The sequence below is a fragment of the Populus alba genome, chromosome 7, assembly GCF_005239225.2.
Source record: "Populus alba chromosome 7, ASM523922v2, whole genome shotgun sequence".
Taxonomy (NCBI): Eukaryota; Viridiplantae; Streptophyta; class Magnoliopsida; order Malpighiales; family Salicaceae; genus Populus; species Populus alba.
In genome coordinates, this window is record NC_133290.1 from 3,547,186 (window position 1) to 3,688,728 (window position 141,543).

A 141,543-nucleotide genomic window follows, 5' to 3' on the forward strand; every position below is an offset into this window, starting at 1 on the left:
ATATTCACTAATTTTATATTTTCACTTCATTAAATAGCTAAGGGATGCTCCTTTAGACCTTGGCTGTCACTAAGGATTTAATGGTTGATATTTAAAATCTCTCAATTATGGGAAAGATTTGGTCTCTGACCTCTATATCCACTCTCGATTACATCTTAATCTTATAAATTTTACCAATTAAGAACCAAACATTTACCATAATTCTTGGTTAAATCCTTTTGCTTTGTTAATATGTTCCATTTAATATGCATAATTTATGAAATAAAATGGCTTAGAATAGAAATAAATTGGGTGAAAAAGCTAATTAATATTTACATAACTAAGTACCTTAACGAGAATTGTCTAAAACACATTAGAGACAAAATTAATAAAATTAACAAAAAAGGGCCACAGTGTATTTTATAGGGAGGAGAGAAAAAAAAAACAACCAAATTGTTAATCTGTTACCATCATGTGTCATAGCAGTAAACAAAAAACATTGAGATTCTTTCAACAAAACGGAAAATTAAAGGAAAGGTTTGGACATCAAAAGATGTCACATGCATCACTCAAAGAATACGGGTGCCCTCCACAACATGTAAAGAGCACGAGCAAGTAGTTTTTTTAATTTAAAAATTATTTAATCAATGTAAAAGGACTAAAATATCCTCTATGAATTTAAAACTACCATGCTCAGAGTTTCATGTATGGATGTAGGCTAGAAAACATAAGCAAGAAGTGTTTGAGAAGTAATGCCAAGGGCACATGATAAAACATCCATCCATGTCAAAAGGGTTGGATGAGGAGGGCACAATCACTACCACTACTACTAAGTAGATAATGTTGCTGATGGAGCTAGCAAAGCTTTGAGCATTTTGTCTTTGGATTTTCCAAGTGGAGTGCACAAGATCATAATCGCCACATCACTCAAAACAAACTGAAAGAGCCGGCCAATAAATTTGACCTTCACTGTTTATTGGCCTTCACTGATGGATATTCAACAAAATTAAGAACAAAAAAACTTTAATAACCTCTCATTTATTACCATCAAAATCAGCATCATCACTGCTTCTTGATGGCTTCTTTTAAAAATAAATATGTGGAGCTGAAAACTATTTACATTTATTGTGTGTTTAAAAATATGGTAATGGTTGCGCGGCATGTTGGGAACGCACGGCACCGAGCTTGTGAGCACATGCATGGTCTGATAGATGCAGCACCTCAAGGTCCACGAAGCTTGAACTCCACTACAAAATAGTGTCAAAACCCCACACAACTCTCCCATCTAATCAAATCCTTCCTACCAGACTTTCATGGTGCTGGCTTGTTGCTCCATCACAGACCTTTGAGAGTAGTTGGAACTGGTGGGAGATAGCCATCAAGTAACTGCCACGCAACAAGATCAAGTGAGGTGCTTGCATTTGGAACTTTCCGCCTGCTTGTTACTTCATATAGGTGTTTTTCATTTAATTAAACTTCATGTTAGTTGTTGATAACTTGTATGTTGAATTAACTTGTATAAATTTCATCGATGAACAATAATTGATTATGTGTATTGCTTGACCTCATGGAAAGAAAAAAATTACGATTCTTATGGTATATAAAACATTGCCAAAGTGGGCATAAGAAGGAGAGACTTTCGTTTTCTTTGTTATTTTAGAAATGACTCGCGCTTTGAGGAGGAAGAGGAGCCTTGTAGAAAAGTCTGAGGACTGCAATTTGACATATGGCAATTGGCATGCACATTGTAACTAACGTTTCAATTCTTAATTACTGATAACCTTGTATCACAAATCCGCCAGCAGCATTAAGATTTACTGTGTTCTGTGACATCCCAAGTGCGATTTTTGAACAAGAAAACGTGTCTTGTTTTTTTGTTTTTTGACCTTTAATTGAATTTTATGCCTTTGTCCTTGATATCTGTATTCACTGTACAGTGAAACACTCAGGTTTTTCAATGCAATTTTTATTGAAGCCGCTTGAGAGCTCCAACGAATGAGTGGGGCAAAAAGGAAAGAACTCGAACGATTAGGAGCATAGATTTTGAAAAGAGGTTAATTTGGACAGCAAATGTGTTTAGCCTCGGCAATTCTCCCTTGCAGAGCAGATGAAGAGAAAACTTAAGCATGCTTTCAAATTAAATCATATCCTTGTGGTCTTGGAGGATTTTTTTTATATATATAAAAAATGAAGTGGGTTTTGGACATTGAGTTTCACTTTAACATGCAACAGCCTTCATGGATCAAAGGACGTGGAAAACTATGAATGATGATTTGTCATTTGTTCTTGCATTACTCAATCAAATTCCAAATTTTAGATTCTTAAAGAGGGTTTAACTTATCTTAGCAACTAGATTAATCATTCAACTAAGTAGATCAAAGGCTGGCACGGTTCAGGAAGTGATCAAGCTCATTACCCCAGACAGGAAGCAATAAAAAGGGACTGCGACTGCAGATTGGTCTGCATTTTCAGAAGCTCCTTATAAAAACAAGTCAGGGTTGCCCCATGACATGAATGTGGGGAAAATGCTCGTCACTAAGTAGCCCATCTTGCAAAGTGGTTCAGGCTTCAAAAATGGCACCTGAGGAAAAAAATAGGTGCAAGAAAACAAGATTATAACTGTTGAAGCTGTGTGGAGGAAAAGATTTGAAGATCAATGGAGGGAAATAACCAAAGGCACGCCATCCATCCACCATCCCGATGCTAATTTAAAACCTTGAACGCTCAACCTCCGCCTTTATGCCTTGGCCCAAATGTCTCTTTTGTGCAAACAAAGGGTGGTCCATTTCACCATCCAGCAGCATCGAAAATCCATGTTTACTGTATATGAAAACAAAGTATCCATCAAAGATGACAAATAGCACTCTCACCAATATATCTGAACCCTCAGATTCCCCTTTCCGAGGGCAGGGATTTTATCATCTGCGAAAGTCTCACGCTACATGCATTACACTTCAAAATGTTTTTCGTTTTTTAATAATTACTATAGAAGAAACACTCCCCTCTCTCACAAAATACCTAGACGTCAACAATATTTTTATTTTCTAGGATAGGTGTGTGAATCGAGAGGAGAGGGAAAAGAGGAAATGAAACAAAAAGAAAAAAAAAAAAAGTATTTTCGCTGCACTTGTCAACAGTAATGGGAGAGAGTTGCCAGCAACACTAAAATAGGTTATTATTGGAGGTTAGATAAACCAAGTTGGTTGAAAAAAAATCAAATCAAATTTTGAACAAGATAACCGATAATGTTTTGGATCCACTCGATCAAGCACGACCCACCAAACCAACTCCAACAAAATTGAATTTAAAAACCAAGCTGTCCGATGATGGATCACGACATGGGGCAACGCTAAATAAAAGAAAAAAGAGGATTAAATGTATGGCATCCATGGCACATCCCAGTCCAATCATTGTTTTTCATTAACGACTGCTTTTATTATTTTTTTAATCCGTAACTCAAACTCCCCATGCGCATTTTAGATTTTTCATCAGCTCAAAATTTAATATGGCCAACATGTGGCGAGACTGGTCTTCCCAATTCTCCACACAACTGCTTCAGCTTTCATAATGTTCATGCTTTGCAACGGCCTTCAAGAGAAAACTCCAAGAGATGGACGGTTTCTATCTCAAGACTTTATAGTTTTTAGGGTTTTTTTATATGAATTGTCTGTCCTTAACCGGAACCTCCCTGAGCTTAACTTGAAATCAATGGAAAATAGAGCATTAAAAAACAAAGCTGCGACCTTTAGTTGAAGTGAAAAGGAAATGGTAAGGAAGTAAAAACAAAGAGCACGATATTAAAGGTCGTCACTAATTCAGTTACAAATACTATCTACCTCACCCACCCTGAAAGGAAAAATGTACACTAATAAACCGAACCTAAATAAAAACCGGTTTCAATGTCCCCGGTTCAATTTCCTATCCTCTCTTTTCCCTAATACCCTGCCTTCCTCTAGACTACGATTCTAATCTACCCAAAACTGGGTACAAAGGGTTGAGCCAGACCTGGTTCAGTCTGAACCGAACCCTCCTTTTTCCTTCGCATTTCGAGCACTTTACGATGATGGTTCGAGTGCAATTCCTTTGAGAAGGTTGGGCTGCAAGCCGGTCTGTACTCGGGCAGTAACCGACCCGACTTGTATCGAACCCCGCAAGCATTGCAAAGGGTTTTGGAACCATTTGGACCAGCTCTCCATTGTGGAGTCTTTTGAACCCCACAATGGCTGCACCTCCTCGACGAGTTGGAACCACAACCTTTTGCCGCTGCCTCAACAGCCGGTTTTTTCATCTTTTTCGCCACCGGTTTCTCGAACCAAACCGGTTCAACTTTCAAACCGGGTTTGGAGTAAACTAACCAAGGGCTGGAAGGGCTTGAAGAGGATGTTGAAGAGGAGGAACTTGATGATTCTGTTAAAGAGGGTGACCCGAGTGGCCAAACTCTTACACCATTTCTTGTTCTCTTGCTTCTAGCCTTGCCTGGAACAGGGGTCTTAAAACAGGGCTCTTCTAAAACCAACTTCTCCTGTTCCACCGGGTTCTCTTTTTTCGGCTCCGGCGGAGAAACATTTGTCGGAAACGGTGCGGCGTATTCCGAGTTGGAATCCTCCACAAAATGTGACAGCCATTCAAGGCTTGCAAAATCATCCGTCTGTAAAAAAATGGCACCTTTTCAGTGAAAAAAATACAAAAAATTCAAGTATTCAAAGAAAGAGAGAATGGAGAGAGCAGGGCCACTAACCGGCACACAAAGTTCACTTGTAGGAACAGAAAAAAAATCATCCTTGACAGCAAAACCAGGACTACTGTCACTGTTTTTGTCTTCTTCAAGGGCTTCTTGCTTAGGAGAAACAGAAACAGAAAAAACACAAGGTTTCTCTTTGTCTCCCCCCTCCTCCTCTTCTTCTTCAATGAAGTCGTTTTCATTAGAGAAGTCTAAGAGCTTTTCGACAGAGAAGTCATCAGACGACATGCCGTTGGGAACATTAACTGCCCAAAAATCGTCTAAAACTTGCGGGCTAAATTTTATAGCCATTTCTTTTCTAAGACTGGTCTTCAAAGCGCCTTCAACACATTCCATTTCTTGTTTCTTGAACCTAAAAACAAAAGGCAAAGGACACACAAAACAAGACCCAGAAATTTAAAAACTTGATAGCAAAACCAAGAGAGAGGAGAGAAGAGAAGACACAACGGGTGTGTGTGTGTGTCTATATACTCGCAGAGGTATACCTGAAGCGAAGAGGATAAGAGAAGGAGAGAAGAGAGAAGGGGTTCTGAATTTTGGAGAGGAGAAGAGTTTGGTAAAGCATTGAATGAGAGATGAAAGCATGCGTGGCCTATACCATAAGTGCCAGTTTCTTTCTTTTTTTATTTTATTTATTTTTTCTCTGTTCTTTTTTCCAAGTATTTATATAAAACAGTAGTTATCTCTCTACTGTTTTTTTTTTTATCTCTCTATTTATTTATTTGGACGAATTTTATTTATTTTATGCGTTTGCAGTTTAAGAAATAACGTCCTAATGTTACAAAAAAAATTTACTGAAATTACGAGGACTACCCCTTTGAATTTTCAAAGCCAGATACTCTTTTACATTGTTACCTAATTTAGAAAATTGGTTGACCTTCTTAGGGTTCAAATTGTGCTCATATACAATTGAGTTCATATAGTTCATTTTGGATATCAATTGAAGTATTTTTTCTCCCTTTTTTTAAATAGTTAGATACTATAAACGCAATTCTTTGTACATATTTTTTTTTAATTTTAGAAATCATAATTTGTATTTGAATTTAAACCTAATGTAATATTATAAAAATTAATTCACTTATTCAATATATATTAAAAAAATATTTAAAGTGTGATTGAAGTTTAACCTATATTTAGTAAGTGTTTAGTAGTGCGGTGGTGGTTGTTTTTCATAATATTTTTCACTTAGAAATACATGAAAATAATAATTTTTATTTTTTAAAATTATTTTTTATATCAATATATCAAAACGATAAAAAAATATAAGAAAAATAATTTAGATTTATTGTAAATACAATTCATCTACTTAGTATATAATATTTTATTTGGTTCATTGTTTCGGGACATAGGAAACAAATACAAAGAAAGTATAAATATATTTGATTCAAAAAAATAAACAAAAATATAAAATAAATCTATCTTTAGAATAGTTTTTGAATGAATTTATGTTTTGTTTTAGTATAGAAAAACATATCCTTTTTTTGTTTTCAATTTTTTTATTTTGAAATAGTAAATAAATACAATTTAATTAACTAATTTAATTTCTCTTTGATGCTAATTTGAATTGATTTGAATTAATTGCTACCAAAATAAAATTAGATCAATTTTTATAACAATCAATTGTAACATAGTTAAAAACAAAACTCTAGGCAAACTAGAAGGACTAAATTCATTTTCAAAAAAGAGTTGGTTTTGTTACAAATACAAGGCAATGAAAACCATTTACTAGTCTAAGGATCTCTAACTTCGTATTTAATCTAATTTAGAAACTATCTTATTTCATTATTTAATTTAATTAATTAATTAATTTATTGGTATGTCCGGCCTTTCACACCTCGAATTCGTGACGACCTAGAAAACCGCCACCTTTTGTTTTTTCTTTCTTTCTTTTTTACTTTTCTCACTTGGTTAGATTTTTCCCATCTCTTTGAACTAATCATCATTCATAATGCCTCCCCCGCTTTGATTGCTTAGTACTGTTTTTTTATTATTTGCTTTAGGGCGAACTACAATCATGCCCTATATTTATTTAGTAAATTTCATTTTGGTCCCTCTCTTACTGATTACACCGGCAATATCTCAGAATTATGTAACTTTTATGTACCATTCATGAATAGAACAAATTAGCATCTCACCGTGGGAAGAGATTTACATGATTTTGGTCATAATTATTAAATATGATCTAAGAGTTGACTTGACACAAAGCTCGAGTCATAAATGAAAGGATAATTCAAAAATTAAAAAAACTAATAAGTTTTTAACCTAATTATGGGTTAATATGTTAGGTTTATCGAGTCTAAATAAATCAACTCTAGATTTGATTTTTTTTCGCGGCTTGGAACCAAGTGGCAGATCTGGAAGGTCTTGATTCAACCAACTAGGAAGGGTCAGGTTTGATAACAATAATTTTGTTGGGTTCAGGGTTAACATTGGTGCAATCAGTAGGAGAGGGACCTAATTGAAACCTCGCAGCAGACACAGAACATAATTATAGTTTGCCCTTTGCTTTATTGCTAAGTTAAACAAGAAAAGTAATTTACATGTAACAGAATTCAACTAGTAATGCATTTTAGACGTTTTCAAAGCGTGTGCGAATCTGTAATGTGTACATGTACCTGTATTCTTCAACACGTTATGCTGTGATTGTCTTAATTGTTTATGTGGCAAACTTTACGTGAATATATTTAATTTTATGTAACATCCCGACGATAATTAACATTTAACCTGTCAAGAAACTTGTGCAAACTTGAGACAAAAGAAAATCAATAGGTATGTAATAGGTGGTTGAATGATACCATCTTGAAATTAAAAAAATTTGTTTTTTTTTTTAAGTTCGAGCTATGTAATTACTAATATGATAGTCACTGAAAATTTATATGGTTGTTAATTTTAGAACCTGTGAAAATAATTAAGACATGAACAAGTTAGCCCAGATATTCATTAATAAAATAAAATTAAAAGTTACGAAAAATAATGGGCATTAAAACATTATCAGTGAAATAATAAATGAAACAGTAAAGAAGATAAATTTCTTATCTAACCTATAATTATTTATATAATTACTTGAAACTTTATCTCTATTATTACATCTCCATTGTCAGATTGTTTGTGAAACATGTGTGACTGTGCTTTTGATGTCGAGATATTGCTTGCTGTTATGATGATTGCTTTGCTTTTGATCATCCACTTCGGCATCTTGCCAAGCATGCTATCAGCTCAAGGGAGAGCTGCGAAATTTCTTATAAAAGCATAAAACGAAATTTCTCTAGTGATATGTGAGAGAAGTGTTGCTCGAAATTCCATCTCGTGAGGATGATCCACATATGCCAAGAATGACGACGGACGAGTTCTAAGGGAAGGCAAGGATCGATATATATATATATATATATATATATATATATATATATATATATATATATATATATATATATATATATATATATATAAGTGTATTTTAAAATATTTATTAATTAATTCATGATATATACATGTTCATTTATCGAATAATTAAACTCCCCCGTCAGGCTTTTGTTTTCTTTTCCTCAACTTGGTGGTTCGAGATATACCTCGTGAGAATATCAAAAAAAAGATATCCAATAATTACTAATAAATAAGTCCATAAAATGCCCTCTAAGAAAATCATTAAATAATAAGAAAATCTATTTGATAATTAGCTTAGTCTTAATTTATGATTAGCATTAACATCAACCGTGACTCGTTAATTAGAGGGTAGTCAATAGGTTTGTTTAGTTGGGTTTGTTTCTAAGTTATCATTTTGAATTCTAATCTAACGATAGATTTCCGGGGAGAAAAAAATCTAATCAATGGACTGGTTAATTTGAGAGTAGCTTAACAACTTAATAATTCTTAGTTAGTGTTTTTTTTCTTTTCAAGTTTTCATTCTTCTTGTAAATAGTTCAAAAAATATTAGCATCACCACAGTTACCCACTCGGTGAGTGTTTTTTTTTTTTTTTTTTTGCTGGACATACTTTTTAATATGTTTTTTTTATGCTTTAAAGTGATAATTCAATATATATATATATATATATATATATATATATAAAGAGTTGTAATTGTCTTTTAGTAAGTGAGACATAAATAAATAAAATTAAATATTTTACTAGTCTCCTCATAGTTATATAGTTATAGTGTTCTTGGTCTTTGAGAATTTTGACTTGTAACAAAATCTTTGTAATTCATTTTTTGTTGTGTCAGTTTGTATCAAAGTCTAGCGATCCTCGATGCTTAGTTACAATTAATGATGGTTAGTTATTATGTGTTATTAAATAACTATAACTATAAGAAATTGTAGAATATAATGTGTTTATTTAAGAGGGGATGAAGAGGTTCCCCTTGAGAATGAGACGTCGAGGAGCTAGTATGTTATTTATGCCTACGTCAGTTGTTGTTATTAAAAATCCTGACAAAAGGATCCACGATGGAGCGGCTCCCACAAAGGTTTTAGGTATCCAAGATGGGGGTGACCTACACAAAAAAATGTCCATTGTGGATGAGGGTTTTTAATTGAGGTCTAAACTCGAGGATGTGTTCCTTCCAGCCTGAAGAGATTAATGCAAGATGTTTTAGAATAATAAATATTTGTATTTTTATTTTTTATGTTTTTTATAGTTTAGGAATTTTATTTTTTCTTATTTTTATTTTAATTATGATTTTTCTAGTTTTTTAAAAGAGAATAGTTTTCCGAGTTTACTTTTTATATCCAGTGCTATTAAGGTTTTTTTAAGTTTAACTTATATATATAAAGAGTTATAATAGTTATAATGTTTTTGGACTCAAGAGTCTTAACTTGTAACAAACTTTATTATTATTCACTTTTGTTTATGTAAATAATAATAAAATCTAACTAGAAAGTTACTTGATTTAATATATAGATTGTAAATCAAGCGCGTTGACTCACAATTTAACTTGAGTTTTTTTTTTATGTTTATTGAACAAAATTTAAAAGATATGGTTTTATTAAAGAAAATAATTAAAGTTTCTACTAATCTAGCCCGGGTATTTACTAGGTTGAGAGCTTATTTGGAAGTGTGATTGTAGTTACTTTTTTAAAAATTTTCACTCAAAAATATAGCAAAACAATATAATTTTTTTTTAAAAAAATTATTTTTTATATTAGTATATTAAATGATTTAAAAACATCAAAAAATATTAATTTTTTAAAAATTTATTTTTTAAAAAAATTTTTTTAAAATAAAAAAATAAATAGGTTCGAATATGATAACCAGGGTTTTAAGTATGAAGTTTTAGCGGCGTCTTGCCGCCAGGAACGACGAATTGACAAGGCATATACCCTCCTCCGTATTTCCGTATAAATATTCCCCTTCTTTTTATTCCATTGGAAAATCAATTTTATGCCCTCTCTGGGCTATAAATAAGTGGGGAAATGTTGAAACATAATAGAATTCGGACAGCTTATGTGCATGCACACTTTTGTTCGGAAGTACTCGTAATAATGAACAAAGTTCATGACAGGACCTGCCTTCTAAGCAAAGAGAGGCAAAAGTTGATACAAAAACCGAAGGTCCAGCTTTTGTCCCCAACCGCAAATGATTCCCCTCTCTTACCCTTCCTAGTTCCTTCCATGGAGGACGGACAATACCCTTCCTTATCCGCTTTATTCAAAGGCAATTTAATATTCAAATTATTTGCTGTTGAATTGTGATTTTAAGATTTTTTTTATTTTTAATTTATATTTTTTAAATTATTTTAATATACTGATAACAAAAATAAATTTTAATATATATATATATATTATTTTAATATATTTCCAAATAAAAATCAATCAATATAATAATATCAAATACTTTCTTATGACATTATGTTTTTTTCTTTAATTAGATGTCATGTGTGTGGATATGTTGGGTAGGGCGGTGAATGAGTCCGGTTGAAATTATATTTATACTGATTATAATTTTAAAAATATTTTATTAATATTTGATGTGTTCTTTGCACTTCATAATTTTACATGAATATCATTAATTTATTTTTAAGTTTTGTTTATCAAAAATAAAAGATTTATATTTTTTTTAAAAAGTTAATTTTTCCAACTGTAATCATAAAAACTGCTTTAATAGCAAATACGTGCTAAATGATGATAGGGTAAGAGGGGTAATATAGCTTGGAAAATCAAGACGTTGCAGTAACAACACAAACCTACTAATATTGTATCAGCAAACACTTCAAAAGCATGAGTGTGGGAAAGTTAAATACGTATCTTTAATTCCTAAATTTGGACTCTTTTTAGTTTTTTTTTTACCCATAAAGAAAGAAAGTCGGCTCCACGTCATTTTCAGCCGTCCTAACTCTAAGTGGTTTTCTGACGTGGTGTCTTCCTATTGAATACAATCCTGCCGATTTACGTGTCGTTAGTCCACGGTGTCTTTCAGAAAATTCGAGTGTTTTAAATTTTGAATTTTGAATTCGTTAGTTTCATCATGCCCTCCCTCCCCCCTCTTTTACATCTTTGAACATAATTGTCAACAAAGTTTGACTACTTTGGCTTTTCGAAAAGCAAAAAAAAATAAATAAGAAAATAAAAAAAACCCTAAATTGAGTAACAACTAAGAACTAACAAGCATTGCTACCAAGAGAATGTTTGATCTTGTTCCAGGCCCGCTTCTTTTATAAAAAGTGGGTTTACATAAATCATTTTACAAATTTCTTCATATTTAGTTTTTAATAGAAAAGTTTATGAATGAAAAAATAATAGCTTGATTTATAAAAAAAAAATGCTTTTTTTTTAATTTTGAGATTGATATATTTTCTAGAAACCATAAAAAATTTAAAAATATCATGCTAATCATATCAAATTTAATTATTAATATTTTATTTTTTTTATTATTATTTGTTTTTCTCTTATTATTTTTATAATTAAAATTTTTATATTTATCAGATTTGATACATATTTTTTTATTTTTTTTATTTAAAATAATTTATGAGATTGAGATGAGATTTTTTTTTATTTTGATTATATTTTAATTTTTTTATTTGTTGGATTTAATAATTATTTATTTTATCTTAAATAATTTATAAAATTAGATAAAACAAAAGCATCTCACGTAGTTGAGGGGCCAAAAGAAGCCCTGGAGCGAATCTTGGCGTGGAGTTTAATAATTATGGTAACAGGCTAACACTGCTTACAAGATTATTTATTTATTTTTAATTCAGGGGGTTTACTGTCAAAGGGAGTCTGTTCTCGGAAGACTTTGAACAAAAATGGGTACGGGAAAAGGGCAGAAGAAACAAACATAAAGTACGGAATCTACTGAAATTTCCGACGAGGAAATCGTCTCTTGTTTTCGCAGTACAATCTCTTCTGATATCGTAACTAAGACATAAAATCTGTAAGACATGCTTCAGGAAGTTTCCTGCAGCGGTACAAGAGATGCTATACTCAAATGCCTTCCATACAAGATTCATTTCCATGTCTTCAAGCATCCTTATAAAAAATCATAGATTTTAGATTTATGTTTTATAGATTATTACTTTGAGTTTTATAAATTTTAAATATATTGAAGACTTATATAATCGTTAACTTCAGAATTTATAAAATTAAGTCGAATACGCGTAAGCTGATCCGAACACCTACGTTAACAATAAAAAAATAGTCTTGATCAATGTTGTATAGGTAACACGTCTCTATGCCATTTAGAGTCGTGTTTCGTTTAGTTTGATTAGAAAGTATTGGCATTTGTTTTCGTATATTTATTAAACCCATCCTAGCCTGATTCGGTTAGATAAGTAAGATTGAGATAAATCACTTCGAGATATTTTTAGAAAATCAATATAGTGTTTACTCGAGAGGTTAACCTGCAAATCAAAACTCGATTTATTTATTTTTTATTTGAAAGAAAATATTAAAAGTAAGTCAACTTGCTGAATCTGTAATGCAAACTTTGGACAGAATGGGTTGAATAACTTTGATTTTGAAATACAACGGGCATAATTGCATAGTTTAACTCTATTTTGAAATTTTGAAAGGTGAGTTTGGTGTTTAAACAATTATACACTTTTGCTTGGATTTTTCGGTTCAAATCGTATGATCAATATTCCTCAAACACATCAGACTGACATGAAAATATACTCTTAAAACCATGCAGAAAAAAAAAATCTCAATCAACGTCCAATAATCTATGCTAGCCATAGAATTGCTCATTAAATTCCCAAACCATGTTAATTGACATTTGAAACGTTGACTGAATTATTTTGAATTTTCTTTTTATTAATAGGGTTTTCAACGAAAATAAAATATATATATATAACAACCCATAATTGAATATTTCTGGTCCCTGTAATCAATTTCGAAGAACCTAATGATAGCTTGGATCATCTGGAAGAAGGAGGTCCATGAATTTGAATAATGTGACCCAACTAAGGATCGATCGGGTTTCGTTTGTTTAAGCCCTCTACTTTTGCTTTCTAGGTTGAAAAACCAGTACAATAAAATGATTTTTTTTTTTTTTTTTACAAATATTTTGAAATTGAATGTCTAATGGATCACAAGTCCAACATGGGCACCATAATGGAAAGTTGACCACAGTAGTGGTGATGATGTTTTCGTAGTGAAAATGAAAAGTGAAAACAGTCGAGGGTAAAGGAAATTACTGCAAAATACTTTACTACTGCCAATGTCTATCTATCATCCTTCTCTCCTTTCATGATTGAGTGAATTCCTTGTGAGTTGTGGTCCATGGCATGGGTAACATTAAGTATTAAGACTATAGTATATATATTATATTAAAAAAAAAAATGAAGCTCTTATTGAAATTTCTGTGCATGCAGAGATAATCCACCATGGATTATAACAGTAAATGTTCTTTGGTTTTCTTTTTGGCTTTGTGGGGAGTGTGTTTTTCTCCAGTTATGTATTTTAGTGGGTCTTTGGCTATGAAAAGACAACTCATAGTTAAATTAAATCATTAAAAAAAAAAAACCTAGGAGTGCTCATATTAATTTTTAATGTGGAGTGTTATATATATAGTTATTCAAACCCGGCTTGAGGGTTGACCCGGTCAAGGGGCCGAGTCCTGAGTTTTATGGGTTAACTAGGAAAAAATAACAAATAATAATTAAAGTGTTAATATTTCATATAAAAAATCAAGAAAAAAATCCATGTGAATATATGCTATACACGTTGTAAATAATAAAGTTTAAAAGAATATTTTTATAAAAAAATTATCCCACATTAAAAAAATACTATGTTATCGTTTTAAGTTGAAGTATTTAAATCAATTTTTTTATTCCACGTTGAAAAAAACATAATTTTTTTTATTGTGAACATAGAGTATATATACAAAAAGGCTTCAAATCTCACATTAAAAAAATAGTTTTTTTCTTGGAAAATAGTATATATATACTAAAAGGTTTTAAATCCCACATTGAAAAAATAAAATATTTTTCTAATATTTATATATTGAACTTTAAAAAGTGTTAATAATCAACTAAAAAAATATGAATAAATAGGGGTATAAGAGAAAAACCACATTTAAATAAAGAAAAAAACACATCGGGTCTTGTTCGGGTCATAAATCCACCCACCAAATAGACCAGGTTTTTCCAGATTGTTATATCAGTCGGTCTTTTAATAAACTCGGACCAATCCAGTCATAAACAAATGCTAAATAAGGTGACACCATTTAAACTAGGACTATTGTCCGTTTGCAAAATACAAAGACTAAAGCGTGTTTGGCAGTGTGGTAGCGGTTGCTTTTCAAATACTTTTTCGTGCTGAAATACATGCCAATGATATTTTTTTTATTTTTAAAAAAATTATTTTTGATACCAGCACATCAAAAACAATCCAAAAAGTACAAACGTATTAAATTTTAAAAAAAAAAAAACTTTTAAATTTTTTGAAAATATAATTTCAACCGCGTTTCCAAACATACACTAAGAAACATACACTAAGAAATGTTTGCAGAGTCATTTTCATACATCCTGAATCTCTGCAACCTAGAGGTTAGCATGAGTTTAGTTGCTCTACTTCTATTTTTGTTGCCTTTCATGGACTGGATTGTTGAATCTAAATACATTCAGATGCTAAACTTATATATAATAATGACATTGAGTATTATAGTTTATTATACACATTATTAAACATTCCTTTGAACCATTAAATTTTAATAAATTTTAAAATTTAATTTGATTTAATAATGTTGGTAAAAAAAAAAAGATCTTCCTAACTATAGCATATATATTTTTTTTAAAAGTCAAACCCATAGGATAGTGGAAGAATGTACTAGTTTGTAGCTACTTGATGTGGACTGTAGTACTGCTCATCTGCTTCATCACCAACAAGGTAATTTTGCGCCCCCTCATTGAGAGAGAGTGAAATTGGCATTAAATATTTTAATGTTTTTGGCTTTAGAATTTTTCTTACGACGAAAAAAAATATAAAAAATCTAGTAGTAGTATAGGGTAAAATTAAAGTGTACATGTGCTTCCTTGCAATAATTAAGAAAGATCGATGTTTGAAATCTTCCTGGGCATGCAGGAGTTCTTGAAGCCAACAAGATCTTGCGTTATACCTCTCTTCTCTCTAGCTATCCCACAGTCAAACCTTCCTGGTAAGATTGTGTACAAAATTAGCTTCAAAAGTAGAGGAAATTAAGGAGAGAAAGAAACAATTCTCGCCTAACGTCCATTTCTGCCATAGACACGGTCCTTGAAGCCAGACCCTTTTTCCTCCATGCACCTGCAATATCTTTTTTAGCTATTTTACTTTGGTGAAGACGATGACGTAGAATCACAAACCTCTGTGCACTTGTGGCCACTATGTGCTAACATAAGCAGTGCATGTTCTAAGAGATCTTTTTGACGTCCAGAGCAAAATCTGTTGAGCAATCCTAAACCACACTGACACCACAGAACATGTTTGTTTTTAGTATAGATCTTTTGTGTGGCTGATAGTTTTTCGAATTCGTGCTGTCATTTCTTTAAAATCGTGTTATGCTCCTTAGGCACGGTTTGGCAACGCAGTGCAGGTTGCATCGCAGCAAAAAAAAATCATTTTTGATGTTCTTGTTAACGAAACGCAGGTCTAACCGCGTTGCCAAGCGACCATAGCTCCTTAACCTAGCTTATAAAATGTAGCCAAACTTGTGTTTCTTCACACACTTATCTTTGGCGATGGAGAGCCCAATCTTCCTTTTCTTCTTTCATTGTTTTTCAATACGATTTCGATGATGAAAAGATAAATTAACTTTAAATATATAGTTGAACCCAGATATCATAATAATTATTATTAATTTGTCCATGCATATAACCGAAAAAACAAGTGATCAATTTTTATTACTTTTTGGCAAGGCAGAGAAACCCAAATTATTCTACTTAGGGACCATAGTTTTAAACTCATCTTGATGGTCCACCCAGCTCAAAGTTCAGGTCATCAGTCATCTTGAATGGACTCTTTTTTTTTATAAAATAAAATAACATTGTTTTTCATTAAAAATAATAATTAACAAGTTAGATATAATTAGATTTTTAACCGGATATTACCGAGTACACTTAAATTTTTGATCGGATTACTCAAGTTTTTGCATTTTTTTTTAAACTTGAACCAATTTTGCTGGTTTCTGCTTCTGGCCAAATTTAAAATTATACCTAGGAAATGCAACGACACTAATTAATATGTCAATGATGATGTTTTTGTAAAGTCACAATTATCATGACTTAGCCATTTTTGTTAAAAAAAACTATCTCAATTTTAAATTATTACATGAAATTATAAAATTGTTTTTGTGTAAATTTTTATAATACAATATCTCAAGTAATAATGGTACTGAGATTTGAATTTTTTAACATCTAATCACTGAGATTTTAATACTTAAAATATTTAATTATTAGATGAAACCCTCAGAATAATTTTATAATAAATCTTAAGGATTTTTCTAACAAAATCCACGGAAACACATTTAAAATTTTATTTGGCTTTCTACAGAACTCAAAATTGAAAGTCTTTATAAATCACACCTGATTTTTAGCCTTCAAACTTTACCTTTTGGTTTTTCTTTTAACACTAGAGATTCTTAGGAGAAACAATGATGGTGAGAAGAAATGGCAAGAGGCGAAGAAATTAAGAAACTTAGGGATTTTTTTTATTTTAATACAATTTCTCTTTAAGAAAATAACCCTACTAATTTTTTAACTAAGATGGTATTGGTCCTTCTTAGAGGTGAAATGAGAAATACAAATCGTTTTGGTTCGAGCAGAAAACCATCGACAACACTGGTTTGGTTTTCAACAATAAAGGTGTTCTCAAACCACTATTCATTTGCTCAAATATGGTAATATATCTTATTTATATACGGAGATGGATAGATACATGCATCCATCATTATAAAAATCATCATCAAATTATCTAGTAGGTAGTCCAACTGTAAAAATACAGGATTAAGAAATTTGCTCTCCCTGTGGTCTTAAATACGAGCCATGTGATTATTAATATAATAAATACTGGAAGCTTATATAGTCATTAATTTCAGGGTCTGTAAAATTAATCAAAATACTCGTAAACTATACCTAACACCCATATTAATAAATAAAAAAATCATCATTATTATCGTCGTGGTAATCATATATATATATTACTCATAAAATAGTATAATATCTAACTTGAAAATCATTTAGATTATTGTTATGTCATATGAATGATGATAATGTTAAAAGGTAATGGAGCAGTTGGTGTTAAAAGGTATATTTTTTTTTAAATACGTGTCAAAATAAGTTTTGCAATATATTTAATGTGTTAAAAGGTATCGAGACGTATAAGATTTTAGTATTGAAATTATAAGGAATCAAAGCAACAAAGGATCCGATGCAAATAGCTAATATTATCTTAATTTGTCACTTTTTATTGTAATTCTTCCCACATAGAGAATTAACATTATTTTTTTAACAAATTAAGATTATGCTAATATTGATATAAAGTGTTTGGTGTTGTCTTCATGGTAGGAAAATGACACGTATTGTATATCTCAAGTTTCATGACAACAACGTGCAAGCAGGTTTTATTCAAGTCGGAATTGAAAACTTGTTTAATAGTCAATGAGAAAGGAGAAAAAACTTGACTTCACCTTGATTCTTGAAAGTTCTGATGAAAATTGTTTGGAGATATGATTGATGACCCAAAACACCATTTAATGAAATTCTATAAACAATAATAATGTGAGGGAAAAAAAACAGAGAGGATAGACCAATTTTGGTTGTCCTAAGTTTATATTTTAATTTTCTCCCGTGTCTTGATTATCAAAATCTGATTCAAGAAAGTGACTTATGAACTCTATTAGTCAACTACACACATTATGTGTGTGTGGGGGGGATGACATGGTTTCAATAAGTAAATTTGAAATTTAGCATAATTATATCTATTATTTAGTTTCACTCTATCAAATATAAATCTTAACCCGATTATTGGATCGGACTAAAATTTTACAAGGAGTTTTCAGATATTTTTCTATATTGAGTTAAAATTTTAGGTTAATCAAAGTTTGGAAAGTTCTTGCAATACATGTTAACATATGCAATATATATTTTATTATTTGTTGCCTTTTTTACTCGTTGACTTTCTATTTGGAGATGATTTTTCACCCTTAAAATGCAAGGATATTAAAAAGTCATGATGTTTTGAATAAATTTGTGTTTTGTGTTGTACAATATTTTTTTTTAACGGGACAAAAAATAAATTTGACTTATCAAGGTATAACTGACCTTGTAGCATCTTCATATATTTTGGGTTCTTGATTCTCTATAATCAATGGATCCAAGTTTGTTTTTCAATACATTTGATTCTTAAGTACATGGTTATTTCTAGGTCAAAATTTAGCTATCACAAACTTAATTTTTGTCTTTCTTGGGTGGTTTATTTACTTCATTATGGGTTTTGAGATTGACATCCTAAAAGTTTATTAGGATCAATTGAAGCTTAAAAAGGAGAATATGGTTGAAAAGAGAGTTTATATATGAAGAAAAGGTGTTTTAAAAATATTTTCTTTGCCTGCAAGGTTATGAAGGGTTTTGATGACGATCCTTTTGTTTTAGATTAATAGTGGTTTGTTGCTTTTAGAAGGTGCTATTCATGTTATAGATTTAAGGATGAATCATTTTGAACGGAAAAGGAATGATATGATCTAAGAAAAGTTGAACAAATAAATTCAAATTTTAGTGTAGTTGTGTCTACTGTCTAGTTTTATACTATTAAACATAAATCTCATTTTGATTGTTCGATCGGGTTGAAATTTTACCAAGAGTTTCCAAATATATTGTTATATAGGAGGTTAAGATTTCAAGTCAATAAAAGTTCCGTAAGGTCTTGCAATATGAATTTTATTATTTATTGTATTTTGACTTGTGAACTTTCTATTTGAAGATGGTTGTTTTCCTCATAATGCAAGGATATTCAACAACCATGATATTTTGATAAACTTGTATTTTATGTAATACAACACTTTCTTTTACTAGGACAAAGAATGAATTTGACTTATTAATGTATAGCTGACATTGTGACATCTTTGTATATTTTGGGTTCAAGTTTAATTTTCAATTCCTTTAGTTTTTAAATACAAGATTATCTTTGAGTTAAGATTTATTTCAATTCCTTTAGTTTTTAAACATAAGATTATCTTTGAGTTAAGATTTATCTATCATAAATTTGTTTTAAAAATTTTTTAGGCTGTTTACCTACTTCATTGTAGGTTTTTGGATTACTATCATAAAAGTTCACATAGAGAGTTCAAAGGTGAACCCTGCATGTTTACACTTTCAAGTAAATAAGAATTTTACCAAGTTCATACCTTGAAAATATAATCAAGGGACTAGTCATGTATAACACATATGAAGAAATTATTCTTCAAAAAGTGATCAAAGAAATACTTCAAAAAAACACAAAAACTACTCAGTAATGCTACTTCTCACTTACAAAGTCTTAGGTGCCAATTGTTCATTAATTTAAGCTTTAAATCAGGCTATTGATGAGAGAAATGGTAATCTTACTTAATTAACAGGCTTAAAAAAATCAATCATTCAATTAGTATTTCAATTCCATTCATAAATCTTATAAATTATATATTTTAATAAATGAATTCTGCAAACTTATTATATAAAAAGGGTGATGGTTGAATTCTGACGAATGATAAAAAGCGTAGTTAAAGAGGAAAAAGATATGAACCTAAATTTTCTGCCTTCCTGTGCATTTATGGATCGTGGGAAAGCAGTATAAAGGTACAGCACCTTTTATCAAGCACGCTAGTCAAGCTTACAAGCGTGGCATTGAGTCATTCCTGTCAACCTCCATTGCTGTTAAATTATCTATTTGTTCATAATTAACTTAATTATGACATGAACTTGTCAGGAAATACATCATCAAGTTAAAAGGGACATCTGATATCATCATCCTGATTGTATATCTAGCAGGAATTGTGCCAGAGAAATCATCATCTATGGTAGAATTAAGTTTACTCTGCTTCCGAAGTACTATATTGGAAATACAAACTGGCAATTGGGATTGTGTGCGTGCACTAGGATCCTTTGTCAGAATTCTTGTAACTTATGATTCAGTAACAATTATAACCAGTGCACTAATCAAGAACAACGAAAAACAGTTGAGAATCTCTGTAAAATGTTCTTGGCTGATAAGCTTTGAGGTTTTTACTGTTGATTATGGGTAGAAAAGTTCTTTTAGCCGCCCACAAGAAGTCTTTTCTTCAATAAAAGTGATGAGGACAACGGAGGAAGGAAATTTCCAAAAGCCGAAAGAAAAAATGGAAAGTTAAAAAGTCCAAGGAATTCGTTGTTTGTGCTATGTGCATTTTACACTAAAGAAATGTGTGTTGGTCCTGTTCTTGTCGTGTCGTGAAGGAATCTACACACAGCTTTATTTTGTAGCTCCTGCAGAAGTGAAGAGCTTGAGATGATGAAGCCATCAATTGCTAATGTTGGCACAAATTAGATATATAATGTAAACATTTATGGTGTCAGGATTGGATCCTCAGTTACTCGGTAATTGTTTCCAAAATCTCATTGGATCTGTCACTGAAAACATAAAGCTGGTTTGTTGTCTTGGACCAGCCAGGAACGGAACCCGTGTCTGTAATTTTGCAAAACTTCTACAAGATTTAATGGCTACGTGACAGCAAGATCAGAACCCAGAACCCTAGAGAGTTAAATCTTTTACTATGTTCTTCAAATGAGCTTAAAAGTTGACCCGCCGAGCCATTCCTGTTCTTATAACTAGGATTTGGACTGAGCTAAACTAAATTGCAACAACGATAAAGGTTCATTTTCAAATTTTATAAGAATTGAAGACGAACTCTGACTGTTGTTCCAGGCCCATTTGAAGGGCCTGTGTAGTAGACTGTTTGGAAATCAGATCCATTTCCATGAGCAGAAATGGAACGAAGAAATACGCAGATCCAAATATTTGAAGTTTTGAACCTCTCTAACCTGCTTTCTCACCCAAAAACAGTCTATTTTGTTTCTGTACATATTACTTCGCACAGACAAGTTCATAAGAAAAAAAAGCTTAGCATAGACAAGCAAAAGACATAGAGACCTGATGAAGCAAAAGAAAAGATGCCATGTAGAGGGGAAACCCTCCATATGAGTGCTTTAATACATAACATCAAGAGCTCACATGGAGCTAGTCAAGCAAAAACACTTAGATATCTTAGTTGAAGATGAATTTACTGCATCAAATTTTCATGATCAGGCATGTTCTTCTCGTTGAAAGGAGAGACAAGGTAATCTTCAGATTTAGGCTGGAACACCAGAATTGAAATAGCACACAGAAAATTTCGTGCACTCTATATTTTCTAAAATAACAATGAAAGTGTCAAATTCTGACTATTCCAAAACTTATATTTTTTTTAATTTTTATATCGTTTTTGATATATTAGTGTTAAAAATAATTTTTTAAAAATATAAAAAATTATATTATTTTAATATATTTATAAATAAAAAAATATTTTAAAAAACAAGGTAAACTCAAAACCCCATCTTAAAATGTAAGGAATAACTATGATTTGATGGGTTGGGTTCACATTGACATTATAATTGTGTCTTGCCAATAATCAGTTAATTCCCCTGCCAAAACAACTTCTGAAATAAAAAAATGGCTGTGAATGGATGGCAAGTTTGAAAATTGAAACAAACTTCTGTAATTAATATATTTAAATTCAATAAATTTACAATTAAAATTTGTAATTGCATAAACAAAATACTTTGAAACATGGATATTCACCATTAAATTAAATTGATTTACATAGTTAAGTTTAGCATCTGGGTTGAATATTTAATAAGTATTTAGTATTGTGGTATATATTATTTTTTAAAAGTATTTTTTTAATAGAAAATAAATTAAAATACTATTTTTTATATATTTTTCATATCAATATATTAAAATCATCTAAAAATATAAAAAAAAATTAAAAAAAATACTTTAAAAACATATTATAACACAAAAACAAACAGTAATGAAAATTTGAAGTAGTCATGCTCTCTTTTGAATGCCCAGAGCGGACTCGCATCATTATACAAAGAGAAAAGTAAAAGGTGGGATTAATTATTGATCTCTGATGCAACTTGAGAGTGATAAACAAAAAGCCTTACTGGACAAAAAAAAAATAGCCTCCAGTATTCCAAGCTTAATTTGTCTTTTTGATTGGTTAGCATGGAGTAAAAAGGTGCGACACCTTTTAGCAAGCACGCCAGGCTCCACAGAAATGGTTTCTCAGTCCAGTCATTGTCACTGCAACAATGGTAGAGAATTTGAAAGGATTCATTACTAGCATGATCTATTCATACTCATTGTTGTCTCATTCAGTTTACAAGAGGATATGGACATATGATCATTTAGCTTATTAGCTTTGAAAGGAAATATAAAGTTGGAAGAGATCAAGGAAAGAGACTAATCATCTGAATAAATACCAACTTTTTCAATCAGAAGAATTAGTATGAAACATAACAAAACTTTGAACATTAAAAGAAAGTTGAAAAGGAAAAGAAGGGGAAAAAAAGATCTTTCAGAAGATATTAAAAGTGTTTGCAAGGAGGAAGTGGGGTTCCACACAAACCAGGATTGTTCTTGAATGCAGACGCAGGAATTATGGCTTTGTGAGGAGGAATCCTGCCTCTTAGTCTGTTACTTGACACATCAAATTGCTTTAGCTCCTTCAGATTTAGAACAATCTCTGGAATAGCACCAGTCAGGTTATTTCTTGAAAGTAAAATTGTGGACAACTCTTTGGCATCGCCAAGCTCCTCCGGTATCATCCCAGACAGCCCAGTATTCACTAGCTTCAAAACCCGCAATTCTCCCATTTTCCCAATTGACTTTGGTAGTGATCCTCCCAGTGTGTTGTGTGATAGAACCAATGAACTAATAGAAGACATTGCTGGTCTCTCTCCTATGTCATCATCAATTGGACCAGTGAACATATTGTAGGAAAGATCAATGGAGTTAAAATGGCCTAGTGGGTCTTGGACTTCTTTAGAGAATATTACATTTAAGTGGCCACTGAACTTGTTGGAGTGAAGATCAAGATCCATCAGAAGTGAAAGGTTCTTGAATTCAACTGGGATGGATGAGTGAAATCCATTATTTGATAAGTTGAGAAATGAAAGGCTAGTCATGTTACCAATCCACCTAGGCAGCTTTCCTGTTAATGCGTTTCCTGACAAGTCAAGTTGTGATATTGATGATGAAGATAGCCAGTGAGGAAGTTCCCCTTCAATCCCTGTATTTGCCACCATAAGCTGGAAGACTCTTAATTCCTGGAACCAGTTTGGTATTCTAACTAGTCCTAACGGATTATATGAAAGATCTAAAGTCTGTAAGCTCTTCAACTTAGCTAGCTGAGGAGGAAGCTGGCCGGAGAGTCGGTTTCTTGATAAATCAAGTGTTTGAAGGTTGAGTAAATTTCCAAAACTTGAAGGGATCTTTCCTGTAAAATGGTTGTTAGAGAAAAATATATCAGTAAGAGCTGTTAGATGACCAATGGTTGCTGGTAGTTTTCCAGTGAGCTTGTTATTCTCAAGGATTAGCCTTTGAATCTTTGAGAGCTGGCCAATTGATGGTGGTAAACTACCAGATAACTTGTTTTCTGATATACGACAGAATATCATAGAACTAAGTCCAGATATCGAAGATGGTATCCTTCCTGTGAGCTGATTTTGATTGAGATATAGTAGTTCCAATGCAGCAAGTCCACCAATGGACTCTGGGATGCTTCCAGTTATCTGATTTTCAGATAGATCAAGATATCTGAGATTCTTAAGATTGCCAAAGCCTGTAGGAATTCTACCAGTAAAGTTGTTACCATGTAAATCAAGCTTAGTTATCATAACCACCTTGCCAATTGTTGGAGGAATTGGCCCCGACAAAGCATTTCCTGATAAACCAAGTTCAGAGACATGTGTCCAGGATTTCATAACAGGTGGAGGAACAGTACCAGATATAAAATTGTCACTAAGATACATCTTTTCCAGCTGAGAGAAGTACCTTAATGTAAGTGGTATTGACCCAGTGAGCTTGTTTGTATCAAGAAAGAGATGTGTGAGCTTTGACAACTTGCCAAGTTCTTCTGGTATTGGTCCCTTCAAGTCCTTGAGATTACTCAGGTCTAAAACTTGAAGACTGGACAAGTTTCCCAGATAAGGAGATAAAGTTCCTGACATATATGTGTCCTCAATGAAGTCATTGTCTGACACAAGACCAGGACGAGATACATTGACAACTCTGCCTGAGACATCACAAGCAACACCTTCCCAAGAAGTGCAGCAATCAGAGGAAACTCTCCAAGAATGCAACAGTTTTGATGGGTCATCTGTGATTTTGTGTTTGAAATCAAGTAATGCTTCTTTATCAACTGGGTGGCATGCCTTGGAAGAGGCTAATGTAGAGAAGATGAGAAAGAACAGAAGTGAGAAGGTTTGGGCATGCATTGAAATCTCCATGGACAGTTTTGAGACTGCAGTGCTGAGGATTTAGGATCTGCCGCAAATTTAGCAGCTAGAAGAAATGGTGTTCAAATAGTTATGTGAGGCTCTTGTGTTTAATTTACTAAAAAAATGGGTAAGTGCAAGGTTGTTCAGGATTGAGAAAAGCCATGGCCCTTCTCCCGTGATTGAGTTAAATTAGGCCTCAAAGTCAGAGGACACACACTAAAAGCATCCTGTCGGTGTGCTGAAATAACCAAGATACATAAATGCTATGGTGATTCATCTAACAGTGGAAAACACTATCAAAGGTTATGGATTCTTTTTTCTTTGTTTTTTTACTCAAATTATCTACTGATAGACCCATACATGCATTGGCAAGTGCTGTGTAAGAGCACTTTGGACTTAATCAGTAAATAAAATATTCAAGCCTCGTTAAGGAAATAAAGGAAGTAGCCCTGCTGGTCAGCAGTCACATCATTACCATTTTATGGCACCTCAAATTAACAGCTTGCCTTCAATAGTATACCTCACCTCCCATTGTTGACTGCTTGGAGCTTTCTTGCATTTGTCAAGCCAAGTTAAAAAATAACCACTCGCTTTGATTGGGACATGGGCTTTCTTGTAGATCAACTGTTAGGCATGTGAATCTGTGTTTGTCTTGTTTTCAATCCTGTTCAATTTGGCTATACATCCAAACTACATACCTGGAATTTTCCTGCTGTCCTAAAAACATGACTGAAAGCAAAAGGTTTTGTTCTTTTGTTTGGATAGCATAAAGACATATAATTAAATTACTTGAAGAACAATCTGACAGCATAATTATCAAACTGTCTGTAACCCTTGATTTGAAGGATATTAAGGGAGTATTTGGTAATACGGAGTATATTTTGAAATTAAAAATGCATTAAAATAATTTTTTTTTTCCGACATTAACATATCAAAACCATTAAAACAAACATCTAAAAACATTAATTTAGTATATTTTTTCAAATAAGAATTAGTTTGAAAAACAGGGTTACAAACACTGCATGCTGTTATCCAATATAATCCTTAGAAAACAAGCAAATTGGTACTTTGGTTAAGGGTGAGGAAGATGCTGTTCACGAGTCTTGTTGACTAGGCTTGAGTGATTATGATTAACATATTCCAGATTTTTAGTTGGTGGGAAGTGAGCAGGACGGTCCATGATTGAAGAGGCAAGCATGGCTGAAATGTGAGTTGAAGTTTATGATTGGATAGGCTAAGAGCCAACTTGTTGCCATGAATGCTTGAGTGGGCACTTACACATTTGTTGCCATGTAAAAGCTGCTGCTGCTGCTGCTGCAACTTTCCTTTTGGATAAGCATTGTGACCTGGAATCCAGTAAATTATAGTGATGAATCTTTCTGTCCATCTTCATAAGATGTCCCCGAGAATATGAATGTTCGAGGCCATGATGATAAATCCTGTGGAGTTCAGAGATATCTAGGTCTAGGAGAGATTATTATATATAATAATAATTATTATTATTATTATATTATTGCTTTTAAGCTTAACCCCGACCATCATCATGCCACGCCGTCACGGGTCTACCCATTATGGGTTTTTTTTCCCGTGCCTTTAGAATTCATGCTTGGATGCAAAAATGGAAAATGCATCATGATTTTCTCATCATCAGTTTGCACCACAGAAGTGTTACCTTGTTCAAGATAAAGGGCAATCCACTGGAATCTACCGGATCAGGCCTTGCAAGAACATTCTACAAGTTATAGTATTATATACGTATTATGATGGAACGAAAGGTCTCATCTTGCGGGGATAGCTCAGTTGGGAGAGCGTCAGACTGAAGATCTGAAGGTCGCGTGTTCGATCCACGCTCACCGCATTTTTTTAAGCTGCCTTGTCTTGTTCAAGGAAATGGGCTTTGGGCTTATAAGAAGGCTATTAATGAGCCCGATGGGTCTTTCAAGGAGGATAGAGAAACTCTTTCAAGCAGCCATTACTTTTTTGGGCTCCTTCAAGTATTGGGCCTGTAATTGCTGTTTGTACGAAATTTATATCAGGAAGGAACCAAACGTTTAACGTGTGACTTCGATACAATATTGTAGTGGGACCTATTGACTTCGATAATAAGATTTGTTATAAATTAAAGTATTTATTTATTGAGAAAACCATGATTATTGAACAATTCTAAAATTATTTAATTTTATTCATTCATATTTCGAAAAGCTATTATAATCATTTAAATAAAAAAACTAAAAAATCATAATAATATTAAATAAAAACTAAACTTGGGAAATTATTTATTTGAAATAAAAAAAAAAACTATAAAAGCATAACGATACAAAATATAAAAAAGAATTAACTATGAAAAATATTTATCCATGTTAGTATTCATTTGTTACATGGAACTTGTTATCAAGTTCATATCTCATTCAAAAACTATCCATCACAAATATTATTGTGTTTATGTACCACCTCATCGTAGATCCCTAAGCATAACATATTTATATAGAAATGTCTCATTATGGAATCTCATTATCAGGTTTTTCAATAATAGTAATTAATGAACACAAAAATAACACACTAGTTTCTAAACATATATTTTTCAAAGGAAAACCTCTTCATTCCACTATTACATGAGCAAGTCTTATTTTGCGATATTTTTTGGTTATAGATTTAACAACACACACCAACTAAGCCAATAAAAATCGTTTAGTTTTAATACAAGTTTTCAAAAACCTCTAACCATGGTGATTTAATAGTACATAAAATAAAAAATACTAGAAATTATTGCACTCTCATATCAATTAACAGAAACGGAAATGAAGAATAATAAGATTTGTTATAAGTCAAAACACTTATTAATAAAAAAAAATACTATAATTAAAACAAAACTTTCAAAATATTTATTTTTATTAATTTATATCCTGTTTATCGAAAAAACTATTATAATCCTTTATATAGAAACAAAACTAAAAAGTCATGGTAATACTAAATAAAAAAATAAATTAGAAAAACTATTCCTTTCAAGTGAAGAAAAACTAGAAAATTATAATGATGAATTAAAAAAAATTAATTTAAAAAAAAACCCTATGATATCATATATATATAAAAAATTTATACTGCATTAACCGAAACTGGAAATATAGGTGTTTAATTGATAAATTAAAAATATAGCAGCTTATTTGACAGATTTGTAAAACTATAGGGCCAAATAATGGGTTTTGCCAAATCTCTTGCATTTACAAATTTTCTGACATTTGCCACTAGGGTCTCAGGAGCATGTGCACATTGACAACCATAAAGCACGTGGACCTCCATGCCCAGACAAAACTTTATGCGCGTCTGCCCCACGTCCCATAAATTCACGTGGACACAACATTAAACCTGTCAGAGGATACCCTAAAAACATCTAGTACTCGATTCCCTTGTCTTAAGCAAAAAAAAATAAAAATCAACTTCATCATTACGACACTATCAACTGCAAATTCGCCGTACCTAACATTCCTAAAACCAAAGTTAATAACTCGTCGTGATTCGAAAGCTACGAGTTTGCTAGGATTATGTAATCAATGAATTTACTGTTTATTTTTATATTTTAAAATAATTATTTTCTAATTAATATTTTTTGGTATTTTAATATAGATATCAAAAATATTTTTTTAAAATAAAAAATTATTATTTTGATATATTATTTTTAATAAAAAATATTTTAAAAAACAACTTTAAATACACCCTGTAACACTGATATTGTTTTATTTTTTAAAAAAAAAATTAAAAACTTGAAAACACATCAATACAGTTTTGATGAAATTAATTATTTAAATTTAATTAGATTAACTTTACTTAAAATTTTAAACTCGACTCAAGTTCATATATAGAGTCCTGATAATCTAATTTAGATGTAACTTATTTAAAATCTCAAATTAACTTGTAACTTAACTCAAACACTGAGGAAAACCAATCATAACCTATTTATTTATTTTTATTCTTTCAAATGATTTTTTTTTTTTATTTATAAAATTAAAAAAAAATTAAATCAATACATACTCATGCCTCATGACCGAGACTTACTTGAATCCACCCGGTTTAAAAACCATGCTCAAAACCCAAATGAAAGAAAGAGATAAATAATTATTAACAACAAAAACTAAAGTAATTACATTCAATAATAATTACTAATTACATAACATTTCTCGTGGGATAAAAGGGCTAAAGCTCTTACATTCCACATGTGATTTTTGGTCACCACCTTGACAAAAAAAGAAACTAAGAGGACAACGGTACAGGCAATTATCATTCAACCTTACATCAGCAAAACCTGGTTGGAGCTCCATTAAAGGACCCGGTATAGGTCCATACAGGTAATTCCCTCCTAAAAAAAGCCTGCCAAATGGAGACAATCCGGATCCGGGTAAAACTGTTTTTATTGCGAATTGGGTCGGTATCATACCTGAAAATTTGTTGTTTTCAAGAGATAAAGCCGAGAGCTTTGGCATTAAAGCCATGAAATAAGGCAGAAAACCTCGAAGTTCATTATTGCTTAAATCAATGGCTATGACTTCACTTTTGAGAACCGTGGTTGATGGGAATGGCGGGGATTGTACGGACGTGAAAGAATTGAATGAGAGAGTGAGTTGTTGAATTGAAGGGTGAGTGAAGAGAGGTAAAGGGACCGAGTCGCTGAGATTGTTGTGACTCAAATCAAGTACTTGTAAAAGAGCCAAGTTTTTGAAGCTTCGAGGGTCTAATTTGCCTTGTAAGCTATTGTTTCTCATTGAGATTTGAACTAAAGATGCTGGTAATGTTAATGGGACATTACCTGATATGGCATTCTCACTAGCATCTAAAAAGGAGAGATTTTCAAGAGAACCCAACTCGGGAAACTCACCAGCTAGCTTGTTTGCTTGAATTTCTAGCCTTTTTAAACTAACAAGACCATTGAAACTTGCAGGAATACTGCCTTGAAGATTGTTGTTGTCCAGATATAGCTCTTCCAGTCTACTTAATGAGCCAATCGAGGTGGGTATCTCACCAGAGAACATGTTTCTCGACAGACCAAGTCGACTCAGTTGAGTCAAGTTGGATACAGACTCGGGGATTTGGCCATAGAAGAAATTATTGGAAAGGTCGAGTGTTTGTAAATAAGGGAGGTTCCAAGAAATGGAAGCTAGCGAACCCGAGTAACCAGCCTGATCAAGACTGAGCTCAGTGACTCTACTTGACTCGGATACTACAATGTCACACCTGAACCCACAAGTGAAACTCTCACTGAATAAATTATCACACGGGTCAACGGTGAAGTCCCATGAACTCAAGCAAGAACCTGGATTAACTGAGTTTCGGTCCACCGCATTCTTGACCTCCTTCAAAACCTCTATATCACCCCAAAATGTCTTCTACTCTGCTTCCACTAACAGCCCAGTGACTGTAATGAGCAAAACTAGAGAACATGAAGCAGATTTGAGAGCGCCCATTTGCTGGTTTTCTGCTACAAGTGAATATGAGAATTGAAAGTTTGAAACTTGCAGCTAACAAGATAAGGGGATTATTATGAAGAATGTATCAGAGTTAATCAAGACCGTTCATTAGGAGAATCAGAATTGAGAGGAGTCCTGCAAACTACAGAGCTGGGAAAGGAAGACAAGAAAGAAATGGCTTTTTTTGAGATGGACACTTGTGCCTTCTGTGGGGAGAGTGATCTTGTTTTTTGGGAGTGGCTTCACGGGGAACTTGTCAGAGCCTTCTTTAAAAGCTTCCTTGTATTTAAACTTGTATGGATGCGCAAATGCCTCGAGAAAGAAAGAGTAAATGGTTTACTTGGGTCATTCGTGAGGGAGGAAATGTTTGTTGGGATCAAATATGAGTGAGAGAATTATATAATAAATCATATATTGTTCTCTTATTTAATATTTGAAGTTTTTATGTTGAATTAATTTTTTAATATGATATTTAAATTTATTTATTAAGTAATTATGAATTTAAATTTTATTATTTTTATTCTATTTAATAAAAATTAAGGGTGTAAATTTAAAATTTAAAAATTTTTTACTTGAAAAAATGTAATAAATTTTTTTTATATAAATCACATATTAATAACGTCTTATCTAATTGGGTGAGGATGAGATGATTCTTTAATAAATTTTTAACCATATTTATTTGTTGTGGGTTATATACGATGAAACAACTAGCTTTGCTGTCTAACTTTGAATCTCAACATAACCTTCAAAGCCACCGAATAATGTCTTAGAGTATGTTTGTTAGTATGGTAGCGGTTGCTTTTCAAATAACTTTTTTGTGCTGAAATGCATGTCAATAATTTTTTTTTTTTAAAAAAAATTATTTTTGACATCAGCACATCAAAATGATCCAAAACATACAAATTATATTAAATTTAAAAAAAAATTGAATTTTTTGGAAATGTGGTGCTCAAATAAAATTTTATCTGATAGTTTAAATTACCATGATTCTTTAATAAATTTTTAATTATATTTATTTGCTGGTTTATTGCATTAAGCAAAGTTTTTTTTTTTGCCCTTTTCAACTCCGCCTTGGCCAAGGGTTGAGTCATTAGACACTGAGTTGACCTAATTGTGGTCGGTAGTAGGGACGCTTTTGTTGATTCATATATGGCCTAAATTTACTTGTCCCAGCTTGAGCTGTCCTTGTTCTTCCTGTCATCATCCATGATTCCTTGAAGATAATTTGGTAAATTGAATGGTGAGAACGACGCAGAAAATGAAAGAAAGAACATCATTCACTGTTTGTAAAAATGTTGGGGACAAAAATAATTTGAAATAAATTTATGGGTATGGAAAGTTTTTCACGAGCTGAGAACTTAGATTCTGTGGAGTACAGAACAAGGGCTTCACTTTTTGAAGCCCCATGTCACATGGGAGCACTTGTACGTAATTGTTGATATCTACCGCCATTAATTTTGCTTTCAATGGAGGGAAGGATGCGTGCCCTAGATTGCTATCAGAACCGGTGATCAGTTCTTGATCATGGCAGATTGCTCGGTGGTGGTTGTACTTGCTGTATAATTAGAATCGAATGCCGGCAGGTATGGTATATATATGATGCGGTTGCTGCAAAAACTCTCTCGGAGGGTGGTGGATGGCTAGGGAAATCTGGTCCCCTGTGCAGAAGTTGGTGGGTTATATATGATGAAACAACTAGCTTTGCTGCCTAACTTTGAATCTCAACATAACCATCAATAGCTCGAAGAATCCTTCATTGCCGAACAATCTTCTTGATTTTTGGTTTTCATTTTCCAACATGGTTTCTTCAAAAAATTTTTTTATTAATATGAGTATCTGGATCAACTTAGATGTACTTTAATTAATTCTATGGTCATGAAATTAACGAATATGTAAGTTTTTAATAGTCCTAAGGTTTATAGGACTCAAACTGATGACTTTTAAATAATATACTCAAGACTTGATCAATTAAGCTATACCTCTCAAAATTAGTTTCCTCTTATTTTAGCCTAGAAGCAAGGCTTAATTTCTGCAATAGTTTGTGAGTTATAGGTAAATGCCGAGGCGAAGCATCAAACAAAACGATGATATCTACTTCTCTAGAATTTCATAGGTTGGGGTTGCAGGGACAACAACCTCACAGTACGGTAAAGAAAAATTAGAAAAAAAAAATATTAATATTTCTTTGATTGTTAGGATTCCATGAACGGCTAGGTTTTTGTAAGCGATTTAGATTCAATTATAAATATGTAATTCTACTACAATACAGTTAAAAATAAAAGCTTTTTATTTTTATGAATTTAAATTCATTACCAAACTATATTAAATTTTATTTTTCATTATAATATTCATCGATAACTGCAATAACGGTAATCTCATTGATTATGTGGCAGCGTAGAGGATGGTCAATACTTGGTATAAAGAGTAACCAGGGGAGGCAGAGTTTGAGTGAAATACAATCAAGCCATTTTATTTTTTTTATCTTTTTTTCTTCGTAGTACCATGTTTTGCCACCAAAGATATTTTTCAACGGCCATATCCATTAGATAAATGCTGGTGGGGATCCTTACATTTTTTAAACTGGGTAGTTGGGACGTGTTTAGTACATGCCACGTGGATTGCAAATAATGTCGTGGATAAATTTCACTATTTTTCCTGTCGCTGCTTGCTTCACAGAGTGGAAAGCGGTAGAGACAGTAAGCGAATATTGGTTGGAAACTTGGAAGGAACTCCATTGTGGACCCTCACAAAAAGATTTTAGACACAGGTTTAATCACGCTTAAATCCAAATTAATTAAATATTAAAAATAATGAGAAAAAATATTAATCTAGAAAATTTTAAGAAGGAAAAATATTCTAAAAAATTAAGATGAAATCTAAATGAAAAAAATTGACAAAGAGTGGAATAAAAAAGAAAATGCAATTCTAAAAATTATTTTCAAATTAAAAATTTAACAATTAAAAGAATAAAAATCAAATTTAACAAAACAAAAAATTAAATGAGAATAAAATCAAAACAAAAATCTCATTTAATGAATTATTTCATAAATAAAAAAAACATAGACTAAATGAAAGAAAAATATAAGTTTAATTGTTGATTTGAAAAATCAAGGGGCAGACCATAAACATCGAGAAAGAGAGGGGAAAAAAATGACCATCGACTCTAAACCAATGTTTTTTTTTGGCGCACAAGCCATAAATTCATGGAGAAAACACCGAGATGAAGTGGATGCCATGCCAAAATGACTTTTTGGCCACTAGCATTAGTCACACTTGTCATCAGACTGCAGAGCAAGTGAGATTTTTTTTTTTTAAGAGATCAAACTACCCCTGACCGAACACAATAACAAAAAAAAAAAAAAAAAATGATCAATGACTAAACTACCCTTGGACCCTAGGCTTAAGAAAATAAACTCTAAGGGCAAGTAGGTCTTTATATTGTGCCTATAGAAATAAAAAGATAAAAGAAACCTCCATTGTTAGTTCAGTTTTTTTTTAATTCGAAGAATAATATAGTTATTTTACCGTACAAAATCAAACAAAAATACCCCTCCATCACAGCCTAACACTTTCTTGTTTTTTTAAGGGCACCAATATAATTTATTGTGAAAAAAAAAAAGTGAAATTTCCATCTGGTCCCTCATCTTAAAATGCCAGAATGATCAAATTACAAAGACAATCTTATACTCAACCACTAGCCTCCACTTTCTTTTTTCTAATGAATTTACTAATCTCATCCATGGTACAATGTATCCGTGCAATGCATGCAGGGAAACAATGAATTCACCATCACCTTCAGGTTTTTTTTTTTTTTTTTAAAAAAATCTTGTGAAAGTCAAATTTCATCTGACTGGTCCACTAACTGGGGTAAAAAGTACAGCTTCGAGTGAGGAGTTATGGAAACCTCGTTATTATCACCTCCGTGCTTATCCATGTGCCCTAAATGTAATCAAAATTCCTTATCACCGGTGAGAAGAAAACTTGCTTATAACGGCGACCAAAACCGTCACAATGAAAACCATGTCTATCACGATGGAGACCTCTTTATCATCACTTTATCCATGTTTCCTCAATGCAATCAAAATTTCTCATCATCGGTGAGAAGAAAACTGCTGATAACGGCTACCCAAACTATCACCCCCCCCCCTCTTCCATTCATGATTCTGTAGCTGAGCGCCATGAATCATTATGAAATATGGAAGGCTTACAATGCACACATACACAGACTAAAAAAGTAACAGCAAGGAAACATTGGCATCAGCAATTCAGCATTGAATTGGCACCTTCTTCATCCAAAAGGGAACGATAGAAAAAACAGTTCTTGCCAGCTATGACTTCTATTCAGCTATTCTAATTTCTCACCTTTGGGATCTACTATTATTCATATACATAACATGGATTATCTATAAATTATTTGTACCGCATAACATTGTCTATACATGGACAATACAAATGCTAGCAAGAAATTTGGGTACACTACTATGAAACTTTTTTCCCTGCCCTAGGAAGCTTGAAAAGGAGAAACGAACCTGCTGATGACATTTCTCAAGTCACGGAACCCCCTCAGACCATTCAAACTTGATATCAGTTTCTCGGTGGTTATTCCCTTGTTCTGACCATTCAAATTTGAAATTGTTTTCTTTCTGGTTTTTGGTGACATTCCCGAGATGCTGCCTCACAGATTTGTTATTCACTTCAAACACAAATGCCATTTCCCTTATCTGCAGATACAACAATTTCAATTGTATTAATCCTCTTGCAAGTAATACCAAACCAAGGCAAGAAATGCAATAGTTCAGTATGGAAGAGCAGCGAAAATACAGTGGAGCAAATAAATGACAGTAAAACTACTCTAAATAGATTTAAACTTGGAAACTATGAAGACTGCAGAAGCTGCATACCTCAATCAAACTACTTGACCTCAGACCCATACTCTGTCCAGTAATGAGTTCTTTGCCGTTCAAAAATATCGGACTCCTACCGAGATTTTTTAAAAAGAAAGAACCATCTCCTTCCATCGTTATGAGTGCCTAGCAAATGAGAGACAACCAGTCATGCTTTCATGCAACTCAGAGCAGCATAGGATCTTAAGAAGCTAAAATGAGGGTCTGACGGGAACTAATATAAGCAGCAAATATTTTATTAAGAGAAACAATCTACTTCAAGTTTTATAAATGTCTGGCATTGCTGAACAGAAATATAGATTAAAAACATCTGACTAGAGTGCAAATACTTCTCTCATCTTTGGATTCTAAACTAGCTCCTCAGGTAAGAGAAAACAATGATCAGGGTCCCTAGGCCAACCTCAAGATGGTGAGATACACATTCAATTCTACAGAGAAATTTTCCCTAATAATTTTTTTTTTATTCCTTTATTGCTACTGTTTTTGCTCCTCTTCTTTATGTCCTCTTCAGTTTCATGTTCCCTTGAGTTTTATAATGAATAGTGATGCTCATTTATGCAAGCAGTCACAGACCATGATACCTAAATAAAAAATTTAAGACTCCTAAAAGTCTGTATCCATAAATTAAAGAGAGGTTTGTCAAGTGAAAAGGAACAACATAAACTCAAGCTCTGGCAACCAGATGTAAATGCAAAATCTAGAAAAAAAAAATTGAATCAAAGGAAAATTAGAGAAATCTCACCTGCCGTCTTGATATTTTGTTGGCAGGCCCTTCTCTTTTCAAGTCAATATCAACATCCATATCATCTGTTGCTCTGCCGAGCATAACCTACGCATAAACAGGAGGTTCATAAGAACAAGAGAGCAATCCTACGAGTAGATAAATGATCAGTCCCTGATATGTTATCTTGAAAAATAAAAGGTCAAACATCAATTTAACATGCCTTGGTGTCCTTTATATAATGCTTCAAATGGCGCCCATACAAGATAGCAAGTGCTCCTTGAGATGCAAGGGCTCTTTGCATAGAAGATCGAGCACACTGTTCCAACCTTATAATTGTCCTCGTAGCATCTTCATTCTGATACCTTGAGACTAGAAAGTTCAATTTAACAGAAATTAGCTCAAGTTACATGAAAAATCAATTAAATAGCAGAGTTATTTCAACTATCTGTCTAAAGAATCAAATGTCTTTCTCCTTTATTAGTTAATTGATGTTAGTCGCCAAATTCAATTAATTAGTGATCACCACTTTTGCCAACTACCACCAGCAATTAAAAAGTTATTTTGAGGCTAGTGTGCAAATATATATAGCTAAGTGTGTGACTCTTAAGTCGGATGTGTTTGCACAATCAAGTAACACAACAAGCAAAACATCAATGCCCTACCTTCATGATTAATAAATGAATCCGAATCATCCGGGCATAGATCCATTTCAAGTATCTGAAGGAAACAAACAAATATATAAGAGAACAATCTAGGAAATGTATTTAAGCAGAGATTCTGAGAGGGTCACCAATTAACAAAATCTAACTAATTTACCATGGCTTCAATGTCTGAAAAGCAGGGAACATCATCATCACTACCAGTTTCTTCCTGATTTGATGTTGAGGGTGCTGAAACAGCTTTTACAGGGAAACTTAAATTTTCATGGAATGTCGCTGACTTTAGTAGTCCAACTGTAGAAGGAGTAGGAGTTCCCGGGGCTTCTCTGCACTGAATTGGGTCTGCATGGGCTGTGATAACTGATCTAGACATCAAAGCAGGAGACTCACATTTGGCTCCATAAAGAACATGTTGGTGTCTTGGACTGGATACTGGCAACATAGTCTGCCCAACCATCCGTGGAGAAGTAAGACATTGAACAGGATTTTCCTCTTTCTTCAGCAAGATTAGCTCTTGTTTGCAATCCTTTTGATTAACACTCGAGGAAGGCAGGTAGGGAGTCTTCTTAGAAGTTTGCTCTATTTTGGGAGAAGAAAATGTTTTAGCTAGGAATACATCATCATTGCATGGGATCTCAAAGTCTTCCATGTTTAGAACGCACTCCATCTCTCCATCATTTTCTTCAGCAGACAAAATATTTGATGCTGATGTAGATGATGGCGCACTCATTTCTAACACAAAATTACTATCCTGATTGCCACCAACAGAATACGACTCCTCTGGAATAACCTCTAACTCTGCAGGGCATGCACTATCAGGAATTCCAAGGCTTGTATCTGATGCTAATATCTCTGGAGCTTTAACATTAGGCACGTCACCCTGAACATCAATAGGAGAACTCACCAAAAGTGTAGTAACACTATCGTAACAAGATTTATCCATCGCATCTTTCCCATCAACATCCATAAAAAGTGGCGCATCCTCATTAGGAAAGTTCAAGAGCGAGTCTGAAATATCTGGAAAATCAGATTCTGAAATTGCAGTTGACCTATCAAGTGCATCAACAGTAGGTTCCTCTTGGAAAGTTACTCCTGAATGGTTGACAGCCACTCCTGCCAAACTTACTTTATTCCCATCGACAACATCATTGTCTACCAACATTCCCTCTCCAATATTACCTTTACCTTCAACACTCGCACTAACTGGCATTTCAGGCGCAGAAACATCTTCCATCGTTTTCCACAACGGCACCCCTGGCACCAGAGACGACTCCACCTGAATCAAAACATCTCTTTCCCGCACACCACATGGCCCAGCTTCCTCACCTCTCTCAGATCGTAACTCAACCAACCCATCTCCAATATCCTGCACATCCTTTCTCACATTTTCCCTCTCGAAACGCACATCCCCCACTCCACCTTCATCCTCCCCAGAAAATCCAAAATGCACTCGATCATCCTCCCCAAACCCACCATTCCCTTCACAACCACCGCCATCCAGCGAACCAAGAAAACCTAAACCACCACCACGCTTCCGCATTTTCTTCCTCATTGCATAATACAACTGCCTAACACATTCGAATTTTCTCTTAACAGGATCACTTTCTTTCACAACAAAACCAAATTTACTGTTGCCATTACTACTACTACTTACTTTTGAGTAAGAAAAATTAGAAAGTTCTAACTCTACCATTCTACTAGATGCTTCGGTGGATACCTCATTATCATACAGCAAAGAATGCCACCGATCCCTCAATTCACGCACACTAAATTTCCTCGAAAATCTCACAGCTCCTTTCGCTAGGGCTTCCAACGATGCACCTGCCTTTAACCAATAGAACACCAACAGCACAGAGAATTAAAATATTTTTTTCGAAAGCTAGGGTTTGGTGTAGAATTGAGGAATGGAAAATGAAGAAATCCAAAATGAGAGAAATGAAATTACCTCGATAGCGTTTTTTAACAAGAGGTCGTCTTCGGGGATCCACGAAGGAGGAATTGAAGTGTTGGTAGTAAGAATAGGAGTGGCAGTAGCAGAAAGTGCTGCCATATATGATAGTACAAGAGATTTGGAGGGAGGGAATTTGGGATTTGAATTATGGGGATTTGATTTTTTTATGGAATTGGGAATTGGATTGGGGATTTGGGAGGAGTGAGAGTGAGAGAGTGGAATTGAAAAACGCGGGTAACGTTTTTGTGAATATCCGTTAGGATATTACGTTATGGCTGAGGAGTTAGTTTAGACGGCGTCTGTGAGAACTGGATCTCTCGGGTAAGGGGTTTTTTTTTACTGTTTAGGTGAAGATTACCTTTTTTGCCTAGTGAGTTTCGGCAAATTTTCATCTTGTCAGTGTTTCAAACTTGATATTAAAAAGGATATTGAGGTGCAACAAAGAAAAAGCAAATTTTATCCGATTGGATTTTGATGGAAAAGTGAAGGTGTTTGGTTTAACAACAACGTGTATCGGTGAATCGGTGAATCGAACATCAAATTCATTTAGGTTTTAAATTAAATCATTCAAGTATGATTAATTAAAAAAATAAAAAAAATTAGTGGGACGTGATAACTCTTGCCAATTATCCTATGATGAATATAATTTAATATTTTTAGTACAAAAAAAAAAATAACGTTGGAAAGAATTATCCTTTTACTGTGGCGGGTTGCCGGTTCTCCTATCAAACTAGGGGATCAATTATTTAATCAATGGTTACTCATGTAATATAATCTTTTAGCATTATATATATCCAGTGTGATAATAAAATGACGTTTATGTCCCTCCCATACAAAAAAAAAAAAAAACTTGCCTTTAAACTAGGAATATTTTAGTCTTTTTATTCTGTGCATTAATCAATAAATAATTGTTCAAGGGAGTAGTTGTATTTTCAGTGAAATAACCTAATTACCTGCAAGTTAAAAAAAATTAACATTGGTAGGGGTATGGAGATCTTTTCATTTATTATATATATAATAAAATGGTAAATATGTCATTTGGATATATGGACATTACAACATAAGATCAAGGGTATTTAGATCTTTTTACTAAGGTTTTTTTTCTTGTAATTGTAGGGTGTTTGTATTGCTTTCATTTTATATTTATTAAACATTATAACATAAATGTTTTTATCTATTTTTTATCCAATTACATACTTTTCAAGTTTTTTTTTTTCAGGTTAACATAGTGTTTTTCTTTTTTTATTTTGTACACTTATTATTATTGTCAACTTTTTTATTATCTGATTAAAATAAAATCAACTTATTAAATATGATCTATCCTATAACTCTATAGAAACAAAAAAATTCTACAAAAAAATTCTTACTTGTTTGTGCCCTATAAATCTTTATAAATAGAGAGTTTTACCCTAAACAAAAGGAAAAAAAATTCTTCAAGATACAATTTTTTTTTTAAGACAAATTTTTCATGCAATGAAGCTCTCTTAAAAACTCTCAAACCTCCTTCATCTACACTTGAAATTTATAAATAACAAAGCTATGTTGGGTAAAGCCTAGACATAAGAGTTTTTCAACAAAATATCTTTTTCAAAACAAACTTTTCAAGTAAGGAAATTTTCTTAAAAGTTCTCAAATTTCCTCCATCTACAGTTGAAGTCTATAAAAAAACAAAACTATGTTGGATCAAGTTCAAACACCCTATAAAAATTCTTCAACAACACTTTAAAAACAAATAAAAAATACTCTTCAAAGTATCAAATATTATTTCGCAATACACGTTTAAATTTATGTTCTTACAAAGCACAAATCTTAACTTGATTTCACAAATAAATCAAGTCACCACATATCAAATTCAAGAGAAAAATCATAGCATTATTTATTTTTTAAATAGAAATTATACTCAATCACATATTTAATAAAAATTAAATATTTATACACATATACTTATTTAATTTCATGTTTTTTTTATTTCTTTAAAATGCATTTACAGTACTCACAGCATAGCACAAACACATATAAATACCTTGCTATTCTTTTTAGCTTTGCGTCTCGATGCTAGTGCTCATTTTGTCATGTTTTTCTTCTCTCGCTGTTTAATCAAATAAGGTAAGAATTCAGTGGATTTGGTTTGTGTACGGCGGCGGGGAAAGAAGGTTGCGGAGGCGTTGGTTTGGTATTGTCGACCTGTGCCAAATGGGGTTTGGGCAAAAACAGTGGATTATGCATTTGGTGCTTACACACCCTGTGTTGTTGACTCCCTAGTATATACATACACAAATACGTACATACACATGACGGTTGATCCAGCACATTTCAATCGTATAATTATAAAGCGTGCAGATCGTAAGGGATATTGCAGAATGCTACTCCGAGTGGAATTATATTTGTGAAAAAAAGCTTTAATATTTAATTAATCCATAAGGAATGACACTCCTTGCTCAAATCACAATCTAATAAGCTGCCATACACATTACCCTGGTCCCTGAGGTAAATTACAATCTATGAAAGTATTTTTACTTCCAGGTCCTTAATTAATTATTAAATAATATTAGATAGCATCTCTAGCTAGTGAGCACACGCATTTAGATAAGATGTCTGAAGAGCTGGAAGCTCGACCTCAAGCACCACTCAAGGAAGGCGAAGTTCATGGGCTCCAAATCCATCTTCAAGGTGAAGATTAGGGTGGTGGTGGTGGTGGTGGTTGTGCCCGTGATGCAGGCGGATTGCATAGAGGTTGGAAGCCCCATCTGCAAGTGCAACAGCAGCTTCATTGTCCGAAGCCCCATCTGCAAGTGCAACAGCAGCTTCATTGTCCACTAAACCACCCTGTAGATCCTCTAGTTTTGCTTCCTTAAATCCCAAAGCACAGAAGAAAATCTCAGGTTTAATCCATGTGTTTTTCCAAGTTGGGAAATTAGCGAAAACAAGCACATGAAAGTTTAGATTCTTACATATTCCATCAAGAGGTTTCCATGTCTCTCCTCTAGATTCTTCACCTGCAATTAATCGCCAGAGAATTTGTTCCAAAAGCTACATGCATGAAATTGAAGAGGTAAAATGTTCTTTTTATCACTAACCTTCTTCCTGTAGGTTTCGTTTTGTGTTTTGATCACATGGAACTGTAAATAATCAAAGAACGTTGAAATTGTAAGTGTAAAGCGTTACAAGGCATATCCCTTCTACAGATGAGTGTAACGGTAACCCAAAATCCAGTTCATGAAAATCCATAATCCAAAGGTAAAGAAGCACAAGTTAAAGCGTGTGTATTTTCTTTCTAACCAGGGTTTCCAAGAATCCCAAAATAATAAAAATTGAAATGTCACTTGAAGGATTAAAATAACTCAAATTTAAAAAAAAAAATGATAAAATAGTTGAACTAAAAATGTACATAAAACACCTACCGGTTAATATCATATTTATAAGATCTAACTTGAGAGTTTGATTAGATCTAAGATTCGAGTTGTAGATTGATGAATTTATACGAGTTGATCAAAAATTTAGCCTTTTTATATATAAAAAAAAAAATCCTCAAAATGACTTTGATTTGGTAAGAAAAAAAATTAGGTTCATCTAGATTAACTGCTTGATACACCGGACCGAACTCAAATCACTAGTAAGCTCAAATTTTAGGAATTAGAACTTGATAATTATATAAAGATGTTCACTTGAAAACAACTGACCTTCCGGCCACGCACACCATTCAAGGCTTCAGTCATATGTTGCTCAAGACCGCGCAGATGATCAATGCTCAGATCATTCAGGCCCTCTCCTCTCCTCTGCCTGTTAAAAAAAAATACCTTGATTAGTAGCTCCACAAATTTACAGATCGATATTCCCGTCAAAACCATAACCACATGCATATATGCGAAGGTTATTTCTTTTCAAAGTCACCTGATTTCTTTTCTCAGCTTATGATTGATATCATTCAGCTTCCTCAAGTGCTCTTGCATTTTCTGCAAACCTCACAGAAAAAATCCTTTGAAGAATCTCATATTCGTCCTGTAGATCAAACATTAGAAGAAAGAAAGGTTCACCTCGTATTGAGTGCCCCACAGATCTATGCCTAAAGTGTTCTGATATTGATCGTAGATCTTCTTCGTCCTGGTCGTAACAATAAAAACTACAGTTCCATTACCAAGGTTTCATAAAACTGCAACATAAAAGACAAGAAAAGAAAGAAAGAAAGAAGAGAAAGCACGGAAGAAATACTTAGACAGAAACATGATACGAGTATACGTACGATGTGGAGGGGCTAATGTACTCATTGAGTTTGTTAGTGTTGGAGAACATGATAAGAGAGACCTTAGCATCACAAAGAACAGTGAGTTCCTGGGCTTTCTTGAAAATACCATTTCTTCTCTTCGAGTAGGTGACTTGCCTGTTTGTGGGGTTTTCGATCTTCTTGATTTCAATCTTTCCACGACCCATGTTTTTTCCTTGCTTCTCTGTGAAAGCTGTAGCACTAAACAAAGGTAAATATTGAGGGAGAGAGATAACAAGGGTTTCTTGCACAGTACCTAGGCTTCTTGAAGGGAAAGAGAAGAAGATGAAAAGGGGTGAAAAGTAATTAAGTGGAGTTTCTAAATAAGGAAAGGGTGATGGAAAGTTGATTGTTGCGTAACTTAGAATGTCTGTGGCGTCTGAGATTGGATTTTTGAAGGGTAGCGTGAGAAGTATTGGGAGCTTCATACACCTTGACTGCTTGACATGACATGCAAGCAATTTACTGATACGACCTTTTCTCAAACCTTTTCCATGGCTGCGAGAGTCCTTCATAATCTGGTGCAAATCTGCTCAATGTGTAAATGTGTATGTATGGGTCACGTTACCGATCTTAAGATTTGAATTTAAAAAATAAAAAAGAAAACAAATCTTTTTAATCACCTTACTGATCTAAAAGTTACATTATTTTTATGATGTTAAATATTTTCCACTATAAACATCATGCAGAGCCCATTATTCAACATGTCTTGAGAGATTCTCGAGGAACAAAGAGAAGGGCTTACCCTCGATTAATTTTCTTAGATCATGTTTGATATGATTTATAATTGTAATTTCTTTTCGAATTTTCGAAGACCATGTTCTTAGTGCACCATCCAACTCTTTCTCTTACTATAAAAGCAAGTGTTTTTCTGCACCATTTGATAATCATTTATTTGTTTTTTATTATTCTAAAATAAAAATAATCATTTTTAAATCTAACCCCGCGGTAATCTGAGCAAATTTCAAATACTATGTCAAATAAATAGATTTAGGTTAATTTAGCTCAATTTATTTTATATTAAAAGATAAAATATAATATATTTTTAAAATAAAAATTGATGTGGTTTAATCGACTTTTGATTGATTTTTTTTTTCAAACTAACAACGTCATTATTAATCTGAGTTTTAATAAAAATACTTTGTTTTTTTAAATTTTTTTCTGATGATAAAAAAAAGAAATACGAATGGAATCGTGGCCCTGAAGCAGGTATGTCGGTATCACTATTAGCTGTATAAGGAGGCCCACGTTTTTCTTGGGCCCATACATCGCTATCTTGATTGATCAGGTACCAAGATGCACCAGCCACGTATCTTTTCTCGAACAAACATTATTACAAGAAACTTCGTAATTAAATTCCTTCTCGACCAGTCTCTTTGTATCGTTCAAAGTGCATTTATGATAAATTATTTCTTGAAATCTTTCTATAAATCGAACCTTGCATAGTAATTTGATGTTTTAGCGGTTGTTTTTTCATTGTAAATCACACACCCTCAAGTTCGAGTTTATATATTTAAAATACCTTTTATTAATAGAAAAAAATAAGGAGATTTGATATTCTAATTAAGATTCAATAATAAAGATATAAATACTTTTCTAAAATTTTGTTTTTAAAGAAGAAGTTATAGCATTTCCTTAAAAAAAAATGTTTAAATGAGATTAATGTTTCACTAATCATCCCTTTACTATTTACCAAGACACAGATTATTATAAATTAGAGTAGTGTAATGATGTAATTGTTTTTGTTAAAAAAACTTGTTAAATATGGAGTTGGGGTGAAATTGTATTTTTTATGAGATATATTTAATATTAAAAAATAATTGGAAATAAAATGGTTCATTTAGGTTTTTTGACTTGCAATATAGACATCAATTTGTCTTTCCGAACATAAAATTTTAATATTTAAATTAGAAGTTTCTTTTATTTTTTTTTATTGAAAAAATAGTTCGTTTGAAAATCGAATTAGATATAATTAATAAATAATATAATATATTTAATTTTTTTATAACTTATAAAAAATGTTTTTCATACAAAGTAAAAGAAAAATATTTTTAAAAAAATTAAATTAAATTTTTTTTTAACTAAAAAGTATTTTTTATTAATTAATTTTTTTAATGACAACACCCTCTAAATATAATTTATTTTTACCACTATACTAGAATGGGAAGAAACTGACTCGTTGACCCATAAATACACATTTACACATTGAGCAGATTTGCACCAGATTATGAAGGACTCTCGTTACCTCACACAGCCATGGAAAAGGTTTGAGAAAAGGTCGAATCAGTAAATTGCATGCATGTCATGTCAAGGTGTACGAAGCGCCCAATACTTCTCACGCTACCCTTCAAAAATCCAACTCAGACGCCACAGACATTCCAAGAGGGCGTTTGGGAACAAGGTGAACAAAGTGTTTTTAAAAAAAATTAATTTTTTTGTTAAAATTTAATACAGTTTATATATTTTAGATCATTTTGATATGCTAATATTAAAAATAATTTTTTAAAAATAAAAAAATCATTGGCATACATTTCAGCACGAAAAGTTATTTGAAAAGCAACCGCTACTACACTGTTAAACATACTTTAGGTGGCCCAGCAATCAACTTTCCATTGCCCTTTCCTTATTTAGAATAATTATTTTTAAGATAAATAATAATATTTTTAAATTATTTTATTAATAATGTTAATTATAATAAAAATAATAATATTTATGAGATAAATAATAATAATATTATTAATATTAATAACACAAATAATAATTTTTTTAATATTAACAATATTAATTATAATAAGAATAACAATATTTCTTATACAAATAATAGGATTTTAAATATTTACAATACAATAATATTGGGTTCAATTGCCCAGCCACACCCAAGGTCGTTGGTCTGGCAAGACAACCATACCCAAACCCTTTTGAAGTGTTGTTAGGTCTGATAGGTTAGAAGAATCTCAAATGTGCGGCACACATACCACAAGTTCTTAGGTCTGTAGAACACAGGTGCGTGGTTCAGACTAATGGATCCTGTCTCAGACCCAAGTGAATTGGATCTTGGCGCAGCACCAAAAAATACTTGGGCTCGACATATGTACCCACCTCTCTTGGGTTCAACCTTATTGATGGGCCCATCAGCCTCAAGTCTCGCACCTACCCAAGAGAGGTGGGTACGGATGCTGGACCCATTACATGCGGGTATGGATGATGGCATGTGAACTTGATAGGTGACCAAATCCAGGGGGACATGGACTTGGTAGTAACCAAGTCCAGGACACATGTAGACTTGGCAAGCAGCCAAGTTTGATGTACTTGGACTTTAACCAAATCCAGGTTACATGACAGGTCTATAGACCCAGACATGCAGTTCTGCAGCCCGCTCGTGTTGGTCTGCACCCATCACTAGGGTATATAGGCCTTGCGTGTGGGCATGCAGACCCGCTTCGAGAGGGCTTGCAAAACCCAGGTACAGGTCATAAGTGACCTTGTTGGCTCTATAGGCCCAGGAGAGCGGGTTTGCAGATGTGCTTATCTAGATCTGTAACTTTACTATGCCACACCAAACAAATTTGTTATTCTTCATTGCACGGTTTGCAAACTAGAGAGCGGGTGCGCATCCAAGCGCCTGGGATTTGCAGCCCCACCGTGCCTTAACAAAAAATAATAATAATAATAATAATTATCACAGAAACAAACAACACCTTACGCTACAGCTAAAAGGACGAGTTGGGCTTGTTTTTCATGACTAGAGACCAGAGAGGCTAATTCTAACAGCGAAATAAATGTGATATCATCTAGGAGTTGGAACTTAATTGAGAGCTTTTAGCACAGCAGGTGATCGCCGGCAGCTATTAATTAACACTTTGAAAACTTGACATGACGTGACGGTCGTGCCAGAAAATATGACAAGACTGTAAGAGAGGGAGAGGTATATTAATTAATATATACGTCAATCAATATTCAATATTTACTATCTCACAACTCACTGTACTGTGCACTAAAGCACCGACTTACACACACACACACAAGTTTCAATTTTATTCTTAAACGACCCCCTTTTTTTTTTTTATCCAATTATGTTTCTAATAGTAAATGTTGAATTGAAAGAAAAAAAAAATACTAAAATAATAAGCATACGGATAAAATAAATAGTTGTTTTGAAATTTGTTTAAAAATTTATTTTAATATTTTTACTAGTTAGGTAACTAGTCTTTTTAATTTTCACAAATTATATTTTGATATCAAATTTTATTTTTCTTATTTTTCATATTTTTTTTAAGATAAGAATAGAGCTTGTTAGATTTCATTCCAAGAGAAAAAACTTATTGTTAACATTTTTTCTTGCCACAAAATAGATTAATTGGTGTCAATGAGTTATGCAAAGTAAATAAAGTCTTATAATGATTGTTTTAAACCTCAAGGTAACCTAAAAAACTAGTTATAGGCTGATGATAAAGAACTTTTTTTTAATTTGATTTTGTGGTTTGAATCTTTTTTTTTTAAGGTTTATTATGTTGTTGAGTTGATTTTTTGGTGTTTTAAGAGTATCTTGTTGTTGAAATAGATTGAAAATTGAATTTTTTTCACAATCTCAATTTTTTAGCTATTATAGGAGTGACCAGAATTTAGACTGGTAAACAACGTATTATCTATCTATTTTTTTAAAAAGATAATAGCAGGTGACCTGTCTTAAAGGCCTGCATGTCTTGGCTTTTTCTTTTTTAATATCTTTTTTTCTTTGGAAATTTTTGTGGTTTTTTTTTTAATAATAATAATTTTTTAATTATATTTGACTTGTTTGATTTTTGATGAGATTAATATGATTTATTTTATTTTTTTATATATTTAATATGAATTAAATTTATTTTTAAAAATTTAAAATATTTATTTTTTTATAATATTTTGAACATGTACAACTTTAATGTAATATTTTTTTTTATTTTATTCAGTAAATTTTTTGTGTCAATTTTAATTATAAATTAATTTTAATAAATAAACTTATTAAACATAACAAGGTTAATGAATCATATTGTGCTAATAATCATCTTTAACATATATTTGTATTTTAATTTTTCATGTTTTATTGTTATTTTTCATTATTTTTTTCTATTAAATGATACCAATTTCATAATCTAAAATACATAATAGACTTTGAATATATCTCATATTCAAATAATGGGTTTTCCATTTTTGTGTAGACAACATTTATTAAAACTTTTTTTTTTATTGGTGTTACCTAATTTTTTTTATAGTATTATTGAAGTTAAATAATATTTAACTTGATTATCAGTTATTTATTTTTATTTTTTTAAAAGATATAATTGTCTCCTGAATACTTTTAACTAAAAAAAATTGATCTGACTGCGGGCCAATCTATATAACACCTTTCATGTCTATGAACATACCATCGGAAAATTTGTAGAGGTTTTCACAGTCTGGAGAGGCTTCATCAAAACACAGAGTAGCTTGGAAGCTATGGAGGGTCTAGAGGGAACTTTGGCCGAGCTAAGAGACACATTTAAGAGTGGAAGAACTAGAAGTGCTGCATGGAGGAAAAGCCAACTCAGAGCCATGATTGAGTTTGTCCAAGATAATGAAGAGGAAATTTTCAAGGTACTTGATCAGGATGTGGGAAAGCACCCCGTCGAAGCTTACAGGGATGAGGTAATTCCGTAATTGAGTATGTGAATAATTCTATATCCAGTCTTCACAACCCTTCTGTCGACAGGGAAAAAGACGGAGAGGGGTATGATCTTGATAGTTAATATTGTTGTCTAGACAAGATCTGTATATCATCTATCCTGTTGTGAATTCTTTTGCTTGATTGTTCATTTATTTCTTTAATTAAGCAGTGATAATAGATTATTACTCTGTTGTAGGTTGGAGTAGTAGCAAAATCAGCCAAGCTTTCCTTGAGCTGTGTGGAGAAATGGATGGCTCCTAAAAAGGTACTGTGTGTGTTTGACTGGTTGAGTTTAATTTGGAGCATGGACTGATACTGCAGAAGAAACTGGTGCATATATATGCTTCTTTAATGTCTAGTTTTGCTGTTTAATGGCTGTTTTGGACTTCGTATAGGGCAATTTACCCCTGGCTTTCTTCCCTGCAAGTGCAGAAGTGATGCCAGAACCATTTGGTGTAGTCCTCATAATGGGATCTTGGAACTTCCCTATCTGTAAGAGCAATCAATTCTTTACTGCATTTCTGATGTGAGATTTTTTTCCAGTATGAGTGAAACAAAGAGTTAAGAAGTCACTTGGTCCCCAAGAACAATTAGAAACCATCAAAATACCTCAGGCACCCACCAAGTTGTATCTTCAAGTTCTTGAATTGAACCCATCAAGTCGTTTCTTTCATACAAGTTAATTATAGTCCACAAGTAAAGAGGGGATTATTTCTTTACAATTGTTCGACAAACACGTAGATTCTGTTCTGTCATTGCCTGCTTATGGAATTCAGCAAAGCCAAGGATCAGGGGCATTGTACTTCCAGAGAAAAATAATGGTTCATTGGTATTTGGTAAGAAAACGGAAAAGGGTTAAAAAGGTTATGATATATCTGTCGGAAAAATTGAGTTGGTGTATGATGAATTATCAACAAGAAATTATCAGCCTTTAGATTAGGAATAATCAGAAGGTCTGCTGTATTTATAAACTTTACTGGTGTTGGATACTGCTATATTGCATTCACCCAATAATCTTTTTGAATGCAGCATTGACATTGGATCCATTAATAGGAGCAATATCTGCAGGAAACGTTGTGGTTTTAAAACCTTCTGAGCTATCACCAGCATGTTCTTCTTTTCTTGCTGAGACCATCCCTAAATACCTGGATCCCAAATCTGTTAAGGTCATTGATGGCGGAATAGATGTTTGCCAGCAACTTCTACAGCAGAATTGGGACAAGATATTCTTCACTGGTACCACCTCCTTTCTTTCCAATTGCATATTGAAAATCTGCTGTTGCCTTAAAAAAATAGTTTGCATTATGTTAGTTTTGTTGACCTTGCTTATTTCTAATGTATCTTCAGGTAGTCAGCGCGTGGGTCGCATCGTAATGACTGCGGCTGCACAGCATTTAACACCAGTTACACTTGAGCTGGGAGGAAAAAGTCCTGCCATCTTGGACAGCAGCTCCAATCCCACCAATATGAAGGTTACGAAGTGGTTACTAGAATCTAAATTATTCAAGGGATTACTATAATGTTTGAGAATACTATCTGACTAACTTTGAGCATTTTGGACTGAAGGTAATAGCCAAAAGAATAGTGGCAGCGAAATGGGGGTCGTGCAGTGGGCAAGCATGTATTGCCATTGACTATATGCTTGTAGAAGAGAAATTAGCTTCTTATCTGGTAATGTAAAATTTCTGCACAAGTCTTTAGGTCTTGTTGCTCGATTTTTATATCCGCATGTTGGCCTGTTTTAGATGGACTTGCTAGAGAAAACAATCAAGCAATTCTTTGGTGAAAATCCAAGAGAATCAAAGAGCTTATGCAAAATTCTAAACAAGAACAACTTCAAGAGGTTGCTTGACCTTCTTAAAGATCCTCAGATTAGAGCTTCCGTTGTTTACGGTGGTTCTGTAGATGAAGAAACAATGTGAGCTTTCCGTCTTTCCTCTTTACTTTGAGTATCCTGAAATGATTTGCTCCTCTTAACACTATGATTTTAGGTGCCTCTATCAGTGGAAAGTTATAGAATTGATGAGCTTTGTGTATGTCTTTTTCGACCATTCCAAGTCACTAATTCACTTGTTGAGAGACACAAGTTCAGCTGAAAATTCAAACAATACTGAAAGAAGCTCTTATCAATCTTCATCCATAATCTTGTAGGTACATCGAGCCCACAATCTTGCTAAATCCTCCCCTCGATTCTCAGATCATGACAGAAGAAATCTTTGGCCCCTTGCTTCCAATTATCACAGTGAGGATTACTCCTGTCTTTCTCATTACAAAATTCTGTTTCTTATCTAAAATATGCTACTACTTTGTGCAGCTGAATAATATTCATGATAGCATTGAGTTCATAAGCTCCAGGCCAAAACCTCTTGTCATTTATGCCTTCACCGGGGATGAAACATTCAAGAAACAAATTCTATCAAAAACATCCTCCGGAAGTGTGACTTTCAACGACACCCTGCTTCAAGTACGATCCCATCTCTTCCATTTGCTTGCTTCAGTATTGTTAGAACTCGGAGTGCATTACGTTTCATGTTGAACTTGCAGTTTGTATGTGATTCTCTACCCTTTGGAGGTGTTGGTCAAAGTGGCTTCGGAAGATACCACGGGAAGTACTCTTTCGATACTTTCAGTCATGAAAAAGCAATCTTGCAAAGACGTTTCTTCCCTGAGCTTGAGCCCAGGTATCCACCATGGAATAACTTCAAGTTTCAATTCATCAAATTGCTCTACGCCTTCAACTATATTGGATTAGTATTGCTACTCCTGGGATTGAAGAAGTAGCTCTCAGGTTTGGAGTAAGGCAGCACTTCTTCGATGAACTTAATTATGTTTGCTCCACTTTATTGCATAAAAACAAGATTAGTAGTCCTGTATTAGTATCCCTCTAGCATGCTTCTCTGTTGCTTGGAGGTCTAATTTTATATTATCAAATAAAGATTTTAAATCTATCTTCTATTCATGGAAAGAACCATTAGCGGGCTAAAAAACCTCAACGGGCTGGCTAGCTTTAGTTTCTTTTCTTCTTCTTTTGTTTTCAGATCAATTATATACCGATAAAGTCGGGATTATAAAATTAGTATTTCCTTAGGTTTAATTAGCCATATTTCTGAAGTTTCAAAAGTCAAAAACATGAAAGTTTTTGTGGCATTCAAGAACATGAAGGTAGCAGCAACAGATTAGTGATCAAAACTGAAACAAAACTATACGGATCCGTCATCATGAAGCTCAATAATGTTCTCAGACCCCAAGGAGAACTCTCAAATATACACAAAAACATCCAAAATTATACAATAATCCTTAACAAATCAATTTCATATTATATAATCAAAGTTAAAAAATAAGAGCATAGCATCAGCAGATGCTAAAAAAAACAAAAAAAACAGGCTAACAGTTACTGGCTAAAAAAAAAAACAAGCACAGCAAGAAATCCATTTTCTATGGGGCACAGTTTCTGTCACCCACCTACCTATTGATCATGGTAGGACCCTAGAACTTGCTGCCACATCTTTTTAGTGAAAGCACATAGGAAAACGGAAAGGCATGTTAGCGTCCTCATTAGCCATATTAATTCACCCCTCGAGGTTTCACACACGCAAACAAACGCACGAAAACAAGAAATCAACCTCAATATTACCAGAAGCATATCATTTCATGAAAATCTAAATCATTCGAGCATGAACAGGGCTCTTTGTTTTACTGCAAATCAACCTCAATATTTACTAGCACAAATTATCAACTCTGGTTAGCACAAAATAATATATTTATATTTTTTTTAAAATTATTTTTAATCTCTGTCAAAATAAGTTAATAACACTTTAGCAAAAGAAACTTATCCTTAATCAAACAAACAGACCTAAAAGGGTGGTTTTGACTTTCTACTCTCGCAGACCAGACAAATAAATAGAAGGGTGTAGTCGTCTTAAGAATAATCAACCAATAAAAAGCTGCCACATATAAAGTCAAAAGGTCAATCCCGCCAAATTCCTCCAACGCCCGCCGCCCGCTCACATAGATTCTCCCTTGCCAAACTTAAAGATCGTAAATGGAAGCGACCCTCTATAATCATCTTCTTTCTCGAATCTTCTCTTACACGTTACCAAAACCCAAAAACCCATCAAATGACCCGACCCATTTTATCTTTGCGATGAAAAACCCATTTAAGCCAATATTTATAACACCAAAAACAATCACCTTCAATTCAAGATCTCAAGATCCCAAATCCTGTCACGTTACTGCCAATTTTGAAATGGCAACGGAAAATAAAAATCAACAGATTGAATCAACGGTGATGAGTAAACAAGGAGAGGAAGAATCGAAGAAGAAGACGGCTCCCCCGCCGCCCCGCCGCCGCCGCCGCCCCCGAGAAGCCGGAGCCAGGAGATTGTTGTGGGAGTGGATGTATTCGATGTGTCTGGGATGTGTATTATGAGGAGCTTGAGGAATATGACAAGCTTTATAAATCTGATTCTTCAAAATCTTAGCCCACCCCTCGTGATGTGATGATGAACTGTATTCTTTCAGATTTGTTTTTCTGGGTTACAGATTCAATTAATTAGGTGGTGTTCTTGATTTTTATATTTATGAATATGCGGTCCTTGATTGTAATTCGACTGTACCAGGCAACAATAGAAATTCCTGAATCAGGATTATTTTTTTTATGGTAATTATCGATTTTCTTTATTTTGATTAATGAGATCTAATTTCATTGAAATGAAGAACGATTTAGCGTTGTTATAAATTATAACCTGATTCAATTTGATTACAGCGAGTTAATTTCGGTTATGAATAATTTTAAAAATATTAAAATAAAAACATGTTTGATAAAATAAAATCTAAATTAAATTAGGTTTTAATTTAAGTGATCATAGTTTTATTACAATATTTTTAATGAAAAAAATTAAAATAAAAACTTTGAGTAGAAAAAATTCTCTTTAATTTCTACAACTAAAAGCTGTACACAAAAGTAATAAAAAAAATATTATTTTAAGATTTTGAAAATAAGTTAAAATAATATTGTTTTTTTAAATTAAAATAAATAAATAAATTATATTTTGACCGGTTAACTTTTCGGATAATCTAGAATTGACTGCTACGTGGTTTTTTGAAACTCTGTTAAAGCCAGGCTTCGAATGGATTAAACCCATTAATCTATCGGATAAATTGAAAAATCGATGAAATCTGGGGGTTAATTGAAACAAACGAAACTATTTGGATAAAACCGAGATACCAGGGGAAAATTAAACTATACCCATAAAAAACATTACTAGCGTACGAGGAAAAGCAGTTACTGAGCAATTATTTGTTGTTGCTAAAAGAAGCGAAGATGAAGAGAATCCAGTGTAGTATACCTCTTAATCGGACAACAATTGGGTTATTATTGTTGTTGGTCGCGTTAGCAAATGAATTGAAAGTAACCGAAGCATCGAATTCAGCTTCAGCTTTTGTTCAAAACGTTATCTACTCCAACAAGATCGTCATCTTCTCCAAATCTTACTGCCCGTAAATTCTATAATTCTCTCTCTTAATTTCTGTTTTGTGGCATTTTTTTCATGAATATTAATTTGTGTTATTAGTATTAATTTATGCCTTGGACGTGGATGATTTTGTTCTTTTAGTTCTCCTTTTATGATTGATTTGTGTTTCCTTTTTAAATTTAAAAAGTGGGTCTTGGTTAGAATTTTGGAAATTAGTTTTTGATATTGGAATTTGGTTAGTATATTATTGGATTGGGATATGAATTTAATTTTCATGGAAAGTTCTTTGAATTATATGAATTTCTGGGAATTCTAGTTTACAGCCAATCGTCTATGTTTTATGAATTCTGGGAATTAATTTTAATACACAGCTAACTGTGCAGTGCAAAAGCTGAATCTCACTTGAGCATTTTGGGAGGAAGAATCGTGATTTGTTTTCTTTTTGTTGATAGGTATTGTTTGCGTGCCAAGCGTGTGTTCAGTGAACTGTATGAGAAACCTTTTGCCGTGGAGCTTGATCTTCGAGGTATCTCTATTTAGCTACAGATTCATGTAGCATGGGTTCCGGGAAAAATGGTTTAAATTGGCAGTGTTTCGATGAATTTTGCAGATGATGGAGGTGAAATTCAGGATTATCTGCTTGATTTAGTTGGCAAGCGCACTGTCCCTCAAATATTTGTGAATGGCAAGCATATTGGTGGATCTGATGGTTAGCTGCTCTGTTCCTTGCCCTCTTTCTTCTTTTTAAAATTTTCCTTCTCTGAGGGATGTATTGGTTTTCAGGCTTGTTTCTCTTCATTTTACTAATGCTATTTGATCGTTAATTTTGATATTTAGATCTCAGAGCTGCCGTCGAGAGTGGTCAACTGCAGAAACTTCTAGGCACGGAGTAGTGGAAATGCTGGAATCTGATTAGAAGCTGCATCCGGTATTGAAGTCCAATGGAGCTTGAAGTATTTATCATAACTTGATAAGGTTCTGTTTTTGTAGAGCCATGTTAACAACACATTGTGTTGATATAGGGTTGATTTTGTCCTTTGTTTTGAAATTGTGAGTTGAAGTTAAAGAATATATCATAGCACTTAAACCTTTTTTAAATGAAGTAAAAGACATTTTTTTTTTGTAATTTTCTCAAATTAACTTGAGTTGTTCATGCACCAACGAAGAGTTAGAGGGGGGGGGGGGGTTCATGGAAGACTTGGGATTATAAGATGATTTTGAGGATCATTTGAATTATCATGTTACTTTATACATGATTAAACTATATGAAGAGAATGTCTTCCCAAGAAGTAGGTCTATGCCACTCAGTGTTGATGAGTTTCTGCAGGCATCATGCAAATTTTATCAAAATGGAGTTTCCACATTTCATTTACTGATGTTGAATGATTCTATATGGTCATTCTGTAATGGATACACTGGCTCTGCATTGCAAGAGTTTTTCTATTTCTAGACTTTTCCTATGTGTGTGAGGGAAGTTGCATTGGCAATGAAGAATGTTTAGTGATGGTTTTTGTTTTGAATCATTAACAGATTTCCTATCAACAATATAGTGATTAAATTTGATGGCAAAACTGTGTTACCATAGTTGGCTGGATTAGGGTGAACTCTAGTGGTTAACGGTACCTAGTATGCATACGCAATCCCTGGTAGTCAGTCCGTTTATCTGTAAGCTACGTAAGTTTCATAATGATCTGCAAAGTGATGAAGGGGGGCCATTAGTGTTGGTGAACATGTGAGTGAGGCTCCAAATTCATGGATGCAGCTAGGGGCCAAGTTTAGTGATGAAGGGGGGGCATTAGTGTTTGTGAACTTGTGAGCGAGGTTCCATATTCATGGATGCAGCTATGTGGCCAAGTTATTGATTCTCTGGTCCCGGCTAGTGTGTTTTCTTGTCTAATTCCGTGTGTTTGTATTGTTTGAACTTGTTATGGGATAATCTTTTCATGAGCTCCATCATGCATGTTACGAGTGACCAACTTTCTGGTGCAAAATTTCGCCTGTTGGCCTCTTATAATTCTACCCAGAGATTCTTGTAGTCCAAGTTTTACAAGACAACAACGAATACATTTACCTAGCTGTATTTCAGAAGAAGACTTTACATTCCAAAGAAAGCAAAGTGCTACAGTAAGTTGCCATTTGCAGGTCAATGAACTGTTCAGAAGTCGTATCTCTTCATGATCAGGAGAAAGCTGCACGTGGCTGTGGTCGCCATTCACCTTTTTGTGCGCTGAGTAAACCTTCTTGGTCCTTGGAGAAGATTAGTTGAACCTCCCAATGTAGAGACTTCAACAAGCTCTCCACTTCCTCAATTGCACTTGACTCATCACGAACAATCAGTTTACCTCCAGGTCTTGCGATTCTATCAACTTCTGCCAATACAGGAGCAAGCTGGCACCTGTAAAATCCACACCACAATTTGATCATCAAGCTCCCCAGATGGACAAAATGAATTACAAATGGAAAATGAAAGGTACTGATCCAATCATATTTACCTTTTTTTCAGCTTTGAGAAGAGATGATCAGCATGTAGGAGGTCGTAAGTTCGAGGGTATGTGCTGAAGGATTCGCACCAATCATGGTATATCCCAAAAAGACCTCTCTCATATATTATCGGTAGTGTATCTGGAGAGTCTGTGTTCACTACATTGAACACCCAGACCTTAAGATCCTTGAGAGCCGCTGCAAACCTGGATGCATAAAAACGAGTTTTGCATCAGAATCATGTGAAGAGGATACGTTTAAACAGGACAAAACCGACTTGCAATTAGCATTAGAAAACAACAACAGTTGATAAGTATCATTACCCCCCATAAACGGCTCTCATATCCATTACATTCCTGACGTTGGACCAGCTGATACCCAATCCCTTCATGTATGAGTTGCCGACGACATGTTTCCAATGTTCATAATCTGCTTCAAAATCTTGAGGAGCTGGCTTACCATAGATCCCCATCTGAGAGCTCTTTAGCCAGTAAGGAGGTATTTGTAGTCTTTCAGGCCAATCCTCTGGCCATTTACCCCCTCTCTGAGATTTAGAACGAGGTACCCGGTGCATGCATGCCTGCAGAGGCACATACCTGAAAATGCAATGCCAGAATGACCATTAATAAATAGTCCAGTTAGCTATTGATCAACCCATTTCCAATTGTTAAAGAGTCATTAGGAGTGCGTGAGAAACTGACTGACCAGGCAGCATTTGCATCGTCATCATTATCACACATTGGAGGGCTGTTTTTGATTCTTTGATCATAGCAATTATTTGTGGTAGGTTTTCTGTAGATGGCAGCACCGATACCGTTAAGTTTATCTTTCTTGATAGTCACAAGCTCCCAACACATAGATACCGTCAACGCAGACATAGCTAGCAAAATAACAAGAGGTCAGCTGGATATAAGATCATAGATTGTTCAAATAATCAGTTCTGGTATCCAACCTTGCCATATCTCCACATCTTCCTGAAGCTTTTGGTAAACAGGAGTTGCTGACCAGACAAAATAACCTCCAGGCCGGAGAAGGCGATTCAATTCCAAAAGTAGCTTGCCACCTGAACAAGCACCTAAGCTTCTTTAGCAAAAGCAAATTACAACAAATATTCTGTTTCTTCTGTTGGATTCATAATCTATATTGTACTCAGACTGGAGATATGAAAGGGTTGTGACCTTCTGCATGCCAAGGTACTCTACAACGCGCACAGTGGATGAGATCAAAGACCCTACTAGGGAACGGGAGACGCTGGGAACCCATGACAGCAGATATTGCAGGTATTCCTCTTTCAAGGGCAAATTGGACTTGAGCTTCATGTTCATCTTTGGGTGCAAACGATATTGTAAGAACATCCCTTTCAAAAATATAACCACCAAAGCTTGCAACTCCACACCCAACATCCAGTATCACTCTAGTGTGCTTTCCCCATTTAATTTTGGGCACAGCCTGCACCCATTAACCATGAATCAATATGGGAATTCAGGCGCATAAAACATGCAACACGGATGACAAGTATCCACTTGATGAGGATATTTTCCAGAGCTAAGAACTGCTTGAGAACGAACGCATGCATCACTTCAATTGTGAGATTAGGGTGCTTTATCTATTTATTCATGGCCAGATGGCATTTCAGTGCGATTTTCACGTGTCAAGACTGAGTCTATCTTTCTAATATTTACCCAAACTCAAACTGCTTGGAGTGTTGCCTCAAGGGCACTATTCACGCGTTGCGTTGAAGTGTCCCTTGAGGACACATTGCATCATACAAGATATTAAATTGTGGGATTAGTTTACCTGTTGAACAAAATCAATATAGTGAAGAGCTCCATGTATGAACTGAGTTCCACCACCAGGGAAGGTCAAGAACTCACCAGTAACCTTTACCCAATTTTGATGACCTTTGACCTCTGCCAATTTTGGATGAGGTACATTGTGATACCATATCTGCAAGACCACACTAAACAAAGTTACAACCCCACAAAATCACCCTAATCTAACCATCAAGATTCAATGATATACCTTGTCTCTACTTTGAGGCCATGCGATGGGTCTTTTGTAACCTTGAGGAAGTGGAACCAAACAAGTGGGTCCAAGCTCAGGACAATGCCTCTCTCGATGTTCAAAGTGTCCGGTTGTATGTAGTTGTCTTAAGGCCTTTTCATTATCCAAACAAGGTATATAATCAGGACCTGCAGTGACATTACAGAGCTGCCAAGTGTACCCATACATGCTGTCATTACCGTCTGATTCCTCCTTCCTTCTCTCCTTTTGATTCTCTGACTCTGCTGCTTGAGTTGACCATGACTCCTTTGATTCTTTAGGTATTCCTGGGTTCCCGCCTGACTCGCCCGAGCTTGATTCCTGCTTTGTTTCTTGGTTTGTATTGCTATCCACCTGAGATTCTTGTTCGGTTTCTCGTTCATATGTTTGTTGCTGCTGCTGCTGCTGTATTCTTTGTTTTTGATCTTCTTCAGATACCTCATTTTGGGATTCTTGTGAAGAATCCTGAACCCCAGTATCTTCTTGTCTTTGCTCTTGTTGTTGCTCATCATAAGTTTTCTCATTTTGATCAGATTCTTGATTGCTTTCATTGTGTACAGTACTATCTTGTTGTTGTTGGTCTTCAAATGGTTTTTCATTTTGATTCGATTCTTGATTGTTTTCATTGAGTCCAGAACCTTGTTGTTGCTCGTCTTCTTTCGATTCTTGGTTCTGAGAATTCTGTAAATCCTTACTATTATCTTCAACATCTTGTTTTTGCTGCTGCTGCTGCTGTATTCTTTGTTTTTGATCTTCTTCAGATACCTCCTTTTGGGATTCTTGAGAAGAATTCTGACCTCCAGTATCTTCTATTCTTTGCTCTTGTTGTTGCTCTTCATATGTTTTCTCATTGTGATCAGATTCTTGATTGTTTTCATCGAGTCCAGAACCTTGTTGTTGGTCTTCTTTTGATTCTTGGTTCTGAGAATCCTGTAAATCCTTACCACTTTTTTCGACATCTTCTTGTTGCTGTTGCTGTTGCTCTTGTGCTTGATCTTGTTCTTCATTCTGATTTATAGAATCATGTGAATTACTATCATCAGTTTCAGATGCTGTACTTTGCTCTTGTTCTTGATTGTCATTCGTTTTTTCTTCTAGGCTGGCATTTGTTTCTTGTTCTTGATTGACACTTGCTTCCTGGCTACCTTCAGATTGAGAACTTTCTTGGCTGGTTTGACCAGCTTGTCGGTTTTGAGCGTGTGAACTTTCTTCAGATATCTGATCCTGTCTTTCCTCCTGTTTCTGCTGCTCCTCACCTGATCCTTCTCCCTTTAAATCCTGTGATGAGCTCTCTTGATCAGCCTTACTATCACCACCATCTGTTTCCTGTTTCCCGTAGTTACTTTCTTCTTTATTGTCACTATCATCATTGCTTTTAAGCTCGTCGGATTTGATAGCATCATCAGGAAGATCTCCTGGATTGTCTTCATAAACACGGGTGTCCTTTTTGCTCCTGGATTCAGTGTGTTCTACCTCATTGGAGATTGAAACATCCGCGTCGGCGGCAATGTCAGTGGTGGTGGCAATGACTGGTTTGGTGACGTGAGCTGTGGTTTGTGGAGTAACCTGTGGGTTTGAAGTTAGCATCCAAACACCTATAACACACAATGCTACGAAGGCTATGGTGGTTAGTGTTGATGTGTATGATCTAGAGGAAGAATTGCGCTTGCTACTGCGAAGCCTCGCCATTTCTATTTAGGTTTCGAGCTATGTTTGTCAGAAAATATGAAAGAAATAAGATAGCTTAGAATGGGATGTAACAGTGTAAAGCAAAGGAGTGTTTTCAGCTGTGCTTGTGGAGAAACATGAGAGAAACATTCCAAGGTAGAATGCCTCAAAGATCCAAAAGAGTCGGAGACGGAATTTGTTATGTTATCTTGTTTTTGTAGTGTGTGAAGAAGTGGCAAAGCAAGGGATGAGAATCATATGATGTTTTGGGCTGTATTTCAGAGGGATTCTATTTTATCGGCTCATCTTCTGCCTGCTCTGGGCTGTAATAAATTTTTTAACATAAAAAAAATATTTAAATATTATTAATTTGTTCTTTAATAAAAAAAATTAATTATGAATTTAAAATATAATGTATATTGAACAATATTTTTTTTAAAAAAATATTAATATTAATTTTGTTAGAATATTGAGACAACGATGTATTGAATTGACTCGAGTTAATATCTCAAATTTGCAGGATATATTGGAATGACATATTACACGATAACATTTATCTATCATGTTAAAATCGCTATTTAAATCATGAAATTAAGACAATTTCTTAAAAAAATAATAATGTGATACTCCATTTCTAACAAATTTAGTGTTCAAGATTGAAATCAAGAAAAAAAAAACTAAATCTATAAGACTAGGATAACTCTACAAAAAACAAATTTTAAAAAAATTATGAAGTTATCCTAATATTAAAAGATGAAATTGAGAAAAAAAAAAGATTGAATTATTGAAGGGTGAAATTGAAAAAAAATCCAATTAAAAATAGACCTGAAAAAATAAACTTAGTCAACTCGGACTAATCTACCAAACTTGTGACATGAGTTATGAGATTGAGATAATCTCATTAAAAAAATACAAAATCTAATTTTAAAAAAATATTCAATTAAAAAGTATCAAACAATAAATAGAATCAACTCAAGTTAATCCACTAAACATGTGACTTGAGTTATGGGATCGAGATAACCATAAAAAGTAAATAAAAACAATTATAAAGTTTAATTTTCAATTAGTTCAGTATCAAAAAATAAAACAAAAAAAAAAATCAATTAGAATTTTAAAAAAAAAAAACTAAGTTAACAAAAATTAACATGTTAAACTCATGATCTAATCACTGAAATCAAAATAAATTCATAAAAAGAAAAAAAAATAAAGCTCTATTTCTAAAATATTTAATGTTGAAGATTGAAATCAAGAAAAAATAAATAAATCCAAGAAATCGGTATATAATTTAATAGAAAAAAACATAAAAAAATGCGAAATATAAATCCTAAAGAACTTAATATTAAATTAAAAAAGATGATGTTTGAAGAATGAAATTAAAAATAAATATAAAATATTATTTTAATAAATAGTATTACATTAATTTAACCATTCCCTTAATTATTGATCATGTAAGCTTAGCTTCCTTGCAGGAACCTTGTGGGAGAACTTTTGATAAAGTGGGGCAAAAGGGACATGAGAGAGTGAACAAAAAAGCAGCCGAAGTATGTCCACTCTGAATTCTATGGGCCATTTGTGAGATTGAATTGAACCCATCACAGTACCTAACCCTAACTTTGGGCTAAATTGAACAATTATAGGTTTCGAATCCTTGTTCATCACAAAAAAAATAAAAAATAAAAATGAAGGTTGAACTTGAACATTTATGGTGTTGGTGTTAAGCATTCTTCGTGTCTAAATTTGGGCAGCAGAATATCAACATGGGCAGGGCCTGGTGAGTTTCAAACTTATATACCAAGGCCCAGCATGGATTTTGACGAGGTTTGTTGAAAACATCGCAAGAACTATGGCCTTCCCAAAACTAATGGGCTAAGAAGGTGTAAAAAGGTTGGGTTTACACAACTGAAAATCTTACAAAAATAAGTTTCCGACCCTGGATTTACATGAGTGTGTTTATAATGATTTCGTGTTGCAAGAGTATTTTTAAAAAAAATTAATTTTTTTTAAATTAATAATTTTTTGATATTTTTAAATCATTTTGATATGTTAATATTAAAAATAAATCTTTTTTTTAAATTATTATTTTAATATATTTATAAGTAAAAAACATTTTGAAAAGTAATTACTATCGCATTTTCAAACATCATGAATTTCTTAAAAATAACAAAATTTATCTAGGTTTTGGGTTTTATAGGATGTGTATTATCAATGAAAATAATATGACTAATATTGAGAATAAACGTTAATGCGTATTCATATTTTATTTTCATGGATGATAGCAAGTAGACTAGTTTTGACTTAAATTAGTATTTCCAAGATAATAGCAGCAGTTGGGTTTAGATTTACAAGTTTTGTTTAAGGGTATTGTTTTGTGGATTTGATGGCATTATTTGTCCTGTGGATCCTAGATTATAAGCCTTTTCCAATGAGGATTTTCTTGTTTAATCTTACAAACTCTCATGACTCAATTTAATAGGTTTTTTAAAAAAAGAGAGAGAGAGAGAGAGAGAGAGAGCCCAGATTTCACCTCCCATCAGATCTGAATCTTTGCCCTACCACCACCGAGTTTTGACATGTCGGAAGGTTAGGGGTCCGGTGGAATAGAGACAACATTATATTGTCTAAGCTTTTATAATGCCCTTCTGTCTGTTGTTCTCGAAACCTAGAACCAGATCCTGGGAAGAATATGTTCGATCGACATTTATATATAACTTTTTCGGGTTAGATTAAATTGATGAGAGGAAATGGAATCCTCGTGGCATCAACTTTTGGGCACAGAACATTATTCTAAGAAGATGCTAGAGATTGCAGCAATCCAGGCCTTGATGCATATTTCAGCGCAATGCCTGCCATGATCTCTCTTCTCCATCAGTACCATAACCAATCAATTTAATAATAATCTCCAGCCTCTTGATGTCCCATTCATCTTGGATTGGATCCATGGGAGGACAAGCAGTGAGAATCTCGAATACCTCTACAAGCTCTAATTGCCGTGCTAGGACATGCTAGCCATTCAGTCGAACTTTTTTTATCTTGGTTTTATTATTTAAATAGCTGGTGTTATAGAATAATATAAATTATATTTTAAAATTTTATTTAAAAATTTAATATTTTAGATTGAGAAGATTTTTTAACATGGTATTAGAATATTAATAACCAAGCAGTCATGATTTCAAATCTTATCATCCTTATTTATTTGATAAAATAATTAAGCACAATGTAATGTGAGCATATACAAGTTTCAATGCCCAAATAACTTTCACTTGAAGGGATATGTTAGAGAATAATATAAATCATATCCTATAATCTCACTTAAAAATTTAAACTTTTGGGTTGAGATAATTCTTTGACAGCTGGTTCGACAAGCTAACACAAATTATTTTTTTAATTGATTTTTTAATTTTAATTTCATCATTTAATATTATATTAATTAAAAATTAAGATTTATATATTTTTTTATTTAATTATCAAATGAATTCAAAAAAAAATTAACATCTTTAAAAAAACAAATTAATTCTAAAAAAAAAAGTAATTCTGCCCGCAGCTTAAAGAGGGGTCAATCAAACTAGAGCAGCTGTTGTGGAATCTCAGCTAGACTAGGATAAGAGGCAATATCTTTTGCTTATGCATGAAGACTGCACTTTGACCCTTTCATATCGTATTGCAGATTGATTCCTTCATGTGAAAAAGTTTTTACAAAAACTAGAGGATTATCAAAATAATCTATGCTATCAATGGCATGAAATATATATAATACATATTGTAATATTAATTTATGCTAACAATGGCCTAAAATATTTATTAAGTTATTACTGGTTCAACCAATAGTATTTATTTGAAAATTGGAATCCCATGTAAGAGTTGCTAAATTAGCATCTTAAATTAATTATTTGCCAGTTAAAAAAAAAGAGGCTATGACAAGGTTCATGGGTTTGGGATATTGTTACCTGGAAATCATTACAATGATCAAAACTTGAGATTTTTTTCTATAAAATTTCAGGAAAAAGGGAAGATTTAGGGATTAAGAGGGTCATTCTCTATTATGTAGCCCAAGACTATTAACCTCTTGTTGAGCTGAAAAGACAGAAATATGAAACTTTTATGTATCAGCCTAAATTACTAGTTTAACTGGGAAAATTATTTGATATAGTACCAGCTGTGTTTTGGGTTTAAAATCATAAAAATATTAAAAAAAAATCAAAAACATCTTTTGATAAAAATAATTTATATCAAAAGCATGTTTAATAACAAATAACTAGGTCTGTTTTTTTAAAGTATAATCTTGAAAATAAAAAGAAAAGGAATGGAGATATAGTATAAATAAAAATCAATATATTAAATTTAAAAGCTTTTTAATATAAATTGACTTGCCAGAGAATTAACTTGGGATTTTCACTGCATAGAATTACATGCACGAAATCTGGACCTATATGCAAATATATATATATATGTGTGTGTGTGTGTGTGTGTGAAAACCAAAAGTATTTGAGACATGCATAGCGCAGAAAAGTCGAGGCTTTTATGTAGTGTGCCAAAAAGCCAACAGAACTCACGCTAGCAACCTTCCTGCTCAAACCGGCCACCATTTGCTGGAACAAGATCTTGCACTGTTCAACAAGAGTGAATCAGCCTTTACTTCCATTGTTCTTTAGTGGATTAAGGGTCTATACATGCATCTATATAAAGGGATCTGTCTCCTGCTTTCTCACAGGAAAATAGGGCTCTGTTAATAATTTAACACCTTGTTGAGCTGCAAAAGCAAAGCAATCTTTTATTTGAAGAAGCTGGGAATTTTGATTATTGGAAGTTTGGGACCACCAATTACATGTCTGCATGCCCATGAATACAACTTGCATTATGGGGCTCGAGTCCTACAAATCTAGTCTCGCCCTCTCTACCAACTCAAATTGCCATAAACCCTATGGTGCTGCCCTAAAATACCACAACAAACCCTAGCACCCTACGTATGGCTTTGGCCACGCCATGGCTTTGAAAGAAATCCCTTTGACGTGTTTCATCATTGCTTTCTACCCCCCCTCTCTCGGTAGATTGAGGCTATCTATCTTTTTCGCCTTTCAAGATACTTCCAACCAAGAAACAGCCAAGGGCTATAAATAATGATCCAATCACGCTTTCTTGTTCCTTTTTTTGTTAAAAATCTCGTGGACAACAACAGCAAGAACAGGTTGCTGAGAAAAGCAGCTAGACGTGGCAGAGGTCCGGTGGCAAAGAAAGATTGGACTACAGAGCAGTAAAGAAAAGCTAAGCTATACTAATTTGCAGTGGCGAAGCCGTATACCAGAATGATCAGGTTGGAGATAACATGTAGAGAACGTAACAAATGTTTGCTTCCATGTCTTGTTAAAGAGTTTGATGGGTTTTTTAACAGAAGGAAGATGAACAAATGAAGATGCGCATGCAGATTTTTTTTCTTTTTCTTCGTTTTGTGCTCACGGAAAAATGAGAAACCAAGGAGGGTGGAGGTTCCTGAGATGGGAAATATAAGGTCATTCTCATGATCAACATCTGCATGCGTAGAGTCTTTTGGCTCTGGGAAGGGTTGATTGTTCAGCTCCACTATTTATGATATTAGATTTTAATCCATAAATTTACTTCTAGGAATTAGTATGGTACAAACAAATAAGATCATTTTGAAATAAAAATCTGCCAAGTGCGAAAAGCTACAAATTACAGCTTTTTATAATTATGGTTTTAAAAGAGTTGTAAAATTATAGTGTATATTAATTAACCATCGAGACAACTTAGTTTCAACCCCACCTCAATACCAATCAGATCCTAAAAGCGGGGAAACCGAGGAACTATCAAGCAAAATGCAGCTTCTCAATGTAGTTAACTGGATTAAAATGGAAGCTGAAGGTTGAACTAGGTGAACCAATTGAGAACACACAAATACCAGTCACAAATCGTACAAAATGGGGGATTCTTGTTGAACTTTCAAGAACAAATGCCATATGGAGCAGATAACAAAAATAATAATAATAATAAAAACAGATAGAGCTAAGCATATGAAACATCCACAAACCATAATAAATCTAAGCGAAGTAGGTAACTTATCAGAACTTTAATAATTTGTAGCAGACAGCTTTAAGTCCTATCCTTGCAAATTAGACTGTAAGATATAGGCTGTCATGAACATATATGCGATCCATGCACATTTTCTATGATGTGGTTCCCTCATTGGGAGGTTTGATGGGCTGCAATCACTATATATATATATATATATATATATAGACACACACAGAAGTCCCATTGCAGCATACCAAGTCAAAAATCTAAAACTCAAAGTATCATATAAAACAGCTACGGTGTGGACACTTCTGAATACAAAACACACTCAACTCATAATACTCTAGCAGAAAAATCAATCTGGGACATTCAGCTGCGATTCTCCAAAACAATCTAATGGATCACAGTGATCAAATTGAATGATAAAGCATTGTTACTCCACTTCTCTATAATATTTTCCTCTACTTTTGTGGCCCCAGCTATCTACCACACTAATAAGAAACAGCCATGTTTCCACATGATGAAAATGATGATGTTATATTGTTATTCAAATGCAAATTACATCAAATCTCTAGCTTCGCAGGGCTCAATGTGCTCTAAAAATAACTTTTGAGCTAGCAATATTCGCCTAGATTTTCTTTATATTGCATAAATTACACAGCTAGAATACTCAAAGGATTACAAATCTGATGTTGGTTGCAATAAATTAGTAAGGGATGAACACTAGACAAAAAGGATTCCACGTGTTATGATGATATGGTGTTTAAAGACTTGTATCAAGTTTATGTTGTAACTTGAAAAATATTGTCTTGACATTTCTCTCTTTTCTCTTAGATGATTTTCATGCAGCACCCTATAGATTTAAATGGGAGATTTGATGTCCATATTGCTAAATTGTACATTTAACAGATCGTCTTGAGAATTTCTTATTCTCATAAAAATTAAAACTGCGCAATTAAGCATTTTTCTTGTTGGAACTCGATAAAGTTTAGACACCACATATATGATTATGTTTTTTGTCCCCTACAAAACCATAAAAGACAAACTTCTAATCAGAACAGCTCGGCTAAAACAACAAAAATCCAGAACCCATCTATGAAGGCAGCACTCATTTTCTTAACAGGAGTGCTCAATCCTTCTATCCATAGAAAACATTCCAACCCCTCCCCGTCATTCTACCATATTTAATGCAATAGATTGTTACTAAGACAATTTCTCTAACGCAAGTGAATGTTGTCACATCAAGTAGAACGCTAATGAAAATGAAAAGAAACAAGTTTATTGAACATAAATTAAAACATTGAATTAGATTCAGATAGGGAGCGGAGCTATTTTCTAGTATGTGATAATTAAAAGTAAATGGGGAAACAATTCTTTTGTTCTAGTTGACTTTATCATTGCATTGTTCTGATCTAAATTATTTTAGTTCATATGGAATTCAGCAAACAAATTATATAATTCAATGAAAAACAGTACTGTAAGACAACTCAACTCTATTCCTTCTATGATATTTCAACATTTTCCATCTTGAAGGTGCTTCCAAAATGTTTCCATGGAAAGTATGTTCAGCATGAATTCGAATTTCTAGCATGTGTTTTTCACGGTTTTAGAGAATCAATAGGAACATTTCCAATTACAATGTCTAGCCAAATGACAATTAAGCCACCATAACTTTTCAACCGAGGATAACTAATCCTACAGGGGGGTCTTATTTGGTAGAAAATTCCTCCATTAGCTAGTCTTGGAAGAACAACAGTAGAATTGTACTTGTGTCATTTGAAATTACACGCTAGGTTTGGCTTTTTGCAGAATTATTTGATGCACAGAAATGCACAGAAAGATTCCTTTATTTAGAAATGACATTGCATTAGCTGTGGAAGGTGACTAGGCCTTTGCTTCAAAATGAAACATGAATATAGATAAATGAATGGTTTTCATTACTTTCAACTAAAAGGGATTATTTTAAAAATAATATCCATCTGTACTCTGGTTATTTTAAAGCTTGTGGTTTACATTTAATCTTCAATTGATGTTGTTCAAGCTACTACATTGCAAGAAAGCTACATCCATTACGAATAATACAGAATGTGTCAGCAATCAATGAAAACAAACTGTTGAGCACCAAAACTGGTACTATACAGATATTAGCTTGCCTCTACAGTTACGATTTCTCTCTTCCCAATAAAAAATCTTGTTTCTTGAAAATGATTTTCTTGTTTGATTGAGGAAAGCTTCAAAATCCGAGTTTTCTTCACAAAATCCTTTTTTTAAAAAGGAAACATATTCAAAATTTCATTGGGAAGTCTTATAACATGCGAGCATCTATATATATATATAGATAGATAGATAGATAGAGATATATTTAAATTCTTGCAGGTGCATTAAGCAAGAGCAGTTGACAAGAAATATTTCCATTTTTATCATCGAAGTCACATCTACGCATGTCCATTCTAATTAATTGAAGGATTTACGTGTATAATAATATCGAATGAGCAAGTATTTCAACAGAGAGAGAGAGAGAGAGAGAGAGAGAGAGAGCAAGAAAGAAGAGAAAAATGACTTCATATTTTTCTTTTCTTTCACCTTTTGGACTTGAATGCTTAGCTTATTGATGCATGGCTGGACACCGCCCATACCGCGTAAGGAAAGGAGAAAAAAAACAAAGAAATAGATCGGTTTTGTCTTTCTGTTTAGTCCAAAAAATAAAGACGAAACCCAATTTTCGTTTCAATTTCAAACCGGCAAACTTACGGGTAAACAGGGAAAAAGGCAAGTTCAAGTCCAAAACTAACGTAATGCAATTTCAAACCCCAGAAGACAAAACGTAATATATAACTCAAACAAACAAGAAAACACGAAACATGTCATCACTACATTACTACTGCACTGCCTCCCTACTTGCTTTCCTTTCTTGTCCTAACACAAGAAAGAAACTTTAGATTTCTTTCACATACAAGAAAGAGAGAATGTGAGGGGGAAAAAAGAGAAAGAAAAAGAAGAAGAATAATAATCATAACTTAGCATCGAATTTTTCACAAAAACAAGAACATGTTAAACATTGCCTCTCATCAGCATTCATTCTTCTTCTTCTTTTTTAACTCCTACTTCTTGAATGGATGTGTCAAATTTACTTCTCTTCTCACTACATTTAATCATCATCAGTTTTTTTTTTTTTTTTTGCAAAATGGACTGGAAAAGAAAAGACCTTGCTAATATAAAAGAGAGGGAAGACAAGAATGTTGTTGTGGTGTTTTCATGATCTTGGATTCGGAAAGAATTGCGTACCGGCCATGAAAGTGTTAAGTGGAGCTGGATATAAAGAGGAAGGATCAAGAAATGCGGCTGTCGTAGAAGCCACCGTTACACCACCACCACCAGTGGATGTGCCAGCTGTGATTAAATTAAGTGGCTGTACTCCACCACCTCCAGAAGATGTCTCGCCGGGTGCCATGTAGTTGCTGTCAGGGCCATGATCATAAAGAATTCCTTTAAACACATGCCCTCCAATGTTAACAGCAGTTTGGTAAGCTAACATCTCCTCACTTTCATCAATGCCACTCACTCGTACACAACGAAATAATGCAGGAGAGCTCACTTCTGATGGGAAATTCCCAAGTTCTAACCCTAAAACAAAGAACCCGTTAACATAAACTACTTCAGATTTTGATTAAAATAGTAAGATAAAAAAAATGGAATTTTTTTTATAGAATTATATTTTATGTATATGAAATGGCACCTATCAAGAAAGAACAAACATGCTCATATATAATATATACACAGATATCAATCAACACACAGAAAGAGAAAAATAGTTTCTCCCTTTCAATCCACTTGTCAGGAATACCTCATAACAGTATTCATAAAAGGAAAGGTGAAAAAAAGCTGATGGGGTTTTACTATGGAGGTTCGTTTTCATTACACGCAATCGATATGGCCTCTCTCTCTCTCTCTCTCTCTCTCTCTCTCTTTCAAGATTCTCTGTATGAGCGTGTGTACCACTGAATTCTTCTAAAGAATGACTCTTTAGAACTGTGAGTCACTCGTTTCTGTTGAAAGAAAAGAAAAGAGACATTACATAAACAAAGTGTATATAGATATTGTCTTTACCTGACATGCTATTGGCTAAGCGAGTGCAAGCAAGAGAAGAGCTTGGATTTTCTCTCTGTCTCTTAGGATTCTCTCCACGAATTTGCAGTTGTTGCTGTTGCTGTTGCTGTAAAAGATTTACTTGTTGCTGTCTTTCACGGCGCTTAGAGGCAGGAACCCAAGTACTTTTCACATGGGTTTGGCACTCAAAACCTCTACTCTTACAACAAGTCCTACACCTCGTATGTATACAATCTTTCTTTGCTTGGTTGCCACAATCTTGGCAACTTATGCTACCAGCTCCTCCTATTCCAGAACCACCAGGCCTCATCATCATGAAAGCTTCTGCTGCTGCTGCTGATCTTGATGAGGATTCATCAGAGATGTTGATTGAAGTTCTACTGGGTCCTACACCTAACCCAACAGCTGATGAGTAGAGATCTTGCTGTGGATTCTGATGTCTTTGGTGAAGAAGTTCTTGGTGCTGCTGCTGCTGCCATAGCTCAAAACTTTTGTATGGAATGTCTTCACTTTTGTACCAAAACCAGCTTTCTTGTGGAATTTCAGTTGGTGGATTATTGTTGTTTTGTTGGTCTTCTTGGTTATTACTGCTACTACTACCTCTTCCTAATGAGAAAAGGCCAGCCATTTCCCCTCCTCTAAGCCTGACCCAAAACTCAATTGTGAGAGAAAATCCATAATCAAGAAAACCTCTCTTTCTTTGTCTTTTGCTTACAACCCAACAAACATCAAAAGGGCCCTCCTTAAATTCTCCAGAATTTTGGGTTATGAATCGAAAAAAGAAAAAGGAAGAAAAACAAGAAGAAGAAGGATCAAAGAGTGTAAGAGTACTAGAGGTAGTATCACACAATCTTCTTGTTCCCTGCTTTCTTGAGTCTTGTGTGTGTGAAAATGCCTCTCTCTTCTCTCCCTTTCTCACATACTCACTCACTCACTCTAGCTACCTTGCTTCCTTCTCTAAAAAAACTGTGTCAAGTGGTTTGTGAGTAGTTTCTTGATTAGTTTTGTTGGCCCTTTTTTGGTTGAAGAAAAGAAAGCGTTGATCGCGCCTTCAGTACCTTTTCTTTACCATTTACTTAGACACAGAATTACAGCTGCTTCTGCTTCTCTGCAAACGCCGCCATACCCTCTCTCCCCTGACCCAATTTAAGTCTCTCTCTCTCTCTCTCTGATGATTTTGCAGTGCCTTTTTAGCTTTCACTCAGCAATGCTTCTCTTGTTCTTGTTTGTGTTGTCTCTAAAGTCTTAAGAACTAAACTAAGCTGACCCTCTTCTCTTCACTGCCTAAGGGATGTCATGGGCTGATCTCTCTCTCTCTCTCTCTCTCTCTCTCTCACACAAAATGCATTGATCATTCTTCATGTTGATCCTGCGGTTCAAAGTATCGCCACGTGGCGACCAACCAGCTTTTGCTTCCTTCGTCCTTTGTACCGGAAAACCCGCTACCTTTTCCTCCCCTTTATTTATTGGTTGTTATTAACTCTTGATTAATCACTAATTACCCTAATTAAACTTGATTTTTATCCTTTTGTTGCCTCTCCTTCACCTTTCCCCTTAATTTATGTCCGTGTGTACAAGATCCATAAAGTTTTAAATTACTTGAAGGTTTAGCTGTAAAGCATAGTATATAGTCCATCCCATTATTTCATGCATGTATGTTTTGTTAAGGGCAGTTTTGTAAGTTGATACTCTTCTCTTATGATGTGAGAGTAATGGCCTCTTTGTTTTTGTAAAAAAAAAAGTGTTTTTTTGAAAAAAATTAATTTTTTTTGTTTCATAATATTTTTTATAATTTTATATTTTTTAATGTGATAATGTTAAAAATATTTTTTTAAAATAAAAAATATAATATTTTAATATATTTTTAAATAAAAAATATTTTAAAAATAATACTATTAAAATATTAAAGAGTTGTCAATTCAACCAGTTTGATTTGGGCAAAAATAACTAATGAATCTTCTTTTTTTCAAGTTTTAAATCAAATTAAACTAAATAAAAAAATATAAATTGATTGGTCTAGTTTAGTTTTACATTTATTATAATCAAATAAGCCTAATTTGAGTTAATGAGCTTTAAAATGGATTATTTCTTACGGACTTTAATTTAATGAGTTTTTTGTTTATAATATTTTTTTAGATTGATTTGATTTTTTATATATATTTTATCGGTTTTTAATATCTAGAATTTAAAACCAGGATCAAAACTAAATTAAACCAATTTATATTTTTTAAAAAAAGTTAACCAAAATTATCCAAACACATTCATAAAAATTGTTTGATTCTGAAAATTTTGAGTAGATTCTTAGGAATATTTTTATTCATTTTCCCCGCCTTTCCATGTGATTTTTTTTTATTTACATTAATGGAAGAGTTTTCTACTATTTTTTGTCATATTATAAAAAAAAAATATTTTATAATTAGATTTTAAACCATTCAAGCTGGCTTCGTTCATGAGATCATAAGAAACCTTGTTATTTTTTTAAGATATGAACACAAAATATAATATTATAGCTAGGGAGAATAATAAACCACCATACAATCAATCTCAGCCTAACATTTGAAACCATAAGATCATGCAATTATCCATAGCAAATGGAGTGATATTGTTAAAAATTGTGTACACTATTAGTTTATTGATGCAGAGAGATCTGGGCAGTGAAAAAGAGGTGTAGCCGTATTCATGATTTCTGAAAAAAAATATAATAATGTATTTCATGTCTTGAAGCTGTTGTACAGGGGAACAGAGCTCCACTTCCTCGTACTTTTCTAATTTCTTTTTTTTATTTGATTTAATATTTTGATGTATATTGAAAAATTATTATGGATATAATAGTACAATGTATAAAAAATAAGTGATATTTGAGGACCATTTTCTTAAATAATGTGCACTTGCTAAGGGACTAAAGAACAAGTGGGAGTTGACTAACTTATTTCAGGACCCTCTTGTCTTTTCTTGCGGGGCACTCTTCTCTTGTAGGGCACTCTTTGTTGGGGAGAGATTTGTGGCAACGAGATATTTTGGATGTTTGAAATTGTTGTTGTAATTATATTTTTAAAGTATTTTTTATTTAAAAATATATTAAAATAAATTTTTTTAAAAATAATTATTTTGGAAAATAGTTCATCGAAATAATTTAAAAATAAAAAAAATATTAATTTAAAATAAAAAAATTAATTTTTTTTAAAAATACTTTTGAAACATAAAAATAAACAGGTTATACTCAACCATTATTAAAAAAAATTTGTTTGCTCAAAAGAAACAAACTTGAAAGTAAGTTTTATAAATAAAACTTTGAAAAGTAATTTTTTTATATTTAGTAAAAATTATAGAAAATAAATTATAAAACTACATTGTTTAGCTATGAAATGAAAAACAAATTGAAAAATAACTTATAAATATTTTAATTTTAAATAAAATTTATTTTTAAAACTCAAAATAAAATTTTTAAATCAATGAAAAAGCCAAATTAGTTAATAGTATTAATTAAGAGTTTATTTTGAAAGAAACGACAGAAAAGGAGATATTCGTGGAAGGTGTGTTTGTATAAAATTTATTTTTTATGTTAAAGAAAAAAAAAGTGTTTTTCAAAATTAAAAAAAGGAAAAGCACTTTTCTAGTGGAAGTGTTTAGTTTTTATTTTGTTGAAAACTAGTTTCCTAAGCTCACCAAACATTCAAAAGCTTGGAAACTACTTTCTAAAAAAGTAGTTTTCTTGAAATAAACAATACCTAATACTTAGTATATATTATGTAATTTGTTGATAGATATATTTTTTTATTATTATTTTTTAAAAGAAAAATATCTTAATCGTTCAATAGTTTAGTCGTTTTCATATTTACTCTTCATGTTTTAAAAAATTACAATTTAGATTTTAGATTTTATTGCGCACATAATAGTTTACAATTTACATCATAAATTATCCTTTATTTTAATCTACTTTACACTCACAAAAAATATAAATTATAATTTTTTAAAATACAGAAAATACGTTTAAAAACAATTAAATTATAGGATGTTCTAGCTAAGTTTTTATAGAAACATTAAAAAAAGAGATGCTACAAATTAAGAAGAATAAAATAATTAATTAAGAATCTATGACCAAGAATAAAACAATATAATTGTCCAATATTATTTTTCCGGTTTATTTTTTTATATTTTACAGGGGATCTCGTGCAATATAAATAAAAGTGGAGACACAAAAAATGGAAAACAATCTCTCGATTCTAACAAGGATATGATTATTAATTAACGCAACATGTAGTGAAGGATAAAAATTTAGCCTATCTCAAGTTTTAAAAATTACAATTCTAAATTATAGAAAAATAATCTAATATTTTCCAATTCTTAAAATACCATCAAATCATATAGAAAACGCTAATCTGATAAGTTGATAATATGTTTTGAAAAATAATATTCAAGGCTATTTAAATAAGCTAAAATTGTTCTATTTCATAAAATTAAAATCAATAAATTTCAAAATATAATTAAGAAAGGAATTAAAAAATAAATAGAGAAATAGAAAAAAAACTCTAAAACATAATCTTCTAACGTTTTTGTCCAAAGCACTCAAAACTAAAGCCAGTCCACATCAAGTGGGACCTACAATCTGCTGGTTTCTGATGCTGACACGGCAAGAAGTACCTCTGTAGAACCCACTGTCTTCTAATATAAGAGTTCCTGCGAGTACATACATCCTCCTTAACAGGTCTTGCTTGCCACGACACCACTTAAAAATTAGTTTTGTAAATTGATAATATTGAGGGAATTGCGCAGTATAAAACGAATTAGTGAAATATAAAATTTTACAAAAAATAATTATGATAATTTGGGATTTTTTTAAAAGCAGAAAAAATAATGCTGTTTTATTTATATCTAATTAAACATAGAATTATAAGATTTAATAAAAAAAGCAAAATTCAGACGCAAGTCAGTCCAAGTTAGTATAATAAACATGTAATTTGGGCAATAAAAAGTCGACCAGCTTGGATTAACATGTGAAACTTATATCTTGGATCATGAAATTATGATAACTTGATAGAAAATAAATCAAATAAAAATCATAAAGCTAGTTAAAAAAAAAAAAAAACTAATGTCAACCGATGAAACCAAAAAAACAAAAAAAGCAAAAAAAAAAAAAGTTAACCTAGTTAACTTTTCAAACTTATAAATCGGGTCATTAGACTGGAAACATTATACATGAAAAAACCACAAAACCCAATTCTCAACAAATCAAACGTTGAATGATGAAATTAAGAAGAAAAAAATCACACAAAAGGATCTAAAATAAATAAATAAAAGAAATTAAAAGAATGAGGATAAAAATCCAAATAAAAGATAAATTAGAGGGCAATTATAATTTTTTTTTAATCAAATAGTGAAATTGAAAAGAAAAGTAATTTTAACAAAATGATAAAAAAAAATACAAAAGAATGAGGACTGAAATTGAAAAAAATAATAAACCATAAAATTGGATTTAAAGATGAAATTGAAAACCAATAGAACTTTTACAAAAGAGCAAGAAAAAAAACTAGAAATAAAAAAAAAAATAAGCATCAAATTGAAAAAAAAATATATATATGACAAATTTGAATGATGGAATTGAAAACAAATAAAACTTTTACAAAATAGTCAAGAACAAAAATAAAAAATCAAAAGAATAAGAACCGGAGTTGAAATATCAACAATAAATAGGATCGACCTTTAATTTTAAAGGGAGGAAATAAAAAATAAGAAAAGAAAAGAAAATACCTTGTCAACAACAAACCTCCCAACCACCATTAACACGCGCTACTCTAATTGAAAGAAGATGCGATGAAGCTTCCACTGTGAAAAGGAGATTTTCACAACTGGAAGTCGTTGCATTCATTACTTGAAAGGCATAGGTGTATGTGGCGCTTTCAATGTGAAAGTGTAATTTTCTTCATTGGGAGGTGTCACACATGTTGTTCGAAGAGCATGGGCGCCTTCCACGCATTCGGGCACCTGCATATGCTCCAACAATCTTTTTCATTTAAATAATAAATAATATTTATTAAAATACTAGATTGCCCTCAATAAACCTGGTAATAACAAAAAACCAAAGTGAAAAGACCAAGCATGAATTATTTATATTTTATTTAAATGGTAAACTTGTTATTTTATTGTTTTAAAAAATAAAAGACAAAACTATCTATTGTGCCAATTTTTAAAATTTTGATTTAGAGGGTAATTAATCATTTGACTATGTTTAAAAATTTAAAAAGATACTTATACCCTGGTTAATCCTTTAATGGCTAGTGAGCTGTGAGAAAAGACCGAAACACCCCTAACAAATAGGACATTTGATTTTCTTTGGAATGATAAAATAGTAATTTCACTAAATTTTCTTTCTGATTTAGTTTTTTTTGTTATGTAATTGTTCACATGATAAAAACTAGTTAATTAAATAATTATCAATTATGTGTATGTTTATATTTTTCATTGAATGCATAGATCAAGCGCCCTGATAAATAAAGAACCTGTATTTTTTAAAAACTATGATAGCACTTGTTAGTTTTCAATTTTATAATAAAAAATAAAAATCAACAAGTTTTATGTTTCTATTTTCAAAAACAGAAATGGAAACTGTAAATGATACTGAACAATTAATTCCTAAATATTTATTGACTGAGGAACCAATTTACCTAAACTTAGCATCATCCAAAGCCTGATGATGCCAGCTATAGTCATATCCGAATGAGAGCTCTCTCTCTCATTGGAGAAATTATTTTTAGAGCTTATTGTTCAACAGCTACTCTTCGTAATCAAATTGATATATACTTTAGTTTCAAGATCTCCAATTTTGATATATTTTATAGTAAAAAATATTCTAAAAAAAATAATATTAAACACTATCTAAATCTTCCACAAAATACGTTGAAGTTCGAGGGCTTTTTTCTGGAATTGCCATCGTCTCCTTTTTTGGGAATTTTTTTTTTTTATTAATATGAATGTCCGGATCATTTTGCGCGTATCTCAACTAATTCCATGATTCTTGAAATTAACGACCATATAAATCTTTAGTGATCATTATATTAGCAATCATAGGGCTCGAACTTAAGACCACAAAAAAAAATAAACTCTTTAATTTTAAGCTCCTATAATTGGATCATCTGCTAGATCAAGATGGTTTGAGAATTGTTTTTTGGTTCTTTAGGTGATAATGGTATGATTCAAGCCTGACTATATATATATATATATATATATATATATATATATATATATTCTCCCACGCTTTGCAAATGTGAATATAAATTCAATGTTGGTTTTTTTTAAAATAGTAAATGTATTTTTGGGTTAGTTTTGACATAATTTTCTTTTTATTTCTAAGTCTTAAATAAGTTACTCGTAACCAAACTAATGCATTGATAACATACAATTATTATTTTTTTGATTTCATATTAAACTCAAAGCTTAATTAAAACAAACACACTCACCACTCAAGCCAAGTCTCTCGTAATCTTGTTAGATATTGGTCAAGAATTCTTTTAATTTGATTAAATATGCTTCTAGAAATATTACTTGATGTAGGGTACGTATATAGAGGATTTTTATTTTTATTTATTTTATATTGATAATCATGTATATATATATTCATGTTCTAATTAAGGTGTCTTATTATCGAGAACAAATAGAGAATAAATAGATTAATTTATGCTCATGTTTTCAGAAAAGAAAACCCAAATCTAAACCTCTTATTCAAAAAAAAAAAAAAAAGTTGAAAAAAAAGACGTTGAGAATTAGTGAATCTCTTCATGTCTTTATCAAAACTACAAAAATACGGCTCAAGTTTTCTTTCCTTTTCCTTTAACGATTTGGTCCTTGCCTCATAATTTTTGTCATGAAGCTAAAATCATATCTTTTAAAAAATAATATAAATTATATTTTTAAATTTTATCTAACAGTTTAAGTTATTAAATTAAAATGGTTCATTAATATAATATCAAAACCTTGATACTAAGCGATTATAAGTTCGAATCTTATCATCCCTATTTATTTAATAAAAATTAAATATAAAATAATATAGATTTGTATACAAGTTTCAAGCGCAAAAGCTTTCACTTGATGGTGTATATTAAAGAATAATATAAATTATATTTTAAAATCTTACCTTATAATTAAGTTATTAAATTAAAATAGTTTTTTGACAATAATAAAATTAGACAAATCATTAACATCAAAAATAAAAAATTAAAAACAAATAAATTTGAACCGTTATAAAAATCCTCACCATACGACTTAATAAGCTAGTTTTTTTTTTTTTTTTTGGCTTGATCCAATTAATAAGCTTGCTAGTGCAAGTTTCTTTCATTCATCACCGAGGTGTCATAATCTCTCACCATCGATGATGTAGGATTTTTGGTTTTACAGGGGAGAAAGGAAGGGATATAGTGGACCATCCCCACTCCATAAATCTAACCTGTGGCTCAACAGTTTTTGAACGATAGTCAATAAAGCAAGAATATTTAAGGCAAAATACCCAGCAATTTTGTTCAACTATTTAGTGGATATATGGACCATCTTATGCATGAAATTTCATCCTTTTCACTCAAAATTTAACCATCTTAATTACTAGACTGGTCCTCGGAAGCTTTAATTTGGACCCAATTGATATTTTTTAGTATTTTTTATTTTTTTGATGCATTGACATTAAAAACATAAAAAAAATATAATTTTAAAATAAAAAATACTTGAAAGAAACACTATTCCAAACATTACCTTCTACTTATAAAAAAAAACACGGGGCACAACCACCCATGGATAAACCAGTTATGTAGCTATCAGAAGCTTTTCTTGTGAATGGAATTCCTGTGACTTCATTTAAGTGATACATTTCGAGCCTTTCATTTTGGAATTTATGTTTTTTTTTTTTTTTTTTAAGTTTCTGTTTTGATTATTATTGTCCTTCCTTTTATTTAAGGTCTGCGTATTATATATTAAATAAAAAATTCTAAATAATAATTAAATTTCATGCAATGACGTGTGTCTCGCTCAGCAATCTTGGACAGCTACACTTACATTAAATTATTTTTCTTGGGATTTTGTCAAAACCTTGATTGATAGGACGAAGAATATAACTGCATACCAATCAATCTAAACATTGTTTTACATACCAATCAATCTGAGCATAGTTTTGAAATTCGATATGATAGATTAACTTGAAACATGATTGATTTAGGATTAGAATTGGACCGGATTGAAAAAAAAAATAAAAAAAAAAAAACCGGTATATCTAGCAACTTGACAAGACCTGACCGCAAACTCGTTGACTTTTTTTTTTTTTTTTTTTTTTTACTAAAATGACATTATTTTGATTTTTTTTAAAAAACAATTGACCAAGCAGCCCGATCAAGATCCGGTGACCTAGTCAAAACCCAGAACCCTGACTTTGGATCAAGCCGAGTCTTATAATTATGTATCTAAGCCTCTAAAGCTCCTAATTTCTTTTTAATAAACCAGATCTCATTTACAAAGGAAAAAAGAAGAAGCATATCCATACCAAAATTAACAGTAATTTAGACGAGGAATTTAATACTTAATTAACCTGCTGTGATTATTCTTCACATTAATCGCTAGCTTTGTATATTGGTTTTGAGGAAATTTTTTTTATTTAAATATTTTAGTCTATGTAGAAGTGTGGTCACGATTATTTTTCAAAATATTTTTCACTCAAAAAAATATCAAAATAATATTTATTTTTAAAAAAATTATTTTTGATATCAGGACATCAAAATAATTTAAAAATATCAAAAAAATATTAATTTAAAATAAAAAAATAAAAATATTTTTAAATATTTTTTGAAATACAAAAAAAAATATGTTGAAATTCATATGAAAGATTTGAACCTTGATCTCTCTACAAATGTAGGGAACCTATTGTCAAGATAATATTAAGCTCGTTTTGTTTTACCTTACCGGCCATAATTTTGCACGTTTTTTGCAAGTTACAAGTAGGTAGATGCTTGTAGTGTTATTTTCATAATTATAGTGCATTATGATGGCATAAAAAGTCTTCTTTTAATTATCACTTTAAGGCGAAAGCCAAAATTATACGCAACTTTATACTTCCTTAGGATGTATATTATAAGTGATAACTGTAAAAGAAATTGTTTTAAAATCTTAAATTAATTGATAAGTACATAAATATAAAAGAACAAATATAATTAATCATATAAGAGAACACATAAAATTTACATGGTTCGATGACTTAGACATACTTCATTATCAAAAAATTATCTCAGCCAAAAAGCTTAAATTGTTAGGTGAGATCTCAAGATATGATTTATAGTATTCTCTAACACACCCCCTCAAGTGAAAACCCTTTATTCTTGAAACTTGCATAGACCTATATTACCTCGTGCTTAATTTTTATCAAATAAATGGGGATAATGAGATTCAAAATCGTTACCGCTTGGTCATTAAAGTTCTGATACCATATCAAAGAATCATTTTAACCAAAAAATTTAAGTTGTTAGGTGATGTTCCAAGATATAATTTATATTATTCTCTAATATCCACCAACAAGATAAGAAAAATTCACACAAAATTGTTTTTTCATCCAAAATCTCAAATTAACCCGAAACTCACTCATCTCTTTTTAGAGAATGCAAGCACTTACAAATAAGTCTTATCCTAAAATATGAAAATTTAGGCTTTTATATAGACTAAGAACATGGATTTTTTTTTCTTTTTTTTTTTTTCTCATTTGACCTATAATTTAATACAAACCCTAATAAATTTTCACCTTAGCTTAAATTGAGTTAACTTACAAAAGTCGAACTCCTCTCTTATCGTCTCTACCAAGTACTTCTCAAGTGGTATACAAACCAATCAAGTTCAAACAATACTTGAACTTGACTATAAATATAGGTCTAATCAACATATCTATAAGATTTTTAGTTGTAGCAATCTTCTTTAATGACACAACACTTTGTGACTTGATATCTAAAATAAAATGATACCCTAACATCAATATGATTGGTCATTTAATAATACATTTGGTTCTTGACCAGATGAACAACACTCTAACTATCATAATGCATAAAAGTCAATTCATGTAAGAAACCAAAATTATTAACTAAACCTCACAACCATAAAGCTTTTTTCATAACTTTTATTAATGTTATATACCCAGCTTTTGTTGTAGACAAGACAATAGTAGATTGCAAATTGCTTTTCAAACAATGACACACTTTAAGAGAATGAAAACATAATCTGTCAATAACCTCTTACTATCCAAAACATTAGCATAATCTAAATTTACAAAGCCCTTAACATTATTTATAATGTTACTTACTTCTAAGATAATAGTGAATCCGTTTAATGACTTGCCATTAGTTTTATTAAGATTTTTTATAAACTTGCTGACAACACTAACATGTAAAATGTCTGCATGAATTTAGATCATAACACACATGATACTTTCAAATGTGTTTTTCCTCTCCTTATTTTATGGTGAAAAAGTTGAAGATAACTTAAAATGGACTATAAATTAAGTACTTATTGGCTTACAGTCTTGCATATCCAGACACGTAAATACCTTCTGAAGATACTTTCTCTATGATAAGTATAACTTGTCAGCGCTTTGGTCTTTATGCATATCCATGTTTAAAATCTTCTTAGTTGTATCCAAATTCTTTATCTCAAATTCATTACTTAACTAATCATTTAAACTATTTATCTTAAATAAGTTCTTGGAAGCAATTAACATGTCATCAACATACAATAATAATTACATAAATAAACTATTTAAGACCTTCCTGAAATACGCAAAACTATTATTTTCACTCTTAAAATAATTGTGTCTAAGCATAAGAGTATTAAATCCTTTATACCACTGTCTCAATGATTGCTCTAAGCTATAAAATGAGCAGTCGGAGAATATATACTTTCAGTGATGTCTATTCTAGAAGAATAAAAAATCTAAGAAAATGGTATTGAAAACCACTAAGAAGATGCTTTCTTTTGACGTCCATTGCATCCATTTTTGGGTTCATCTACAAATTTTGATGATAGATACCACTTTTTGTTAGCTACAATAATTCTTAAAACATAGAAATTAAGGTAATTTTTATGAATGAAGCTACTATTGTAGATAAAGATATAAATTTTTTTTATAATCAAACTAGCTAAGGAAAGATTACAAAATGTTACAGAATCAATGCTATTTTATGTTTTATAACATATTAATTTTTGTGTATCTCGTGAGTTTATATGAGTCCTTATATGGTAGGTTGCTTTTTTTTTAACTTAATTTGTTTTTCAAGTGTTGTTAGTGTGTTTTAAAGCATAAAAGATTTCACAATTTAAGTCCAATCCAATAGAATAGTTTAATTTAATTATATGATAAAAAAAAAAAAACATAGTAGTAAATGTACTGAATCTAAAGTAAAGCTATGATAACGATGACTTGTAGAAAAAGAACAATTGAAAGAAAAAAAAAAATTACGAAGGTGAATTCCAAGACAACCCAATGTTAAGGGAAAAAAATAAAAAAATGAAAAAAAAAAATTCCCAAACCAATTCGAGTTAGCATGACAAACTTGTGAACCAGGTCGTGAGGTTGGGCCATCCTTATAGAAAGCACATAAAAAAAATAAAAAAGCTCAATTTTTAATAAACTTAATGTTGAAGGGATGAAATCGAAAAAAATTAGTGTAAAAAAAAGATAAAAAAAGATCGATGTTAATTTGAATTAACATTTTATACCTTTTACCCATGGCATGAGACTGGAATCACCACATAGAAAAAAAAATTATGAAACTTAAAAAACAAGATCAATTTTAAAAAAGGATCAAAACCAAAAAAAAGAAGAAGCAATTAACAAAATGAGAACCAAATTTGATAAAAAAAAATAAAATGATGAAGGATGAAATTGAAAAAAAAATCAATTACGAAAAAAATATAAAAAATAGGACGATATTTGATTTAAAAATCAAATAAAACCAAATGGTAAGGGATTAGATTGAAAAAAATAATAATAATAATAATAAAAGATTCAAAACAAATAAAGACATCAAATGAATAAGAACTACAATTGAAAGAAAAATAAATAGGATAACTTTTAATTTTAGTTGGACCAGGGTGAATCATGGGGAAAGGAGAGAGCAAAAAAAAGAGGAGAAAGAAAAGATTACACTGACATATAACTGCCATTAATAATCCTACACACACCATCCTACTTGACATGTTTCCACTTGATGTTTTAGATGACACAATGATTAGACATTTTTGGCTGCTAGAGGAGGCAACATGTGTCGTTTGAAGGCATAAACGTCTTCTAACTATGCTTTGAACATCCAACCATTTTTTAAAAAATAATATTATATATTTATTAAAATTCCAAACCCTCAATCAACATTATTATAGCTAAAAAATCATAATGAAAAGACAAAAAAGCCCCTTGATGTCAGTTTAATTATTTTGTAATTCCAAGGGTATTTAAGTCATTTTCAACTCTATAAATATGATGTCATCATCGTTGTCTCTTTATTCGGATTCTCCATAGCAATATAAATAAGATGTCATACCCAACTAAAGTTTCATATTAATAATTTCCTACACCGATATTTATCTATTACCATTACCACTTAACCTAGATGGACTAGTTATGCGTGATGTCTGTCTAGATCTCTGAGAGTTACTTAGAACCTGAGTTAACTCCATACTATAAGAGTTTTCTCGTCTAGATATACTATTCAAATAAAGCTCTAACATATTAATCTCATTGTTCCTTACAAACACAAACATTGAATTCACACTCTCGCTGCTACAAATTAATATACCAACATAATAAGCTTGACTGACATCGATTTGCAATATCCTTCAGGTAATTTCAACTTTAATTTCAAAAATATTTTAGTCAAATAAATTATATAACATTTTAGATAACTCATTAAGGGACATGTTTAATGTATCAGTTATGAATTCATGACTTCCTCTATTATAAGTGATAGCATTGTTAATATTGACAATGATACCACCATAGATGCATAATATTTCTAAATTATCAGACATTTCATCAAACAACACAACAAAACACAATTCTAATTTATTAATATCTCATAGTTAATTAAAGTGCATAATTTATAAACAAAACCATAAAGTTAATATAATTAGCTAAAACCTAAACTTATCAAATTAATCGACGAACATCTATATTCATCAAATTTCATTACCATAACAAAATTATCAATCAAAATTATGCATTTCATAAGTAGTATTATTATTATATACATAATTTGATATAATCTATAATTTAACTGAATCAATACTAATTATTTCATCATATAATTTTGTTACTTCACAACTAACAACAATCTAAAATAATTGATCATTTAACAAAATAATCTAACTATCAACCTAAATTATTGAGAGGGGGGAGGGGAGGGGGAGGGGGTCTCTTTCGGTTTAAATTTCGTGTGAAATCACACATAACAACTGTAAAATATAAGTCGCGAATGATATTTAGAACTCGCATGTCGTTTATGATATCCTCAACTCGTTGAACAATGCTATATTCCAAATTATTTTCTCCACTATGTTACTTTATTTTTTTTTTCCTGTGCTGTGTAAAAAAAAAAAACTCCAAAAAGCCTAACTTACGGATACGAGTCAGAGAGTCACTCACTATTCATCACTGTACCATTTCTTTTGGTTTTGGTTTTTTTTATAGGGACATATGAGGAAAGCTAAGACAAGGTGACAGGATGGCTGGGACATTTCAGTAGTTGAAGGTTCTCTCTCTCTCTATCTGCCACGCGCTAGAAATTATGATTTGTGCGAGTCCCAATAATTGTCTATCACTGCTACCTCCTCCTCCTCCTTCTCGAGCCCTGTGTTTGTTCCCATGGTTGACTCCTCCTCCTAGGCTCTACTCTACTTTACACACACACACACACACACTCTCTTGCTACAGCCTTAACTACTCTGAATTAGAGGGCGAGAGAGAGAGAGAGAGAGAGAGAGAGAGGCAAAACGCGTTAGATTCGTTCCCCTCACAATATTATTAATTTACACCTTCTTGTAGTTAACTATTTTTTCTACTGAAATAGTGTTAGGAGTAGTTTTAATGTCCATTATGACATTATCATAGGTTCAAAAAATTTTAAACGAGACTATATATATATATATATTTGACATTGTTATTAAATTAATAAATAAAGTTATTTTAATGCATCCCTTTATTATCTTGATCATGAACATAAACTAATTTGGAAGGAATTATTATTGACAACAGGATTCAAACTCGCAATGTTCATCCATCAACCACCACATGCGCAATGAACATAAATTAATTTGGAAATCAAGAAACATTTCCGTAAATAAGCAAGGGAAAGGGAGAATTCAGCGTTACAGGCCCTGCTGAAAGCCACAAATCCCAATGTTAACTAACTCTTTTTAGGTCACGACTCATGACAAGTAGTATTAATATATAGTAGCAATTATAATTACATTCCCTGCCTGCAATCTGCATTTCATGTTGTCATCTTCCATTCCTGGTAAACCTCACAACAGTACATGTTTTGGATTGTCCCTGTTCTCATGCGTGGCAGTAAAAAACCCAGTTTGTTTCATCCTTTAAATCAATCAATTATCTAAAAAAAGAAAGAAAAGGAATTGCATGGTGGGATTTGTTCTTCCTTCTGGTGATGAAGGGCTGAAAGTCGTTGTCGAAGCAATAAATGAGAGTGTCTGTGATATGGAGCAGTACTGAAGAATAAGGGCAAAAGATTCGGTTGCTCCCTTCGGAGCTAGCCAGCGAAAGGAAACCCAAAAATAACATTCCTTTCCAGTGATAGCCATGGCTGAACTGGAGGAATTGATGCTCATGTATGGATTCTGATATGACTAGGAAATCCCGCATGCTCTCTGATCAGAGCTTACTTATGAGGACTTGGGAGGCGGATCAGCTCGCATGCATTCCTGTGCTGCCCCCACCATCCCGTTTTATCCTTGACAATTTTGGTCTCGTGGGACCCTTCTGGGAGTTAGGTTAGGTCCCATTCTCAGTTTGCTCGCCTGAGCTCTGGCTAGAATGCTAGTTTATAAACGAGCATAAATGGCTTGTTGGGAAAAGAAAAAAAAATGAATTGAGAACTTTCAAAATCTTGAATTAAATTGAACTAATGAGTCACTTCATTTTGGTTTTACTTTGTTTAATTTGAATAACTCGAATTTAAATCACGGGTCTCAAGCTAGGTTATCTTTTGCATGTTTTGATTCCATGACCTCATAATTAGTTTTTTTTTTTTTATTTAGTTTGGTTTTTTTTTTTAGTTTTTAAAATTTAAAATTTAAATCAAACCGAACTAGATTTATTCTTAAAATTATTTATATGAAATTATTTAAAAAATAAAAAAACTATAAATTTTAAGTTGATTTTTATAAATATTCCGGATAATTTGGTTAATTTAGTCAGCATCTAATTAATGTATTATCATGTTTATCACAACTATAATCAAAACTAACTAATGATGCTGCTTCTCATGAAAAAAAAAGAAGAAGAAAAGTTAGGCCAAACTAACATTACCAGCCAAAACTAGTAAATCATAGCTTAATTGAAAAGCTATTTTCAATCTACTTGTATTGTATGTACATTTGACTCAACTAAAAATTCTTGTTTTCATTATTTTGGTTTTAAATTCAATATTGATGATATGTGTGTATATCCATCCATACATGATAGGTTTTTTAAAAAGTATTGTATCGATCGATGAACATGAATTTAACAGCGTTGTATGAGTTTTTTTTTTTTTTTTTTTAATAGGACTTTTTATTGTTTTTGCTTCTATCATTTCACAATGCTCCTTATCGATTTACTAGATATGATATTTTATGAATATTAGTAGAATTAAATTGGTTAATATAAGCTAGATATAACTTTATTAAAGGTGTATTGATTTGAATTTTGAAAAGGTACAACATTGTGGCCTCCCTTCCATTTTAATTTTGTTTTTAATTGGAAGATGAGAAAATGGTAGGATTAATTTCCTGTTTAATAATCATCCACAAACTAGAGAACAAAGGATTAATCTCTCAAAACCCTAATCATTTTGCCAATAAAAAATAATGGAACTCCAGTTATAATTATAAGAATATATATCTGATTGTCAACCAACTTCAGATTCCATGACTTCAATTGGATTAGACTTATATTAAATAATAATTTAAATAGATTACCTTTATGGTTCCAATTTAATTTAATTTACTCTCTTAGATCAAGTCCGGTCGCTTGATTAGTTAGATTTAAACTCAGAAATATTCTTTTACACATTCCTTTCATGTACGCATTTTAGCCAGGAGGGAGCACTGTATAATATCATCTCTTAGCATTTCTCTTTCTTAACAATGGCTAAACCAAGAAGCCTTAATAAAATCTTAGTTAGTTGTTAATCACGATAAGATTGATCGGTGTAAAACACGGTCATGTATTGTTTTAAAATAATATTTTAAAAAAAATTAAAATAATATTATTTAAAATATAAAAAAATTCAAACTAGATTTTGACTAAGTTGACTTTTATTTACATTTAAACCTGTTTAAAAGAGTGTCGGCTACGTCTTGGATTGATCTGTCGAGTTAAGTCGGATTTCAAATTATAAATGGTTAAAAAACAATCATAATTTGTAGTTTTTATTAAACATATTTTTCTTAAACTGCAACCGTAAAATCTATTTTCCATACCAAACACACTTCAAAATACTCGTATGACATTGTGGGGGTCCTGCTTTTTAAATTATTTTTTTATCTAAAAATACATCAAATCAATGTATTTCTTGATGTTTTTCAATTATTTTAATGTGCTGGTGTAATTTTTTTTTTAAAAATTCAATTTAATATAATTAAAAAATATTCATAAAAAATATCATGCAATGCTAATAAAAAACTATTCATGTCATTATTCAAAATTCAAATTTAAAAAAGTTCATTAAATAAATTATCGTGAATGTGCTGCACACGGTGCGACTTATTTGTTTAAAACTTGATTTGAAAGTAATTTATCGAAATTCTGTTCTAAGATCTCGATGATTAGACAAAAGAAATAAAAATAAAAAAAAACCCCAAGCTCAACAAGTCATATATACAGAAATGGAAACATACTATTTCATGACATGCGTGGTGTTCCTCTCCTTGAAACTAGGGTTGATTGATTTCAACCCCCAACTTTCCAGAAATGGTTCAAAAGAAAAACCTCGAAGCTTTTCATAAGATCATCCACTTGGATGAACAATTCATTCAAGAAATTCTCAACATGTGGCTGTCTCTCACGAGATGTTCAATAATATTGTTAGCTCATGAGAAGTGACCCCCCCCTACTAAGAAGCCAAAGATGTAATTAGGACCACCATTTTTTTTTCACTTTTATGCCTAATTTACTTAATGGCCTAGGGTGGCCTTGGCATATATCGGCTGTGGGGGCAAGCCTTCATTTATGCAATGCTTACTTGTTGATTATTATTCAAACGAGGCTCTCAATAGTCACCATGTGATGTAGCCCGTGACTTTAGCCATTTGCACGAGAAAGATGCTCTTGGCGTTTTTTATTTTTTTTTTTTATTTTTATCAAGTATTCTATCTCTAGTCTCTGGCTTAATTCCCCTTTTATTATGTTAATCTGAACTACTTTTAATTGAATTCGGGAAATGCTTAATTCATGAGCATAAGAAATTAGTAATTAATTATATATATCAAGGTCTAATTAATTAGCAGATTTGCTACCTAAGTTTTTCAAGTATGCATTCTAAAATAAAGTTAATATAATTGAAATACTATGAATTATTGATACACTATTAAATTGTTTTTGAAGATTTATCACTAACACTTCATACACTAGAGAAAATTATACCATATGGACTGTTTTTTTTTTTGGACATGGCTCTCCTCGAGTTAGAGATAACATGATACATCATGTTAGAAAAACTTAGACCAGTAGTTTTTAAATCTATGGTTTGGATTTTACTACTTTGATGAAATAAAATCTCAAATTTTAATAATTGAAATCAAGGGTTTAGATTTTTCTACCATAATCTAGTCTAATATTTGTTTATTATTGCATCTTGGATATACAGAAAAGGGGAACCGTGATATTTTCTTGAAGGTGATGAAGTTTATCTGAGACTTTCAAATTGTAGATAATATCATGAGCAATATCGTCGCTCCATCATGTACTGATAATGACGACTCTACGAGCTAACTATACAATGAATTGTAGGCTGCCTTTACAGGGAGCATTATCATAATAAGTGAAAGAACATGGGAGTCATCTTCGCCACTCGTGTGGTGGGTTAGCCTCTGACTCCAGAGGAGTATTACATCAGCACCTGACTTGCCTGTTTCAGTTCCCATCTCAAGTTCAAAGTTTTAGGCGGATGGCTACACGGCCACATTGCTGTGATCAAGAGGTTCTTGATGCTCCTTCCATGCATGTCTTTGGTTCAGGGATCTACGGAGTCGTGTATATAGGGTTTAGCCCATCATGAGCTACAAATCCAGTTAAATTATGATTTCGGGGGAGATTCTCTAGGAGATCAACCAATAACTAGTTCGAGTCTCTCTTTCTATCATACTTTTGGGAAGTTGAACCGATCGGATGGTTTCATATTTGGATCTACAGTCTCTCCGACGAGCTAGCTAGCTACGTACCTGCCCACCAAGAGAAATTTCCATGGCTTCCCTGGCATGACCCTAGCTAGTTGTAATGACCTGGTGGTGGTGGTCTCCGCATCCATGGTGCCTGCCCTTCAAGTCTTTTAACTGATCGATCCCCACTATAGTAATGAAGGCTAAAAACTAATGAAGTAGCTAGGGTAATTGACTTGCTCGTCCTTGTGCCTAATTCACTTTACTAGCTAGCACTATTATGGAGTAATTATAGTGATGTGGACGTGATTGTGCTTTCCATTCGGCTAGTTTTTGGTTTGAGATCAAAAGTCATGTCCAAATCCAAAATTCTCAATCCTTATGATTAAGTCAAATTAAAAAACTCGCTTAACCAAAACATTAAGATAGCAATTAATCTTAGTTGACTCAACATCAGCTGGAAACCATGTAAAAGTCTTGACAGATTAATACACATTACATGATATGGGGTTTCTAGCAATATATATATATATATAATGATCTTTTTCAATCAAGTCGGATGCATTAAGTATTACTTAAACGTAAGTATTGCTATATTTCCATTTGCATTTGGTTTATTAAATTTGATCTAAGAAAAATCTTATTAATCTTCTGCAATGAATTACGAATTATTTGAAAGTTAACTCTATTTCTTTAATTCTTCTTCTAAAAACATACTTATCATATCAAAATAATAATTTTTTTTTATAAAAATAGGTTGAATTATAAAAACAAATACATATTATCTAATCTCTTGCTTAGCAATGGTATTAATTGCTAATGAGTTCTTAATTTAATCTGCAAGATTAATTGTCTTCTTTCCTTAATAACATATTTTCTTCAAAGAGGTCTACCTCTCCTTTGTATAATAATAATAAAAAAAAAGGTTAATGTTTGCGAGGTTATTTTACTCTTGACTTCGTGTTTAATTTTATTTTTTTTTATATTTTATACGACTTCGTTACATCATACTGTTAGGACCATGGAGTAAGGATGTTAAGTGTTATCATTGAGTCTATAAAATTAATATGAAATGCGTCCAATTCAATAAAAACTAGAAAAAATAAAAATAAGATAAAAAATTGAATATGTTTTTTTTTTTTGTATATATTATGATTTGAATTGGAGATACAAAAAATGAATTAAAAAAAAAACTAAAAAAGTAAAAGGAAAAGAAAATGAATAAAAAAAAATGGCAACGAAAGGTCGTAGTATATAGGTTTTCAAAAGAATAAAAACTACCGCAATATAATCACAATTGTTTTTCCTTCTAATTTTCATAGTTTTTCAATTAAAAGTATACGATATTCCAAAAACGAAATAAGATTTTTCTGGGTGTCATCCGATTTTATTTATTTTCACTTTTGTTTTCTAATTTTTATTATATTTTCAATTGATTTGTTTAATATTTTATTGGATTGGACACATGACAATATTGTATACTTCACGACAATGTTTAATATCATTGATTCTATAGAAAAAAATAACAAAGATAAATATATATATATATATATATATATATAAGAATAAAATAATAACAAAGAGTAGAGAAACATTAAAAAAAAAAAAAAAAACTATACAGGAACCTTCAAGAATCAAGCATTAACCCAAAATAATAATGATAAAAAAGAAAATTACATAACCCAATTCTTCAGTCTTCACTTGATAGGATTTTACAATTACAAAGATAAAGCTAACGTCCATGGATTGATCATCAAAAGTCCTAAAGTGGAGATATACATCGTTTTCATGACAAAAGATCAACGAGTAAATGATTACCACAACCTTATAGTTATAGTCTAGCAACAAACACATGGCACCCCATAATTTAGGCTATTAAAATAAATCAAAGTATTATTGATGCTAATTGTAGTCCAAGTACGTTCCTAAGATTGTGCTTGATTTTGAGGAGGCAGTTTCGGTTTTTAAAGTATTTTTTTTTTAATTCAAAAAAATTAAATTAATATTTTTTGGTGTTTTTTAATTATTTTAATATGTTAATATAAAAAATAATTTTAATATATTTTTAATTAAAAATTATTTTAAAAAAACATTTATATCATATTATCAAACACAATAAAATAGTGTTTGACATTATAGTATCCATATTTCGTTTTCATGACAAAAGATGAACGATTAAATGATTTCCACAGCCTTATAGTTATAGCCTAGCAACAAACACATGGCACCCCATAATCTAGGCTATTAAAATAAATCAAAAGTATTATTGATACTAATTGTAGTCTAAGTACGTTCTTAAGATTGTACTTGATTTTGAGGAGGCAGTTTCGGTTGTTCAAGTGTTTTTTATTTAAAAAAATTAAATTAATATTTTTTTATGTATTTTTAATAATTTTAATATGTTAATATAAAAAATAATTTGATATATTTTTAATTAAAAAATATTTTTAAAATATCTATATCATATTATCAAATATAATAAGATAATGTTTCATATTATAGTAGTAATTATTCATTTTCATGACAAAAAAATCAACGACTAAATGATTACCACAACCTTATAGTTATAGTCTAGAAACAAACACATGGCACCCCATAATTTAGGCTGTTAAAATAAATCAAAGTGTTATTGACACTAACTATAGTCTAATTTCGCTCCTAAGATTATGCTTGATTTTGAGGGAGTAGTTTTGGTTTTTAAAGTATTTTTTTTATTTTAAAAAAATTAAATTAATATTTTTTATATGTTTTTAATATGTTAATATAAAAATAATTTGATATATTTTTAATTAAAAAAATTTTAATAAAGCATGTATATCATATTATCAAACAAAATAAGGTAATGTTTGGTATTGTAGTAACGATTGATTTTCATAATATTTTTTTTTTGTAAATATATTAAAAATATATTTTTTATTTTTTTATATTAGTACGCTAAAATAATTTTAAAACACAAAAAATTATTATAAAATAATTTTTTTTTTTTTTAAAAAAAAACCCAATATCACCGCGAAAGCAAAATCAAACGCAGACTATCAAAATAATTGAAGAGCAAGTATAGGCGTGTAGGAGAAATGAAGGAGTTGTCACCGATGGAACTTTCATCATTTCGAAGGTTGCCTCGATTGGACAAGCAAAGCAGAAAGACCATCCAATATAACCCTTTGTCTCGGTGCTTGGTGAAAGTGATGCACCGCCTAAAATAGTAAGATGGCACCATCACCCCTTTTTCTCACATCCATTCTCTTTTCTCACATTATATTTTATATTAATATATGCTCATCATGCCACCATCAAGCCCTTTTCTTCTCGCAAACAGTGCCCTGCTTTTTTTATTGTGCCTAATTCTCAATTGATGGTCTTATCCATTTTGCATAACTGTCCTGATTGAACCTGGTGGTGTTCTTTATTGGTTAAAACTTGGCATCCACCTCTAGAGCTCATGGAGGGTAGAATTAGCATGTCAAGCTTTCCCCCGTTTTGTTGCACGGCCAAGCCACACTAAAAGCATCATTCGATGTTTTTAATGCGGCCAACCGTGCATGGCAGCCTAATGATGTCTTAATATACTTTTAGAAAATGAGTTTCCAACTAGTGGCAATCCCTAACAAAGCAAGAAAGAAAAAAGGGCACGATTATTTGTAGAGCAAAAAACAGAAAGAGGGTGGAATATTTGGAGTTTCAATTTTCCCATGAGACTGCCAGGCAGAGAGGGAACAACATACATCAAAGAAGGTTGCTTCACATGAGGGGCAAGTTCATGTTGTTGATGCTCTTAACTACCTTGATTTCATTTGATTGAAAAGAAAAAAAGAAAAAAAGAAAAAAGGAATTCTCAATCTGTACGTGGCTGGCTATCATTTGACATACCAGTTAGCCCAGTACCCCACTACACATTTTAATGCCCTTGTCACCATGTCCATCACCGTACAGATTACAGTGCCTAAGATGGTGTCCTTAAGTTCCTAACCATTAAAAGGGTTCTTGAAGATTATGTTCTGAATTTAATTAAATACGTAAATCTTACTCACCTCAGAGCACTAGATCTCTTTTCGTTGATGATGGATGTCCCTTCCTATGCTTTTGACCGACAGCCCTATGAATCCACCAAGTACGAACTTGTTAGCTCAATGCTTACCTCTCCAGTTTAAAATAAGAACATTTTTTGCTTTATTAAAGGACATCGAGAAGGATGCAAAAGTGTGTTTCCTGCACAATCAAACGAAGAAAGCAAACCTCTCGTTATCACTCTAGCTTGATGACAGACAATGCATTCAAGACCATCATCCAGGCCGATATTTCTGACAGTGATTTGCAACGTTTAAGATGTAAGGTAAATAGGAAATGTCTGCATCAAAAATGAAAAGTTGCTTTCACTACAAGTTTATACAAACATTTCCTAAAATCCATGTAAAACTCAGTCAGAGTCGTCCCCGATGTTAACAGTACACATTTTACAGTAAGATCTGGGGGATTATCAGGGGAAGGATATCAATCCTATGAAGCCCATCAAATCCTTTTAACCCTTTACCTCGCATTTCTTTGATCAGTTGGCCTGTTGGGCGGATTAAAAGGACTGTTCGACGACTGTAGCTTGATGCCCACTTTTTTTTCCTTTCAAGGCCAAATGATCTTCAGTATCACAAGTATAAAACTGTCTTTCATCGAAGACCGGATGAAGCGCGTGGTTTCCCCTTTATGGAGTTTATGTGTTGGGTGACAAAGATAACTCCCATCACAATTAAAAGGCAACCGACCAGTGTGCTGAAGAAGAGGGCACCTGGTGACCTAGCCTGGACAAAGCCATACACCCCATTTGATGTCACAACAATTAGGTCCGTAAGTCCGTCATTTGTGAAATCCTCACAGATCAGAGCATGGGTGGGGGGTGCAGGAAGATCAAACGATGTCTGGACACTTCCTCCAGGAGATATAACTGCAGCCTCTTGATCACCAGCTGCGAGGATCAGTTGTTGAATGTCATGTGCACGCAAAGAGAATGCCTTTAATGTGGGGACCACCATACCACCTTCCATCATCCCTGATGGAGAAGGAAGATTTGACCATGTAGCGCCTGTCAGTATTTGCCATTGCCAAACAGCATCGTGGCCATGCAGGCCAGGAGAGTATGATGTCACCTGAAAGAAATGGTACACTTCTCAATCTTGTTGCAATTAACAGGGCAAAGGCAAGAGCGTGTTTACTACAGCATTTGACCACCTCCCCCCCCCCCTCTCCCAAAACCAAAGAGCTGATTGTCAAATCAGATATTACAGTAAAGGTGATGGACAAACACTATCTAGACAAGAAGCTAGGTCTAGATTAGAACATACCTCCCCTCGATTTGTTAAGAAGACGACGTCACCATGACTCCCCTTGCGATGCCTATGGCCATCACTTCTTGGGATGAGAATAGGGGTTGCCACCTCTAAAGAAGATACATCAGTTCGACCAAAATTTCTGCCGAATTCTCCATGTTGGAATAAGTTAAATGGCGAGTGATGACATATAGAAGCATTAAAAAGTTGCTCTCGTACTGGTACACCTGAAGTTGCAACAGCCCAACAAGGTTGCAGCACTTCCATTGCTCCACTAACGACAGTCTTCTCTGCTCCATTTCCCCCAACAGCCTGAAAAGAGGAAATGTTAACCATTATAATGAACACACGTATATCAAGCAATTTTACCCACCCCCGCCACTTATTTATAAGCAAAAGAAAAGGTTAAACAAATATAGTTCTCTGATTGGCCATGGATCTAAAACAGTGAATAGCACAGATGTATACAGTTGGCATTTCTCAATCTCATTTTTAATTACCAATCACAACAAGCTAAATTGCTGTGGTCTGGGTAAAATGAGAAATGCTTTTGTGGCACATAAACAACAACATTCATGACCAGTGACGAAGATTTATGGCATATTATGTAATAAATATTTTAGAATGAGCACATTTGGAATGTTGAACATAATCCACGAGACAGTTTAGAATAAACTTCTAGTTTTCATTTATGAATTGCCTTAGATGAAAAAAACAATTCCACACCTGGACATGATCTAGGACTCCATCACCGTTGATATCAGCATGAAGGCCACCTTCTTGAAGATGAAGCTGATTGAAGCAATGAATTTCATTGAACTTGTTAGAACTGCCTTGATAATTAATATAATAAGCAGTCGAAATTGTTTCAGTTAACAGAGCACATTCAACTTTCGTTTCACATGAATAAGCAGTGGGTGATTCCGCACAAGGGTTTTTAAGAACAAATCTCTAAAAGAAAAGGGCTGGGCATTCTTGCTGTAATAGCAACGTTTATGTCTGATATAGTGTTTAACAGCAAGAAGATGGCCAACACATAACAAGTGAGCCATTTACCAGCTATCAATAGCTATAAAATATTCTTCCAAATAAACTACATGATGGCACAATGTCACATTTTTAACATTTACCTTACAAAGGGTGCGGCCAGATGCCAAATGAACAGCTTCTATCCCTTCTTTTTGGTGAGCCACAACAACATTAGGAACCCACCAAAGCTGGGTGTAGTTTGTTATGGTAGGAATATATTGTGATGGCTGCAGCAACGAAGTATAACAAACAATCATCATTTATCAAACAATGGATAGGTAAATTTGGTGGTTGACTCATACAGATGTGATGCACTGCAACACAATGCCAACATATAGCAAAGGTAAGCTAGAAATTGCCTATGGAACTCTATTTGTTTTTCACCAAAGATCTTCTTTCAACAAGTAAAGGATTCATATAAATGCACAAAACAAGAATGGGGAAACAATCACTCCAGAAAAGTTTCAGACCTAATTCTTAAACACTTGATAGAATAGACACAGTTATTCAAATTCACAAACATTAGCAACGCAATGCCATTCCAAACAATGGAAAAGTTAAATCCACATCACTTCTTGTTCTAGTACCAGTATTTCCAACTAAGGGGAGTTACTATTTCAGTAGCCTCCAACCATCCTACAGAATAGGAAGCAGATATGTTTTTTCAAAGGATTTCACACTTGAGTGGTAAAGAAATTGTATCATAGAAACGTCATCACGATTTCAAATTGCATTGAGGAAAAGATAAAAAATAGCCAAATTTTAATGTGGAAAGTAAAGCAGATTATTTAAATGAAGTATGGGATTACATCCTAAAAGGTACAAGCATGAATACATGACATATTTTGATCCTCTTTCAAAGGCACATGATGTGTAATAAATTCTACCTAAGCTTTTGGAGCAAAGAAATAACCATCCAGGAAGAAAGCCGATGGCATATGATGGTGGTTGCTATTGGCAAGAATCTAGAGTCATTGAAATGGAGCATAAACAGTTCAAAATCTTGTATAAATACATTTACTGATGTGGTCAGAAGATCTTACCTTCTTTGATTTTGTTGAGCTAGCATATTTTGCAGCTTTCCCAATCAGGTTTGAAATTTTCTTTGTCGTGTCTTTTCCAGGAGGATGGTTTTCCTCAGGCTTGTGAAAAGGGTAGTTTGAGTTCTTTCCATTTGATTTTTTTGATGTTTTTCTTTTGTGGCGCCTAAAGTGTGATAGCTGCAACACAGTATCTTCTCTCCTATCCTGACATAAAGATGAAGGAATGTCCGGTGAACAACTCCCTCATAACAAAAACATGATCATAAATTAATTGGATTAAGAAACATAATTACCCAGTGATGTGGCATGACTCCAAGGATTGATTCCCTAAATTCCCTGCATTCAAACTGAGTAACATGCCTCAGAAAGCTTATCTTAAAGAAAAATCATCAGTATAAATGGAAATAACCTGAAGCTTATCTTCTTTTTCTAAGTACATCTTTTAGCGGGGTTCATTTTAGTTTCTTTTTTCTTTTTTCTTTTCGTTTTTGGGGGTGTGGGCATGAGTTGAAATTGACTTGAAAGCAATCTAAACTTAATGACATTCTCTTTGACAATTATGCAAGATAAATTCTTCTAGATTTTATCAATAACAAGAATGTATGGTTTTGTATCTGTATTGAGTTGAAAGCTACCTCTCCAGGATGACGACTGTTTAAAGCATGCACATCAAGCTTGTAGTTATGTTGTGGAATCAATTGTGATGCAGCATCTGAAGACTCTGCTTCAATGTTCTACATACACCAAAACAGAAACCTCATTACCACAAAGGGAGAATACATTTCATAGCAGAACCATAGAAATACTTATCAACTATGTTCGAATACGGATGACACCTGCCCAAATTAATGCTCTCAAATTGCCAAAGAATTTCAGAACCCACGTGGATGATGCATTAGAATATACATTCGTAGGTATTTTACAAAACAAACCCATTTGGAGCACTCCTCATTTTGTTCAATTATCACTTATAATAATATATAGAACACATAAAACTTAAAGTTCTTTGAAGGACAAATGGAATTTGTGCATGAGGCAGCAGCAACTTACCAAGTCATTCACAACCATGTGAATAAAAAGTAAGAATCATGAATCAGGAGAACAGTTCATATAACAATTGACAATAAACTGAAATTAGTAATACCCACCATGAGATTCGATGCAAGAAAACTAAAGAACAAGTATACAGAATTTAGGTCACCTCATTCTTTCTACTCCATCGAATGGTACCAGTTTGACCAGCAAAAGCATACAAGGCAAAATGGCGTAAATTCACAGTTCCAGAGTTCTCTGATGGCTACAAAGGATACAAAAAGCAATGTGTTAATACCCAGCTGCCAGCAATAAATGAAAAGGAGAATGACATGAACTTACACAAAAAATTTAGTAGGTTGGCCCACTTATGGATCAACAAATACCATCACTTCAGGATGTTTTCAATAATGTCCTGATAGTTGTTGCTAGGTTTAAACAATAATAGATACAGCTTCTTCTTTTTTTTTTTTGGAAAGAACAATAGATATAGCTGCAAGGCTGTAAATCACATTATCAAAAGAATACATGAATAAGCCATAAATGTCCATACCTCTTTCTCACCAGCACTTCTTCTATGCTGCTCAGCATTTTTCTCTGCCATGCCGATTTCTTCAAAAGGATCTAAATAATTCTGAGATGGCAACATAAAAGGCATACATAAGTGCATTGTATAGGAATTGAAATTCATGACACTAACATCATACAATCTAATGGCACATCTATAAAATAGCTGATGTGAACAAGTTGTGGAAGGAAGCTTGGTTTCTATCTATCAAAAAACATAAGATTACAGACTCAAAGATTCTACAATCTCAATTAAGCACAAGAACAGCACTTAGAAAAGAAAATTGATGAAGTGAGCCTGAGCTTATTTCAAACCTCAACATGCCAAAAACATTTATCCATTCTTGTGAGGTTTTAATGAAAACTAGCAATATTTGGAGATGCTTCCCAAGCATCAGATTTCCACAGCTGTGCAGTATTACTTCCTATTCTACCTTGAAAAAATTAAAGCCAATACATCAAACATGCTATGAAGTCATTGGTAATCATTAAAATCAGGATTATGATATGTTCCCATGTTTAAGATTTAAATGCATAAAGAAGGGAAAAAAGTTTTGAACCATGTAATCAGCTTTAGAACACAAATAAGTAAGTACTTCTCATCTTCTTCTTCTTCTTTTTCCCAATAAGACAATCAAGTAACTGGAAGTTGGATAAATGCAAGAAATACTAGGAATGAAAAATCACAACTAACATACATGTGGCTGCATTTCCATTCTCCCACCAATAATAACCAATCCCATATCCCCGTGCTTCAACGTATAGTTACTTATTGATATTGCAATCTCCCTATGATGTGCATTATGTGGAAAATCCTCCTGTACAAAAAAAAAAGCCAACTTATTTCATTTTGCAAGATGGACAAATAAAATGGGAAATAATAAGCAAGCAAATACTCAAAACTACTGATGATATAAACTTTCACACAACCTGCACATTAGTTTCCCAAAGCTTCTTAAGGTTATGATCAAAGCACATAACAGACCACCCTGAAGTAACAACAACCAAAACTTGCTTTAACGGTTGTCCTTCCTTATATCTCCTCTCAATAACACCAGTTGCCATAGCTACTGCACGTCTACCAGTCGCAACCCGTGTTTTATCAGGCAATAGTGATGTTTCCGTTAACAATCTCGCTTCACTAAACCCCTCATCTACTCTCCTTGAATGCGGCTCCAATACCTATACACATACATACAAGCACAAACTCACAATTAATAACATAAAAAAGTATCATCAAAAGAACACCACACACTCGTTCTGAAAAAAAGAACAAAATTAAGCAACTGTAGTTTTCACAATTTGTGAAAAATATTAAATTGAAATAAATACACAAAACGGAAAATTAATACATGAACCACATGCCATCCCTTTCAAAATCAGGCAGTTTCCAAAAAATTGTGCAAAAAACATTATCAAAAGAGATGCATTTGGCAGCTTTAAGTTAACAGTTAGTATTTTATCTTCTTTACTAACTTTCCACGTCAGCAACCTTATTCATTATGTGGATTTAAAAAACAAATTTCTAGGGTTATGTTGTTTAAAATGCATCGCCCCAAAACAAGATAAATATACTGCCTCTATCTTCCATTTCTTTCAAAAGAAAGACTTGGTCTTTCTTTTTTTCTTTTCCTTCTCTCAATGGGACTTTTCCTATTGAGAAATCTTTTCAAACTCTAAAGTAATGAAAGGATTTTCCCTTCCAACCTTTTTATTAATTTTTTGCAACCTCTTCTTTCTGGTTTATTTGCAACAACGCCTCTTTTAGGGTTTGTTTGAATCAATGTATCCTGTCATTTTATTTGTTACAAGTGAACGGGTGTTTATAACTATAACTGTTAGATTGAGTTCTTGTTACGATTCAGGATGGCAAAATAATGGTGGGAAACAGCAACAAGAAGAAGGCTGTTGTGGGAAGGCAAACGTCAGGGACACGCAACCTGCTATTAGTTGTAGAATTCTGTTAGCTAGTTACAGTTAGTTGGATTAATCTGTTAGTAGTTGATATTGATCACTATAAAAGCGCAGTGTATGGATCACATTGGATATGAATAGATTGCAGTCCAATTTCGATCTCATTTCTCTCTTCTCTGATTCTTCTCTGCTAATATCATTCTGCTTCTTGCCTCATCTTCTTCTTGATTTGTTAAGTGATCTTAACAGTTCTTTTAAAGGATATATATGGAGGCACAATAGGTATGCAAAAGAAATTTCATATCAGTTTCTCTTTATCTCTTCTCTTCCTCCGCCATTACAAAAACAAATTACATAAGTTACACATAAAAAAAAAATATCATTATTTGAGTTTTATTTCATTTTTTCTTGGAATATAAGGTTGATTTGGGAGTAGAACTAACATGTATTACATGATGAAGCACCAACCATGAGAGATCTCTCCATAGATTTAGTTTTTCCTTCTAACGTTTTCATGCTTTAAATTATAATTTTTGTTTACTTACTACTAAGAGGTTGTTAATTATACTATGTAAAGGCCTTTTAATCATAACATCCTTGGTGGGTCTCTTAGAACGAATGATATTGAGAAGGCAACACAAGAGCTATTAGAAGCAGTGGTGGCAAGATGTGATTTTTCTCTCGTTTACAACTTTTTCCCTCCTTTTTTCGGTTAAAGTAATGGTTGGATATGTGAAAAAAAAATAATGTTATAATGGATTGCACATCCAAATAACATCTTGATGTTCAGGGTGAGCATGAATAAATCATTGCTGATATTAATAAGCATAGTCAAGCGCCAAGTACGGTAGCATAGCATACACTTGGATCCACGATTACATAATTAAATTATGCTATTTGAACCAATTTTTAGTTTATTTTTACTAATATTTGCTTAACGAAGGTCATGCATAGTAGAAAAATGTTGAGATATATAAATTAGTATATTCACGTAGTTTATGTAAAGCATTCATCACGCGAGTTTCTTAGTTATAGTTAATCATACCTGGATTTTGGCGTCGTGAGTGGCGACGAGGATTTCTTTCTTGCCGTCTCCGTTAAGATCGGAAACAATCGGCGGGGGAAGACGGTCGGTGTCGTATTTGATTGGATAATCGTCGGTTAAATGGAACCATGCCTCTCTAAAAGAGAAATCTCCTTCGTGCTGTATATGAAAACAAAGAATTGGTGTTAGTTAGGGTTAGAAATAGCGATTACTGAGAAAATTTGGGCGGTTAGGGTTTAGAGAGAGCAGACCTGGAGAGAGAAGAAGATGGCGAAGGCGGAGAGCATGAGAATGGCTAGATCGCGTTTTCTCATTTTGAAGGGAATTCGATTCTCTTCTTCAGTTAATAGATCAAGAGTGAATTCTAATCACTCCATTACAGCTCTCCGTGATGATGCAGGGCAAGAACAAAAATGAAAAAAACTGGAGCTTCGGGTTCGTACAAAACCGTGTCAGAAATTTAGCTGACTGGAAAGGTTTTTTCTTAAAATGTAAACTACACGTCGTTTGGAAATGGATAAATTTTGTTGAATATTTGAAACGACATGTCTTCTGTCATAGTCGTATGAGACCCCACTCCGGCCTAATGACTGGATTGCTGGTCAGGGGTTTGACGATTGCATCAACCCGGGTTTTTGTTTTTCTTAAAAAATATATATGGATAAAATAATTTTAGAGTTTTTTTATTAGTTTTATATATTTGAGATTACGGTGTTTTATAAAATAGATTTTTTAAAATAAAAAATCTATTCTAATCAATTTTTTAAATATTTTTTATATTTTTAACACTAAAATATAAAAATCATAAAATACTAAAAATATATTAATTTAATAACTTTTCAAGTCGAAACTAGTTTTAAAAAATATTTATAAGTATATTTGTTTTTGTATTTTAAAAATATTTTAAAAATTTTTAAAAAAATAATTTTTTATTTGATTATAATTAAATATTTTTAAAATTTTAAATTATTTTAATATACTAATATAAAAAAATAAAATTTAAAAAATAATTACTGCTGTAATATTAAAAACACTTTTTGAAAAATAATAACCGTGCTTTCACTCTTAAAAAATAATTCACATTTCTTTTTCTTTTTTTTGTTTCCGAAATGAGTTATAAATGTATATTTGTCAATGATCCTTGAAAGTCCCAAGAACTTCAATTTTACTTGTTGGATTGAAAAATGATGTTAAATAAACAACAAGGATTGCGTGCAGTTTTTTCCCCCCCGCTTTTTATTTTGAAAATAAATAGGTGAAGCTAATAAGGCTCAATTTGTTTTTAAGTAGTGTGATACAGTTTATATTTTATTCCAAGTATATATTTAAAAATGTTGAATTAATTAATATATTTTATAATTTTACATTATCCTACTTAAAATTTTTTTTAAAAATCTCAACTAGAAAAAGCTATAATATATATAAAAAAATTAAAACTACCTTTTTCAAACTATAACCGTAAAACCACTACAATACCGAATTTTTGTTTGACTTTGATATAAGTTGGATTTTTGCATATAAAATAAATTAAAAAATATATATTATTTTAATTTTATAAAATCAAAATTTAAAATGTATTTATTTGTGGATTTTGTGCAAAAAAAATATAAGTTATTTGACTATAACCAATCAGTTTTTTTCTTCGTGGTCAGGCAAAAAAATATAAGCAACCACGTCACCTTATCCAATGTCCAAATATCTACGAAATGTAATTCTGGTTTTGTCTGCAATTCAATCTACGAAATGTAATTGATTTGTGAAATTAAAATATTTTCAAAGTCAGTTTTAATTGAAAAAATACTAAATTAATATATTTTTAATACCATTTAATAATTATAACATGAATATTAACAAAATCTCATACATCCTAGAAAAAACATTATTTATATAGACTTAAAAGGTATTATTTATTGAAACATTATAGCGATATATTTTTATTCTTTCCATGAAAAATCATCATTGAATTGATTATTAGAAGGTGTTTGTTTGCTTAGAAAGTAATTTTTGAAAATTACTTTTTAAATTTTCTTGTATTTTTTTTATTATTAAAAAAGTTAGTTAGCGAAAAATATTTTTCAGTTAAAAAAAAATATAACTTGATTTTTAGAAAAATATTTTTCTTTTATTTTGGACAGAAAACACTTTCTACAAGTTATGAAAATTTTAAAAATATAATATTATTTTATTGATTATATCAAATTTGATCCTCAAACTTATGATTGATATATATTTTGTTTGAATCTTTTTTTTAATTTCATTTTTTAAAGTTTAATTTTTATATTAACTTTGATCCTCATTTTTATAATTATTATTTTCTTTTCTCTTATAATTTTTTAATTTAAATTTTTTATCTATCAAATTTGATTCTTATTTTTTTTATTATTACTTATTTTATTTGAAATAATTTATGAAATTATAATTATTATTTTTTAATTTCATCATCTTTTAATTTTTTTTATTTGTTAGATTTGATCTCCGTTATTTTGATTATTATTTATTTTATTTGAGATAACTTATGAAATTAGATTTTTTTTCAATTTCATTCTCATTCAACTTTTTAATTTATAAGATTTGTTTTTTTTTATTATTTTAATAAACTTGAAAAAAAATATATTAATAAGCTATTTTCCATAACATAATCAAATACTAGAAAGTGTTTTTCCATGACACTATCAAACATCGAAAAATAATTCACTTTTCAGGAATTCACTTTCCAAGAAAATCACTTAAAAAAAAAAAAAATACTTTCCAGCAAACAAACGGGGCAGTAAAGTATTTTTACAATGTTTACTAGTCATTATTCATATTGATCGAAGATAGTTAAGTGTTTTTCAATATTTTAAAAGTACAGTGAAATAACCAAAATACTGTTGAAAATAAAAAAATTATAAACTAGCATTCAAGGTTTTTTTTTTCATATATTTTCATATTGATTTCTTTTGTTGTTATTAGGTTAGCTGAATGACAATTTCATATTTTAATAAATATAAAATATAACTAAAAAACAAAAGGTGGTGGAGTTGTACTCGCATTCTTTGAACAGTGTATACGACGCCTCACAACAACCAAAAATCAGCTTTTATAGTGGTGATGGAAGTGCCACACCGAAATCTTCCTTTTAGGATGTCGCATGACTGTGGTGGAGTGACGGTGTAACCTCGATGATTTATTTTTTCCTTCTCTTGTTTTTCTCTCTCCTCCACTTGAAAATTAAGCTAGCTATTCAAAATTTCAAAGTTGTCATTTTATTTATTAAGATCTTAACTTCAATTTTTTTTTTAATTTTGATTTATAATTTTTGTTCTTGATTTTTTTGTAAAATTTCATTTTGTTTTCAATCTCAACATTAAATTTCAATTTGTGCTATGTTATTTTTTTTTTAATTTCATCCTCGTTATTTTTAATTTTTTAATCCTTTTATTAAGTTAAATTTTCTTTTCAATTTTACTCTTCAATAAAAAAAATTTATAGTTGTCCTTAAATTTAGTTTTTTTTTTTAATTTCAATTTTAATTAAACCTCATTTCTCTTGATTGTTTTTTTTTTTTATTCTTTTTTATAACTGATTTTTTTCTCAATTTCATCTTTTGATATTTGATTGGTTGGGAATTGAGTTTCGTTGTTTTTCTAAATGCATTGCTTCCAACATAATAACTCAGGTAACGAGTTAACAGAGATTAACATCTTTTTTTTTATTTATTTTCTTTTTAGATTTAATCACTCCACACTAGTTTTTTTTTTAAACCAAGTTTTAGTGATCATTATTTTTATCAAACTAACTCGATTTTATGATCTAAATTGTAAATTTAACAAGTTAATTTGGATTAACTCAATTTTTTTTATAGGAAAGTAATTTTAATCTTTTATATAACACGTTTTTTTATAAAAAAAGAAGAAGTTATATTACTAAAAAAAAAATATTTTAATGAATTGATAGCTGAAAAACATAAGAATTGCGTCTTAAATGATCATCCATCCGTGATCAGCTTAATTAACCCAACTCTCTTTAAGCTAAATATTAGTTTACTCGAAGATAACAACAAACTTCATGTGCTTCTACGACACTTAGCTCGTCCATGTTAATATCGTGAATTTGAAAACATTATCTTTTGAGCACATGCCTCCAAGATCCTATCGCGTTCTACTCTCTAAAACTAGTCTTTTGTGCATCATTCCTTGTGTATCTTGACATAACGCAGTTGCATGCATAGTTAATTTTTATCTTGATATATAAACCAGTTTATTTTAAAATAAATTTTTTTAAAAAATAAAATAATATTATTTAAATAAAAAAACTAAAATAAAACTTGAAAAATTTTGTTTGGATAAAAATTAAAAAAAACATTAAAATTTACCTTATCAGATCTCGTCTAAATTTAATCAAATCAACTATATTATAGCTTAATTTTTTAAATCATTCGAGTTTGATTAAATTAATTGCTAACTTGATTTAAAAATAAACATGACTAGAGCTAAATTATAGAATTAATATATTAACCAACCAGGTGGGCCGGATTTAATAATTATTGTCGTATGGATTATAACTCAACTTATTTATATCATTCACGTCTTTTTCACATCATCCAAACCAAATAATATAGTGCTTGGATGCGGACATTAACATGGAAGACTATACTATTTAATCCATTAATACTGCCTAGTCAGTAGTGACTCACATGGTTAGTATTTTAGAAAAAAAAATAAAAAATAACATCTTTGATGCCTCCACCACCCCAATAATTTTAAAAAATTTCTTCAATTTTTCCCAAATCTGTTATAGAGGAAAATTGAGATTTTTTTTTTTTAACAATTTGATAGCTTCACAAAGCATTGCTATTAAAACCTTAGTCTTTTTGTGGGACACATGAATACCAAATCAGGTCGACTTGTTCTCCATCTCAAGGGGCAAGGAGGCACCGGCAACAAGTCTACAAGTACCGCAGTTATAACACTGATCTTAATTTTTATGCTTCAATGGCTGCGCCTGGTTCTTCTGCATCCATTAAGAGGATGTTTGCAGTGTCTGAAGGTGCCAAGCTGCACATAGCCATGGCAATCTTTCAGTTTGGTTATGCAGGGAACCATGTGATCATGAGAGCTGCACTTAACATGGGTGTAAGCAAGCTTGTTTTCCCCATTTATAGGAATATTATTGCTCTGGTTCTGCTGGTTCCCTTCGCTTATTTCATAGAGAGGTATGTGGTGAGACTATATGCTAGTGTGCTTTTTTGAGATGCATGGATAATTTCAGATCCGCCCAGGTTTCTAATTCGATTACAGTTTTTGTTTCTTGTTGATGTAGGAAAGACAGGCCAACACTAACCCTTTCTCATCTGATGCAGTTCTTCCTCCTTGGATTTCTAGGGTAATATCTATCATTCATAAAATATTATGGATATCATAAATTTTTATACGGCAAATTTTACATAATTCAACTTCCAGTTCCTCCTCTGAAAGATGTTCCTATTGTGACAGGATAACACTCAATCAAGGATTCAACCTTTTTGGTTTGGACAACACCTCACCTTCATTTGCTTCTGCTACAGAGAATGCTGTGCCTGCTGTGACCTTTATCTTGGCCGCCTTAATCAGGCAGGAATATAAAGCGTATCGTCCCTCCTAGATGACTTCAGCGATTTGAATATATTGGTTTGATGTTGTTGTACATGCTTTGTTTTGCAGATTAGAGCAAGTTCACCTGAACCGTAGAGATGGCAGAGCCAAGGTGCTTGGTACTCTAACTTCCTTCATTGGGGCTTCTGTCATAACTCTTTATGAGGGACCAACAGTATATAGCCCAAATCCACCTTCAGACCAATCAGATTTGATGTTTGCATTAGGAGATGCCAAGGAAAAGAACTGGACCTTGGGTTGCATCTGTTGTTTTGGCCATTGCCTATGTTGGGCGAGCTGGATTGTGTTACAGGCAGCTGTCTTGAAGAATTACCCAGCTCGGTTTTCAGTTTATTCGTTTACTTGCTTCTTCAGTATCTTGCAATTTCTGGCAATCGCAGGCTACTTTGAGAGAGATTCCCAGGCATGGCATGTTCACTCTGTTGGTGAACTCTTCACCATTTTTTATGCGGTTTGTAACCCGAACTGATATCATGATCTTCTTTTTTAGTGTGCTTGCTGTGAAACTTCATGATTGCTCTGGTTTTTGAAGGGAATGATACAAGGCAATGGTTAATTTAATATCTATACTCTGCAAGAATTTGTGTAGGACTAATACAGTTAGACTTGGGGCTGCAGGGGTTGGTTGTTTCAGGGATTGGATTTGCAATACAGATATGGGTCATACAGGGAGGTGGACCGGTGTTTGTTTCAGGCTATCTGCCTCTACAGACCATGCTTGTAGCTGTAATGGCATCTATTGCTTTAAGTGAAGAATTCTACTTGGGAGGGTGAGTTTCATTGTCCAGACAACTAATCAATTTTTTTCATCTCTTTAGATCTTTTTATTTCAGAATCGTCAATCGTATGCTATAGAGCTATCATTTGTGAAGTCAGTTAATCAAATATTCTTACAGAATGATTGGAGCAATGCTAATCATAGCTGGGCTTTACCTGGTTGTTTGGGGAAAAAGCGAAGAGACCAAGCTTGCCACAGCAAAGGATGCGATCATGTTATCATCTGACAACAGTCAGGCAGGATTTCCAGGCAAATCCTCTCTGGTCCAACCGTTACTTAACTCCGGGGAATAATGTGTTTAAAAGCAGTGAAGCACAAATCCCCGAGGCAGCTTTCAGAACAGGCTTATCAGCAGCTTTTGTAAATGAACTGATAAGTTATGGACTCATAAGAGAGTGCTTCAACATGGCAAATACGGAACGAGCAAGTGACATCAAAGGACATTCAATCACTGAGAAAGTCGGATGCAATTCATTGATGGACAATTGGCTGGTGCTGGAACATTCTACTATGCATGCATGGTTCCACTATCAAAGATATTACTGTTAATGAATCAAGGATGAGGCCTTTGACCAATTAGATGTAACATGGCTTGATTGAATTCATTAATCAAACATCTTTAGAGTATATAATTTTTCCTTGATCAAGGAGATCTTGCCATTGTAGCTGATATATTGTCTCGTTCTTACTTGGCCATTGGGCATCAAAAAGACACTGTGGTGCCTTAATGCAGCAATCTAGCGATGCTGGATACATAACCTAAAAACAAAACCAGAAACTTACGCTGAAAAAAGAGGAAATTCTAAAGGTGAAGCTTCTAAGTTGAGACCCACTGAAATGTGCAGAAGCCAATGCCTATTGTAAAGCCACAGTGAAACAGCTTCGCTGTCGTGGTTCCGGTGCCAAGTATAATAAGCACGAGTCCTATTTTTAATCTCAAGAGTTGCATGTCCGAAGCTTGCTTCTTGAAAGGCAGAGTAACTAGGACGTGGTTCAGTGTGACTAAGTAGAAGATCGATCGGAGCATTAGGCTGCTAATTACTTTTGTAGAAGTCTGTCATCTGATATGGAACTACAGAGGTTTATTGTGCACCTGTTAGCTATGCCTTCAATGTTTCCGCCATCTCCAATAGTTATGTATACTGGTGCTGAAGAATCCTTAACTGGTGTGCTTAGTTCATCTGTTATATGGTGCCGAAAAGGATATCAAAAAAATTAAGATCGACCATGTTTTCGACAAACCATTTTAACAAGTAAATTAGGGTAAAGTCTTGTCTAATAATATATTATTTCCCCTCAAAAGAAACTTCTAAAGAGGAAATGATTGACTAAACAACAAAGGAAACTATTGACATTAATTTCTACACACAGGAAAGGAAACTATTTCAAGATATCCTTGATTCACTTTAACGGGCTCAAACCGCCACCCTCATGCTTTCTCCTTCCATGTAGTGATTGTTAATGCTGTTGTGCCCTGGAGAGTGAAGAAGAACAACCAGCGATGGAGTCTCAGCTCGATTAATCTTAGGGAATTCTTGTTCAAGCCAATTGAACTGTGATGTGTATTTACAACACAGAACCTCATTTTGTTTCTGCAGAGATGGAAAGCTAAAAACTCATCAGATCAAGAATACAATGACAATGACAAATCGAAACCAGGATTAGTTTTGAGCTGGTCTAATGAATTAGTTTCGCGAACTAAGTATGTCATATCTAGTTATTGAATGGCAAGCCACTGAATTTAAGATGGTTTTACGATCTCTAGAGAAAAAACAAGTTCTTGATCGCCAGCAGTCCAAATCCATGGATGATATGCAGTGCTCTTTCCAACACAGCGACCCCATGAATCCCACCTCAAATTGCCATGGAAAGGATAGCAGTCTGATAAGAAAGATCCCTTTCGGATTGGACCTGTAATTTTCCAATGTGCTATCAGAAACAAATATTTGTCTCAAATCACCTGCAGAAAAAGAAGTCCTATGTTGCAAGTATCATCATATGCCGCAAGTAAATGGAGATAGCAATTAACATTACTGATACTTGCCAATGATCCCAAATGTTTAATTTATAGAATGTATTCTATCTCTGTTTATATTTTTTCCCTACGAAAGAGATAGAGTGGCAGTTATGATTTGTGACTCTGGATTATTCATTATTATGGTTTGAAAGTTTGATAATAATTGTTTTTTAAAAGTTATTTTATGATATATTAAAAATATATATATATTTTTATTTTTAAAATTATATTGATATCAAAAATAATTTTTTAAAAATAAAAAAATAATTAATTTAAACAAATAAAATCTGAATTTTAGCTAACTTATATTTAGAAGGCAAGTTTAAACCAGTGTTATATAACTCATCCTAGTTTGATCAGTCAATTCAATATTCCGTCAACTAGAAGCTTTGGTTTAGATTGGGTTTTATATTAAATTGGATTTTTTTTCCCGAAACACTTCCATTTTCATTTGTTTAGAAAAGAAATGACTTGTGCTGATCCGATCTGTTCAATCCAAAGCCCGGATCCGAGACAGGGTCAACCCGTCTTTTCTAACTATTAAACCAGCAAAAAAAGATAAAAAAAATATTAGACCGTTGCTCTCTCTCTCTCTCTCTCTCTCTCTGATTGGATCTCTCTTTCGCTTTCTATCTACAAAGGGTAAGCATTTGTGTCCTCCCAAATTCTCTCTCCATTTACAAAATACGCATTTCTTAATTTCCCTTGCCTTTTTTTTTTCCACACAATTAGATCTGTTAATTCAATCAGTGATTTGAGTTTTCCAGGTCAAGATCTAATCTCATGTAGTTAATTTAGTTGATGTTGTTCTTGCTTATGCAAAGTAATTTTAATTTTAGCTAGGGTTTCTACTTCACCAAATCAGATCGATTTTTTTTTTTTTTTTTTTTTTTTTTGCAGGCGATGGAAGAGAATGTGGGCAAGGGGAATGAGATGAAAATCATGTTTGATGATGAAGATTATGGAGAGAGTAAGCAGCAGCTGCAGAAGATTGATCCTAGAAAAGCTCGGTTTCCGCATTGCATTGTGTGGACACCGCTTCCTGTCATATCATGGTTGATTCCCTTCATTGGCCATGTTGGTATCTGTAGAGAGGATGGAGTTATTCTGGATTTCGCTGGCCCTAATTTTGTTTGCGTTGATAATTTCACCTTCGGAGCTGTTGCTCGCTACATCCAGATCAACAAAGATAAGGTATAATTCTTGTTTATTGACCAATTACTTGCATTAATTTGGTGTTTCTAGCTCGGATTAATTTAAGCTGGAGGATATACTGTACAAAGATGTGAGTTGTGTGTGTTTAAGTGGATGATTACTTGGTTTTTCAGCTCTTTTATGTAGTTAATAATCGTTTTTGTAAATTTTGGCAGGACTGTTCCATGTCTCTCCTTCCTACTGTATTCAACAATGGGGATCAATACGAGGATGAACCTGGTACAGATGCGTTGACGTGGGATGATGCTATACGAAAGGGCACACAGGAATTCCAACATCACTCCTACAGCCTGTTCACTTGCAATTGCCACTCATTTGTTGCCAACAATTTGAACCGATTGGGGTTTCATTCTGGTGGGTGGAATGTGGTGAACCTTGCTACTTTGATTTTCCTCAAGGGTCGTTGGGTGAGTACTGGAGCTATGGTGCGATCTTACTTGCCATTTGTTGTTGTATGTGGTTTTGGGCTCATATTTGGTGGTATGACCTTTCTAACATTTTTGGCCTTCTTTACTTTCCTTCTTGTTGGTTGGTTTCTTCTTGGTACCTATTGTTTCAAGGATTTGATCCAGTTGTAGATTTTATTTTGTTTTTTTGTTATTTGATCTTCTTCGTGTATTAGAACCCTAGTTCAGCAAACTTGAGTTAATTAATGTGTATACGTAATTGAAATTGTGAAAATATTATATGAAACTCAGCAGATGTATTGAAGGTTTTGATAGTTCAATGCTTCTTTGGTACTATTTTCACTCTTGGTAGTCACGGATCTTCTTTTCCTTTGTCTAGAAAACAAGACTCTACTGCTTTCATGTGTAGTGAATCAACAAGTGATAATGAATGATTGCTTGTCTTGGTCACTCTGGATTTGTTGAACTGACAAAGTCAACTTGATGGCTAATCAAAATTCTTATTTTGTGTTTGATGACAAGCTTTAACATACCCCTTCTCTTCTTGATAGCTAGTGAATGATTGCTTGTCTAGGTCGCTCTGGATTTGTTGAACTGACAAGTCAACTTGATGGCTATTCAAATTTCTTATTTTGTGTTTGATGATAAGCTTTAACATACCCCTTCTCTTCTTGATAGCTAGTGAATGATTGCTTGTCTAGGTCGCTCTAAATTTGTTGAACTGACAAGCTAACTTGATGGCTATTCAAAATTCTTATTTTGTGTTTGATGATAAACTTTAAACATACCCCCTTCTCTTCATGATAGCTAGTCCACTTTCCACTTTCTTTTTTTGTGTGCATCAGACATGTAGCAACCACACCACTTGTATCCACATAGTTTCATAGTGGGGGGGGGATGTATTCCTCTTCCATCAGCTTTTTAGCACTCGAAATTGCATCATATTCATAGCACTACCGTGTTATATCCTGTTGTTGAAGGAGCTGAAAGTAGATGCAGAGAACTTGTTAGGCCAATTAAAGCAAAAATAACCCTGATGGGATTTAGCTCAACTGAGCTTGGTTCTTAAAAATTATTAGTTTAAATTTAATAAATCTCAGAGTCATTAAAGGTTTATGTAATTGTAAATTTTAGGATATGTAAAATTAATCTAAGGACGTTGAAAATAATACAGACATGATAATAAATAAATAATAAAAAAAAAACAAAAAAAAAAAAAAAAAAAAGTTATCAGCAGGTGGATGATAACTTGTCAGGTGTTTACACTGTCGTTGTCTTGGCTGCGTTTCCTAGGTTGCTGAGGTTTCAAGGACCAAGTTTGGTCCACCATATCAATCGACCTTTCCGTCATGGGTCACTCGTGAGGCCAATTAGAGAAATTTGTGATGGAAATATCACTCGAAATTTGTGCTTGGATGTTGTGGGAAAGAAGATAAATCTGAGAAATATGTTCTTGGATGGGGAACATATCTTCTCCATCTTAATTTTCTTCATCTTTAGTGTAACCTAAATTACTGAATAATTCTTAGGTGCGATTTCTTGAAATGGACAAGAACCAGCACGTGAATAATGTGAGAGAATCACGTATCACAATCTTTATAAGGCAAAATTCACTAGAGAAATTTACGACGAAGGACATAAATATGGATCCCACCTACCTATTTACAATGAGTATCGTTGTCTTTACTGGCAAAGCATTTTGCTTATATACTGTTTATTTGTTTATAGATTTTATTTTTTTTTTATCAATTTTAGATTATTTTAATTTGCTAATATTAAAAATAAATTTTTAAAAATAAAAAAATATTATTTTAAAATATTTTTAAGTTAAATATATTTTAAAAGACTCTTGAAAAAGCATCCATGTTCTTGCAATTCTTTTAAGATATTGTGCATATTTTAACAACTAGTCTTTACGTGCTCTGAAGTTAACAACCAGATAAATCTTCAGTGGCTATTAATATTAATAATTACAAGACTTGAACTTAAAACCACAAGAAAAGTAAACTTTTTAATCCTAATCTCTTATCACTGAATTACCTACTAAATATTATTCGGCCAATAATATTAATTAGTCTTGTTTGGCATATTTTTCTCATTTATTATTTTTTACTTGGCCTATTAACTTAGTTCGTGTGACAAGTTAGTTTTTTTTAAAAAAAAAAAAAAACAAATACCACACACCTTGCACGTTATCTTTGTGATTTCATAAAGATAAGTAACTTAATTCCTTGAGATGGTCAAGAAAAACTGTTTATTTCCAAGTATGTGAAAATTGATACAAAATTTTTTTTAAAAAATTTCTTTTTGTTTTGTAGAGAATCTCTATTATCCAAATGAATCCTTGTGACAATTTGACATGTCATTGGCTGCATTAGACTACTGATATAGGATAAAAAAGTACAAAAAAATAAAAACGGTTTAGTTAAAAAAATAAAATAAATCTGTATAAAACATATATGTATCATCTCGTTGTCTTAATCATATCTTTTTTAAAATAGCAACCAAATACTATATTTAAATATATAATCAGTATACTTGACTTTCTCCCCTTGTTTTTTATTTTATTTTATTACCAAATCATCGGACTTTCTCTTTATTTTATTTATTTTATTATCCATATCATTTGACTTTCTCTCTTTGTTTTTTATTTTATAACCGACATCATCTCAAAAACAGATTCCCTTTTATTCTCCACTCTACCTCCCAAATAAGCAAGAAAAGATTTCCTTAAGAAAATCGCAAATAATAGACCTTCGGTGTTTATTGTTTTAGGTTCGGACCCACTTTCTAAGATGTTTTTAGAATTGTTTTTTTTAAATACATCAAATAAATACTTTTTAATTAAAAATATTTTTACAAAACATATTTTACACTGTATTACCAACATGCATCAATAACAAATCAAACCAACAAAAATTGAATTTAATTGGAAAGTAAATAAACATAATTTATGATTAAGAAAAAAAAAAAATATAATCCGAAAGAATTAATCAATTGGCATTTAACACCAACCAAGATTACGTATGAACATTAGTTTTTTTGAAAAATATAATAGTAATTGCTTTTCAAAATATTTTTGATTAAAAAAATATATCAAAATAATATATTTTTTTTTATTTTTTAAAATTATTTTTAATATCAGTGCATCAAAATAATCTAAAAATATCAAAAAAAAATATTAATTTGAAATAAAAAAAAATAAAATATTTTTAATTTTAAAAAAAAACTTTTTTAAAATACCAAAACAAACAATTTCAATTAAACCTTTATTAGCCGTCCAATTAGATTTATTTTTGTAATTTAAAAATACAACGGCCACAAATTAATAAAAAACAAAACAAATCCTCTTAAGCACCCTCAAATCAGTTAGTTCTCTCCACGTTGCATGAATTTCTCTTAATCCTTATCAAAATGGCAAACATGTAATATAACTAAAACGAAGCCCTCTTTTCAACCGCTTCTGTGTATTTAAAGCAACGTAAGAAAAAGAGGCAGAACTAAGGCAAAGAAAGCGTATCTTTCTTCTGTGATAATAATCTCCGAGTCTGTTTCCTTTGAAAGTCTGTAGAGAGTTCGAGAAATGGCTGCTGAAGATGGACAAGTGATCGGGTGCCACACTGTTGAGGCGTGGGACGAGCAGTTGCAGAGAGGAAATGAATCTAAGAAGCTGGTATTGTTTTTTGCGTTCTTTTTTGTATTTTAGGGGGTAGATTTGTGATGTGATTTTGATTATCTTGCTTGTAATTTATGTTACTGGGTTTTTTCCTGTGTTTTATGTTGTTGGGATTTTGTAGGTTCTGATATGATATAACATAGATTTGCTCTGTTTTGGCCTCTGTTTATACTAAGTTTACAGTTTTTGTTTAAGACTGAATTTGATTGTTTCATTGTTTGTGAGTTGGTAACTGGGGGTTCATTTGTGATGCGACTTTGATTATCTTGCTTGTAATTTATTGTACTGGGTTTTTTTTGCGTGTTTCTTTGTTGGTTTTGATATGATATAACATAGATTTGCTCTGTTTTGGCCTCTGTTTATACTATGTTTACAGTTTGTGCTTAGACTGGATTTGATTGTTTCATTGTTTGTGATTTGGTAATTGGGCTTTGATCTCTTACTGGGGTTTGCATTTGTTTTCTTTTACATAAGGAAAAGGGCTGTAATCGACGTGGCTAGGACAATGAAGCTCTTTTGAGAGATCATGAAGTTTATTTTTTGGAGCAAAAATATACTTCCTTTGAATTGAAAATGATTTTATGTTTTTTGATTGGTGGTTTTGTTTGATAGTTACATGTGATTTTCTTTGTTGAGTTCTGATTTTCGGCAACCTTGGAAAACTATTTGTCTAAGATGGGCTCCACTAGTGGACTGGCTGTCTTTACTCTTTAGGGACCGAAGCATAGGCAAGAAATCTTGGATGATGACTGGTTGCTGGTGGGGTCTCCTGGGATTGGATTGGTTTTTCTACTAGTGGAATCTTTGAATGAGTATTTTTATCTGTCAAGAATAAAACAAAGAAGCGCTTGTTTATGTTTCTATGAGACGGACGTTATTGTGTTTTCCTTAAACAAAGTGGCTTGTTTAATTCACAATTTGTTTTGATAATTAACTTATCAAACTTTTTTGGCCAAGTTTGTCCTTTTGTAGAGAGAGTAACAAGATGTCTATTTGGGTTTTGTTTCTACTGCATAGATTTAGCTCTGTGGTTGATGCAGGTGGTGATTGATTTTGCTGCTTCATGGTGTGGTCCGTGCCGTGTCATTGCTCCTTTCCTGGCTGAGCTGGCTAGGAAACTTCCCGATGTTATCTTCCTTAAGGTTGATGTTGATGAATTGAAGGTAATTTTACACAAATCATTGTGTTCGTTTCTGATGCTGAAGTTGCGAGGTTAGGATTTGATGGGTGATTTTTTTTTTTTTTTTTTTTGCAGACTGTCGCTCAGGATTGGGCTGTGGAGGCAATGCCAACTTTCATGTTCCTGAAAGAGGGGAAGATTGTGGACAAAGTTGTTGGAGCAAGGAAGGATGAACTGCAGCAGGCTATAGCAAAGCACGCAGCTCCTGCTGCTGCTACTGCTTCTGCTTGAAGCTGATGAATTTGCTTATCGTTTTTTGATATATGCTATTAGAAATCTGGATTCTGAAGCTTGGTTTTTATCTTTTGCTTGAATGGTGAACTATCAATGGTTTTTGCTATGGCATGAATCCATGTGTTCAACCGATGCTTGTTTTATGAAATATAATCTTTTACAGTTATCCCAGTTGCTTTTAACTGCAGCTGCTCAACTCTCATTGCCATGAACATTTATTTCTGGATTTCTTTTTGGCAATTAATTAGATTCATGAGAACCAATTTATGTGGGGAGGACTTTGGAACATCTTCATGAGTGGTGTTGTTGGGTATGATGCCACATTACAGTTGGCTCCTGGAGATGTGATCTTAGAAATCAATTGTAGATAGAATGTCCTCAAGGTTTCCTTAAAATGCTTAATGCCCTTCTGATTTTTAATCCCCCAACCAAAAAGAGACTAAACGAGAAAGCTAAAGGAAGAAGAATAGCTTTCTACAGTATGGAACCGTTTCTGAGCACAGGAAATGCAAAGCAGTAACCTTTTGTTTCGTTTACAGTAGATTCTTAGGGGCCAACTCTAGAAACGCCGACAAATCACTCGCTCCATAACACCAAATCAAATATTCCATTCTGCTTCAACCTGCGTTCTATGCTGCAATTTTTCCACAGTACCACTTGGTTTCTGAAGAACGAGGTCGTCCATGAGTGAGGAACTGCAGAATGTTTTTGGCAATAGGGTGAGAAGTACCTATTTCTTTCCTTGCCGATTCCGTGGATTTCATGTTATCGTTTGAGAGGTTGGAGTTTTTGGAGACTTGAAAGGCCAGCTGATAGTGCTTGGTACTGAAAAGGAAACTCTTAAAATTGAGAGAGTTTATCAGGGGTGTGATTGAGAATAGTTAAGTGATTGGAATGGCGAATCCATTAGCCTCTGGTGAGATTGCAAGCATTTCCAGTCGGAGTTTTGACCGAGTTTGGGGAGAACACGGTTGCACCTGCCACTTCTTGGCTTTGCTTTGACTGAGTTTTGAGCACCCACTGTCCTCAAATGATGCCCAGGGCTTTCCCCAGGGAAGGTGAGCCAAAGGACATTGGACTATGGATACATGGAAACGAGAAGAAACGAAGTATAGAGTAGCATCCTGAAGAAACCAAGTATAGAGCAGCATAAAATTCTGGCCAAGTAAAATGAAATTGAGCTGGCAGAATGCTCTTTCAAATTCAAGGAGGAACTACACATACAATGGTCATACTAGGATCCGCTCCCAACATGAAAACATACCTGGGGTTTGATTTTTCCCCGCTTAATACAAACACAAGATAAATCACACCACTAGAAACACTTCTTTTCTCCCAATGCTCTCTCATCCACTTAAAAAGGAGGAGGACTGGGGCTTGAAATTCACCATAGGCCTCAAATTGCAGAGCCTGGGAATTTTCAAACTCACCTATCTAAGGATTGACTAATTTACAGAAGTTCATAAACCAAATTAAATTAAGCACTAATTTGCCTTGAGCAACAAACACCCTTGCCACAGCCTCCCAGTTTGAAAGACTGCAGCATCTTACCTATCCAACTAAACAACCTTTTGCTGTACTCGTAGTCTCTCGTACTATTGTTCTTCCTTGCTTTTCTTGCAGGTAATGTGTTGTTAAATTATTAGTTGCAGTATAAATAAGGGACCTTGTTCTTCACGTAATTAACCCCTCCAATTGGTAGGGGCACAAACAGCTTCGACTGACAACTTCTTCATTACATTTGGACATGGATCTTGGCCAAAGTTACTGTTGGATATGGTAACGGCACATCTCTGCTTCCCTATACATTTCTGTGAAAAAAGAAACGAACACGATGAAAAACATTATGCAAGGATGCTTAGAGATTATAAAACAAGAGTAGTGTTACATACCTTCTCTAGGATGGCATAAGAGGTAGAAGCATGGCAAGCTCCTTGCTGATAACTTCCACAAGTTCCTAAAGGAGTTCCAAAGCTTGCAAATTTTATGGAAGTGATGGATTGGCCTACACTACACCGAAGGTGAACCTTGGGGCTGTGGAACTCTTCAGCTCTTCCATAGCTTTCAATTTGCCAGTTCTTAATAGTTGGGTGGAATTCAGAGACCTCAGCACAAACACTGGCCAGTGATCTCTTCACAAGAGAAATTCTTGAAGGATCCCCTCCAAGTTCCTCAAAAACAACCAAGAGATTATTGGTTGGCTTCAACCAAGACCGAGGAACATGGTACCTGGAAAATGAAGCTTGTCAGAGCCAATAAACAGGCTGTTTTTCAAATAATTTTTCTTTTTGGAGGGGGCTGGGGGGGGCTTAGGTTTTTTGAGTTCTATGAATATTTCAGCATGTCTCCGTAGTTGAAGCAGAATTTACCATTTTTGAGTGGGCTGGCCACACCCAAGCTGACATTTTGTAGGACGGAATGTTCCAGCATAACTGCATCCATTGCAATTACCACTAGCATATGCAGTCCAGTATCTTCCTACGCTTTGCCCATTGATCCATATTTGACCCTTTCCCATACCTTCCATGTCCAAAGCCAACGGCTCATCTCCTTCAGGTGCATTGAAATATGCCTGTAAAGTTTATAGAGTAAGTCAAATTCTCCAAACAAATGACCCGTTTTCTGCAGCAACCTAAGTTGCACTCCCCTTATATTTATACCTTATGCCATGTCAATGGCTGAGGTCTTTGTGCAGCTAAAGATGATTGCATCCACTCAACAGAGGTAACACTATCTGGAGAGAGAAGATTCATGGCTTCTCCTTTCAGACCAACCTGTTGTAAAGAAAGCAGTTAGGGAATAGTTCATTAAATTAACAATAAATTTATGAGTGTTAAGCAGTCAGGAGTACTCAACCTGGTAGGTCCATTTTTGCCAAGACAAGTCCCATTTTCCCTGGTCAAGTCCATGCAGTGCAACTGGACCAAGGATACCAGTGTTCCAGGACTCATAGTGTCCACCCACATTCTTCATTGACAACAAACAAAAACATTATCAGTAACTTAATAATCAGAAGGCATCGTGTCACTGGTTCACTACCCAGATTAAAGATCAATAATATCCTAGTCACAGGGTTTTCAACATCCCAGGTAATAATCTTGAAAACTTGGTGTAGTGCATATTGATAGGAATGTGCTCTGACCTAAAGTATATAGGCTTATGCAATTCAATAAAAAAGTACAAAAAGAACACTCATGTTTCATGATAGGCTAAGCCTTTAATGGATTTTGTTGATTGATTTTTTATGTTCCCTTAGAAGAGAGCAATATAGTGAGTGGGCAAAGGAATCCCAGCTTCAAACAAGCATTTGTCAACAGCTCTGTTAAATTTCAGCAACTGTTCATCAAATAGACAATTTCAGCTTTTTGAATTTATGTCCCGCTCCTAGTCTTAACACTGCATAAAACACTAAAATATACACAAAAGTGGACCAGTGAAACTAACCGGCAATCCAACAGCAACACTCAGTAACGCAATTCTGTTTGTCCCAGGACGCAGATTGACCTTCCCAGTATAAGTAAACCTCCTATTTTCTCTCGTCCCAAAAGCAGAACCTATATGATGCATATTTAACTGAGTAATTGCTAATCAGCTAAAAGACAATCTGTGAATGATGCAATTTATGCACATACCTGAAAGCTGTCCATTAATAAAGATATGCACAGCATGGCCTGTTGATTGAACAATGAGAGTTGGGAGTTTCCCTCCATGCAGGAATGATTCGGATGATCCAATATCAACACTGTAGGAATACGTTGAAATGTGCAAGTTTGATTATAACATCCAACTATGAAACGTCTACATCTTAAGGTCCCTGGGGGGCACATATTGAGGATCGCAGAGGAACTTAATACAACCAGCTGTCTTACCTAGTCATGTACCACAGATAGTCACTGGCATCCCTTGTGACATTTATCTGCTCCAAGAGACCAGCAGTTGTGAATGTTGAGCTGTCATCCAGAGAAGAAATATCCTCATTGTAACTCTCCCATGAAAATATCCCATTTGTTGGCAACATTTCCATTTGAGATGTTTGAACTCCAACCTAAAAAAAGACCATCGTATTTAGTTTTCTCACACCTACTTTATGCTATATATCTGAAGATGTTTTTTTTTGTTTTGGTAGGAGGGATGGTAGATTGTCCCCCTGGAAATTGTTTATAACAAATTAGGAGGAAATTCCTTACCTTAGCAGTATTAAAGACCACATTTCTGCAGTCAGGAAGGATGCTGATGGACCAAGGAGGCAAGTTATAGTGCATGTTGTTAAACAACACTCTTGCAGCAGATTTTGTATCATAGTTTGCAAGAAAAGCTGCACAATCGCCTGATTCTGTAGAGTAAACATGAACCTGCAAATACCAAATATTGACGGAAATCAATACACAGTACCAGATAACAGAACTTCCAGAGCAAGAGCAGTCTCAGGAGAGAAAAGGAAACCTGTTGATAGGTTCCTAATTGAGTGACAATGGGATCGACTGAAATTAAAGCTCGCTCGCACATCTTAATGGATCTATGAAGCTCCTTTAGATGGCCATACTTTGGTTGCCTGATCAAACCTATCAAATTTACGAAGTCAAAGTGGTTAGGAATCCATGATGGAAGCTAATGTGCTTAAAGACTATCAACATGATACAATTTTATTCCTAAAGCTTGGATTTTTTTCAAGTCAAGTTATATTGTTGTGGAGTATGGATGAAGGGTTGATGAGTCCCCAACCCTTTGAATGTAACCGTATCACTCAAATCCTTACCATATTCATCTATTGGAGCATCGTAGTCATAGCTGGTGGTAATGAAAGGCCCTCCAGCACTGCGACCAAAGTTGGTCCCTCCATGGAACTGTTTCACAGAACACATAGGAAATCAGTCTCTCGAGAACAGAATTTACAATCCAGCAATTCTATGTACTTGGAGTGGCTTAAGAAAAAGGAAATGACCATGTAGTAATTAATGAAGGATCCTCCTTTCTGTATGAATTTAGCAACTGCAAATGCCAAATCTTGAACAGGACGCTGGTGAATTGTACCACCAAAATCTGAGAACCTTCACGGTATAATTGAGAGGAAGAAAATTAGGTGAAATGCCAATCCATAGTAAATTGTGAATCTGATATAGCAAAGCTAAAAGAAGCAATGTGCATACCATCCACTCCAGGCCTCTGTCCAAATTGTAGGCTTGTAAGGTTTGTTAGGAGCAAACGAATCACAGTAAAAACCATTGCATGTGTTTATCTGTCGGTGGAAAATGCAGACTTGTGAATTTTTGTAGGAGTATCAACTCAGAGTGAGAATAAAATGAGAACTAAACCAAGATCTTCTGTTAGGCAAGTGCCAGGCTACTTACCACTGGATCCGGGGCATCATCTTCCTTGCACATCACCCAGGGAACTCCAGTTCCTGTTTTTATGGCCATATTTGCAGCCCATGTCATATAATTATAACCAGCAGCACCAAATAACTTACTTTGTACGCCATACTCATTCTCAATCTGCAGAGCCATGGGAAGCAGAAAATGAAAAACAAAGGATAAGAAACAGTGCAATGTACTACATGTCGAAGAGTAAAAAATATATAGCATTTTACAAGATTTCTTCCTTTTTTTTCTTTTTAAACCATAAAATCATTAGCAATTTGATGTCATTTCAACACATCGAAGAGTGTAGTTGCATAATTTGGCAACAAAAAATGAGACAAGAAGCCAAAAATGAAAAAATTAAAAAAAGCCAAAGAGGCAAAGAACACAAACCTGTGAGAGTATAATGGGGCCACCCTGGGATTCAAACAAATTTTCAGCCTTCATTAATCCGACAATCTTCTCAGTGAACCCTTGCATTGCCCTCTGCAACAGTTTATGAGCACAAGATTTGCTTAGTGTTCCCTAATTCTGCTTTTACTTGCCATAAATCTTGATTCACAGTACCCAAACTACATAAAAAAAGAGGAGACAAAAACCTTGAAAGGCTCGTTGTCTGTTCTAAAGCTGATGCCTGGAACATACTTTAGCCAAACAGGAAACCCTCTGCATATAACGCATTAGTGAATTTAGCAAAAAAGAAAATTGTATTCACAAATTAGCACCTACATTGGACAAAAGAAACCGAAAAGCCTTCAAATTGCAGAGCAACCACAATGGGAGAAGAATCAGCTAGATCCAGAGAAAGAGAAGAAGTGGTAAGTACCCAAAATTCCATTCTGCACAAACATAAGGTCCAATGCGGAGATGGGCATAGAGGCCAGCTCTCTGTATTGTCTTCATGAACCTCACAATATCATATCTCCCTTCGAAGTGGTACTGTAACAATCCACACGTCCAAACAATGCAAGAAAATAAATCAAGAGAAACCAAAGCAAAAACCACAGAAATAAAACCAGGAGGAGTAAAAAGGTAAGTACATTTCCAGGAGTAGGCTCATGCACATTCCAAAACACATATGTCTCAATCACATCAATCCCTCCATCTTTTGCCTTCTGTATCAGATCTTCCCACATCTACCACAGCCCAACATTTTCCAAGAAAATTAGACACCCATCAAAAACACAAAGCAAATTACGCAAAAACACTACGAAACAAAAGAAGAAATCAAAAGGATTAGCTTACATCAGGAGTGCTTCTTGGGTAGTGAATAGAACCAGAGAAAAGAATTCTTCTTTGGCCATTAATCATGATTGCCTTTCTATCATAAGTCACACTACACTGGATCAACTCAGAACATCCCAAAAACACAACCCAAAATACCAAACTACACAACTTGTAAGCTGAGTTAGTTCCCATTTTTCTTGTTTCCCTTCACCTTCCTCCTCTATCCACCTCAGTAGCCAAAGAATGAAAGCAGAAAGAGAGAGGGAGAGAGAGAGAAGAGAAGGGGAAAGGTTTCTATTGTTGTGGTCTACTTGGTCTATTGTGAAGCCATTACTGCTTTAGAGACCACAATTTCACAGGTTTCAGGCACTCAGCTTTTAGCAGAACCGTTTATATATATAGAGAGAGACACACACACAAGCACAAACTACAAACTGTACATGCAATGTGTGTATACAGCTGGCTATTTCACTTACAGTTCACATGCGTCAAGAGTCATCATCAGTGCGTGGCTGTGAGCTACTAAAAAGTAGCAGCAGGTAAAAATTTAAGAAAATAATAAATAAATAAAAAAACCTGACAATATAAAAGGGAATACAGTCAACAGTAAAACCAAGAGGCTTTTGTGCACTTCTCTCCTTTCTTTAACATAGATTAGAGATCAGAACAGCATGGTTGGCGATTGCTTAGCACGCGTTAACATAATCAAGTAAGAACCAAAGAGTTAAAGTGTACTTTGGTGGTTATTATTCCAGTATCTTAAAATCTTGTTTGTAATATTCAATTATTCTACAAGACATTTTTTTTTTCTTTCGTTTCTCTGTTGCCCTTATAAATCACGCAATATATTTATTTCATTGATTTAACAAGCATCGCCTGACCTTAATAATTGATATTCAAATACTTCTTGCATTGTTTTTAGAGCCCGTTTGCTCTTCAGCAGCTGCATTTTATTTGAAACACAGTACGTAATTATTTGGTAATGTATAAAATTAATTTATTGTTTATTGAATCTCATTTAATTTCTATGTTAGAAACGTAAAAAAAAAAAACATCATTTCAATGTTTTTTTTCACTATTTATGTTAATTGCACTATTCAATGAATAATGCAATTAACATAAATAGTGTATTCTGTATACTGTTCATGTGAACAGTGTAAAAAAATTGCATTGTTCACTTAAAAATAGTAATCAGTGCAATCCTCTTGCACTGTTCACTTGCCTGCGGGAGCTGCTGTTTTTTTTTAAAAAAAAGCTAGTTTAAAGTGAATTTTATACCTGATAATATTTTATCTAATTTTATTACATGCTAAAAATATTATGAAAACTGTAATTTTTTTCGGATGTATTTTGTACGTAATGGAATTATAAATGGTTTCATGGAATAATAAAAAATATTTTATATAAAGTATGATTTATTTCACGATATAATATCAATAATTAAATTCATAATATTTAAATAAAAAATTCATCAGTATTAATATATATTTTTAAAATTATTTTATAACCTCAATTTTAAAAGCACTCTTAACCAAACACATTAAACTACTTTTTCTTCAACTTCAATTTCAACCACAGTTTTAATCAAACACCTATTTTTCAACCTCAACTAAAAGTTTTTTTAATAACAATTTTTTTTAAATCACAACCACAACAGCTATCACAATACTAAACACACTCTTAGAGATTTTATCCCTCATTCACTCTCTATGCATATTCCGATTAGTGTTCTAAGATATAGAACGTAGAAATAAAGAAGGTATATCGTTATCTAAAAATAAAGATTCATTGCATGACATACTTTTAATCATGAAATACTAACTAAAATTAAGATTTACAAAGATTTAACATTACTAGAGATCCTGCAACCCCAGTTGTCACTTGCAGATCCCAATTGGTAAAGAATTGATGGGTTTGACCAGTGATTGTCAGTGTGGAGTAGGGGTGATATGGTAAAGAAACTAAAAGGTTGATGAGATAGCATACAAAAAGATGCCAAATTTGCTGCTTTTGTCTTGGAGGTTCCTTCCTCAATTCCTTTAGGCCCCACAGTAAACCCTTCCATGTGAGCCAAGAACCATCCTCCCATACTCTTTTATCATCTTTTTTTTTTGTCACACTTCTTGCTTGCAAACTTTTCCGGTCTCCACATTCTCTGTTCCCCCACGCTAAAAAAAAAAAAAAAAAAAAAAAAAAAAAAAAAAGAACTTAACCAGACAACAACCACTACCTGCCATTCAAAAAGCAGGCTTGCAAACAATTCTTGCCGATTCATTTATTTCCTAAACTTGACCCTTGTGTGCTATATTTATTGACCTTAAAGAACTTGCAAAAAATTTGCTCCACCGAATGTATGGTCTCTAGACTCTTGCTTCTTGCATTGTAAAAATCAGCATGATGCTTCATATTTCAACAATCCAATGATGTATAGTACATTTTGGAATTCTATTTTGTCAAATTTTGCTACTAGAATGTTTCGAGGAATTAAGGGTGTTTGGAACTCCAGTTAGAACGAAAGATTTTGAATTTAGTTTTAAATTATTAAATTTTTTATATTTTTTGAACTTATATCAAAATTTTAATTTTAAAAATAAAAAATATATATTATTTTAATATATTTACAAACAAAAATTACTTTTAATCTCAAATACCAATTAATCCTCAGTTGGGATGCTTAATTTGACCAAATCCACATCAATTTCAGTGCAATGAGGCATACTCATAATTCATGACGAAAGCCTTTCTTGATTTGACATCAATCTAGAACATGATCTTCAATGTGGAAAGGATAGGTTTGCTGAATATGCATAATTTTTTTTTTTAACTAGAGCATATTTCATCCAGAGAAAAAGTAAAAACTGGATCATCATTGTTGGACTTGGAAAAAAACAGCCGACGGCAACCAGTTCTTGCCTGGCGGCAGAAGGATTCTTGCCTGTAAATCTTGACTCCCTCTTAATAAAACAAAGAAAGAAGGAAAACATTACAGCTACAGCCAACTTCATGTAGAGAGTGTGGAGATTCAAAGACATGTGTCTTCCGTTCGTATTTTCAAAGCTTGCCCCTTTTAATGATCACCTGTCCATGTGCTACTTAATCCAACTAATACTAATCAATATAATTAATGAATTTAGGTACATGGTCGTGATCTTGGTGTTACACGGCCCCACATGACACATGTATATGTTTAATAGGCTAGGGAAATTAGTGTAACGTGTGAGTGCGGCTTTCATTTCAATCTTTGTTCTTTCTTGTTTGTCTTTCATTTCAATGGCGTGAATGATGGAAGAAAGTGTGAGGAAACCCTAAAACACCGGGGCCCAAGTTGCATTCCGCTTAATCTGACCACTAACTTGATTCTGGTCACCCACTCCATACCGCAGATATCGCATTTCTTTAATTATGTTAATTAACAAATCTGGGTCAATGTACGTTCATGTCAGGTATTTATGATTCGTTAATTTATATAAATTAACTGTTCTTAATCTATTTTTAATGCAGCGGAGAAAACACTTATTGAGTGACAAGATTTTGTTTGCTCGTAAGGGTGCAGCCTTGCCAGGTTTGCCTTAATTCCCAGGCGCCTCAGAACCCTGGCTGGTTAATTACAGTAAACTTAATTAGTAATTAGGCTTGGAATTGCAGTAGTTGAGCGGCCTGAACTTGATTACCCTGTCAGGGAGTCATTTAGCACTCCAAATTACTCGACAATGGCCTTGGTTTCGATGGCCCTGTGCACCATTTACAATGATCATGGTCGATCCAGCCATTCATTTCGAAGAGCAATGAAGCAATCTTCATGTCAGGTTTTCAAAAGACATCTCGTGTGACCCTCCTCCTTCCTCTCCTTCCTCTTCTACCCAAATTGCATTGACAAGTTTTGCTCGAGTTGAGTAAAGGTAACAGATTCGACGTGTGCTTTTGCATAAATGATGGAGGGTCCTATGGGGTGTAGCGTAATGGTAAAGAGCTTGAAATTTGGACGGCATATCTCAAATTCTAGTCAGGACGTGTATTTCTTATAATAATCTAAAATAACCGGAATTTTACTCGCACATCTAAACCCACAAGATATAATTTTTTAAGAGGTGAGATTTTCCTCGAAAAAAAAAAATGATGGAAGGAACCTCTTCTTATCAAGACAGATTCTTCCATCACAGATAAAATCTTCACTATTGAGACATCCTTATCATCATTTTGTCCATAAAAGGTGGTCGTGTCTCAATCCTCACATGTACACAGAGAGGGCAACAGCATCTCATTGTGAGGATAATACCGCGACGAAGACTAGCCTGCTCTTTCCAAGCCTTTTGTTTTCACAGATGGAGTTTTTTGGAGATAGATAGCACTTGGATTACATTTTTATCGTTAAATAAAGCATTCATCCATAAAATCTTCATGATTTTGTCAAAAATTACAGGGTGAATTGCAATCATGCTTGCCGTTTTGGCCAAGCTAATTAGATAAATCCAGAAAAGTACGATGTAGTTAGAAGCTTGAATGCTGAGAGGGAGAGTTGTGGGATTACTGTCGTCATGGTCCTACCAGACCTAACATATTACACGTCCGTACATCGACAACACATCCAAGATGCGATACGAATCTGATAGAATTTCTTGCCCATTTCTTTCCGTATAAACACGGCGAATTTATAGTTTTTACTCGTTTCCAAGGCCGATCAAGATTCTTGATTTGTATTTTTTTTTTTTTTTTACACCTGTAAGAACTTCGATTGTGGGTATAGATCACTTTATAAAAACGATCATAATTAATTTTTTTATAATTTTAATGTACTAATATAAAAAATAAATTTTTAAATAAAAATTAATTTCAAAAATTATTTTGCACACCGCCGTATTGAACACGTACCGAGTACAAGGTGGATGTTATATACTAGAGTGTCGGTCATCGGTGATTAACGTTTTTCCTTTTCTTTTATAGTTTTTTTTAATTATATCAAGAATAAATTTTATATTCGATTTAGTACAAACCATAAGAAAAGATCTCCTATATTTTTTTATATAAAATTGGAAGCTTGCTAGACTGAAAGGCCAATTGATATCCACGGTTCATCGAGGGTTGCAAGTGACAGAAGCCACTTGTTGAATGTGGTGGAGCACGACCGTACGCGTCACCAACCGCAAAGCACTTCTTTATTTTCCAATGTGCCCGTGGTTCATTGTTGAGCGGTCCACTATATATCAAGAATGCGGTGGTGGAAGGAATTTATGGTACATCCATTCCTTCTGCTTGCTAGGAAAAATTTCCACATTTATCATTTCGAAGTAATTTTATTTACAATTTATTGTTAGTATTAATGAGCCACGGTTCAAAGCCTGAGTAGCAGGTTAATTAAGTTAATTTTAAGTTGATATTATTTTGTTTTTTTAATAAAACATTAATGTTGTTTTAGAATATATATATATATATATATATATATATATATATATATCAAGTTGATCTGGCTGGATCGACTAAATTGGTTGGATCAATCCTAAAAAACTTGAATTGAACATATTAATATTTAAATTAGTTTAAAATAAAAATTGTATTTGGATTATATGCTCCAAGTTGATAAATTTTCAAATTGATTTGTTAGATCAGATTTATTTTCAAATTGATTTGTTAGATCAGATTTAATAGTAATGATGAGTACTTGTACCACTTTTAATTTCATATATTATCTTTTGTCATCAAAAAAGAAATACTCTAGAATGTTCAACAAGATGTTGAACATTGAATGAACAATCGTGAAGTGACCTGGAAGCATGAAGTGGGGAAACAACATTTATATCAACATGTTTTCATGGGGCATTGCTTGATGATTTGATGCTTGCTCGATTTGAGTGAGTCACGACCTCGTATGCAATGTTCATAAAAACATGTAATATTGGTATTATATCCATGAACTCTACTTCTAAGTTTTTATCTCATTAATATCATGCATTAAATATTATATTATAATTATGAAAAATATAACTCAATTGGTCAGGTTTTAGATTTGTTTTTTAAAAATTACTGGTTCGAATTCCATCAAAAATTTATATGGTCGTTAACTTTAAAACTTGTAAAATTAGTCGAGGTACACGCAAACTGATCTAGATATCAAGATTAATAATAAAAAAAAAATATTAGATCTCATAATATATACTATATAATTTCAGATTTAGATTTATAAAGAACACGGATGTTTCATGAATCTAAAACAACTCATCTTAAATTCATGATCAAAGATATTATTTTGAAGTAAAAAAAATAATCATACCAGATGGTTACAAGTGGCTTGTTAGGCTCATTCACCGGCAAGGGAAAAGAAGAAGAAGAGCAGCTATGGCAAAGAGTGAAAAGTACCGTCAATCAAATCAAGATTCAACGGGAAGGAGGGTGAAAGCTAGGGGTTGGCGAGGCAAAGAGACAAGGTGATTGGCTGGTAGCTAACGGTACACGTGAAAGAAGATGGCTGAGAAATAAGGTGGCTGTTCGCTGGGGTCCACGGTTGGAAAAGCGTCGGTGCACCTGCCCTGCATCCATGATTGCTTCCATGGAACCCAAGGAAAAACCATTATCACCACCGTGAATACCAATTGCTGTTCGGTATTGTAACCGTTGCGGTTTTTAATTATTTTTTTGTTATTTTTAAATAATATATTTTTTTTATTTTTTAAATTTTATTTTTCAACATTATTATATCAAAATAATTCAAAAACATAAAAAAAAATAATTTAAAGCAAAAATACCACAATAAAAACAAACACTTTTAATTAGCATGTGTTTGGAATTTTAGTAATTTTCATGATTATGATTTAAAAAAATAGGTTTTGAAAATTATTTTTAGTTGTAGTTTTCAAAAAGATAAGTTTTAAAAAAATTAAGTATATAGAATCTAGTACAAAAGGTAGAAGTTATTTAGCTAACCAAATAATTTTTTTGTAATTAAGTAAAAAAAAAATATTAAATAATATTTTAGTATTATTATCTTCCATTTAGAGAGAAAGAAAAAAAATTATATGTGATTCATTAAAAAAATATATTCTATTTATTATGTCTATCTTTATCCTAGTGATATAGATATTGATATTTACAACTTAATCACCATAAAACTTATATTTATAACTCTTAGACAAGCCTCCAAAATGCCCCAAACTGCTGGGTCAGTAATAATTTTACCTCAGATGATGAATTTTTTTGTGTTAAATTTATCTCTAAATAATTTTAATTTCTCGATTGAAGCCTTTTATTCAAATTTATTGATAGATTTTGAATGTAATTCATGATTAAATGTGAATATAAAGATTTACTAAAAAAAATATCTGAATTTCTTTTTAAAAAAGGATTGATATAAAAAAATTGTTTGGGAGCAAAATTGATACTAAAAATAGGCGGGGTTCATTTTTTACATTTCCCTTTTTCTCTTTATTAAGATCCCACGTCCATTAACATTGATAATATTTATACATCAAATTTTAAATTTATAATTAAAGTATTTTTATTACTAGAAAATACGTCAACAACATTTGCGTAAGGTAAAAAAAAAAAAAAACTTCGGTTCGATCCGCAGTAAAACAGGCTAATTATCTAATTTATTCTATCATTGTGTAGCTAACATGATGCCACGACTTTACGTCCGTTAACGTCGGTGGTGCCGTGATGTTAAGTTAAGTTGCCCCCCCCTTTTGCATTGAAAGAATATTCCCACGAGGTGCACGTGGCAACTGGTGAAGTAGCAGTCGAAAAGAGGATCCTACTGATATATTTACCGCCACGTGGTTAGTTTTGGTGCATTTTGGACTCGCACCGAAGCTTCCTACTATCTGTTTAGTAATGTTGTTTATTATTGTTTTTAAAAATATTTTTTATTAAAAAATATATAGAAACAATATTATTTTTTTTAAAAAAAAAATATATTTTTAATATCAATATATCAAAATAATTTTAAAATATTAAAATATTAAAGTAAAGAGAAAAAAAAATTTAGAAATATAAAAACAAAGGGACTCTAAACTTTATTTATATATTCCTATACATTTATTTATTTATTTGGTTTTAATTTATTATATATTTAATTCATATTTTCCATAGTTTCATATGTCGTTTACACATTTCAATAAGTCTTAGAAATACTAAAACATCATTATATTTTCTTGGATATATATATATTTTTTAAATGATTGGTGTAGAATGCTGAAAAATTACTTTAATTGTCACAATTAAAATAAATTATAGGTGAATGAGAAATTAATCTCAAATAACCCTTGTTTTTTCCATTAAAAAAACCCTTAGTTTTTCTAGATTTAATTCTTGATTTATAATGGCTAATTAAATATTGATAATGATAAGAATTAATTCCTATAAATTCTTCAATATTTTAACTTTCAAAATTCACAATAAAAACTAGGATGAAGGAATAGTTTCTAACTAGAATTTTTCAAAATTTGCACGTTTTTTCTCACCCTATTTTTAATATTTTTCTTATCTTTTTTATGCTTTGATTTTCCTTTCAAATTTAAAATTTAGTTTCATATTGTCGAGGGATTTTTGAATTACATAATATTTTATTCAAAAATCTTATCTAAAAATACATACTAATCAAGGTGGTAGTGTTAAAATCTTGAAAGATACACTACAAACATCTTAAATATACAAATAAAAATCAGTAAATTTTTAAAAACAAAGAATTCGTCATTGACAATAACAAAATATTCATTACATAAGTACTTAAAAAAGAAGTACATTTCATGTTTTAATTTAAGCATAGTTAATTTATTATTAATATGCATGCTATGTTTTTATTTATTTATTTCATATGCAAATTTGAATATATGCTTAGTATGTATGCCAATATTCTATTATTATTTTTTAGTTGAAAGCATGTTTGCTTTAGTTATACTTTTGCATGCTTATAAATTTAAACTTGTATATATAAACTCTAGGCATTCCTTATAAATTTTTTTTTTTATATTTAACATGAATTGTTATAATAAATTAAACATTATTGTTCATTAGTCTAATATATATATATAAACTTTGGATTTACATTTAAAAAAAACATGAGTGTGTAGCATATACTTTATGAAAAATAAAAATTAGTGAATTATATGCCAACAAAGTAGTTAAAAGAATTCAGTTAAACTACCACTTATAATTTTTTTTCTTATCTTTACAAATCATGCCCCCCCCCCCCCCCAAATTAACGGGTATTTTATAAACACACACACGGTGGATTTCCCAACTCATCAATTTTGAGCCTGGAAGCTATGATGATACTATTAGTTTAATCAAGTTTAATTAATTGTAGAGGAAAAAATCAGTCTCTTTTTCTCCTTGGCAAAGAAAGAATTGCATGGGAAAATCAGCAATTAATTAACTTAATTTATTTGTTTAGGATGTCAAGGTGAAGGCTTAAGCTTTTGTAATTGTATAGAAAAGAGAAAAGGCTTTGTCTAATTAGTCAAAATGAAAGCTTCCTACTTTGAAGCTTTAATTAACTATGGAATTTAATCTTGGTCCTTTGAACCCAGAAACTTCGTAGGACTAATCTCTGAACAAAATACATAATGTTTAATACCAATAATTCCCTAGGCTTGCCGGATAGCGAGAAGGACCCGCCGGATGGAACATAATTATTGAGGCCAATTAACTAGGTCAACTCAAATAACCTTAGCAATTATGAATTAATTTATTTTCTATATTTTTATAATAAAAAATATATACTTTTCCATTTTTATATTCCAAAATAATAACTAAGAGCTACTACCTCAACGTTCCAATCCTAGTGATCAAAGGAAAAGGATCCAACGGTATATTCAACATAATCATTCTTTCGCCATGTGGTTGGGCAAAAAAAAGAGAGAAAAAAGCCTAGCTATAGGAACACAACGGCTAAATAGGCAATTATCAAGCTCTATCTGTCGAAAACAATGATTAATTAGCACAAGAAAATATCAAGAGTGTGAAGCACCAAACCCTAGCTATTAAACAAGCTTGAAAAGGCAAGAAATTCGATTCATTAGGGTCCTGCACGCGCTTCCCATGCATGCCATGCCAAGACGCCATATCTGCCTTAGTTTGCAAGTCTTCCTCGCATACTTCTGCACTTTTTGAGCGCATCATTGTCTGCAACATGGAAGCAAGTCGCTTGACGTTTTTGGGGCCATGGTGTTGGTGCTTTATAATTAGTATTAGGGTTCCATGGCACAATCTCTCCTCTCTGGTTTCTTCTCTTCATCAAAGCAAGTCTCTTTCTGCACTTTCAACGAACTATAATGGTAAAGTGTGGATTGGATTCCCTCACTTTTTCTCTTTTTCTTTGTTTTGGCGGGGTCGTGTGGCTAATGGACCTCAAAAACCGTTTCTTGAATGTGCGCTTGGCGCCATATAATGGCAAACTAGGGTTAGGTTCAAAAGGTTTTTCCTAGCTAGCTAGGGCTTAAATCTGCTGAGATAATTATGCCATCAGAAATGGCTATAGTGCGAGACTTTACCATAAAATTAGCAATATGCAAATAGAAGCTTCGCGTGTGATTGAGGGAGCACGCTCCCCCCTCTATCATTATTTTTGCAAGTTCTCATTTGTATTTTTTTTTTTTTTGACATTTTTAAATAATTGCAATATTATTATCTACATAAAGCAAGTAAATATATAAGCTATACTCATGAATAATTTGTTAGTTTATTTATAAACTAGATGTTATACACACACACACACCATTAGAACAGATTCGGTTTCTGTAATTTCTATAGTTATGATTTTGATTTATGTAGCATTCTAAGTATTGAAAGTTAATAATATAAAATGGATCCTCATTACCATGTGTAAATTAAAAAAAAATGCAAAATTAACAAATCTCTGGAAAATAAAAGGTAAAAAAAAATATTTAACCAAAATGTTTGAATCAAGATTTCTTACAAAATATGTTTTTGTTGCTGTTTTTACTTGAAAGACAATATTATAAGCTTGTATTATATATTTCTCATGAAACAATGAGATCATAAGAAAGAAAGGAGCTTTCTAAACATCCAATCAAGTCTATCACATACATCCCTTAAATTATTTTTAAAAAATATTTGAGAATAGAAAAGCTAAATTATAATTTTTCATTAAATTTTTAATTATTTAAAATAATAAGACTAAATAGAATGAAAAATAAAACTATAAAATATAAAAGGTAATGTAAGGAAATAATAAATTTCAATACAAAAAATCCCTTTTTTGGGACCAAAATGCTTGCAAAACAAATCGAGTCCACCAGAAAGCCCAAAACATGAAGTGGGTTTTCCTTTTGTTGGCCACTCACTCTCATAGCCCATGTCACTCTTCACTTCACTATAGCTGCATCAACCTTCGACTAAAACCCTTCGATTCATTGATATTTTTGGAAGAACAAAAATGGGATTTGGAGCTCTAAGAAATGCAATTCGACCCTTGTCAAGAACCCTAGCAACCCACGCCAGAACTTCCTCAACGACGCCGTTTTTGGCCTCAAAACCAGAGTTCAGGCTCTCTCTCAGCGGTGGAGGCCAGTCTCCATGGACTCAAATGATCATGCATTTCAGCTTCTTATCAGAAGCAAACCCTTTTGATAGATTAACCAGCACTCGATTTCCTAAACGAAGACCCGTTGATAAGCCTCGGAGAAAAAGAGCCAGCTTGAAACCTCCAGGTAATCGATTCGATTTTTTATTTTTTTTTCTTGATTTGGGGCTTTAGGGCTTTGTGGTTTTCGGAGGTTTTGTAGCTTTTGTGGTGGGGTTTGGGTGTATTTTTGTGGGTATGAATTGTAACTTGATAGAAATGAAAATGTGATTGGGGGTTTTATGGGACTAGGGTGTTAGGAGGGATAAAGTGGTTTTTTGTTTTGTACTTTGTGTTTTTGCGGGTGTGGATTGGCTTTTTGTCAGGAATGGTAATTGGATTGAGAATAATGCAGGTCCATATGCCTGGGTTCAGTATGTACCAGGACAACCCATTAAACCCAATAATCCTAATGTAGGGAGTGTTAAGAGAAGGAATGAGAAGAAGCGTATCAGGCAACGCATGGAGTTTATACTGGTTCGTGTTCATTAATCCTATAGAAAGTTCTTTGCATGTGTTCAGAGTAAATTATTTCTGTCAATTATTTTGCTGGTCTTTTCTTTAAGTATTGTGGGTAGTTGCTGTTTAGACTTTAAAATTGTGTTTTTTTAAAGGCAGAATAAAAAAGAAATCAAGCATGGTTGATGAAAAATATCATGTACTACTTGTGTCAGTTAATGGACAGAGTATATCATAACGAAAGCTAGTGAGGGAATATATGGTGAAAGGGAAATTCTAGAATTGATTGCTTTGTGATCTAGTATTCCGTGGCACTGTTTGATTTTGCGAAACCAATCAAAGCTTGAATGGAATTTTATATCCACAGAATTAACGAGTTTGTGCACATTAATTTGATGAAGATGCTAGGATTTATGCATTATAGAAAAATGCAGTTAATTTTGTTTAGGAGGAGAAAACAATCATGTAGCCCCCCGCCAACACCCTCAACCCCTTTTCGAGCTAAATTACATTAACTTGTAACTGTCTAGGGGGATACCTAAACCTATTGAGGTAATGCTGTAGGGAGTTCATTTTGGAATTGCTTTCTAGATGACAGTCTCATCAATGGGCAATTACTTCTAGAGGTGTCAAAAGGATTGATAGATTCTGTTTGTCACCAACCCCTGAAGGCTTGGAAATTAATTTCTGATAGGGTATTTTCACCAATCAGTTAGTTTTTTTATACTCCATCCTCGCTTTCTCGTGATCTTTTACTTGTTTGTGACCATTTTATGTTTGACTTTGTGCATTCTGTGAAGGCTTCATTTAAACTTTCTCAAGAATTGTGGGTGGCATGCGCTGATTATTTATCAACTATCAAAAGATAGGCTGAATTATGTGGGGATGATTGGATTTGATATCACCTGACATGGGTCTTTTTGTAACCAATGAGAGTGAGCTCTTAGCTTCTCATAATTTACTTTCTTTCATAAGTTCCATAAATAAAGATGAATACAAGAATATATTCTGCAATGCAGGATATTAATACTTGAATGACATAGTTTATGATATGGAAACAAAAAAAACATTATTTGTATATGGGTGTCCCTTAACAACTTTGTTTGTGATATGCATTTGCTACCCTTGTTCTTTTTGCTAGACTCGTAGATTATCTTGGTTGATTCTCACCCTTGAGAGAACACTTTTAACACTTGTCTTTCTTGGGCTTCATTATGGGTCTTTTTAGAATTCATTGTGAAATGACCAGATTTTATGCCAAATGACAAGTGTGTGGGTATCAAATGGCTTTATCTTTTGTTCTCCTTTTGTCTTATGAGTTGTCAACACTGTTTGTTTTGATTTAACCTACCTTTTGTTATTATGAATGTGTGTGTTTCTGCCTGTGCATTCACAAATCCTTGTTTATTTTAATCTTATATCCCGCCCTACCTTGTGATTATCTTGAAACATCCCGTTGGATGGCTGGTGGCTTTACTTCAGAGTTCAGACTTGCTTTATTCCCATCTAAAGATAATACCATTTTCATTAACGAGGACTTGGTTTTGAGTATGAACAGGCAGAGAAAAAGAAACGTAAAGCTCAGGTGCAGGAGGCTAATAGGAAGAAAAGAATTGCGAGGGTGGAGCGTAAGATGGCTGCAGTAGCTAGGGATAGAGAATGGGCTCAAAAACTGGCAGAGCTGCAACGACTGGAGGAAGAGAAGAAAAAATCCATGTCTTAATAATTCCTTATTCATCTATATGTGGTACTGTTGCTTTTGCTTCATAAAAGTTGAATATTAGACCAAATTTTGTAAGTTCCTCACATGTAATTCCTTCCTGTCTGTTGGTTGGGTATAACCATTGCTGCTCTTGATGTCATTTAGTCTTTATAACAAATTCTTTTTGCGTAATTTTTTATTTGTGCTATAAAACTCTGACTTATAAATGGGATGATGTAGGTTTGTGTGTGAGATTAGGAAAACCTATTCTGCAACTCCTTAGGGTGTATGTTATTGGGTCTTCCTCCATTTTCTCTTCTCTTCTTTTGGCAAACTGATCAATTATGCTATTCTGGATTTTTATCTTAATAACAGACCTGTACCATTTATTTAGAAAGTCACCTCCCAGGAAATAGAAAAGGGGAAAATGCAAATCCTTTAACCATGTTGAGTGTGCATGTCTTTGTGTGTTTTGAAAGCCTCATGTGATACTAGGATGTTGCAATTATTTATACAGTGCAGGCCTTCTGTTGATCTCTCAAGTTTATCATGGCAGGTCTTATTTTGCTTTCTTTTTATTTTTTCCTTGGAGGGGGAGAGTGGATTTAATGAGGCAGTTTATAGAGCCGCCCAGAGTTATCTTACTTAACCATTCACATGATGCTAACTTATAGGGTTCTTTAAAGTTTTGGGTTTGCACATTCAAATGTGGGTGCCTATTTTTGGGATCACTAGGTGGTTTTCCTCTGTGAAGTATATATATCACAAAAGTTATACCCTTTGTCTTGTGTAGTAGTAATTGCAAGTCGTCTCCAACTTAAGCACGTATAGTTAAAGCACAGGCACTGGTTGAACCAATAGGTGACCATAGAAATCAATTGGAACAATGGTGTAGATGGAAAGTGTATCGCAACCAAAATCGGTTTCTACTCTTCTCGTCGTCCTGTGAATGGATGGTCGTAGCTGTCATAGCTTTGCTTCATTGTCTATTATACATTCCTTGGAGTGTGCTCTGTGTATTATAAATTCCTTCAAGCTGACTATTGGACTTGTATGGATATGCAATAGAAATTTCATGAGGTATCCACATTGTTGAAAGTCATTTCAAGTATTGAGCATTTCTTTGGATTATTCTTCCTCCTTGTACTTTCTAGCCATAATGTACTGTATCTTATGGTATTCCGTATCTGTACTTGGAAGCGTACAAATGTGGACTGAATTATAGGAATAATTGCAAAGGCATGGCTGTATTGATGGTATCAAGCCCAACTCAACATTATTATTGAGAATTCTGGCAGGCTTCACCGGCTCCATATAATAGAGGGGGCTACCAGGCATGGCTGCGTGAGCATGTTCAGTATACGGGACCAAGGCAAACTGTCCCTTCTTGTTTCTCAAAACTGCAAGCGTTAATGTCAAATAATCCCCACCAGCAATCAATCTTGGAAGACCCAACAAATGGGTAGAAGGGCCCCGTCTGCTGCGATAAAAGATAGTGACACAAGAACCACCACCACGATAGGGAGCCCCTTTCTCTTTAATTAGGCTCCTTGTGGCCGTCCTTGCGGAGCTACAATGGCACCCATCTGTCTCGATATATTCATCCAAGAAACGAGATATATTCAATGGTTAACCTACGGTGGTTGCAGGTAATAGTATGGCCATGAAGAGTTGCCGGTGGGGGCGACAGTGATAGGCAGCTTTCTCCTCGACTAGACACTGTTGGAAGGCAGATGGTGTCGTCCTCTTCTGCTATCCATCTGCACAGAGAGAGACAGTAGCCCTGTTAGCCTACCGAAGAACACTGCCCACCAATACATGGACCTTTCCACATCAGTTTCTCAAGAATTCAATGCCGCCATATCCATCTATCGTGTATACGGTTGAAAATATCTGTATGGTTAACGTGTTGATGGAAAAATATTGATGGTTTATATTTCTATTATACACAAGAAACTGAAGGAGCTCAATGTTTCACGATGCTCCTTATTGGGCTCATTGTTTATGATACATTTTTTTCTTCTAGGCCTCTCAAGTTTTTAGTTCCTCTGATTATCAGAAGTTTTGCTGACATGATTTTAATTTTTAGATTTATTTTGATTTGCTTGCAAGATGTTAGAGAATAATCCAACATTAAATAAGATATTGATTTTACAAAATAAAAATTTAGGAAGTTAAAAAAAATTGAAAGATCAAGAATCAAAATTAGCATAAATAAAAGAACAAAGCCTTTTTTTAATCTGCAAAAAATTCAAAAGGCCTAGAAAACCTTAGTTTGATCCCTTAATTTTTACATATTTAGTCCTGGTTGTTTTAGGATTTTATGATTCAGTCCTCAATTTTATTTTTTTACATTTTAATTCTTAAATTTTGAGAAAGAAGAGAGAATATTACTAAAAAAAATAGAGGAGTGAGAAAAAGTTTGGTGAATCTCATTCCGGCCAAAAAAAAAACTAAATCTTGATTTTAATAGGTTTGTTTTTTAAAAAAGTTTTCCTTTGAATATGCTAGAAAAAATAAATTAAGACTTGTAATTGTTTTTATTTGGTTAGATTTTTAATTTTAGAAAATAAGCTTTGACGATAGATACCGTAAGCTTTTATTTTAAAAAATATATTACTAATAAAAAAAAACAAAATTTTTTGTAAAAAACAGTTAATGTAATAAGAAAATGAGAGTTTTGCCTTAAGAAATAAACTTCCCCACCTTAATTTAAATTATTAAAATTCTTGTGAATATTTATTTTAATTATATTTGGTTTTTATTAGAAAAAGGCACCATTAATAATAATAAAAAAAAGAGACATTTTTCATCGAAAAAAAGAAGGCGAGACTTCGACTTAAAGAAATACGTTTCTAGCTCAGAATTTAAATACTGCAAATTCTTACATATATTTTATTTTAATTGCCACAGTAAAATAACAATTAGCTTTGAAAATTGTCCAACATAATTGCGTGGATGTAATTTGATACAGGCGTATGGGCCATGTGGTGATTATTTTTTACTCTATTTGATTTGATTTGATTTGATTTTTATATACATAAAAAAAATAATTAAATTAATTTTTTTAAAAAAATAAATAAATTGAAACCGGTTCAAATCGACTTATTTCGATTCAGTTATTTTAGAATAAAAACCAATTTAAATTGGTTTGATTCGATTTTTTCAGCTTTGTTTGATTTTTCAGTTTGGCTCGTTTTTTTTTTTGTTCGATTTAATTTTTTAATTTCAAGCTTATAAAACTAAACCAATTAGTTTTTTAAAAATTCTAATCAGTTTAATCAATTTTTTTTTACAGTTCTGTTTTTTCAGTTTTTTTTTTCAGTCCCCAGACTTAGTATACCCCAACTTTTTTATTTATTTATTTGTTTTGTTTTGTTTTGAGACTTTCCTTTGTTCTTACTCTCTTAAACTTGATTTTATGCTTTCTGTGAAGGCTTCATGTAAACTATAGGAAAAGCTTCCCACTAGTAGAGTTGTTTCTTGTACTTTTTTCATGCACTTTTATGAAAATAACTCGGTGTTTGCAGCCTAAATCTTGTATTCAAGTAATTTTTGTTGTATTTCGTGTTGAAAATGATATAGAGATTGTTCAATTTTTTTTTATTATTAATATACATATCTGAATTAACTTATATATATTTTAACTAATTCTACTAACCTTAAAATTAATGTTTATGTGAATCTCCAGTAATTCTAAAAAAATTCAAACTCATAATTATTTAAAAAAAATTTAAAATTTAACTAAAGCTATATTTTTCAGTTGAGATTGTTCAACTTTTTTCAAGGATTAGTTGGTGGCATGCAATGATCAAAACATACGCTGCCTATCTTGAATTAATGTGGGAATGATTGAATTTGATTTCTCCTGACATGATTTTGAGCTCTTAGCTTATCATAATTTAATCTCCTTTGTAAGTTTTGATGCAATTGGTTTTTATATGATTTCTTCCTTTTAATTTTATGTTAGTTTAACTTTAATTTCTCTACTTTATATAGTTTTTTTCTATTTTTATGTAGGAAGAAATTAATCCATGGAGCAATGGGTTTTAGAGTGAGAAATCAACATTTAATTCTCGAAACTTTAACTAAAGCATCCGTTCAAATTAGATTTCGGTTCATGGAATTGAGAAAGCCCACTTAAAAACAAATTAAATAAAGAAATTAATTAATCTTGAAGAGGTCTGACTGACTTATGAATATGTTTTGGGCAAGAATGAAAGGACGAATGAGAAATTTTTTATTTTAAGAATAGAAAATTTCCTTGCTAGAAATTTCAGGAACTTATCTCGGTAAATTGGGCATAATTTTTACTATAGATATCCAATCTAGGCGATTTCGGTGGCAGGAGAAAGATGAAAGGGAGTCCCGAAACTTTGATGCTCATCAATTTCTCAAAATAAGTCGATATAATAGAGAAAATCGGG

The 141,543-nt window shown here is 32.7% G+C and overlaps 15 protein-coding genes, 1 long non-coding RNA gene, 1 other non-coding gene and 1 pseudogene across 21 annotated transcripts; 8 read left to right on the forward strand and 10 right to left on the reverse strand.

The window, feature by feature from the left end:
* Positions 1-3,756: 3,756 nt before the first annotated feature.
* LOC118063107 (GATA transcription factor 5) lies at positions 3,757-5,356 on the reverse strand. The gene is made up of 3 exons (XM_035077027.2): positions 5,206-5,356; positions 4,718-5,072; positions 3,757-4,627 (listed from the first exon to the last, which is right to left on the reverse strand). The coding sequence occupies exons 1-3, from the start codon at positions 5,283-5,285 to the stop codon at positions 3,950-3,952; spliced, it is 1,113 nt and encodes a 370-aa protein (XP_034932918.1). The 5' UTR covers positions 5,286-5,356; the 3' UTR covers positions 3,757-3,949.
* A 15,888-nt stretch (positions 5,357-21,244) lies between these two features.
* On the reverse strand, positions 21,245-24,963 carry LOC118063105 (uncharacterized). Of its 2 annotated transcripts, XM_035077025.2 has the most exons (2): positions 22,808-24,963; positions 21,245-22,482 (listed from the first exon to the last, which is right to left on the reverse strand). In XM_035077025.2, the coding sequence occupies exons 1-2, from the start codon at positions 24,687-24,689 to the stop codon at positions 22,430-22,432; spliced, it is 1,935 nt and encodes a 644-aa protein (XP_034932916.1). In that variant the 5' UTR covers positions 24,690-24,963; the 3' UTR covers positions 21,245-22,429. The 2 variants fall into 2 exon arrangements, with proteins under 2 accessions (XP_034932916.1, XP_034932917.1); XM_035077026.2 differs by lacking the exon at positions 21,245-22,482 and having other exon boundaries at positions 22,651-24,962.
* A 1,502-nt stretch (positions 24,964-26,465) lies between these two features.
* TRNAF-GAA (transfer RNA phenylalanine (anticodon GAA)) lies at positions 26,466-26,538 on the forward strand. Its single transcript has one exon. It is a non-coding gene; the product is annotated as a tRNA-Phe (tRNA).
* Positions 26,539-28,815: 2,277 nt separating this feature from the next.
* On the reverse strand, positions 28,816-30,488 carry LOC118063104 (uncharacterized; annotated as a pseudogene).
* Positions 30,489-34,371: 3,883 nt separating this feature from the next.
* Positions 34,372-38,640, reverse strand: LOC118063103 (uncharacterized). 2 transcript variants are annotated; one of them, XM_035077023.2, is made up of 7 exons: positions 38,369-38,640; positions 36,581-38,248; positions 36,427-36,481; positions 35,985-36,133; positions 35,783-35,869; positions 35,038-35,166; positions 34,372-34,857 (listed from the first exon to the last, which is right to left on the reverse strand). In XM_035077023.2, the coding sequence occupies exons 1-7, from the start codon at positions 38,471-38,473 to the stop codon at positions 34,687-34,689; spliced, it is 2,364 nt and encodes a 787-aa protein (XP_034932914.1). In that variant the 5' UTR covers positions 38,474-38,640; the 3' UTR covers positions 34,372-34,686. The 2 variants fall into 2 exon arrangements, with proteins under 2 accessions (XP_034932914.1, XP_034932915.1); XM_035077024.2 differs by having other exon boundaries at positions 36,581-38,244; positions 38,369-38,639.
* A 2,172-nt stretch (positions 38,641-40,812) lies between these two features.
* LOC118063102 (agamous-like MADS-box protein TM6) lies at positions 40,813-43,060 on the reverse strand. The gene is made up of 7 exons (XM_035077022.2): positions 42,615-43,060; positions 42,409-42,475; positions 42,266-42,327; positions 42,055-42,154; positions 41,452-41,493; positions 41,326-41,370; positions 40,813-41,224 (listed from the first exon to the last, which is right to left on the reverse strand). The coding sequence occupies exons 1-7, from the start codon at positions 42,800-42,802 to the stop codon at positions 41,003-41,005; spliced, it is 726 nt and encodes a 241-aa protein (XP_034932913.1). The 5' UTR covers positions 42,803-43,060; the 3' UTR covers positions 40,813-41,002.
* A 4,959-nt stretch (positions 43,061-48,019) lies between these two features.
* Positions 48,020-51,274, forward strand: LOC118063101 (aldehyde dehydrogenase family 3 member F1). The gene is made up of 10 exons (XM_035077021.2): positions 48,020-48,296; positions 48,512-48,580; positions 48,711-48,807; positions 49,345-49,551; positions 49,663-49,787; positions 49,882-49,986; positions 50,061-50,233; positions 50,467-50,557; positions 50,630-50,779; positions 50,860-51,274. Exons 1-10 carry the CDS (start codon positions 48,108-48,110, stop codon positions 51,094-51,096), a joined length of 1,443 nt encoding a protein of 480 aa, XP_034932912.1. The 5' UTR covers positions 48,020-48,107; the 3' UTR covers positions 51,097-51,274.
* A 2,182-nt stretch (positions 51,275-53,456) lies between these two features.
* LOC118063100 (glutaredoxin-C3) lies at positions 53,457-54,915 on the forward strand. The gene is made up of 4 exons (XM_035077019.2): positions 53,457-53,814; positions 54,242-54,315; positions 54,400-54,498; positions 54,627-54,915. The coding sequence occupies exons 1-4, from the start codon at positions 53,639-53,641 to the stop codon at positions 54,680-54,682; spliced, it is 405 nt and encodes a 134-aa protein (XP_034932910.1). The 5' UTR covers positions 53,457-53,638; the 3' UTR covers positions 54,683-54,915.
* A 1,039-nt stretch (positions 54,916-55,954) lies between these two features.
* Positions 55,955-60,002, reverse strand: LOC118063356 (probable methyltransferase PMT24). Its single transcript, XM_035077379.2, has 8 exons — positions 58,293-60,002; positions 58,068-58,217; positions 57,449-57,719; positions 57,223-57,333; positions 56,976-57,150; positions 56,594-56,866; positions 56,282-56,476; positions 55,955-56,184 (listed from the first exon to the last, which is right to left on the reverse strand). Exons 1-8 carry the CDS (start codon positions 60,000-60,002, stop codon positions 55,968-55,970), a joined length of 3,102 nt encoding a protein of 1,033 aa, XP_034933270.1. The 3' UTR covers positions 55,955-55,967.
* LOC140955825 (uncharacterized) lies at positions 55,955-60,343 on the forward strand. Its single transcript, XR_012170401.1, has 2 exons — positions 55,955-56,259; positions 57,058-60,343. It is a non-coding gene; the product is annotated as an uncharacterized lncRNA (long non-coding RNA).
* An 8,513-nt stretch (positions 60,344-68,856) lies between these two features.
* LOC118063099 (protein SHI RELATED SEQUENCE 1) lies at positions 68,857-71,429 on the reverse strand. Its single transcript, XM_035077017.2, has 2 exons — positions 70,113-71,429; positions 68,857-69,629 (listed from the first exon to the last, which is right to left on the reverse strand). The coding sequence occupies exons 1-2, from the start codon at positions 70,738-70,740 to the stop codon at positions 69,259-69,261; spliced, it is 999 nt and encodes a 332-aa protein (XP_034932908.1). The 5' UTR covers positions 70,741-71,429; the 3' UTR covers positions 68,857-69,258.
* A 22,631-nt stretch (positions 71,430-94,060) lies between these two features.
* LOC118063098 (uncharacterized) lies at positions 94,061-102,112 on the reverse strand. The gene is made up of 13 exons (XM_035077016.2): positions 101,911-102,112; positions 101,660-101,818; positions 99,631-99,882; positions 99,399-99,518; positions 98,687-98,767; positions 98,303-98,398; positions 97,737-97,835; positions 97,395-97,448; positions 97,102-97,305; positions 96,160-96,285; positions 95,756-95,821; positions 95,045-95,341; positions 94,061-94,849 (listed from the first exon to the last, which is right to left on the reverse strand). The coding sequence occupies exons 1-13, from the start codon at positions 101,971-101,973 to the stop codon at positions 94,373-94,375; spliced, it is 2,094 nt and encodes a 697-aa protein (XP_034932907.1). The 5' UTR covers positions 101,974-102,112; the 3' UTR covers positions 94,061-94,372.
* Positions 102,113-106,543: 4,431 nt separating this feature from the next.
* Positions 106,544-108,723, forward strand: LOC118063096 (protein WALLS ARE THIN 1-like). Its single transcript, XM_035077015.2, has 6 exons — positions 106,544-106,853; positions 106,961-107,023; positions 107,134-107,250; positions 107,341-107,743; positions 107,911-108,062; positions 108,189-108,723. Exons 1-6 carry the CDS (start codon positions 106,633-106,635, stop codon positions 108,361-108,363), a joined length of 1,131 nt encoding a protein of 376 aa, XP_034932906.1. The 5' UTR covers positions 106,544-106,632; the 3' UTR covers positions 108,364-108,723.
* Positions 108,680-110,779, reverse strand: LOC118063355 (purple acid phosphatase 10-like). The gene is made up of 6 exons (XM_035077377.1): positions 110,776-110,779; positions 109,827-109,981; positions 109,492-109,662; positions 109,164-109,261; positions 108,904-109,072; positions 108,680-108,829 (listed from the first exon to the last, which is right to left on the reverse strand). Exons 1-6 carry the CDS (start codon positions 110,777-110,779, stop codon positions 108,680-108,682), a joined length of 747 nt encoding a protein of 248 aa, XP_034933268.1.
* Positions 110,582-112,051, forward strand: LOC118063095 (protein RTE1-HOMOLOG). 2 transcript variants are annotated; one of them, XM_035077014.2, is made up of 3 exons: positions 110,582-110,729; positions 110,988-111,281; positions 111,458-112,051. In XM_035077014.2, exons 2-3 carry the CDS (start codon positions 110,991-110,993, stop codon positions 111,878-111,880), a joined length of 714 nt encoding a protein of 237 aa, XP_034932905.1. In that variant the 5' UTR covers positions 110,582-110,729; positions 110,988-110,990; the 3' UTR covers positions 111,881-112,051. The 2 variants fall into 2 exon arrangements, with proteins under 2 accessions (XP_034932905.1, XP_034932904.1); XM_035077013.2 differs by having other exon boundaries at positions 110,714-110,854.
* A 3,140-nt stretch (positions 112,052-115,191) lies between these two features.
* On the forward strand, positions 115,192-116,995 carry LOC118063094 (thioredoxin H-type). The gene is made up of 3 exons (XM_035077012.2): positions 115,192-115,382; positions 116,426-116,548; positions 116,641-116,995. The coding sequence occupies exons 1-3, from the start codon at positions 115,293-115,295 to the stop codon at positions 116,794-116,796; spliced, it is 369 nt and encodes a 122-aa protein (XP_034932903.1). The 5' UTR covers positions 115,192-115,292; the 3' UTR covers positions 116,797-116,995.
* A 970-nt stretch (positions 116,996-117,965) lies between these two features.
* On the reverse strand, positions 117,966-123,757 carry LOC118063093 (beta-galactosidase 3). The gene is made up of 19 exons (XM_035077011.2): positions 123,402-123,757; positions 123,197-123,292; positions 122,983-123,095; positions 122,756-122,822; positions 122,550-122,642; positions 122,148-122,291; positions 121,947-122,035; positions 121,742-121,847; positions 121,556-121,643; positions 121,243-121,361; positions 120,987-121,151; positions 120,669-120,844; positions 120,432-120,541; positions 120,244-120,353; positions 119,656-119,766; positions 119,460-119,573; positions 119,169-119,371; positions 118,692-119,028; positions 117,966-118,610 (listed from the first exon to the last, which is right to left on the reverse strand). Exons 1-19 carry the CDS (start codon positions 123,573-123,575, stop codon positions 118,482-118,484), a joined length of 2,544 nt encoding a protein of 847 aa, XP_034932902.1. The 5' UTR covers positions 123,576-123,757; the 3' UTR covers positions 117,966-118,481.
* A 10,923-nt stretch (positions 123,758-134,680) lies between these two features.
* On the forward strand, positions 134,681-137,308 carry LOC118063092 (uncharacterized). 2 transcript variants are annotated; one of them, XR_012170273.1, is made up of 4 exons: positions 134,681-135,043; positions 135,311-135,432; positions 136,215-136,349; positions 136,973-137,095. XR_012170273.1 is itself a non-coding variant. In XM_035077010.2 (3 exons), exons 1-3 carry the CDS (start codon positions 134,770-134,772, stop codon positions 137,135-137,137), a joined length of 561 nt encoding a protein of 186 aa, XP_034932901.1. In that variant the 5' UTR covers positions 134,685-134,769; the 3' UTR covers positions 137,138-137,308. The 2 variants fall into 2 exon arrangements, 1 of the variants encoding a protein (XP_034932901.1); XM_035077010.2 differs by lacking the exon at positions 136,215-136,349 and having other exon boundaries at positions 134,685-135,043; positions 136,973-137,308.
* Positions 137,309-141,543: the final 4,235 nt, after the last annotated feature.

Bases quoted from the DNA above. Each gene is read 5' to 3' on its own strand.
- LOC118063107 (XM_035077027.2), bottom strand. From the start codon at position 5,285: ATGCTTTACCAAACTCTTCTCCTCTCCAAAATTCAGAACCCCTTCTCT. The intron at 5,073-5,205 runs GTATACCTCTGC...TTTTGTTTTTAG, and splicing joins TCTTATCCTCTTCGCTTCAG to GTTCAAGAAACAAGAAATGG. The intron at 4,628-4,717 runs GTTAGTGGCCCT...ATTTTTTTACAG, and splicing joins CAAGTGAACTTTGTGTGCCG to ACGGATGATTTTGCAAGCCT.
- LOC118063105 (XM_035077025.2), bottom strand. From the start codon at position 24,689: ATGGAGATTTCAATGCATGCCCAAACCTTCTCACTTCTGTTCTTTCTC. The intron at 22,483-22,807 runs GTTTGTGTGGAA...CCATTGTTGCAG, and splicing joins TGCATTCAAGAACAATCCTG to TGACAATGACTGGACTGAGA.
- LOC118063103 (XM_035077023.2), bottom strand. From the start codon at position 38,473: ATGGCAGCACTTTCTGCTACTGCCACTCCTATTCTTACTACCAACACT. The intron at 38,249-38,368 runs GTAATTTCATTT...TATTGGTTAAAG, and splicing joins TGTTAAAAAACGCTATCGAG to GCAGGTGCATCGTTGGAAGC. The intron at 36,134-36,426 runs GTAGGGCATTGA...TGAACTTTCTAG, and splicing joins TTCATTTATTAATCATGAAG to TCTCAAGGTATCAGAATGAA.
- LOC118063102 (XM_035077022.2), bottom strand. From the start codon at position 42,802: ATGGGTCGTGGAAAGATTGAAATCAAGAAGATCGAAAACCCCACAAAC. The intron at 42,328-42,408 runs GTGAACCTTTCT...TGAGGTTTGCAG, and splicing joins TGTGGGGCACTCAATACGAG to AAAATGCAAGAGCACTTGAG. The intron at 42,155-42,265 runs GTGACTTTGAAA...TTTTTTTAACAG, and splicing joins AAGCTGAGAAAAGAAATCAG to GCAGAGGAGAGGAGAGGGCC.
- LOC118063101 (XM_035077021.2), top strand. From the start codon at position 48,108: ATGGAGGGTCTAGAGGGAACTTTGGCCGAGCTAAGAGACACATTTAAG. The intron at 49,987-50,060 runs GTAATGTAAAAT...GGCCTGTTTTAG, and splicing joins AGAAATTAGCTTCTTATCTG to ATGGACTTGCTAGAGAAAAC. The intron at 50,234-50,466 runs GTGAGCTTTCCG...ATAATCTTGTAG, and splicing joins TCTGTAGATGAAGAAACAAT to GTACATCGAGCCCACAATCT.
- LOC118063100 (XM_035077019.2), top strand. From the start codon at position 53,639: ATGAAGAGAATCCAGTGTAGTATACCTCTTAATCGGACAACAATTGGG. The intron at 54,316-54,399 runs GTATCTCTATTT...TGAATTTTGCAG, and splicing joins CGTGGAGCTTGATCTTCGAG to ATGATGGAGGTGAAATTCAG. The intron at 54,499-54,626 runs GTTAGCTGCTCT...TTTGATATTTAG, and splicing joins GCATATTGGTGGATCTGATG to ATCTCAGAGCTGCCGTCGAG.
- LOC118063356 (XM_035077379.2), bottom strand. From the start codon at position 60,002: ATGGCGAGGCTTCGCAGTAGCAAGCGCAATTCTTCCTCTAGATCATAC. The intron at 56,477-56,593 runs GTAATGATACTT...TTATGCATCCAG, and splicing joins ATGAGAGCCGTTTATGGGGG to GTTTGCAGCGGCTCTCAAGG. The intron at 56,185-56,281 runs GTAAATATGATT...TGGATTTTACAG, and splicing joins TTCTCAAAGCTGAAAAAAAG to GTGCCAGCTTGCTCCTGTAT.
- LOC118063099 (XM_035077017.2), bottom strand. From the start codon at position 70,740: ATGGCTGGCCTTTTCTCATTAGGAAGAGGTAGTAGTAGCAGTAATAAC. The intron at 69,630-70,112 runs GTAAAGACAATA...TCTTTGTTTTAG, and splicing joins CTTAGCCAATAGCATGTCAG to GGTTAGAACTTGGGAATTTC.
- LOC118063098 (XM_035077016.2), bottom strand. From the start codon at position 101,973: ATGAGAAAACGCGATCTAGCCATTCTCATGCTCTCCGCCTTCGCCATC. The intron at 97,836-98,302 runs GTGACCTAAATT...TGGTGTATGTAG, and splicing joins GATGGAGTAGAAAGAATGAG to AACATTGAAGCAGAGTCTTC. The intron at 97,449-97,736 runs GTAGCTTTCAAC...CATGTTACTCAG, and splicing joins ACAGTCGTCATCCTGGAGAG to TTTGAATGCAGGGAATTTAG.
- LOC118063096 (XM_035077015.2), top strand. From the start codon at position 106,633: ATGGCTGCGCCTGGTTCTTCTGCATCCATTAAGAGGATGTTTGCAGTG. The intron at 107,251-107,340 runs GCAGGAATATAA...TTTGTTTTGCAG, and splicing joins ATCTTGGCCGCCTTAATCAG to ATTAGAGCAAGTTCACCTGA. The intron at 108,063-108,188 runs GTGAGTTTCATT...ATATTCTTACAG, and splicing joins GAAGAATTCTACTTGGGAGG to AATGATTGGAGCAATGCTAA.
- LOC118063355 (XM_035077377.1), bottom strand. The intron at 109,073-109,163 runs GTGCACAATAAA...TCTTCTACTTAG, and splicing joins ATTGAAGGCATAGCTAACAG to TCACACTGAACCACGTCCTA. The intron at 108,830-108,903 runs GTGGGTCTCAAC...TTTTGTTTTTAG, and splicing joins ATTGGCTTCTGCACATTTCA to GTTATGTATCCAGCATCGCT.
- LOC118063095 (XM_035077014.2), top strand. From the start codon at position 110,991: ATGGAAGAGAATGTGGGCAAGGGGAATGAGATGAAAATCATGTTTGAT. The intron at 111,282-111,457 runs GTATAATTCTTG...AAATTTTGGCAG, and splicing joins TCCAGATCAACAAAGATAAG to GACTGTTCCATGTCTCTCCT.
- LOC118063094 (XM_035077012.2), top strand. From the start codon at position 115,293: ATGGCTGCTGAAGATGGACAAGTGATCGGGTGCCACACTGTTGAGGCG. The intron at 115,383-116,425 runs GTATTGTTTTTT...TGGTTGATGCAG, and splicing joins GAAATGAATCTAAGAAGCTG to GTGGTGATTGATTTTGCTGC. The intron at 116,549-116,640 runs GTAATTTTACAC...TTTTTTTTGCAG, and splicing joins TTGATGTTGATGAATTGAAG to ACTGTCGCTCAGGATTGGGC.
- LOC118063093 (XM_035077011.2), bottom strand. From the start codon at position 123,575: ATGGGAACTAACTCAGCTTACAAGTTGTGTAGTTTGGTATTTTGGGTT. The intron at 120,845-120,986 runs GTAAGGAATTTC...GTCTTTTTTTAG, and splicing joins TGGTCTTTAATACTGCTAAG to GTTGGAGTTCAAACATCTCA. The intron at 119,574-119,655 runs GTTGAGTACTCC...TCTTTACAACAG, and splicing joins GGCAAAAATGGACCTACCAG to GTTGGTCTGAAAGGAGAAGC.
- LOC118063092 (XM_035077010.2), top strand. From the start codon at position 134,770: ATGGGATTTGGAGCTCTAAGAAATGCAATTCGACCCTTGTCAAGAACC. The intron at 135,044-135,310 runs GTAATCGATTCG...AGAATAATGCAG, and splicing joins AGCCAGCTTGAAACCTCCAG to GTCCATATGCCTGGGTTCAG. The intron at 135,433-136,972 runs GTTCGTGTTCAT...GAGTATGAACAG, and splicing joins AACGCATGGAGTTTATACTG to GCAGAGAAAAAGAAACGTAA.